The following is a 121,896-nucleotide window of genomic DNA, read 5'->3' on the forward strand; positions in this document are numbered from 1 at the left end:
AGAGGGGGAGGGGTGGAGCCTTTTAAGAGATGATTGGGCCAGCCCAGTGTCAGTATGGAAAATGAACCAATGTGCCGCTGTCCCTGCTTTATGGGCCGGTCGTTGGCCAATTTAAAAAATTTTTAAAAAAATCATATTATATCGACCGGCCCCCAAGTGCGTCGGCCCACCGGGCATTTGCCCGGTATGCCAGATTACCAGTCCAGCCCTGGATGAGTGTACTGATTTGATGCATTTTAAAAAGATGGATGATAGATATTCTTCAATCTTTCTGACAAAGAACAAAATATAATTTGAATTACAGTAAGTGCAATTTTTTAATATATATAAATTGTAGTGCACCGTGTTTATTATAAGGGGGTAGAATCCGCAGCTCAGGACTTACTACTCACTACTCATGAGTACTTTTAAATAGGCTACTTTTTTACTCTTACTCAAGTAGTTTTTTTTGGACAAGTACTTTTTACTCTACTCACACTACATTTTTTGGAATGTAATGGTACTTTTACTTGAGTATGTTTTTTCAGTACTCTTTCCACCACTGCTGATTTTGTTCAAGATGATGTGCATCTCCTTCAAATGTGCGCTTAAAGCCCAGACACACCGTGCCGATTTCAGCCATCAGGTGTCGTCGGCGGTAGCTCTGGCGCCAATTGCACATGTTAAGCATGTTTTGTTGACTTGTGGTTAGGCCTAATGATGTTCAGTGATTTTAAAAGTAGCCTCAATTAGGCCTGCATGAAGTTGGAAATGATTTGCTGTTGCAAAGAATCGTTTATGAATGCACTTTTAAGAAAGTTGTGGAAATAAAATAATATTTACATTTTATCAGTTGTTATTGAAACTCATCATTGCCTGGAACACACAAAAGATGGCATTTACTGCAGAGGCGTGTGTGGGTTAGGGCAGGCAGACAGGATTTTGGGGAAGGAGGGGCTCGGCTGTCCTTTCCTACTCTAAGGGGAGGCTCACATTCACCCAATTTGAAAACCCCTGGTATAGACATTTTAACATCCTTCATTCACATAGATTAACGGTTTGGGGTCATTTTGTGTCAAATCAAGCAGAAGTTCCCAGCTCAATGTTGATTTTGATCATTTAGTTCTCTGGTGATAAAAATGATTACTTAAAGGGAACCCGGAAGATTTGTATGGCTTGTTTAGATTACATCTGTGAATGTAAATTATACAAAAACACTCTAGATGTCAGGTTTATTTTTATTACAAAAATATTTTCACTCGTAGGTCGCCATTGCTGTTTACATCGCAATGCATTGTATGTAGTCGGGAATCATAGACACCTCACGATTCGATTCGATCACGATTCAGAGGCGCGATGATTATCCATGCATTTTTTTTCTCTAAAGATTTTCTTTTTTCTCACTGTGTGAGTACTTGGTACTTTTAAAGCAAAGTATGCTATTTGTAATGATCCATAATGAATTTACTTCCAATATGTTCTATTAATAAAAGAAATGGAAGTGATTTGACAATAAAAGTTGCGATAGAGTTTGTAATTCACTTTGCTTTTTCCGAGTTGGGTGGAAGCTTTTAAGGTTGTTCCACGTCAGCGCTGTTTGATCTGACAAGTGTGGTTAATAATAGAATTATGCGCGAATTTGAAAGCTTCCCACTAGATCACGCTGCGATGTTATTAATTCTGCTGTGACTTCAAGCGCTTTCTCACTGGATCTCCCAGCGCTGTGTAATAACAGTGTTGCGTGACTGAGATCGTTTCACTTTCCTTATATATATATATAAATGTATTTTTGGCTCATGTGGATGAAAGACAACAACTCCCAGAATGCACTTGCTTCGTTGCTGTACTAGGCCACTCCCAAGCCACGCCTACCGGTTAGAGAGCAGTAAACAATAAAGCTAAGCTAAGTTACTAGTCTCCGTGAGTCTGCCCGGGTTTTTGAGATCGCACAAAATGTCCGGGATTCGGCTTTTGCCTTCTACAGTCGCCATTCATTATGTTTACTGTGGCGAGCAGGACGAGAAACAATAAGTATGTCGTGAAAGTGTATTGCCGCATGGAAATGTTAAGGTGACGTAAACCTGAACTTGACAGCATTGATCATGCTTATAAAAAAATATATATAAAAAAAAAATGTAAAGTACAATTTCTCAGCATAGCGAAATTGGCATACCGTGCACATAAGCCCCGTAATTCCTTGCACTCAGGTAGTTTGGCGTGACTGGCCTGGAACGCTACAAAGTCGTGAGTCGTGGTTTGAAGTCGTGATTTACGTGCTCAAAAACCTGCCTGGAACACAGCATAAACATGATGAATGGCGACTGTAGAATGCAAAAGCGGTGGCGTGATTACTGATGAGCGCCTGTGAGACGCACCGGTCACTGATCTGTGATAGGTCTGTTAGCGCATTAGGTCCAACCCCCTATGGGCGGGTTTGAAAGGGTGGATCTAGTGCTTGTAGTCTCAACAGAAATCCCCGCCTCTTACACTTCCTCCGACAATGACACAAAATGACAATTTTTGCGTCATTGTGGGAGGAAGTGTAAGAGGTAAATACGGATTTCTACCGTCTCAGGGGAAAATGAGAGATTGTTGCACGACCATTCAATAGTATGACTGGGTTTCTAACAATGCAAAACTTAATGCAAATGGGTGGAGTGTTCCTTTGAAGTTTTAATAGTGCCTATTCATAACTAAGTTCACTGTAAATTGTTAATGAATAAATGAGAAATTGTAACAACTTTTTAATTGTCACAATGCAGTCAATACTTGTACATATATGTATAAAAGTGATGCAATAAAAAAAAAATATTCCAATTTTTAAGTTGCAACTTTCAAGCTCATTTACTAAAAAAAATTTGCAACATTAAATGCAAGTTTTCACAATTCAATAATTTTGTTCAAATTAAACTCTAAACTGATTAAAGTTATGAAATGAAAGACATTTGATTGGTGGCAACTTACATTTGATTGGTGGCAACTTAAATCATGTTTCTTTTCTGTATAAACGTTTTATACAACAACAACATCATCATTTACATCAAGTGGGCCATTAAACATTAAACAAGTTTGCCCATATTTGGTTCACTGTGGCTGTCAGTGTGAGAGGAATGGTAGAGTCCCAGATGTGGTTTAATTCGTCGAATGGCTCTTTCCACCACAATCCTTAGACGGGCTATTGATTGTGTACATTTCGTCTCCTCTTTTGTAAATTGGGCTGCTCTTTTGAATGGAGGGATAACAAGTCTGGCTCCCACATTCTCAAGCATTCGCTCTATGGTAAAGCCTTTATCTGCCATACAACAGTCTCCAGGCTCGAGCAGTTCCAAAAGTCCAGACTGGTTTGTTATCTCCCTGTCTGAGATGGATCCAGTGAACAGCTGTGAAACAAAGGTTATGACCCCACATGGAGCAACACCAACCAAGCCTTTGAAGGTAGGGTAGTTTTTGTAATGTGAAAACATCTCTGACTGTAGTGTAAGTGCTGTGGGGTTTTCACATCTGATCTCAGTACAGTCCAAAATAACACGGACATCTGGGAAGTACTTCTTAAATTTTGCTGGCATGGTTGCTCTGACTTTCTCTTTGGTCATCCAAATAGGCAAGGACCCCAAAACAAGGTACAGAAAATTTGCCCATGTTATGATAACTCGACTGACCGTTGTCGTTCTCACACTGAAGATATCTGCCAAGACCTTCTCTCGTAGACCTGCAGACACGCGACAGCAATAAAGGAAAAACTCATCAATAAGCCAAAGCTTTCTGTTAGGGCTTGGTCCTGGAACCTGTGGGTGGGACGGGTCCGTAATAGACTACAGGCTGTTCATCACTGATCTCTGATTCACTGCAATGTTGGCGCTTTAACGTTACCTTATCTAGTACATTGGGTCATTTTTGGCGAACACTCCCAGAGTTGTTCCATTCGAACCTGGACGGTATAACTCCACGTTTCAAGCGTTTACGATCGGCGGTTGACGAGTAGTCAGATTCTGTGAAGTGTTGCCCGCATACGTACATACTCCCTTTTAAAACTGCAAAACTTTTGTCTTCATCCCGCTGAATAGCATGAATCCACATTTTCTTCACTTTTTCATCAGTTGGAAAAGAATGGAAACTGAGATACGGTTGTTTAGTAGAACTATTAGAACATTTAGGAGCGCAACAATAATTCCTCGCTGTGCTCACCACCATTGCTACAGACTAGACCAGAAGTCGGTTTACGCCGCTACTATTCGCCATTGGAAGTGACAACACGCAGTGCGCAGTGTGCTGATAAAGGCCTATAAAGAGATTGGTAGCTCCGACGGCACTTTTAAGATGACCCGCTGTGCAGCATACAACTGTAAAACCACGTTCACAAAAGGATGTAGAAGGATGTAGGCAAGAGAAATGCTGCTTCTTAAAAAAAAAAAAAACTAAAAAAAAAAACTGATAAAACAGTCAACAGTAGCATATAAGAAACCTCAGAGCAGCAATAATCACAATTAAGTGTCCAATAGCGACACCATTTGACAGCTTCAAAAGAGTCCGTTTACCATTACTTACATTAACCCATACAATTTGTATTATGCATTTCCTGAACATGTACTTGCTAACTAATCAAACACTTTATTTGAACAAACTACTGATCTAAAAAAACACAATCAGAAAGAGCTATATTTTAAGTACACAAGGAATTTTTCACTTTGGTCTTCCGAACTTTTACTATCGTGTCGATTGATGTTGATATGCTCGAGTTAGAGAGAGCAATACAGCGCTCGTGTTGTCTGAAGACGGTGAGAGTGCGCTCGCTCTCTCTCTCTCTAAATAATTTGTTATTACGACGACTTATTTGTTCCCTCGTTTTAGTAAATCGTGGACAGGTTGAACCAATTCCCCCCCTCATTTTGATAAACGAATTACAACCTGGCCAAAATATAGTAAAACGAGGGAACAAATTAGTAAAACGTGCTGAGGTATTATTAATTCGTGGCCATGAAACAATATTCAACTGAATATTCACCAATTCACAAAAATATAGGTCTTTATTACATGGCTTGGTTGAATTCTAATGTAGAATGCAGTGTGTTATGAAGAGTGTTGCCATGGACACGAGTGGATTCTAACCGTAGAGACGGAACAGACTATTTTCTTTAGCGGAAGCAATACAATAGTTTTTAAATCAATAAACTCCTTTTTAAATCAATATTTTGTGTCAAATTATTGATTTATGTAATAAACGGGATAATGTAGAGCGAGGCGGTTGTTATAGAACATAACTCCGCTTCGCGTCGGGGTCCTGATCAGCCTGTCGGGTGTTTTCACTATAACAACCGCCTTGCTCTACATTATCCCTTACTTAGCATTCACTATTTATAGCATCAAACTGTTTTTCTTACCTGTGAAGATAGCTCTTCAGTGAAGGCCGACTAGTGTTCTCGTACATCTTTTTATTCCTTTTGCAAAGAATTTGCCATTTTAGTTAACGTTTTGGGGTTTTAATTAGCTATACCACTGATCTTAAGCTACACGGAAGTCCCATAAGTGAATAACGAACACTAGACACTTAAAAATTAAATATTATATTTTAAACGTGTATTTTAACGAGGAGGTCAGCTGCTGCTGCTTCTTCATTCAAAGGGCAAATCACACAATAAAACACTTCATTACTGCCACCTGCTGTTAGCCGAGACAGACTCTCTCCAAGTCTCTTCCCAGTATCAAAGCAATTTTTAATAAGCAGGAAAGATTTCCGACTTTAAACAAATACTCATTTAAATGCTTAGGATGTTTGCGTTGTAAGAATGTACAAGTCAAGTCAAGTCAAGTCATCTTCATTTATATAGCGCTTTTAACAATGTAGATTGTTTCAAAGCAGCTTTACAGAGATAAGCGTATAATTTAAGGTAACAGAGATTGTTTCGGCTTTACAGCAGAGTTAAGTTATTTCCATCTAAAGTTAGTTTTGATTGATTTGCTTCCGTCGCAATGATCATTTGTTATTAAATTAGGGGCCGCTAAGACGACACCATTCCCTCTACACAGACTTTAAACGCGAACCTGTGAGAAACACTGATGGCGTTCACATGCGCATTTAGAATGGGTTCTATAGTTATGTGCATTTGAATATATGCAGGTTTGGAATTCCCTACAAGCCAAGCCTAAACAAAGTACTTGTCTTTCCCTATAAATTTTGATAAAGAATTTTATTTTATTTTGTTGCTTTGGGGTAGGAACGCGAAACGGATTTTCCCAACAACGCCTTATCTGTAGAGTGGTAGTGGGATCCTCCATAGGGAGAGACTAGTTGGCACTTCAGCACTGCGTTGTCATCGGTCCAGGCGAAGGTCCTTCGTCAGATCTGGATACGGCCTGGATCCGGCAGGCTGCAGGAAAACCTCGGGATAAACACAGACACTAAAATTAGCGTAGATGCCATTCTTCTCATGATGTAACGAGTACATCAGGATTTTTGGGAAGTGTTCCCGGTTCCGGCTGACCTAATCTATGCAGCCTAACATTAAATTATAGAAGTACAGGGAGACTTTAGATTTAAAAACTGTCTTGTTAGGCAATGTTTTCTCAGTCAAATCATAAAATGTCGTATTGATTGTTTTTCTTATTTTAAATATATTATGTTTTAAAATGGTGGGCAAACAGTTTTTTGTTTTAGAATGTAATGTTTATATTTTAACCTTTTTTTTTTTTTTTTTTTTTTTTTTTGTGAATGTGTAGCATAGCCTACATAAATACATACATTATATTTCAGTTCTTTACTTCAGTTTTCACATTTTTTAGAGAACAAAATTGGGCAGAATGTAGGTCCACTGAAACTCCTAATCCTGTAGTGAGCAATCAGCCAATCCTGCTTAAATTAACATTAAGTCCCTTGTACTTGCATCAGTCTAGCTATTGTAATACTCCTTCCTTATCGCATAACATATTTTATTCAGTTTTGAGATAAATGGGAAAGCCAAAATCTGACAGCAACTTCTACAAATTGTTTCTGCTTTCTACTTTTGGGCACATACACACACACACACACACACACACACACACACACACACACACACACACACACACAGGGCCGCTTTGGGTTGGTCTGTGGTGATGAATGTATGGTAGTCTGAACGTTGTTCCGCTTTATTCATTACTGTCAGCTTTCACAGCAATACTGGTAAATGAGCAAAACAAAATATATATTTTAATTAAATACTATGAGAATCATGTTCAATCTGATCTCAATGCCTCAGCTGTGTAGTGTCTAGTAAGGAGGTTGTTGACAGTATTGTGTTCATGCTTCTACATTTCACATGGTGTTCACTGCCCAATATTGTTTGTGAGAAATAAGTATTTTAACCCACAGTAACTTTCCTTATAGAATGCTCTAACATCTTTTTCATTTTCTTTTCTCCAGCAAACAGCTCAGGAGATAGTTGATCCTCAGATGCACAGATCTACCTCTAGTCCACCTTCATTCCCACTCCTGGCCACCAGTGTTTCATCAAGTGCAGTCCATAACCAGTGTCTGCCACACACGCTCTGCTCCTGGGTCATTGCATATGCAAATGTGATTGTTCTTTTAAAGCTCATTATAATCTTTGAGACCGGTATTATGGTAGCTGCAACACTTCCTAGGGAAGGGAAGTTTCGTGTAGGTGTTCTGACAGAACTCGTCCAGCAGGAGCCAGTCGTGGGCCGTATCGCTCCAACATCCTCCAATCAGCACCAGATCATCAGCGAAAGCCAGAGTCGCTACTGGACCTTAATTGTGACCATATTCACCTTTATGCTCAGCAGTTACTACATTAAATTGTGTCCTTAATTTTTTTTTTTTATATATTTAAAGATTGTTTTAAAGGTGCCCTAGAATGGATTATTTTATTATTTTATAATGTTTCCTGGGGTGTCCTTATAATGTTAGTATGTTTTTTAGATCAAAATTTGTTATAATTTATAAATAAAAGGCATATTTCCTAGCCTGATTTCATCCCCTGATTGAACACTCTGTTTGAAGGGGCGTGTCTGCTGAGAGACTTCAGTGTAAACGCCCACTGCTGTGATTGGCTGACATGCTTGCATATGAAATATCTGGCATTACATGTAGAGCTATCTGGAGAACTTTTACTATTACAGCTTTTATACGTTTTTACTATTACAGCTATCGGGATTAACGAATCATGAGAAGTTTTTTAAGTATTTAGATCTATTCCCATCACATAAAAGGTTGCAGTGATGAGCATTGAGCAGATGACAGTCTGTTGATCGCGTGAATGAAGATCTTATCACTGCAACGCGATTTACTGATGCATAAACAGTGTTGAACGACTTTGAGAGAAAGATTATCTGTCTGAACTTGAACAATTACACATCAGAAATTCACATAACCCACTGGTTCTCCAGAGGCTCGGATGAAGGAGCTAAAAAAATACTTTTGTGTTCATTTGTACATCCAAACACTGAGCAACTGCCATGCTTCGTTCGCTCGTCTGCAAGCCACGATGTCTCTCGAGGAAATAACAATATCGCGCTGGATCTAGATAACACAGTGTAAATTATTGTTAATAAAATCACTACTTACCGCTTGCGGGAATATAACGTTAGTTAAAATTGCCCCCTTCGTCAGTATGAGATGCTGAGAGAAGCCTGGCTGCTTGATATATGTTCCAGGTTAGAAAAACAGTCCTTGGTGAAATGGGCAGAGCAACTAACAACTTCGAATTAAACTGTAGCGGTATCCGATTATAGATAGATAGATAGATAGATAGATCTGCCATTTTCCCTATGATCCTCCTCCTGCTTGTTTCTTCACCTGCAGAACTTCTGATGATTCGGCTGCGCAGTTCCGCCTGGCACTGAGCATGGGCTGGCATATGCAAATTTTTGGAGGCGTACATATTAATGATCCCGACTATTGCGTCACAGTCGGTGTTATGTGGAGATTCGCCTGTTTTTCAGGGGTGTTTTTCAAAAATGAGATTTAAATAAGAAAGAGAAAACTATGGTGTTTGAGACTCACTGTATGTCATGTCCATGTACTGAACTCTTGTAATTTAACTATGCCAAGATAAATTCAATTTCACATTCTAGGGCACCTTTAAAGTTTAATCAACTCTGGAAAGTTAATGGCATTAATTCTGTGGGGAATTAATGCCATTAAAATTAACATTTGTATATTGTTTCCTCCTAAGGCTTCTTCCTCATACATCTACAAGGGTATTCGGTAACACTTTATAATAACTGCACACTATTAATCATCAATTAAGCATTAGTAAACAGTTAATTCATAATTTATAAAGCATTAATAGACATTAATAAGCAGTTTATAAATACAGCTATAAATGCTTTATTCTTGATTTAAAAGCATATATATAATATATAATGTTTAATAATTGTATTGTCATACTTTATTAATGACAATTTATAATTTCTAAATGAAGTATAGCATTATTTACAAACCAGATATTTAGGAGTTGTCAGTGATTCATAAGATCACTTAGAAATTGTAAGTAAATGTAGTAAATGCAGGTAGTTATAAAGCATTTAGTAGTGGTCAGTTCACTATTTTGTGAGCTCATATGAAAGGGAGGACTAGTTATGCCTTGTAAAGAATTTATAAAGGAGATTTAGGGTGTATTCACACCTGCCTTGTTTGGTTCGATTGAATCGAACTCAAGTTCGTTTCCCCCCTTGGTGCGGACCTTTTGGGCAGGTGTGAATACAGCAATCGAACTCGGGTGCGGACCAAACAATCGAACCGAGACCCAGCTGAAGAGGTGGTCTCGGTACGGTTCCAAACTACGGTTCGTTTACGGTGTGAACATGAACCGACCCAACTGCAGAAAACTGCGCCTTTTTATTTGACTGCTCTTATGAGGATACTTAACAAAACGGACATTTTGGCATAATGCTGTGCATGTGTTATTGTTCGTTCAAGCGCGAAAGAAAAAGAGAATTCTGGCGCGCTGTCTGTGCACGCGATACTGTTGCGCGTCTTTCTGCGAGCCGTGTGTGCATTCACAGACAGAGCGTTCTTTTTTGTCTTACCGCGCTTAAATGGTTTAAAAGCACGTTGTCTCCGCCGGAACCGTACTTGCAGCACATCGTCGTCTTCTCAAAATCTAATTACAACATCGTATAGATGACATTTTGTCATATTGCTCAATAGTTTCTTAATATTGCGTTTGTAGAGAATAACACCAAATCAGTAAAAGAACAAATATTGCATTACGAAATATCTCCATGCTGAGCCTGTTTTTGCACTTCTGCTTTTCCCTGCTTGAGAATTCTTTTTTTATTATTTCTTTATTTAAAAGGGACAGCGCACATTAATCAACATGAGGACAAAGTCCAAAATGTAAATGTGCCAGATTTAGCCATACAGGCTCATTTTCATCTGCAGTCTCTAGGTTGATGGTTAAGAGAAAACAATAAATACACTACAACAATACAATAAATGCATATCAATAAGAAAGCCTTAGATATATATAAGTAAGAATAACACCACTATTCCCGATCAGGACAACTGGCAGGTTGATGAAAAAAAAAAAAAAAAAAAATCCTGTCCAATGAATGGACGACCTTAGCACACGTGTGGTTTTGTTTACAAATTTTGGTTCACTTGCAAAAAGAGCAGTGTGAAAGCGAACCGTACCAAACAAAAAAAATCAACATTGCATTTGGTCCGGACCAAAGCAAGTGAACTATCGGACTTTCCTGGTGTGAATATTAAAGACTCAGTTTTCTTCTAAACAGAAAAAAGAAACAAACACAACACAGTGATACAGAACATAGAAATATTAACAGTCTTTAAATCTCCTTTATAAATGCTTTACAAGGCATAACTAGTCCTCACAAAAATAGTTAACTAACAACTACTAAATGTTTTATAACTACCTGAATTAACCCTGAATTATAGATGAAATACATGTTAATATACCATTTATTAACACACTAAGTAACTATTACTATATGTCTGAATAATAAGATGGATGAATGTACATTTAAATAGTTTATTAATCATTTACTTATAATTTATAAGTAAGTGATCTTATGAACCACTGACAACTCCTAAATATCTGGTGTGTAAATAATGCAATACTTCATTTAGAAATGATAAACTGATCATTAATAAAGTATGAAAATACAATTATTAAATTATTACAATTATTATGTCTATTAATGCTTTATAAATGATGAATTAACTGTTTTCTAATGCTTAACTAATGATTAATAGCGTGCAGTTATTATAAAGTGTTACCCTTCATTTAGAAATGATAAATTGATCATTAATAAAGTACGAAAATACAATTATTAAACACATTATAGATATGTTTATAAATCAAGAACAAAGCATTTATAACTGTATTTATAAACTGCTTATTAATGCTTTATAAATTGTAGAGTTAAAAATCTTGCTTTCCCCTGTTGTTTGATTTCATGGAAACAGAGATCTCTTATTTATTTATTTTTATATAAGACATAGGAGGAAGAGACAATGGACCAAACAAAGGTCTTGATTCAGCTTCTCGGTCATCTTTTCTGCCGTAGACAAAGACTTTCAGTTCTTATATATGCTGAACAGAAAAAACTGCATTATCAGAGAAACATGTGGTTTTTCAATTAACATATGAATGTATCCCCTTATGCTATACTTGATGAAAACACTCCATATACATTTCAGTCTCTAACTCCAACACACCCAGTCACCCCCACATATGATTCACAAAATACAATGATTACAAATGATTATGAATGTATATAAAAAGTATAAAACAGATACATAATAATACTGATTATGAATATTAATAAAAAGTAATAATAATACTAAAAACAATATTAAATGATGAGATTTTAGTCTTCATTAATGATGAAATAGCTGTTTAGTAATGCTTAACTAATGATTAATAGCATGCAGTTATTATAAAGTGTTACCAAAACATGATATCCAGTATAAACTTTAAACTTAAAGTTTCCATTGTTTTCTAAAAGTGAGCTTGAACTGTTTTTTCTTCTTCTCATAATTATGAAAAAATGAATATTTCATCAGTCTTTGTCTCCCTCTGCTGGTACAACACAAACACAGAGATATTCAGGCTCTTTATTTACTCTGTGACAAAACTCAGAGCTTTTTGAGTTACTGTGCGTTTATACACATAAACTGATTAACCTATGAATGAGAAACTGTAATTTGCTGTGAAATAAATGGTGTTTCACTGCCGCCTCATCAGGTCTGTCAGAGGATCGCTGAAATCTAAATGAAGTCTGAATTTATAACAGTGAAGTCACTGTATCTTCAGTCTCTGTTGATTCTGTTGACTGTGAGTCTCTGTAGTGGATCCTTATTCACCATCAGATGATCATCAGAAGATCAGACTGTCATCTAATAAATAAAATACAACACACACACAGTCACATATGCAGTATGGGATATTACATCTGTCACATCTTTTCATAAGAAAACTAACTAGATAATCTATATTAATTCATTCTCAAACATGATCATATAGCTTCTATCTGATGCTCAGTCACAAAATCAAAAGCACATGAAAGGTCACTTTCAGACAATGGACAGCTGATACAGAACCAGCAGAAATGATCATTACACTCACTACACATTTAATATCAGTTAATAACATCCCAAATCTCAGATTATCACACACATAAGGCGTCTTTACACAGAAACGAAATCTGAAGCGCCATAAAATCACAAAATGTGCATTTACACAGAATGTTTATTGCTTCTCTAACGCAGAGAACATAAATGCATTTACACAGGAATTAAAATCACAGGAAATAATACTTTGAACATTACTATTTTAAAACTACAGTTTTAACAAAGTGTTATAAAATGAATTTAAAAGTAATTAAATAGTAAACAAAGAAATAAAGCTTGAGATAAATAAAAATACATAATTTTAGATTTCCTCTGTGTGATATAGCGATCTCACGCTCTGATGTTTGTCATAATTCTGTGGTACTGATAGCTATTTTCTATTTCTTAATAAAATTGTTCCAGAAGGAACAAATGCTACAAAGAAACTATGAATTATTACACCGTAGTAATTATTATTATTTGATCACCGTAGATTATTCGATCATTGCAAGATTTATTTTTTTTTTTCCCAAAGAGTCAGAAAGAACAATTCTGCTATCGTTAGCGTTTCAGGCAGGTCATCAAGAAGATGATTTCTGGAATATAATATAACACAGTGATGGCGAATAAGCATTTAGCGTATCTGAGAGAAATGTAGTGGCGCGTTGATCTGCCAGTCTCTTCAAAGGAAGATTACAAGCAGCGAAAGCCAATTGATTACACACGTCGACGACTCTGTTATTTTGGTGGTTTGCTTCACGATGTACAGGACAGGACACTTTTACTTTATTGTCTCTTGTTGGCTGACATTTTTTAATTTGGCTAAAACAATATGGAGCTAGGCCGATATGTTTAGTCTTCCGCTTCTTGATTCTCGCGCCGCGCGTTTGGTTGTCATGACAATGACGTAGTTTAGAGCGGCACAAGATCGCTTTCATTTACACTGAACCAAAACAATATCAGAGTCATCTTTGATACTAGAGGCTGAGGTGGGTCAGACCCGTCATATTTTAAGTCTGCTTTTATGCGGCATTGTGTCTTTACACAGAGCCGCTTTAGAGCAGCCTTAACTCGGCTGTGTAAAGATGCCTATAGAGACAGTTAAAGGGGAAAAGCTGAAAATAACATTAATATTATTTTCACAATCAGTCACAACAGTATGAGCAGAATTAAACTCATATTAAACAGTTTAAAGTTCAGAGACCTACAGAAACTGAAGCTGAATTTAAGACTCATTAACTGATGATCTCAGACAAAATATTCACTCACACACACACACACACACTCACACGCACACACACACACACACACACACACACACACACACACACACACACACACACACACGCACACACACGCGCGGTGTTACTGAACCTGATACAATTTACTTATATTTCTGGTGAGTAAATCAGCCATTTGAACTTCAAATGAAAATATGATGATGAAAGTCGTTAAAAACTTTTCTTACCGCAGTGTCTTCAGTTTATAATGTGGATCATCCCTCAGATCCTTCAACAGCTTCACTCCTGAGTCTCCTAGTTTATTCTCAGACAGATCCAGTTCTCTCAGGTGTGAGGGGTTTGATCTCAGAGCTGAAGCCAGAGCAGCACAACCTTCATCTGTCACACCACACTTACTCAACCTGTAGAGAACAATGACACACATTAAGCCAATATCCAGAAATAAACTTGACCATAGTTAACAATGCTATCAATATTAAATATATACAAATACTCAGTTCACATTGTGAAAATACATCAGTTAGGATTAGAGGATTGATTATAGAGTTTATTGTTCTTATAGAGATTATTATTTCTATGGAAAGTCTCCATAAAACATGGAAACCAAACGTGTGTGAGAGAATGTGCTTTAATGTGAAGTGCATTTGTAAACATTTTAAGGAACTTGTGTCTGTGTGTGTGTGTGTGTGTGTGTGTGTGTGTTAGCAGGGGAGGATTGGGACGATTCTAAGGATCCAGCAGAACTGGACTTTAGTTCTTTATTTTCTCTTGTTGATTAATAATTGCTATGCTTATAGATAATGGTTGTTGTTATATGTGTCAAAAAGATAAGATAAGGGTTTATGAAAATCCAGAGCTTCCCAATTGTATTTACGACATTAGCCGCTTTTCCACTGTCGGGCAGAACGGTTTTTGTTGCGTAACCGTTCCATTCCGTGCCGATCCGGGTCAGCTGGTGCAGTTACGGCTTCATTCTCCACTGTGGATTTGATAGCAGCCGCTCTTTGGGATGTAATACAAATGCGTCAGTCGTTGCCTTGGTAACGCGACAGTTTACTGATGATATGAGACGTAAATAGCGACCGCGTTATGGAGAATGATCAGCTATTGCTTTTAATTTTATTATAGCTTTGTTTACTTCACTCAAAGAGCGCTTAACCAGCTACAGAGAAACTGGCAGCCAGGCAACAGACAAGTGACCAATCCTGGAGACTTTACTTCACGGATTCTACCAGCACGGTTCGGCTGAGGATTCATTACCATTATAAGAACCGTTCGGCCCCACGGTGGAAAAGCGGCTATTGTGGAGGCATTCATGTGCGTTCAACTCATAAATACAATCTTTACAAGATGACATGAACGCACCATATGAGTGTTGAGTGTCGTAATATCCATTTCAAGTGGACGTGTGGAAGAGACGTGAGACTGAAAGCACTGAAAGCCCTCGCGCTGCTCATATGCTGAGAGAGAGATAAGACAGTAGAGCTGCACGATTCATCTTTAAAATACTGTGATCTCCATTCAAACACACACACGATCTTCTTCAAATTCATCTCTCTATTAAACACACAAAATCGCAACAATTTAAATCTGTGTTGGTGCTGCCGCTGACCCAGAGAGAGTTGTCATGAAACAGCTTGAATAGAAATACTGGTATAAAAGTTTAAAGTTCAGATATAAACATTGATGTCTACGATAGCGATCAAAATACAGTAAATCAGCCTTTGTTAGAAACGCATTTATCGATTACATTATTCCACCACTAGGTGGCGACAGGGGCATAGCACAAGATCCTGGGCCCTATGCATAGGCAGTCCTGATGGGCCCCCATGTTTCTCAATTTGTATAACTCCCAATGTAGGCTATAAAATTGCTAATTATTGCTCATTTTAGATATTATAGCCTATTAATTTAAATTAAACAGGTTTCAATTTAGGCTATATTATATATTATTATATATTCATGCAGTTTAGCATTATAGATTTCGTGTTAGTTTGTGCTCACCTTTCTTTGAAAAGAAGTCAGTTACCAATTGTTTCCCCTCATTTTGTTTTCTTTCCTTCTCCTGTCTTTCCTTTCTTTTGTGCTGATTTGGCTTGCTTTGAGAAAGACATTTCTACAGTAGAAGTTTGCGCTCCTCCAGATGCTCAACTAACTAACATAAACAAAATGCGTGCAGATTGACTAAACCATTTGGCGCATTAGCAAGGGGTGGGACCAGTCAGTCAATCAACCAAGTTATTCAGTGAATACACCAACTTTACATTTCATCTGACATTCATTGTGAAATTTAATTAGGAAATGAAAAAATCCAGGTAAAATAAAATATATTCCAGACTTTTCAAGGGCCCTCTCTCCCCTTGGGGCCCTGGTAATCAGTGCTGGTTTTAACCCCAGTCCGACGCCCCTGGGTGGTGACGAGTGACTGTTAAAAAATGTATTTGTAATTGAATTATTTATTCAAGAGAATGTAGAACTGTATGATGCTTCTGAAATAAAACTCAGAAAGATGTGATGAATTGAATTTGTAAATATGACTCATCTTATACATCATGTACAGTCTGTATAAGTGTATGATTTAACTTTTACCCAGAGTCTAGTGTAAAAAAATAAAATAATACACTGCAATATCGAACGCTATTCTTAAAAATTGCAGTACATATCGTATCGGCACACAAGAATCATGATAGATATACACACACACACACGATGCACCTTTCTCCTGATTCAATACTGTGTGTGTGTGTGTGTGTGTGTGTGTGTGTGTGTGTGTGTGTGTGTGTGTGTGTATGTGAGTGTGAGAGAGACAGAGAGCGTGTGTGTGTGTGTGTGTGTGTGTGTGTGTGTGTGTGAGAGAGAGAGAGAGAGAGAGAGAGAGAGAGAGAGAGAGAGAGAGAGAGAGAGAGTGTGAGTGTGTGTGTGTGTGTGTGTGTGTGTGTGTGTATGTATATATTAAAGCACTTAATGACATTTTCTGATTTTCAGTGACCTAATCTAAAGTGAGAACTATTTATGGTTAATACGTTGTTAACAAAGCATGATCTAACTCTTTACAGAAGAGCTAATTAAACAATAATACTTGGTTAATTACAGTGACAGTGAACATAGAATTCTCTATTTGTATATAGTCTCTTAATATATTAACTACAGCTTATATACTATTATATACTATTCATTAACTATAAACTAATAGTTTTAAATGATTTATAAGCGCTGTGTTACTGTACACTTGGGATAAAGTGTTGCCATTATTTCAAACCGGTTGCATTAAGTGTAATTGTTCCTTTTGTATGTGATGGAGTGATTCTTCTTTTTCAAAATTAACACAAAATAAACAAAGTAAAGATGAATTTGACTGATAACATAATTATTATTTTCAAGATTTCCATAGATATGGCCATATATTGTTATTATTTTGGCCATGATAATCATGTTGTGATAAAGCTGATATGGTGACAGCCCTGGTTCAGGTGAAACACACACCACTTCCCTCTTTTCAGCTGCACACACTCATTTTGAGGAAATGCTCACGCTTTTACAAGGGTCTGTTTGCACAAGCATTACAAGGCTTGATTTACAGTAAATATTTGTAATTTAGAAAACCCTCTTCAATGTATCCTGCAACTGTTGTCTGGTTTGTAGTTCGTCTGGTTTATTTAACTGTTAGTTTTACTTTCTTTTGGGAAATAATAATATATTAAGATGTAAATGTTCCTCTTCAGGGAGACTCCTCACCGCTGCCTTCTAACGCCGGCAGGATCTGACGGCTTAAGCTGGAATCTGTCGCTGAACCACCGGATGGGGCTTACACCAAAGATATATTGTATACACTATCTACTGTACATATTAATCCTTATTCACTCAGAGTCTTTATGGTAGAGATGATCTTACCTCAGTTCCTCCAGTTTACAGTGAGGATTCGCCAGTACAGCAGAGAGCAGCTTCACTCCTGAGTCTCCTAGTTTATTCTTAGACAGATTCAGTTCTCTCAGGTGTGAGGGGTTTGATCTCAGAGCTGAAGCCAGAGCAGCACAACCTTTATCTGTCACACCACAATCCTTCAACCTGTAGAGAACAATGACACACATTAAGCCTATATCCAGAGATAAACATGACACTTAAAAAAATAAATAACATAATGCTGTCAATATGAAATAAATACAAATACTCATTAGTTCACATTGTGAAAATTTATCAGTTTGGACTAGGGGATTCATTTTGTACAGTATAAAAATAATTTCTATGGAAAGTCCCCATAAAACATAGAAACCCAACGTGTGTGAGTGTGAATGTGCTTTAATGCTTAATGACATTTTAAGGAACGTGTGTGTGTGTGTGTGTGTGTGTGTGTGTGTGTGTGTGATTAATGTGTGTAAACATATAAGGAATGTGTATGTGTATGTGTGTGTGTGTGTGTGTGAGAGAGAGAGAGTGTGAGTGTGCTTAATGTATTTGTAAACATTTTCAGGAACATGTGTGTGTGTTTGTGTGTGTGTGTGTGTGTGTGCGCGTGTGTGTCTGTGTTAGCAGGGGAGGATTGGGACGATTCTTAGGGTCCACTAGAACTCCATAATTTCCAGGATGATTTTGGTATTTACTTTGTAAAATAATCTTTTAGGAAGAACGCTATAAAGAACGGGTATTTATTGAGAACGGGTATATTACTGTGTGCCAAGTATGTGTGTTCGTTCGCGGTTTATTCAGAAACGACGCAGTGCGGAAACGGAAAATCACCAAGCAACAATAAAACTAGTCCAGTGAGGAATATATTTAGGCTTTCTGAAGCCTTGGAGCGAATTTCTGTGAGGAATCGATCAACATTTACGATGTCGTTCCAGTCATAGATATACATTTGTAATGATGTCTGAGTTGTGAATTAATCATTTGAGTCTGTTCATTGCCGTGAATAGGAGAAACCCATTAATAAACCAGTCTAGATGATTCATTCATGAACAGAACTGATTTGGTTTACCGAGTTCAAATCACTGATTCAATGATCCTGTCAATGTTTTAGTTAACACTGTCTCAGGAAAGACTGAATGGTCTGGTCATGCTGTCATGCTGGTCATATTAAACACGATTGAGCATGACGGCTTGATTTCAAAGATCTGATCAAAGAATGGTGTTGTACTGTAAGCAGTATGTAATTGTTTGTATAGTTATAAATGTATAATTTTGGTTAATGTAATAAACTTTCAAAAAGTTCTCATTGCGACATTAGCCGCTTTTCCACTGTCGGGTCGAACGGTTATGGAGAATGATCAGCTATTGCTTTTAATTTTATTATAGCTTTGTTTACTTCACTCAAAGAGCGCTTAACCAGCTACAGAGAAACTGGCAGCCAAACAACAGACAAGTGACCAATCCTGGAGACTTTATTTCACGGATTCTACCAGCACGGTTCAGCTGAGGATTCATTTCCATTATAAAAACCGTTCGGCCCGATGGTGGAAAAGCAGCTATTGTGGAGGCGTTCATGTGCGTCATAAGTCTGTATAAGTGTATGATTTAACTTTTACCCATAGTCTAGTGTAAAAAAAGAAAGAAATACATTGCAATATCGAATCGCAATATTGTAAGAAACGCAATTCTTAAAAATTGCAGTACATATCATATCCAGCCCTAGTGTGTGTGTGTGTGTGTGTGTGTGTGTGCGTGAGTGATTGTGCTTAATGTTTTTGTAAACATTTTAAGAAACTCTTAATATTAATGTAATTAATGTCCAATAAAGGCTGTATTAAAGCACTTAATGACATTTTCTGATAATTAAGTGTAATTGTTACTTTTGTATGTGATGGAGTGATTCTTCTTTTTCAAAAATAACACAAAATAAAAGTAAAGATGAATTTGACTGATAGCATTATCAGTGTTTCCCACACATAGACTAATTCGTGGCGGTGCGCCACAGAATCAACACCGGCCGCCACAAATTGCGTTTTGTTATTATATTTACGCTATTTAAAACACACAGCGTGTTCATTCAGCTGCATTTCCTTTCCCTGCTCTCCCGCCGTCTCTCTGTCACTCACGCGTCTCTCTCACAAGCGATTTTTAATAAGCGCCAAAGCCTTATTTGATCGGTGAGTGATGTAGATGACTGCTGCGATTGCGATAGGGCGCATATTACCGAAAGAACGAGAGAGAGAGAGGCCCGGTCACGCACGCGCGCCCTCACCGTCTTCAAACTTTCTTGCTCTCTCTCGCTCCCTCGCGCATATTAATCAAAATCAATTGAGAATTGACACTATGTTAAAAGATCGGAAGACCGAAGTTTCACGTGGAGCATTCGGATATTTTTTTTCCTGGATTAGGCTACTGCTGGGTGTTGTGCTAAAAAAAAATACGTTGCCTTAACTTCTCTGAAAAGCGTTCCGCCCATTCAGCTGACATGAAAAACACTTTCAATAAACAAAACAAAACTATGAAGAAATGTTTTCTGTGTTGACAAATTTTGTGTGATGTCCTGACTGCCGGGATAATCACACAACGCGTACAAGTCCGCTAATGACACATCCGATTCGCGAACTAATGACTCCTTTGAACCGATTCAACCAAAACAATCTTTTAGTTTAGACTGTTTGCGGTAAATGCAGTTGGGTTGTTGAGATCAAAACTCTAAATAAGCTGTGAATAAAATAAACTTACTATAAATAATGTTGTCATTTTTTACTCTTACACTGAATGTTTGAATTTTGTGAAGTATTTAATATAATAAAGTTCTGTGTAACAGATTATTAACAGAGATTATTAACACCCCCCCCCACCCCCACCCCCACCCCCACAAATTGATTTATAATCTGTGGGAAACACTGATTATTATTATTATTATTATTTTCAAGATTTCCATAGATATGGTGATATACTGTTATCGTGTGTTATTTTGGCCATGATAATCATGTAGTGATAAAGTTGATGGTGACAGCCCTGGTTCAGGTGAAACACACACCACTTCCCTCTTTCAGCTGCATACACACATTTTGAGGAAATGCTCACGCTTTTACAAGGGTCTGTTTGCACAAGCATTACAAGGCAAGTTGATTTACAGCAAACATTTGTAATTTAAAAAACCTCTTCACTGTATCCTTATTCACTCCGAGTCTTTATGGTAGAGATGCTCTTACCCCAGTGTCTCCAGTTTACAGTGAGGATTCTCCAGAACCGTTCCAGAACAGAGCAGCTTCACTCCTGAGTCTCCTAGTTTATTCTCAGACAGAATCAGTTCTCTCAGGTGTGAGGGGTTTGATCTCAGAGCTGAAGCCAGAGCAGCACAACCTTCATCTGTCGCACCACAATCCTCCAACCTGTAGAGAACAATGACACACATTATGCCTATATCCAGAGATAAACATCACACTTAAAAAATAAATAACATAATGCTGTGTGTGTGTGTGTGTAATTAATGTATTTGCAAACATTTTAAGGAACTTGTGTGTGTTAGGACTGGGAGGAAAAAATCGACTAACCAAACTAGTACAATATTTTGGGTCACGATTTTAAAATAGATTTTTTTTTATTCCAGAATCAATATTGATTAAAATTAAATTGCTTTAGTTTTATCCTTGCTTATAGACGAGGTTGACAGAAGTTAGCCACTTTTGCTCCAACAGAGGATGAAATATCTCGTTATCTATGAGTGTCGTAATGTCCATTTCAAGTGGACATGTGGAAGAGAGACAATCCTTTGTGTGTTTATTTCTTATACTTGTCAAATGAGTATAACAGACTGTTGATGTCAACAAATTAACAACTTTTGCAAAAATATTTTTTCTGAAGGAAAATAAACATTTCTGCATTCTCTTGGAGAATTTGGGACCTCCCTTATAGCTTACAGTCTCTCCAGAAGTGGAGAATACCCTCTCAGAAAGGGTAGAATATGCTTGAACACACATGTACTATTTTTAAAATCGGTTTGAATGATTGATTCATAAAGACTTCTCTTGTTTCACTACTGGATGAATCAGCGCTCTATCAGTTAATGAACTTCTCTCTGTTTATGTCTATGACACGGTGAGTCACGCATGCGCTGGGCTAACGTTACTCCGCCGCGGTGCGACCCAACCGGTGTAAAGTAGTCCGAGTCTAAACACTTATTACAGGCTTAACGTAGTGATTCAGGATAGGACAAAAACACAGTTTGAAAAAAGGCATTCAAGATGTACTCGCTTATTGTATAATACAATACCATCATATTACAGACAACTGCTGGTGTAATTATGCAGTTGTGGAGACGAATGATGATTCCACAGCAATACATGCATATACACTACCAGACAAACCTTCGGGATCGGTAATATTTTTAAGGTTTTTAAAAAGAAGTCTCTGCTGCTTCATTTATTTGATTAAAAATAATCACTAATTTATTTTATTCAGTTTAAGTAGCAGAAACCTCCACCATATAATTCTGATATTTTAATAATATTGTTTTTTCATTGGTCACTGAAAAGTACAATCTATATTATATTTTTTCCAGGCATTAATAATAATAATAAAATCCCCCGGTTTACTCCGAGCAGAATCAGTCCTATTTTAACGTTTCTGTTCCTGTGTTTCTTCTGTATTATTAACGTTCAGAAACCGGTTTGATTAGAAAAAATACAGATTAATAACGTTATTTTGTAGCCTAGTTTATAATAATAATAATAATAATTAGGCTATAATACTACTACTAATAATAATATCTCTCTTTTCTTTTCTTTGTTTAATGCCATTCCAGCTTCAATGGATATATATTTATGACGAGAAACAGGTTTTTTGAAAAAGCCTACATTCCTCATTCGGCACGAATCCAAATGTTTCATTATTTGCGAATCAAGTTGAACTATTAGGCCTATTATGTAGGCTAAGCTTTGTACTTGGCATTATTGACGTAAAATATCATCTTTCCCATATAACAGCACAGTGAGGCGGTGGTCACACTAAACGTCACAGATTATATTACAGACTATTCAAATTGAGTTTATATGTTTGGTTGACTGTATTTTATTGTAATAATGAACAGGCTGTGATATCAAGTTAGCAATTCAAGGTGTGTGTGTGTGTGTGTGTGTGTGTGTGTGTGTGTGTGTGTGTGTGTGTGTGTGTGTGTGTGTGTGTGTGCACGTGAGGCGGCGGCGCAACCACTGGATTTTTTCCTTCCAAGAGAGTAAACTCTTACTGCGTAATTTATGGTCATACAGATAAAAACAAGACATAATTCATAAATTTACAAAAGATATTCAGATTTTGTAAAATAACGAAAACAAACGTAATGTCTCTGTTTCCTTTATAGATCTTTGGAGCGCACCACAATGAACAAACTCAGCACGCTTTCTTTCGTTTTTTAATCTGTAATATTTAAGTGAAATATATTTCAGCCTTTTTTAGAAGAATCTGTCTAATATTTATTTTCCCAACAAAACATCAAATAAATAGAAATAAAAAGGTTTTAGCTTAATTCAATTAACACAAAAATACGACAAAATGGTCATGTCAGAGCTTTTATTTTTTTAAAGTGGTCATACATTTACACTACAGGTTTTTGTGTGTGTCTTTTGTGGCATTACACTGCAGTTTTTAGCTTCTACATTCCAGTGTGTCCACCCTGATTCTGAACCACAACTGGAAGAACTTTAAACAGCCTATTTATGTGTTTGTATTTGTATTAGGGCTGCACGATATTGGGAAAAAAAATACATTGTGATTTTTTCTTTTTCTGCAATATATATTGCGATATAAAAACTATTTCACCAGATGACTTGAATAGCACTATTTGGAAAGAATGAATCATTCTAGAATGACTGGGTGATTTTGTAATGGTGTAAATCTGCATATAAAGTAAAACACAAATTACAAGCATAGATAAATACAGTAGACGTAGTAACTCTAAAAGTATGGGGAACTTCTTAATTAATGTCTTAGAATGTCATAGAAAACAAATTACAAGAATAGATAGAACAAAGTGTTTAATTTTTTTAGGTAAATCTAACTGTATTCAGGTACAGAGTCAGACATTGAATAATCAAATGTAAAATAACACTGCAAAGTCTTCACTGTATAAATTAAATATAATTAATTTAATTAATTTTTAAAGTTTTAATTTTTTTAAAACAGCAAAAGTCATTTTCTCCTTCTCTTTTGTTGTTTGCTTAACATTGGTGACATGATATTATAGGGTACATTAAGACGAATGCACAGATCCAATTTAATGAATGATATGCATCCGTTTTCTTTCACATTGTTTACAACACAGAACCGACTGTGTTTATGAGGATATTCACGAGACGGGCGTTCTAACTCAATTTTAAATTCTCGTGTCCGTTCAAGCTCAGAAATAAGAGAAAGAGCACTGAACTGTGTGTGTGTCCGGCTCTGTGTGCCAGTTCTTCTTGCGCTTGATTTTTAAACTGACAGGACTTAAAAACACATGCAAATGATAAACTTTCACTCAGATTCATTTTATTTAACCCCCTGGGGTCGGCGGTATCGCCGGCGATACCAGCTCACTTTTTTTTATCAGTGTAAAAGAGACTCAAAAATACTCTGTTGACTTTGATTTTCCATAGGAGTTTCATACATAAATCGATCCTGTTAAGTGTGTATTTTTTTGTGTATACTCACAATAAAAACAAAGTGTTGTGCTTTTTGCCAAATTAAGAAAAATAAACATGAAGCGAGTTCTGCCTTATCTCTGTCAGTTAAGTCCATTCTGAAACGCGTCCGAAAATGAACCATAACTCAGCGAATACTCAGTCAAACAGGCATACAGTCACACAGGCATGAAGCTTGAATTCTCTTCTTTTAAATGAAGTAATTTTTATAAAAAACAAATATTCTCAGTTTATGCAATCTGCATGAAAAGAGCGAGATGTCAGTCGTTCTCATCTCAGCTAATTATTTTTAATGTGACCCCGCCCACAGAGAGCGCGCGCTATTCAAACGCAAATGACTGAGGCAATCCATGCAAACTGTGAACGCCCACATCAGCTCGAGAAAACACATCAAGTTTATTCAGATCATTGTACTTGTTTACACCGTCTCGCGGCGCTGTGAGGAATAATACTATAATGGAAAGTGTACCTCAGAAGTGCAGGTATTTCGAGGAGCAACAGATCCTGAGCTATGGAATACTGTAGTAAGTTTTTTTTTTTCATTCTCAAGTGAATCGCGTTTCTGTGTGTGAATGAATGAACGGCAGAGATGCATGCTGTTTACCACAACTCGCAAAAGACGGTTTAAATTTGAATCGCGTTTCTGTGTGTGAATGAATGTTTCGCTTTTAGCAAACTGTATTGCTATAGGCCTACTGAGTAAAAATCGAGTGAAATATGTTGAAATAAAATGTATTTGTATAAGCAACGTATTAAACTGCAAATTAACATTTATATTTCTTATAATAAAAACGAAAGACCTATGTTACAGACATATGAAAGACAACATTTCGTTGATTAGTTTTGGATAGATTATACATTTTTACTGTAAAATATCTGCCACCTCAAATAAGCTTTTGTTTGCCAATTTTTGCTCATATGTTAACATTTATATGCCCTAATATTTCATAAAAACAACATTAAAGTCAGGCGAAATATGAAAGACAACATTTTGTTGACTAGATTTGGGTACAGTTTTTACTGTAGAATATACTGCCACATCAAATAAGCTTTTGTTGAGCAATTTCTGCTCATATGTTCTATATATATACAGTGCCCTCCACAATAAATGGCACCCCTGGTAAATATGATCAAAACTGGCTGTAAAAAATAAATCTACATCGTTTATCCTTTTGATCTTTCATTCAAAAAATTTGCAAAATTCTAACCTTTCATTGAAGTAAAAGAATTGAAAGTGGGGGGGAAATCACATTATGAAATAAATGTTTTTCTCCAAAACACGGCCACAATTATTGGCACCCCTAGAATTTTTTACGAGTAAAATATCTCTGAAGTATATTCCCATTAATATTTACCTTTTTTAGTACACCAGGGTGACTAGGAACATGAAACTGTCCAGCTATGACTTCGTGTTTCACAGGAGTTTAAATATGAGGAAACACAAAGGCCAAATCCCCTTAATCATCCATCACAATGAGTAAAACCACAGAATATAGTTCTGATGCGTAGCAAAAGATTGTTGACCATCACAAAATAGAGAGTGGCTGTAAGACAATAGGCAAGGCAAGGCAAGGCAAGGCAAGTTTATTTATATAGCACATTTCATACACAATGGCAATTCAAAGTGCTTTACATAGAAGAAATTAAAAATTAAAATAATAAAAGAAATAAGAATAATTAAAACAGTTTAGAAAAATAAAATAAAATACAGTACAAACAGTCGGACGAATATTGGCACAGTACTCATTCAGTAAATGCATAGCTAAACAGAAGTGTTTTGAGTCTGGATTTGAAAGTGACTACTGTAGGAGCACGTCTGATCTCCTCTGGAAGCTGGTTCCAGCTGTGGCTGGCATAATAGCTAAAAGCAGACTCGCCATGCTTAGAGTGAACCCTTGGTATTTCTAGCTGATATGATCCTAGTGATCTGAGTGATCTGTTGGGTTTATATTCAGTGAGCATATCTGCAATGTATTGAGGTCCTAGGCCATTAAATGATTTATATACCAGTAATAATACTTTAAAATCAATCCTAAATCTAACTGGGAGCCAGTGTAAAGACCTGAGGACTGGTGTGATGTGTTCATATTTTCTGGTTCTGCTCAGAATCCTGGCGGCAGCGTTCTGTATGAGCTGCAACTGTCTTATGGTCTTTTTGGGAAGGCCAGTGAGGAGTCCATTACAATAATCCACCCTGCTGGTGATGAAAGCATGCACAAGTTTCTCTAAGTCTTGTCTGGAGACAAAGCATCTAATTCTTGCAATATTTTTCAGATGATAGTATGCTGATTTAGTTATTGCTTTGACATGACTACTGAAACTAAGGTCTGACTCTAGTGTCACACCGAGATTCCTGACTTGATTTTTAGTTGTTTGACCCCTAGAGTGAAGGTATGCGTTCACCTTGAGAACTTCATCTTTGTTTCCAAACGCAATGACTTCAGTTTTCTCTTTGTTTAACTGAAGAAAGTTTTGACACATCCAACCGTTGACTTCGTCAATGCATTGGCACAGGGAGTCAATGGGGCTGTAATCGTTAGGCGATAGGGCCAAGTAGAGCTGTGTGTCGTCTGCATAGCTGTGGTAAGCAATTTGGTTCTTTCTCATTATTTGGCTCATTGGGAGCATATACAGGTTGAACAGGAGTGGTGCAAGAATTGAGCCTTGAGGTACTCCGCATGTCATGGATGTCCACTCAGACTTATGATCTCCTATACTCACATAATAACCTCTCCCATCTAAGTATGACCTGAACCATTTTAGGACTATCCCAGAAAGCCCCACCCAGTTTTCCAGCCTGTCAAGAAGTATGTTATGATCGACAGTGTCAAATGCAGCACTGAGGTCGAGTAGTACCAGCACTGATAATTTGCCTGAATCAGTATTTAAGCGAATATCGTTTATTATCTTTATGAGCACTGTCTCTGTGCTGTGGTGCGGTCGGAAACCAGACTGAAAATTGTCAAAGTATCCATTCGAGCTTAAGAATTTGTTCAGCTGATTGAAGACAACTTTTTCAATGATCTTGCCTATAAAAGGAAGATTTGAGATCGGTCTATAGTTGCTTAATATGGTCTTATCCAGATTGTTCTTTTTCAGGAGGGGCTTGATAACTGCAGTTTTTAGGGAGTTTGGAAAACTCCCAGAGCGAAGTGAGACATTTACCACTTCTAGAAGATCTGCTTCTAAACTGTTTAACACACTTTTGAAAAATGATGTGGGAAGTGTGTCAAGAGCGCATGTTGATGTTTTAAGGTGCTGTACAGTTTCTTCCAAAATTTTGCCATCAATTTCTTTGAAATCAGACATAGTAACTACTTTCTCAGGTGGTTTGATCTGTCTGACCTCAGAGCAACTCAAGGATGTGCTGATCATCTTTCTGATATTACTGATTTTCTCAGAGAAGAAAGAAGCAAACTCACTACACTTGTTCTCTGAGAGCATTTCACTGGGAATCTGGCTTGGAGGGTTTGTCAGTCTCTCTACAGTAGCAAAAAGAGTGCGTGTGTTGTTTAAATTACTGTTTATAATATTTGAGAAGAAAGTCTGTCTAGCTTTGCCTAGTTCCATATTGAAAGCATGAAGGCTGTCTTTGTAGATGTTATAATGGACTACAAGTTTAGTCTTCCGCCACATGCGCTCTGCTTTTCTGCATTGTCTTTTCATATTTCGCACTGCTGTTGAGTTTCTCCAAGGTGCTTTTTGTCTGCCACTCTTCTTCCTGACTTTAACAGGAGCAATATCATCAATTATACCTTTAACTTTTGAGTTAAAAGAATCAAGGAGAAAATCAACAGAGTCTGCAGATATGCTTGGTGTTAAGGATATAGCCTTCATAAATAGTACACTAGTGTTCTCATTTAAGCATCTCTTCTTGACAGACACAGATCTAGCTTCAGTGGCAGGAGAGATCAATATATCAAAGAAAATACAGAAATGATCAGACAGTGCTACATCCTTAATAACAATCAATGAAATGTTTGACCCTTACTGATAAGTAAATCTAGAGTGTGTCCACGATTTTGTGTGGGTCCATGTACATGCTGAGTCAGATCAAAAGTTTTTAAAACAGTTCTGATTTCTTTAGCCATGTTGTTTTCTGCATTATCTATGTGAATGTTAAAATCTCCTGCAATGGCAAAACAGTCAAACTCTGAGGTAATTGCTGATAACAGTTCTGTAAAATCCTCAGCAAAGGCTGGAGAGTATTTTGGAGGCCTGTAAATAATGATAAGTAAAATGCGTGGAGCACCTTTTAACACAATACCCAGATATTCGAAAGAAGGGTAATTCCCAAATGATATTTGCTTACATTGATAGATATCTTTAAAAAGAGCAGCTAGACCCCCACGTCTCTTAACAGCTCTGCAGACACTCATAAAAGTAAAGTTCGGAGGGGCTGCTTCATTGAGGACTGTTGCACTGCAGCTGTCTTCTAGCCAGGTTTCATTTAGAAGCATAAAATCCAGGTTGTTTGTGGTTATTAAATCGTTGACTAGAAGTGATTTATTTTTAAGTGAACGAATGTTTAAAAGTGCTAACTTAACAGTCTTACTTTTTGTCCCCACATCAATCTTACTTTGACGTGTAATAGGCACCAGATTAGTTAGGTTTGCAGCACGGCTATTGAAGGCCTTAGACTTTCTATCTTGTAATAGAACAGCAATAGAGAAAGATACAGGCACACTGGGTTCCCGCTTGTTCTGTAAACATTTGAGAAAGTTACTGTTATCAGAGCGGGGACCCGACACACATCACTGAGAGCTGGTATCAGTTGTTTTTGGTTCACCTCGAGCAGATGGAGGAGGGTGTGGGCCCTGGCGTTGTGGCAGAGGCCGAAGAGCTCTCACAGGAGGGGGAGGGCGAGCTGGGCCCGCAGGCTTTGGTGCGGGTGGTAATGGTGCCTGTCGTTTTTTGGTTGGTATCTGGGGGCTTGCAGCAAAAGAGTGGGATAGTCTGGTTCCAGCATACACCAGTTCTTCCATTTTCTGTGAGAAACACAGTAGTGGCGATGCTGGAGAGAGGGATAGCGTGTCTGGTGAAAGGGGCTGTTGCTCTGGTGTTAGCTAAAGAATTGAAAATTCTAACAATAGCTAAAGAATTGAAAATCCCCATTTTGACCATCAGGGCAATAATTAAGAAGTTCCAATCAACTAAAGATGTTACGATGTTATCTGCCAGGAAGAGGACGTGTGTCTATATTGTCTTAATGCACGGCGAGGATGAAAGTTTGAGTGGCCGAAGACTCTTCAAGGATCACAGATGGAGAATTGCAGAGATTAGTTGAGTCTTGGGGTCAGAAAGCCAAAAAAAAAAAAAAAAAAAAACCTACATCCCCACATGTTGTTTGGGAGGGTTTCAAGAAAAATCCTCCTCGCTCCTCCAGAAACAAACTCCAGCAAATTTAATTGTCAGACATGACTGGAACTTCAAACGGCACAGGGTTCTGTGGTCAGATGAGACTAAAAAAATAGCTTTTTGGCAGCAAACACACTAAATGGGTTTGGTGAACACAAGGATAAAAGGTACCCCATGTGTACAATTTAATATAGCGTTGGATCTTTAATGTTGTGGGCATATTTTTCTGCTGGAGGTCCTGGACTTCTTGTTCAGATACATGGCATCGTGGATTCTATCAAATATCAACAGATAAAAAAATCAAAACCTGACGCCTTCTGCTAGAAATCTTATAATGGGCCGTGGTTGGATCTTCCATCAGGACAACGATGAAGTCAGCATCTCCATAAAGCTTGTCTGCTGAAGGAAGCATGAAGTGCTCTGGAAATGTCCTGGTAGACGGCTGCGTTGAGTGGACAGCACAGTGGACCAACACCAGCCGATGACATGGCTCCCCAAACCAACACAGACTGTGGAAACTTCACACTGGACTTCAAGCATCTTGGATTGTGTGCCTCTCCATTCTTCCTCCAGACTCTGGGACCTTGGTTTCCAAATGAGATGCAAAATTTGCTCTCATCAGAAAAGAGGACTTTGGTCCACTGTGCTTTATTAAATCCAGAGTCAACGCAGCCGTCTACCAGGACATTTTCAGAGCACTTAATGCTGACTTCATTTTCCAGCAGGATTTGCACCTGCCCACACTGCCAAAAGAACCAAAACCTGGTTCAATGACCATGGGATTACTGTGTAATTACTGTGTGATTTCATGTAATATTCTAATTTTCTGAGATTTTGATTTTGTGGTTTTCACAAGCTGTAAGCCATAATCATCAAAATTATAACAAATAAAGGCTTGAGATATCTCACTTTGCATGTAATGAGTCTATATAATATACAAGTTTCACTTTTTTAACGGAATTACTGAAATAAATCAACTTTTTGATGATATTCTAATTTTATTACCAGCACCTGTATAGGAGAAGACTCAGAGCTGGTATCTTGTCAAAAGGAGATTGCAAAAAGTATTTAATAAAAGGGTGCCAATAATTGTGGCCAACGTGTTTTGGAGAAAAACATTTATTTCATAATGTGATTTCCCCCCCACATTCAATTATTTTACTTAAATGAAAGGTTAGAATTTTGCACATTTTTTGAATGAAAGATCAAAAGGATAAACGATGCAGATTTATTTTTTACAGCCAGTTTTGATCATATTTACCAGGGGTGCCATTAATTGTGGAGGGCACTGTATGTATATGTATAATACTATTTTTGGCAAAAATAAAGTCATCAACTAAGATGTTAGTGTTCAAATGTTGGCTTTATTCAAACTAATGAATACATATGATAAAATGTAGGCCTATAATCATTTTTTTACAAAGAAAAGAGTACACTTGAAATATTGTTGAAATTGTAATTATTGTTGTAATTGTAACCTTTTTAATCAAATAGCAAAACATATTTACAAGATAGATGTAAGCAAAATCTTAAATGGTCAATATAAGTCTTCTTCTAAATATATCTTTTGTCCTTGCATTCATTCTTGTGGCTCAGTCAGTGTCACATCTGAATGAATGGCTCATTATGCAAGTCATTACGCATAATGGGTGGGACATTGTATTCTCAGGTGTTAACCACTCCTCTTTCACGCCCCCCTCGCATATTGGCTTTCCAAGCAAAACCTGTTTTACACAATTTAAATCAATGTATTGTTTTTTGTAAACGATAAAGCAAGACTATTTTCACATAATTTGAAGCCAGAACTTTACACCTTTGCCATTAACATGTTTATAAATATCTGAAAAAAGCACAAATGTCAGGGCATGTCAAAACATTCCAAGGGCCCCAAAAACACCATAGACCCCAGAGGGTTAAACAGGGACAATGCACAAATTAACATTAACCTTGTATCAAAACAAGGAGAGATGTATTGTGCCAGGTTGTAGCACAAGTTCCCTTGGCAGGTCAGTAAGACAATAAAACAACCATTAATGTTTTGTATTCCAAGTGAAATACAAAACATTAAAATATACAATTTTACAACCACAGTCACATTTAATTTTCAATTAAAACTATCATGTGCTCAATTGTTCCCCCTTCCTAAAACCAACCCCCCCCCCCCCCCCCACCCCACACCACACACACACACACGCACACACACACACACTTCATAAATGTGTACAATTTTGTTGTCACAGTAACCATGCTTTTTCAAACTCGAAAAGGTTAGAGAATTTGTACATGTAATAAGGTGTGTGGGGAGAGTATTCCACTGAGTAATGGCCACAAAAGAAAATGTTGATTTGCCAAAAGAAGTTTTGCGATTGGGAATATTGCACTCTCCTCTAGTGGCTGACATACATCTCCTTCGATTAATAATAATGGCTAGTGCAGTGGCTGGGATATACCAGTCCTTCCAGAATTTTTTTTTTTTGTGATCGTTGCGGGCAAAAAATCCTTGATTATGCGACACGTTTACTTAAAAACTGCGATGAAATTGCGGGAACTTGCAAAAACTGTGGTTTGATGAAACACCCAAACAGAAACACCCTGTTCTCACTAGACTACTACCTTAATGTAAAGAGTAATTTCTTATTACTTCCTATGATAAGCAAGCATACTACATCACAAAAAGTGCAGGGAATATTTAAGTTGTCATCTTGTTTTATTTCAGACCTTAAACACATGGCTCAAACTTACAAAACATTGATGAGTCAAACAAGTTCTGTAGCTTTACAAAAGGAATATGCTACAACTTCTGTAAAAATTAATAAATAAAATATAAAAAATAAAATGTGTGCTTCCTGTTTTACAGAGGTAGCTATACAAAACAGACATCTTCTCTTAAAATAAGTGCTTCCAATGCACTAAGTGCAATCTCTTATTGTAACGTAAATTTACATACTACTAATATACTTACAACTGTAATAACGTCACTTCATAACGTTCCCATGGCAACATGGGAAAATGGCTGTTCTTGTGTGAAGTAAACGCACCATTTTTCAACTTTCTGCTAAGATATATGTGACTTTTTTATAACGAAAATGCGGCGATTTATGCGGCGAAAGTACAGCGTATTTGAAAAAATGCGTCCCTGAACGAGATGTTCCTGACTTTGGCTGATTATGCATTGAATTATGCGATCGCATAATCGCGTTTTTCTGGAGGGACTGATATACATAAACCTACCAACGTCCGTTGCCATGATTTTTGGAATGATTTTACTTATCGCAAGAGGAAAAAATTACGTTTTAGTCACATAACATCAGTTAATGGAAACGCCGTCATTTTGCTATAGCTTTTTGTCAACATTGAAAAAATAATTACATTTTAAAAAATAAATAAATAATAAAATCGCAAAAGTTTTGCACAAATCTGTAATGGAAACGCGCCTAGTAACAGTTTCATGTGAGAGTAACGTATGATCTTACCACAGTTTCTCCAGTTTACAGTGAGGATTCGCCAGTCCAGCAGAAAACAGCTTCACTCCTGAGTCTCCTAGTTTATTATATGACAGAATCAGATTTCTCAGGTGTGAGGGGTTTGATCTCAGAGCTGAAGCCAGAGCAGCACAACCTTCATCTGTCACACCACACCTTATCAACCTGTAGAGAACAATAACACACTCTTCACTCCCAGATCAAAACAGAAATCTTTTTCTTTTGTTGATTGTGTTTATAATTTGTGCAATATCTCTTTTTTTAAACAATGAATTCAATATATACGTAAATGTAACTGTTATTCTAAGAGATTGTCATTTTTTTGTTAAACCATTAATTTATAATGTTTAAGTAAGAACTGTTATAATGTTTTAACAGTGATGCTTGTTTTCAGTGTTACTTACACAGCGCATCTAGTTGCTGTAACCACAGGCATCAGCTTCTGAAGAACTTCATCTGCAGTGTTCTGTGTGACACTAATTGAAAATAAAAAATAAATAAGTTAATTATACATACTAACAATAATAATAATAATAATTCATATCATAAGTAAATAATACATTATACCTTCCTAAATACCCTCAACTATTGTTTTAATGAAACGCTGCTTTATAAATGTCAAGTTGTCTAGGTGTTATAATAAGTTCAGCTCTGCCCAAACTTGAAAACGGCTTGCTCAACACATGAAGGATGCAAAGGGACAACTCAATTACTTTTTATTGCTTTATTTTTCTTCCAGATGGTTTTGATGCCATTGGTTGAATATGTTGAAACAGTTGAATTGTTGAATAGAGTAGTTGAAATGAACTGAATGACAGAATTAGGGACTAAGGAATGTGGAATAGGCTGATAACTAGTTGCGTCTCTAGGGTTGAACAATGAGCTGTTTTTTTCTTGTTTGTAGGTTGTGGACTCAAGCAAAAGCTAACCCCAAACATTTTATACCCATTCTTATCTGCCAGGTGCGCAGGTAAAAGCAGTCCCTCCAGAAATGCTGGCTCAATTGATTGTTAGTTCCACTCGTGTGTTTGGATTATCTGCCCTCTTCAGGCCTGGAGTTCTTTAAAGTAAAAGCTGCCATTGTACTAATTTTGTGTGTTCTGTTCTTTGACGCAACAATAAAGGACATGTGAAAAAGTAGTATTAGTATCTATAACTGTAGAAGCCTCGTATTCAGCCATCACAGATTTGTTTTTTCTTCTTCTGGTTAGTGTTGCTTTGGCAGGTCTATTAGTCTGCATTTACACTACAACACTATTTTGACATATCAGATTTGTTTGTCCTGTCCGTTGGAGTAGTAGGCGTACCCACTCGCTCCTACGTCAACGCTACTGGTGGCCCTCCATGCCTCAGGATGTCTCCCAATACATCAAGGGTTGCTCAGTCTTACTGTTACCAACACCCCGAAAAGACTTTCGGAGGGTAAACTAGTTCCTCTACCGATTCCTCGTCGACCCTGGTCTCACACCGGTATCGATTTTTAAGTTGAAGAACTGCACCTGTATCTTCGTCGTTGTGGATCGTTTCTCCAAGGCCTGTAAGTTGATACCCATGCCCGGTCTTACCCACAGCATTTGAAGCCGCTGAATCTCTGTTCCAGCAAGTGTTCAGAAATCTCGGTATCCCCGAAGAAATCGTGTCGGACCGGGGGCCTCAGTTTTTCTCGAGAGTGGGGCAAGCTTTCTTCAAACTTCTAGGAGTCTCCGCAAGTCTTTCCTCCGGTTACCACCCACAAAACAACGGCCCGACTGAGTGCAAGATCCAAGAAATTGGGAGATACCTGAGGTCTTACTGCCACCAGAACCAGCACAGCTGGAGCCAATACCTCCCCTGGGCAGAATATGCACAAAACTCTCTTCGCCAGTCCACCACTGGACTTACCCCATTCTAGTGCATATTTGGTTACCAACCTCCGGTGTTTCCTTGGTCGGGTGAGCCTTCGGAGGTTCCAGCTGTCAACCACTGGTTCGAGCAGAGCGAGAGGGTATGGGACTAAGCTCATGTGCATCTCCAACGGGCAGTGCGGAGACACAAAACTCAAGCTGATCGTCGTCGCACCTCCACTCCACTGTATCAACCAGAACAGAAAGTATGGCTCTCTACACGGGACATCCATCTTCGCCTGCCCTGCCGTAAGCGGAGTCCTCGATACATTGGACCGTTCACCGTCCAGAGGCAGATCAATGAAGACTCAACTTACCACCTCACTTTAGAATCTCACCTTCCTTCCATGTGTCACTCCTGAAACCTCACAATGAACCTGTCTCTCCTCCTCCCACAGATTCCGGTGATGCCAACATACCTCCTCCTCCCAACATTGCCGAAGAAGAGCCTATCTACCGGGTTCGAGACATTCTGGACTCACAACGACGAGGTGCCAGATTAGAGTACCTAGTCGACTGGGAGGACTTCGGACCAGAAGAGCAATCCTGGGTTGCTTGTGACGATATCCTCGATCCAGCAATCCTTACCCAATTCCACACCGAGCACCCAAATTGTCCAGCTCCCAGGGGTCGTGGTAGACCTCGTCGCCGTCGTCATCTTTCCACCCAGTCGTCAGGAGCCGCCCATGGAGGAGGGTGTACTGTCACGGCTCCACCAGATCTACAGACTCCACCCACTCGTGTACTCTCCCCTGATTACTAATCACCACACCTGTACCTCATCACCTGTTCACTATATACATTCACTTGCACCACTCTTCATTGTCTGATTTCGTCTTTCCATGGACACACAGACTCTACCTCGATCCATACCTATTCCACTTACCTGCCATCCTCGTCTTCTGATCCCATTCCACGAACCTGCTATGCTACATCTGCTGGTTTCCGTGCTTCTATTCATAATAAACTTCAGTTACATTATACTTACCTGTCTGCTTCATCACTCTCCGTGACACATACATTACAAATGCATATATTTGAATATAAATTTCTCACACAAATATCATAAAAAACGATTAAGCAGATCACAAATCATGTTATAATGCACAGGTGTCAAACTCAGTTCCTGGAGGGCCACAGCCCTACAGAGTTTTGTTCCAACCCTGCTTCAACACACACACACCTGCAGTTTTCAAATAAGCCTGAAGGACTTGATTAGCTGATCAGGTGTGTTTAATTAGGGTTGAAGCTAAACTCTGCAGGGCTTTGGCCCTCCAGGAACTGAGTTTGACACCCCTGTTATAATGTTTTAACAGTGATGCTTGCTCAGTGTTACTTACCGATCTTCTCTAGTTGCTGTAACCACAGGCATCAGCTTCTGAAGAACTTCATCTCCAGTGTTCTGTGTGACACTAATTGAAAATAAAAATAAATAAGTTAAACATTCATGCTAACAATAAAAATAATAATAACAATAATAATAATTAATTTCATAAGTAAATAATACATAATACCTTCCTAAATACCGTTAACTATTGTTTTAATTAAACACTGTTTTATAAAGGACATGTGAAAAAGTTGTGGGGGGGGGGGTCTTTTTGTACCAGCAAATTATTCTTAGAAATTAAGCACACGAGTTTGTTTGCTTGTTACTTGTTTATTTACCTACTTGTTTATTTAATAATTTACTTAGTTTTATTGTCACAGGAAATGATGCGCACAAAATGTGAATCATTGTCCATAATTTTGCAAGCAACTGGTGATAAGATGATGACAATGATGATGAGACATTAATCCAATTTATTTTCTTAATACTTATCTTGTATAATAATACTATTATAACTTAATTTAGGAAAAATACTTCCTATTAAATATCTTTATATTAACTGGCTTTTTTATTAATGCAATACAGTGAATGGCAGCCGTCTGTGTCTCCCAGTGTCTTACATTATTGTCAGTTTAGTGTTCAGTGATTCATTAACACAGAAACAAAAGATAACATGTATGCCTTCATCTCCGAATACATTATCTGTGTCTTGAATTTCATAATGAACTCAGATAAACTCAGTGCCGACTCGTTTTCCATCAGTTCTTTTACATGAATTAGAATGTGTGCAAAGTATTGTGGGAGAATGAAGAACACGAAGGATCTACTTGATGCATCCTTCAAAATTAGCTGAATTAAAGACACAAAATGAAGTCTGTCTTCAAAACATCCTTCGAACTGAGAGGGCCTTCTGAGGCGCTTGATGACGTGGCAGTCGAGATATGCAGTCTTACTAGGACACAGCCACGGTTTGAGAAACACCCGCAAATTATGTACAATATCCCAGAAATCAGTCTGTGCCCCGTGATTTAAACACCTCTGAGGTCTGAGTTTCTCTTTGTTCATAATGTTTTAGACTGTAATGATTGCACTCAGTGTTACTTACCGATCATTTCTGAGTCCAATTAAGCTCTTCAGGTCAAACTGCTGTAGTGTCTCCTCTGAGGACAACAACAAAAACACTAAAGCTGACCACTGAGACGAGGAGAGTTTCATACGAAGTAATCCTCCAAAGATCGTATGAGGTTCAGCATCCTTCACTAGAGAAAGATCACCCAGTTCATTCAGACAGTGAAACAGATTGATGTATTTATCTGGAGAGGGATTCTCACTGATTTTTTCTTTAATATAGTCAACTGTTCTCTCATTGTTGTGAGAGCTGTTTGCTGTCTGTGTCTTTAGCTCTTGTAAGAGACTCTGATTAGACTTCACTGACAGACCCAGAAGGAAACGAAGGAAAAGGTCCAGATGCCCATTTTTACTGTGTAAAGCCTCATCCACAGCTCTCTGGTGGAGATCAGATAGGGAAACTTTGTCTCCATTAGTTGGTTTGGTAATCTGGTCAAACACATTGATGTTATTGTTGATAAAGGAAAGATGCACATATAGAGCTGCTAGATGTTCCTGAATGCTCAGATGAACAAAGCAGAAGACTTTCCCCTGATACAAGCCCAACTCCTCTCTGAAGATCTGAGTGCACAGTCCTGAGTAAACTGATGCTTCTGTCTCATCAATGCCACACTCTCTCAGGTCTTCCTCATAGAAGATCAGGTTGCCTTTCACAAGCTGCTGATAAGCCAGTTTCCCCAGTTTGACAATCATGTCTTCATCTTTCACTCTCTTCTCATAGTCCTTCTCATGTTTGATGTTGGTCTGAATGAGCAGGAAGTGTGTGTACATTTGAGGGAGAGTCTTGGGAATCTCTCCTCTCTCTGCTTCACTCAACATCTCCTCTAGAACTGTGGCTGAGATCCAGCAGAAAACTGGGATGTGGCACATAATAAAGAGGCTCCTTGAGGACTTCAGGTGTCTGATGATCCTGTCGGCCAGACTCTGATCACTGATTCTCTTCCTGAAGTATTCCTCCTTCTGTGTGTCACTGAAGCCTCGTACCTCTGACACTCGATGGACACACTCAGAGGGGACGAGATCCGCTGCTGCTGGTCTGGAGGTGATCCAGATGAGAGACGAGGGAAGCAGATTCCCCACAATGAGGTTCGTCAGCAGCTCGTCCACTGAGGCTGATTCAGTCACATCACACAACCTCACATCGCTCTGAAAATCCAGAGTCAGACGACACTCATCCAGACCATCGAAGATGAACAACACTTTATACTCTTCACTGGATATTTCCATTTCTTTTGTTTCAGGGAAAAAGACATGAAGAAGATCTGAAAGACTGAGTGTTTTGTCCTTCATCAAGTTGAGCTCTCTGAAAGCAAGTGGAAATATGAGCTGGACGTCCTGATTCTCTTTCCCTTCAGCCCAGTCCAGGATGAACTTCTGCACAGAGACTGTTTTCCCAATGCCAGCGACTCCCTTTGTCAGCACAGTTCTGATGGGTTTGTCTTGTCCAGGTAAAGGTCTAAAGATGTCACTGCATTTGATCGGTGTGTCCTCTGTTTCTACTCTCCTGGACTGTGTCTCAATCTGTCTCACCTCATGCTCATTATTGATCTCTCCACTTCCACTCTCTGTGATGTAGAGCTCTGTGTAGATCTCATTCAGGAGTGTTGGGTTTCCCTGCTTTGATATTCCCTCATACAAACACTCAAACTTCTGTCTCAGATTTGATCTCAATGTGTTGAGGACTTCAGCAGGTTTAGAGTCATTGCTGTAAGATTAAAATACCACATTATTACACAAGTCAGAGAAGTAAATAACCATAAATTACAAAATTATTTATGGGACACAGAACAGCATTAGGTTTCTGAAATGTGTTAATCATTAATCATGTGTTTGAGTGATGTGAGATGTGAATTGCAACACCTAAGATTAAACAAGAACAACAAAAAAGTCCTGCATTTTACCTGAAACCAGGATACATGCTTTCATTAAAGTCTTGTGGTTGAATCACAGGCTTGTACACAGTTTTGTTTTTAACTGGTCTGGATAGAAGGTTTGACCTTAAATCAGAATGAAGATGGTAAAGAATCAGACACACTGATATTGCTTATGCTACTCTGAACAATGCCTGAACTTCATATTTTGAGCACTTCTTGCGTTGTTTCTTGCCTCTTCACAATGACTCGCTTAATTTAGTCCTAATTTGTAATTCGCTTTGGACAAAAGCATCTGCTAAATGACTAAATGTAAATGTAAATGTGATGTAATTGTGCCATTAACTGAGTAACAAACCAACAGCTTTTACAGTGTGTTAATGTATTAACAATACAATACATAGAGCTTTACACAACAGCACAATGATAATCATTAATAGACTGAAACTAGCAAGATTGTACCTCATTAAACTGCTGTATATTAATAACAATTTCATTAAAATCAAATACAATAAGCATAACTTTTATAGAAATGATATACCTGAGATCAGGCCGTTTGTCTCCACTCTTAAACGTTATTGGCTGCTCCATAGACCAGTTACTCTTCATAGACACACAGCTGGACTCTGGGTTTGAGCTCTTCTGCTGGACTGAACTGTTTTTCAAACTAAGTAAAATATAAAGAATACAGACTCATAAAAAACCACAGAAATGTTGTGTACTTTTGCTTTAATGTCTGTAACTGTTTTGCACTGTGTTTCGAACTTAGATTACAATTATTTTGAGAAATTAACTCACTGGTTTGCAAATGTTAAGCATGATTCAACAATTGGACCAAAGTGACTGAGAAAACCGGTAATATTAGGAATTAGGAATTCAAAACAAACAAATTGAAAACAACTATAGAATTATAGAATAATTAAACTCAGGTGAACATCAACCATGATCACATGACTCTTCTCTAAGGCACAATGGAGGACGAAGGCTCAACCGACTAAAGAGACCAATGTTTAGCTGACCTTTAAAGATAAACCACCTTACTGTACTCCAGTAACGGTACTCTTGCTGTGAAACATCACTGTTCTGACCAGACACCGTGAACCCGTATTTATCAAGCCTCTGAGAATTACTCACAAGAACACTGCTAAGAATGGACTTAAGAGTAAAACAACTCTTGGCTCAAAGCTGCGCTTAGAAGTTAGTTATCAAGCATCTCAGTCGTAATTTAAGTGAAGTGTAGGATTAAATCTTAAGTGTCAGTCTTAGAGATGATTCACAACACTTCGCTGTGCCACAAACGGGATTTTGGATGATGATATAGGCATGGACCAACCACTGAATAGATTTCCTTATTTAAGAATATTCTCAGATAAATTCCTATTGAATGGTGAAATTCCTAAGAAGAGTTTACATTCAATACTAATAATCATTCAATAAATAATTTTCAAGAGAATACATTGTGATATACACATATGAAATGAAAGATAAACACGTTTCCACCATGTCTCAATTACAAATTTTAAACCTGTGTGCTGTTAACTGATCAGCCTATATATACTGTAAGCTAGATTTTATGATATATTCAGACGCCATGGATTCCAGAAAGAAAACTGAGCTGGCGGGAGAAAGAGGCGCTACCGCTTGCTGAATTAGTCGAACAGCGGAAACATGTTATAAAAGGCAAGTTCAGCCCAACATTAGCCAGCACTGACAAAGATGATGATGCTCTGTCCAAACGATATCTGTCAAACATTTCAAAAACATTCTTCCTCTCCTGAAAGATTTGTACACGTCTCTGTGACCACTGTAGTCACATGGATTATTTTAACAATGTTTTTACTACCTTTCTGGGCCTTGAAAGTTGCAATGATGTTGCAGTCAATGGAGGGATAGAAAGCTCTTAGATTTCATCAAAAATATCTTCATTTGTGTTCCGAAGATGAACGAAAGTCTTACGGGTTTGGAATGACATGGTGAGTAATTAATGACAGAATTTTCATTTTTGGGTGAACTAACCCTTCAAAATTGACCCTATTTACTTTGTTAGCGCATATTACTAGTCTCGTGGTGAACAATTAATCCGTGCAAGTAAATGTATTAAAAATTTTTTTTTACCATGGTAATCTTTAATCAAAATCTGAAAAGTTACTTCCGGTCTGGAATGGCGTCTTTTTCTGATGACGTAGGTTTGACGGCTTGGTTTGAAAACGCTTAACTACTCCCCTCAAACCGTTAGTCTGCTATGAGCGAGAGATTGAGAGGAGGAGCGCTAAGTAAAACCCTGCCCTCTGTTCAATATTCCGTTTCACTTGGAAATACGTCATAACACTGGAGAAAAGTCGTTTGCAACTTCCGGTTCACGGGGACTTTAAGACTAAAATGACACTTTGAGAAGCTTGATAAATACGGGCCCTGAACCAGCAGTTAAAAAATCCACTCAGTTTTACACCTACTCCATTATATAAAGGTGGAAAAAATATCAGCCTACATTTACTTGATGTCATTGCTAGTATTAGACTGACTGACTGAGAAAAATTATGATTCTAATTCAAAAGTGTCATACTATAAGCACATCTTTTATAGAAATGATATACCTGAGATCAGGCCGTTTGTCTCCACTCTTAAAGGTTATTGGCTGCTCCATAGACCAGTTACTCTTCATAGACACACAGCTGGACTCTGGGTTTGAGCTCTTCTGCTGGACTGAACTGGAACAGAGAACAGATTCAGTTTAATCCTTTAGATCAGTGGTTCTCAAAGTGGGGTCCGTGGCGCACTGCCTGGGGGTCCGCGGAAAGTTTGCTAGAAAATGTAAACATACCCGGAGAAATTGCAGGGCCCATCGTCATTCATTACTCCCGCGTGTGTAACGTTAGACCAATGAACATTCGGCTTTTACATTACATCAATCTACCAAAACATTTCCCTCAGGCTTTAACTTCACGTCTCACAGCTAAAGAATGAATAGCCTAAATGAAAGCCAATTAAACAGGCACATTGTGTTCAGCACTCCCCCCGCTTTAACTTTGGGCCAATATAAACTCTGTTGTTACATTACGTCAATCTGTCAAAGTCGTTATTTCGACATAATATCTCGTAATTTCGACATAATAAGGGGACATTCTAATCTGCATTAAGCCACATTAAGCGTTCTTATAATGGTTTTCTATGGGAGGAAAATGCTTAACGTGTAATTAAACGTTGCGTTCATATTCTGGGCTCATCTGATTTACATAGCATAGCCTACTTTGTTATGATTTTAGTATCATAATGATTAATAAATGCACGCACAATTATCCGTGAACTTGATTTGAACAAATGCCTTTCAAGTTGTTTGTGCAAAATTCAGAATTAAATGAATGTGCAGCAATTTGTAGAGAGTCTGTAGGCCTACTACTGTTGTAGCCATTAAATAAGCACTTTTAGTTTCATATTTGTTAAAATATTATGTTATTTTGTTTCCATCTAAGTTGATTATGAAAAGTGAACAGCACGAGTAAGATAGGATGCGCAATATATCGAGAGACATGAAACGGGTCAGACATGATTTTGACCACTTCATTAAGTTTTGTATTGTAGAAAGCCTTTCTTTAAAGTGAATTTCGTTTTGTATAAATTGTATCTTAATTTTAATACATTTTTCATCAACCAATTGCCCGTATTTAATGAATAAGAACTGAAGCAAATATAACAGACAATAATCATGCAGGCGCCCGCGCGGTCACTTGCACTTTAACATGGAGCGCATCTCATCCTAACTTAACGAAACTCAGTGTATGCCTCACACAGACATGAGAAATACATCAAATACACAAAGCTTGAAATGTCTTTAAACGAAATAATTCAAAACGAAAAGAAAAAGGCTACTCTCTGATTATGTAATCCATGATGTGCATTTCTCTCTATAGGCGCCGCTCACGTTCACTACGAATATGGCGATCGTCAACTTCATCTTTGCAGCAGACACTGTAATAAAAATTTTAAAATCAATGCACATGCGTTAACGATTTTGCCGGGGCTTCAGCCCCAAATGTTTTGAAAAGTTGACTGACAAAAATGAAACTGGACAATAGCCTATGTAAACCCCCGAAATCATAAGTTGCCTTATTTCATTGTGCTTTGGCTTTGCTGATGTCTCTGACTAGTGATTGTTGAAATCTGTCTCTGCAGACGCACCACGTGAGTGATTTCAGCCTATCCTAGAATATCTCCAGGATTTGCGCAACAGCAAACAATCTCACAGCAATAAAAAAAAAAAAAGAATAAATAACGCAGTCAGCACCGCCGCACAGTCCTCTGTCAGACCAGATGTTGTCAGGCTATATGTCAGTAAAACTTTCCTGTCGTATCAGCCGTGAGCTCGCAGCGCGCACTCTTCAATATCAAGCGCAAATGCAGCGCGCCCTGTATCACGCAAAATAAACTACGAGCATGTAGTTGTGTTCTGTCGTCAATTAAGTATTGAAATAACCAAAAGGGAGATTAAAACTGCGTCATTTTTCATTATTAATATTCTAACATTTTATCAATATTGCAAAGCCATCAAAACTGACTCGTGTCATAAAAAAAATATTTTGTGACCAAAAATGTGCAAAATACATCTAGCCTAAATGATCGTTCTTTACATTCTTTTAACTATAAGCAACCCAATTTGTCTAGATCTGTAATATTATTTCCTTTGTATAATGAGCTTGTTTTTGTTTTAAATTATATTGTAGCCTATTTTTATTGTGAGTGTGAACTGCTGCACAGTCGTGATTTAGTCAGCTTGATTAACATTATTACAATGTATTCCTATTTAACACAGATGTCCTTTGCTAATTACAGAAACTATAAGCAAAATATAAGTATAAATATATATTTATAAAATAAACAAACAAAATATTGCACTGGTGTTTGATTGAAATGTAACATCTGCAAAATAATCCTTAAAAGATTTCTCATTTAAGGCCATTCCTGTTTGAAATATGTGATTGTGTATTGTCAACAATAAGCAGAAACATTCTGCTTTTACATTTTGTACTGTGGATCATTCATTACAACATTTATCCTCATTCTCATGTTTAAGAATCTGTTATCTGCTTGACAAATAATTGATGCTACTGCCCACTGACATGCTTTTAAAGCTATTGTTATCCAATTTTTTTGGCCTTCAAACACCTTAAAATGCACATATGTAGGTCCGAGAAATCCAAATTTCCTCGGGGGAGCATGCCCCCCAACCCCCCTAAGTTAGGCCCTAACTACCTCACATTTGAATTCACGTACGGGTCTGTGGGGTAATGTGGGCTGGTGTGGCTGCCCACTGCATATAGACCTACAATATACATTATTCTCTCTATCGAATCATTTTATCTTGTAACCCACCCCCAGCCCCTGATGTTTCGGGCTTAGCCCCTGATGTTTTTAAAACCTAGAAACGCCCCTGGCGCCGCCCCTGCCCCTTTCCCATCTTTCTCTCTCTCTCTCTCTCTCACACACACACACACACACACACACACACATGATTTACCTATTACATTTGTGTTGCGGTTATGAGGGGGTCCTTGGAATTTTTTCTGCCCTATGAGGGGTCCCTATCTCCACATAGTTTGAGAACCCCTGCTTTAGATTACTGTGATTACATTCATCCTGCATCAAAAAGTACTTTGAGGAAACAATAATCTGTGTATCATCTGTTCAGTTGTTTTTTTTTTTTTTTTTTTTTTTTACGCGTTTATTGCAACTACATTTCATCTTTTTTCCATCAACCAGACTAACGAATGGCTCATTCGACAGGGCTTTCTTCTGTGTATACCAGGAATTCTCAAGTGCCAGGGGTTTGCTATTTTCCAAACTATAAAGTCACGTTTTTTTAATCATGAACCATGCTGTGTTTTATTCCTGAGTGAATATACTGTATAATGCATTTTACTTCAAATAATCTAAATGTTGACTTTGAAAAGTAGGCATGCCAAGAAGGCTATTCACTCTATTTTGGTTCATTTTTGGTGTGCGCCAGAAAGATGTTCAAGGAGACTGAGACGCGCTAAAGACGCGCATCTTTACTTCCTGCTCAGCTACTGTTCGGACGCTCTTGCTTACTGCTCCGCGCTTTGCTCTATCGCTTTTACATTTTATCTCCTATTTTTTTATATTTTATTTCCTTTTATCACCTAATTTTAACTTCAGCAAATCAGCACAGTGCTCATACGACAAAGTTTGGATTACTACAAAAACGCAGAATTCTTTTACCCGACCAGCTTACATTCCGGGGAAAGGAAAACACAACTGCCTACAAGGATAAGAGAAAATGCCTATTCTGGTTCAAGAATCTACTTGCTGCACTAACTGCTACAGACTTTTACAAAGGATTGCAGTTCTTGAAACAAAGTTACTTACGGGACCACCAAACCAGACGGAGCACACAACAGAGCTTCTTCATCGACACCCTCAGCATACCGGTGAGTCCCATGAAACTAGTGTTCCTTGACAGGCAGAGAAACAAGCCGATCGACTTACTAATCGATGGCACAAACAGGGAGCTAGACCCAAAGGCACTCGAGACATCAGATTGTCACGAGCATCACATATTGCCGCAGTAGCATCCTCTACCCCAGATACAGCTCTGACAAGGATTGCAAACACTGGTCTCCTACCACCGCCTATACATCTTGAGAACAGATTTGAAGTACTAATGAATGTAAATGAGGAATCCCCAAACGTGATGAATGTGATCGAACACAGACTGAATGGGCCAGTAGCTAACACTGATGCTAACTGGCGCTCAAGGTCGAGCAGACAGCGGCACTCAGCTCAGAGCGCAGCCGAGCCCAGGACTCTGATAGTGGGGGACTCGATAATCAGAAACATTAGCGGCAGGGATACAACTACATGCTGCCTTCCACAAGCAACAACTTCTGATGTAAACAGGGAACTTCAGAACATTCTGATGAAACATAAGACTGCAAATCGACTCATCATACATGTGGGGAAGAATGGTATTCATAAAGAGCAGTCAGAACTCCTTAAGAAGGATTTCAATTAACTTTTTGAAACACTTAAAAGACTGAAAGTTCAAACATTCATCAGTGGACCGCTCCCAGCAAGAGGAACAAACAGGTTTTCACGGTTGCTTGGGCTTAATACGTGGCTGCAAAAAAAACTGCAATATAAAAGGAGTGAACTTCATTGACAATTTCAATCTTTTCTGGAGTCAGAGACAACTGTTTCATCGGGATGGCCACCACCCAAACAAACTTGGTTCAAGAGTGCTAAAGGACAATATCTACTTCTCCCTCAATCATCCTTCTGCAGTGTGTGCCAATCCACTCATTCTGAATGGCACACACACACTTGGACACAGTATGAATGACCACGGGACTTCACTTCAACAGCAAAATGGACATGCGGTTGACATATCACACAAGGACAATGATAACAAACACCACTCCGCCACAACAACCTCTGCTCACGGACACAATCTCAGCTGAGCCCTGCCCACAGAGCTCACCACAGACAGACATATCAGAACTGCTCCAAGATTCAGCACCCAAGGATGACTTCCTGGAAAACAGCCAGGGAACCAAAAAACAGCAGGCACCTCAACCACCCGCACCAAAGCCTGCGGGCCCAGCTCGCCCTCCCCCTCCTGTGAGAGCTCTTCGGCCTCTGCCACAACGCCAGGGCCCACACCCTCCTCCATCTGCTCGAGGTGAACCAAAAACAACTGATACCAGCTCTCAGTGATATGTGTCGGGTCCCCGCTCTGATAATAGTAACTTTCTCAAATGTTTACAAAACAAGCGGGAACCCAGTGTGCCTGTATCTTTCTCTATTGCTGTTCTAATACATGATAGAAAGTCAAAGGCCTTCAATAGCCGTACAGCAAACCCAACTAATCTGGTGCCTATTACACGTCAAACTAATAGTGCTGTGAGGAAAAGTAAGACTGTTAAGTTAGCACTTTTTAACATTCGGTCACTTAAAAATAAATCACTTCTAGTCAACGACTTAATAACCACAAACAACCTGGATTTTATGCTTCTGAATGAAACCTGGCTAGAAGACAGCTGCAGTGCAACAATCCTCAATGAAACATCCCCTCCTAACTTTACTTTTATGAGTGTCTGCAGAGCTGTTAAGAGACGTGGGGGTCTTTTTTAAAGATATCTATCAATGTAAGCAAATATCATTTGGGAATTATCCATGCATCCATGCTTTCAATATGGAACTAGGCAAAGCTAGACAGACTTTCTTCTCAAATATTATAAACAGTAATTTAAACAACACACGCACTATTTTTGCTACTGTAGAGAGACTGACAAACCCCCCAAGCCAGATTCCCAGTGAAATGCTCTCAGACAGCAAGTGCAGTGAGTTTGCTTCTTTCTTCTCTGAGAAAATCAATAATATCAGAAAGGTGATCAGCACATCCTTGAGTTGCACTGAGGTCAGACAGATCAGACCACCTGTGAAAGTAGTTACTATGTCTGACTTCAAAGAAATTGATGCCAAAATTTTGGAAGAAACAGTACAGCACCGTACATCAACCTGCGCTCTTGACACACTTCCCACATCATTTTTTAAAACTGTGTTAAACAGTTTAGAAGCAGATCTTCTAGAACTGGTAAATGCCTCACTTCTCTCTGGGAGTTTTCCATACTCCCTGAAAACTGCAGTGGTCAAGCCCCTCTTGAAAAAGAGCAATCTGGATAAGACCATATTAAGCAACTATAGGCCGATTTCAAATCTTCCTTTCATAGGCAAGATCATTGAAAAAGTTGTCTTCAATCAGCTGAACAAATTCTTATGCTCGAATGAATACTTTGACAATTTTCAATCTGGTTTCCGACCACACCACAGCAGAGACAGCGTTCAAAGATAATAAACGATATTCGCTTAAATACTGATTCAGGCAAATTATCAGTGCTGGTACTACTCGACCTCAGTGCTGCATTTGACACTGTTGATCATAACATACTTCTTGACAGGCTGGAAAACTGGGTGGGGCTTTCTGGGATAGTCCTAAAATGGTTCAGGTCATACTTAGATGGAAGAGGTTATTATGTGAGTATAGGAGACCATAAGTCTGAGTGGACATCCATGACATGCGGAGTCCCTCAAGGCTCAATTCTTGCGCCACTCCTGTTTAACATGTATATGCTCCCAATGAGCCAAATAATGAGAAAAAAACAAATTGCTTACCACAGCTCTGCAGACGACACACAGCTCTACTTAGCCCTATCGCCTAACGATTACAGCCCCATTGACTCCCTGTGCCAATGCATTGATGAAGTCAACAGTTGGATGTGTCAAAACTTTCTTCAGTTAAACAAAGACAAAACTGAAGTCATTGCGTTTGGAAACAAAGATGAAGTTCTCAAGGTGAACGCATACCTTCACTCTAGGGGTCAAACAACTAAACATCAAGTCAGGAATCTCGGTGTGACACTAGAGTCAGACCTTAGTTTCAGTAGTCATGTCAAAGAAATAACTAAATCAGCATACTATCATCTGAAAAATATTGCAAGAATTAAATGCTTTGTTTCCAGACAAGAAACTTGTGCATGCTTTCATCACCAGCAGGGTGGATTATTGTAATGGACTCCTCACTGGCCTTCCCAAAAAGACCATAAGACAGCAGCTCATACAGAACGCTGCCGCCAGGATTCTGAGCAGAACCAGAAAATATGAACATATCACACCAGTCCTCAGGTCTTTACACTGGCTCCCAGTTAAATTTAGGATTGATTTTAAAATATTATTACTGGTATATAAATCATTCAATGGCCTAGGACCTCAATATATTGCAGATATGCTCACTGAATATAAACCCAACAGATCACTCAGATCATTAGGATCATATCAGCTAGAAATACCAAGGGTTCACTCTAAGCATGGCGAGTCTGCTTTTAGCTATTATGCCAGCCGCAGCTGGAACCAGCTTCCAGAGGAGATCAGACGTGCTCCTACTGTAGTCACATTCAAATCCAGACTCAAAACACTTCTGTTTAGCTATGCATTTACTGAATGAGTACTGTGCCAATGTTCGTCCGACTGTACTGTACTGTATTTTATTTTTTATTTTTCTAAACTGTTTTAATTATTCTTATTTCTTTTTATTATTTTTAATTTCTATTTGTAAAGCACTTTGAATTGCCATTGTGTATGAAATGTGCTATATAAATAAACTTGCCTTGCCTTGCCTAAAGCAGCGCATCATGTTTTTTTCTTTATTTTTCAAAGGCATGGCATTTTGTAGTCATTTGGAATTTACACAAATAAAAATATAAATGTTACTGTTTTGAATGACAGTGTATTAAACAACAGAATATTAAGTTATTTCCCCAGCTGAGCAACGAATCCAAGTGATGGCACCAGCGCATCGCTCGCTCACACAACATCTAGGCTATTATCAGTTCACTTCTGGCATTGCTAACTTGACATCGCAGCCTGTTACATATTTAGTATCATTTGAAATGTCTCAGGGTGAGAGTTTAGGGATACCTGGCACACAAAGGAAGGTGGTCTCCTGGCAAATGGTCTCATACCCTCAAAAAGGTGTAACCTCTGAATGCAAATTTCCATTGTTAGCACATGTTTCCATGTGAAAGAAGTTTCTGTCTATATAATGGAATGCAACGAGAAGATCTGGGCCTTTCTGTTATTTCAGATTAGCCCGTGAGGCTGAGAGTAAGACTCTCAGCTTCATGAATAATGTTGGTAGGGCTGTCGCGATAACCACAATATTGTAGTACCGCGCTACTGACAAGCCAACCGCAGAGGAATGCAAGTAACCGCAGGTTCGCGTTTTCTTTTTTCACAAGGCAATACCCTTCTTGTTTTGAACTTCGTGCATGTGTATTGAATGTTAAATAAGTTAATAATGATAACAAGGCTTCGTGGATTTGCACTTAAGCCTAAACAGACAGTGAATGAGAGTGATCGACTGAGCGCATGCGATGACCTGTTTCTGTATTTGAGGTATAGTCAAATAGATTTGTGAAGAGGTTTGTGTGTCCAAGGAAAGCAAAATATGCAGGGTTCCAGACTGCGACCAAAATGGTCGCATATGCGACCATTTTTTGAGAATGTGCGAGTTAAAATTTGATGTGGTCGCATTTGTGCGAGTACATGGTCATGTACTACTCAGTTAAATTCACGCATGAATTTTCCTGCATTGAACTTGTTTTAGCGCCCGCCAAAGTCTTATTTGATCGGTGAGTAATGTAGATGAACTGCTGTGACAGGGCGCATGTTTAACTGAAAGAACGAGGCAGAGAGAGAGAGAGAGACGGTCGCGCGCGCGAACTAAGCGCTGTCTTGTCTCCAAACTAAGCGCTGTCTTGCTCTCTCTCCCGCGCGCATATTAATCAAAATAAATCGACACGGTGGTAAAAGGTCGGAAGAGTTTCCGTGGAGCATTCGGAGATTTTTTTTTTTCCTGAATTACCGCTGGGTGTGAATTGTGCTAAATAAGTTGCCTTATCTTCTCTGAAAAGCGTTTCCGGACATTCAGCTGACATAAAACAACACTTTAATTAAACGAAAAAAACTACCCAGTGATGAAATGTTTTCTGTGTTGACACAAATCTTGGATGTCCATGTCCTAACTGCTGGGATAATCACACAACGCGCATGACACGTCCAATTCGCGAACTAATGACTCATTTGAACCGATTCATTTTAATGAATGGTTAAAACAACTGATCTTTCCAATAGTGAACTCGGGAGACGTCTGAATCGGTGTATAACTAATCAGTAATTCTTTACAATAAGGTTCTATTTATTACATAAATTACATAAAAAGTACAGTTTGCTTACTCAAGCTTAAGCTTTAAAATAAATAAAACAACTTGTTTTTTTGAAAAGCATTTGACTACATTTTTCCACACAGTGCTATCAAGAATCGATAAGAGAATCGTTAAAGAATCGGATCGATAATCAGAATCGTCAGTGGCATTATTATTGATAAAATCTTATCAATTCCCATCCCTATGTGAAGACAGTAAAATTATAATCAGACATTAAAGAACATATATGTTTTATTATTAGTTTTTTTTAGAGTTAAAAGATTTAAAAAATTTGCTAACATGAGGTCTTGTGTCACTGTCAGTCTTATTACATTAGTTACAAAACTAGGGTATGCAGATTAAGACCACTATTCATCAGCATGCATTGATTAATCCCATGGCATGTAGCAAAAAAAAAAAAAAGGTGCGACCAAATCATATGCTGGTGCGACCAACTGAGAAAGTTGGTAGCACCGGTGCAACCAGTGGAAAAGTTAGTCTGGAGCCCTGATATGTCGTGTCATCCTTTTAACGTTTAAGGGCATTTACCATGAATGGCATCAGCGACAGCGCTGGTCAGCATTCCACATTGAATCACATCAGCTTCAGCGTCATGCGACGCATTGCTGGTCAGCTGAGTCTTGAAAAGTGGAGCTCAAAGTTTAAAATAATTAACACCTTGTTTCATTACAATCTTTTAATGAATCAACGTTTTTGAATGTGTTCGTTGAATGAACGGCAATAATGACTCATTCAAAGACAGCCCCTCCCCTCCGTGCACACCGTGTCTCCATGAGAACGAGTGTTCGTTCGACGTTGAAAGCAAGCAAGTTCGCGAAAGGTTGGTATCTCTATCTCGTGAACACCTTTACACAATCACACATTAAAAAGTGGTATAAAAAGATTTTAAATTCTGAATATAATTTTGTCAGTGTGTTATTGTCGACCCGAGAAGCGATTGCGCCTTCTTTAGAAAGTTAACTAGTCGCAAGTTTGAGGTAAAATGCACTTTTTGGTTGTGGTTGTCGATGTCAAAACACTATATAAGCTGTGATTCAAATATTAAATAATGTTATGTCATTATGTCTTTTTGAATCTTGCCCCTGACAAATAACCCAAATTACAAAAAAAGACTAAAACTAACACTAAAACTAATAAAAACTAAACGAAAACTAAGCATTTTCAAAAAATAAAAAATAAACTAAACTAGCAAACCCACTTTAAAAACTAATTAAAACTAAACTGAATTTGAAAACAAAAAGTCAAAACGAAACAAAAATAAAAACTAATGAAAAATGCAAAACTATAATAGGCTAACCCTGTTTACAGCATATTTTAAAATCATATCAAAACACCAACATATGCATGTCCAAACAAAAATGAATAAGCGAAAAAACACTGATATATTTCATACATTTAAAGTTGAAATGTTTATTTACCGCTAAAATGTGGAAAAAATCTCAGCTTACATTTACTTGATGTCATTGCTAGTATTAGACTGACTGACTGAGAAAAATGATGATTCTAATTCAAAAGTGTCATACTATAAGCACATCTATTATAGAAATTATATACCTGAGATCAGGCCGTTTGTCTCCACTCTTAAACGTTATTGGCTGCTCCATAGACCAGTTACTCTTCATAGACACACAGCTGGACTCTGGGTTTGAGCTCTTCTGCTGGACTGAACTGGAACAGAGAACAGATTCAGTTTAATCCTTCAGATTACTGTGATTACATTCATCCTGCATCAAAAAGTACTTTGAGGAAACAATGATCTTTTTATTGAATATTTCAATTTAGTTAAAAAAAAAAGGCAAAAAGAAAAAAATTCTGTAAACTGTCTTTGATCTGTGTGTGTGGGGGGTGTGGGGGTAATGGTAATGTAATGTTTGTTGAAAGTACCTGCATCCTGGAGAACAATCTCCATCCCTGGATCCTTGTGAATCAGCCATGATGAAGCTGCAGAAGAATCTGATGAGTTTGATCTCCTCCACTGACTGTGAATGAAGAAACATTCAGACACTAAATTAAATTATTAAATTAAACAACCTTCATAATTTAGCTGAACATATCTGGAGTGTGGGAGAAAAGGATCATGTGACTGCGTTAACTCAAGCTCATTGGGCCTTTTCACACACACAAGTCGACCGTTAGATTTAGAATTTCTGAAAAATAACTGACACCGCTGATTGTACATGTTCGGGTGAAAAAGAAAACAAACCCCGACACACATCGATCCGATAAATAAATAAAAACGACAAACGTATTTGTTGACGTTTGTCTGCGAGGCGTGAATTATACATTACACATAAAATGTTAAACTTCTGGAGAATCACAAACAAACACAAAAGAAACATTGAAGTGAAAGAAACCCTTTATTAAATCTTTCATATCAAACAATCACGTAAAATGTCCTCTAGAGATGCATATTAAATATGATTCATATTAATATATAGCCTATCATATAAGAAAGTCACACGTGAACACTCACCTTGATCAAACTTTTACAAGATACAGGATCTCAAATCCTCCAGCTTTAACATCATAAAACTACACGTACATTTCTTCTTAAACGTTGATAAACACTTTGATGCACTGTTTTTTCCGTGTCATATTTCGCATTTCTCCTAAAATGGCGACAGGAAACCTTACTTTCAACTTTCTATGACGAGAGAGAGAGAGGGAGGGGGGGGATGATTAAGTTATGTTATAATATTTTATTATTTTGATGTCTTTATAATTATTCTATGCGTTTCAAGCTTTGGCAATATTGTAATATGTACAGTCATGCCAATAAAGCAATTTTGAATTTGAATTTAGAGAGAGAGAGAGAGAGAGAGAGAGAGAGAGAGAGAGAGAGACGTAAACAGAGACGCGCGTTCACGAGAGCACCACGACGCATGCGTGTGAGAGCAGACGTTGTTGAACGCGCGTTGGAGATTAATATTTTAAGTGGTAAATTATTTGTTTTTTATGTTTCTTTTATATATATTTATATATATTATTTGGTTATTTTTATTTTATTTTCATCTCTCTTCTTTTTAGTTTGTTAATTACTTTCTTTAACTAGTTTTTGTTTGTTCATCAGTTTTTCTTCATTATTTCTGTTTTGTTTATTCTTTTGTTGTCTTTCACTCATTCATTCTTTTTATTTGTTCATCCTTGCCTTCATTTGTTCAGTTTTGTCTTTCATTTAGCCTATCTTTCTGCAGAACGCAGAGTTCCTGATAATAAATCATAAAGAGGACTTTGTTTGATCACATCTGAAATAAGTTTGTCATCATCCAATCATGTTTATAATTACATTTAGTCATTTAGCAGATGATTTTTTCAAAGCGATCTACAAATGTGCAACAATGCAGTGTGAAATAAACCTGAAAGAATCAGATCAATTAAAACCATACTGTAAAAAAGACTGTATTGTAAACTTTTAACAGTTTAATGGTTGGTTTAATATATGTGACCCGTCACGGAAACCAGGGACTCAAGTCGGCAGCACAACTTTCGAGCAAAATGAGAAAGAAGCTTTTTTTTTTTTAAATTTGTGATTTTCGTTTTTTTGCAGAATCTGTTAGTTGAGATCACGAAGAAGCCTCTGCATGTTTGAGATAGCAGTATTGGTATATTTAAAAGCGTACATTTTAATTTTGAAATCGGCTTGTTTTTCGGAGATTCTAGCACGCAGTAGGGGCGTGTCATTGTCGGTGTGTATTTCCATACTGAATAAGCCGGCGTGGCTACTTATTATGCAGCGCTCTGGCCGGCTCTATCTGATTTCAAAATTCAATGAAGATGGACGCCAATAACATTACAATGTCCAGCAATCGATTTAAATAGTAGGTTACATGGGGTTTAATTTGTCGTTTAATGAGATGTAGCCTAACACATGTTGTCAGTGCCAACTTATCTAACATGTATCTTAATGGTCCAGTGGTAGAGCTTTCGCCAGCCGTGTCCGCGGGTCTGAGTTCGAACCCACTCTCGTATAGGTTTTTTTTTTTTTTCGTATAGTTTTTTTCTCTCATCAAAACGATTATGTTCAGCAGTGGTTGTATATCAAGCAGGGACACGCAAACGTTTGCATTATGTTTTGTGATATTAAACAGAACGAATAGAGAGTATACGCAACCCAGATAGCAGACCAACATTGAATCTACATTGAATCAATGTTAATGTATTAACCAAAAGATCATTGAATCAATGTTGAAATTTAACATTGATTTTTCATCAGGTTTGCACCCTGAAATAATGTTATTTCAATGATGAAAAATCAATCAATATGGTCATAAAATCAATATTATTTCAACCATAATTAAATCACTTATTTAACATTGAATCAACATAGAAACAATATAAAATCAATCTTGCTTTATGTACAGCAAGATTCTATGCTAGTTTATCATGCTTGTACTGTGCTTGAATTTTTAAATGACTCCTTTCAGACAGAGACCATGTAGGGTTGCAATTAAATATGTTTTTAATCAAAATGTCATTCAAAGTAAACTACATCCTTCAGTTTACAAGTAAATGTATTTATTTATGCCCCCAAAACTGAACAGGAAATATCACATTCAGAAAAAAATTGCATTTCGTGGTGACAAAGACAAAAACAGCGCAGTACTATGGTAAGAAAGAATGAAACATTACTCTGATAAATTTTTCAAATTCAATTTTATTTACCACATTTAGAACAGACCAAAATGCTTTACAGAAGTACAACATTAAACGATATAGCATGCATTAAAAAATAAAACAAGATATAACATGCATTATAAAATAAAAAAAATATATAACATGCATTATAAAATAAAACAAAAACAAGAGCAACATAGCTGAGTAACCATAAAACAAAAGAACCCGAACAGAAATCAGAACTCGGATATAAATTAATAAAAAAATAAATAGCTTGCTATTATTTGAATACAAAAAATATATTACCCATCGTACACGTCGTCTTCCATTTGCGTGCCCAAAGAACTCCCGCTTCTTTGCACCTTTTTTAACTTCAGGCCTAGAAGGAAAATGAAAAATTTACCCACGGCGTTTGGTAAAAGACAAATCGAAATTTAATATATTATTAGGGAAAATCTCGGCCGTTGGTTTGTGTTCATGTTACTAATAGGCCTACATTTAACATAGCAGTTAATTATAACTTGCTATTATTTGAATACAAAAAATATATTACCCATCGTACACGTCGTCTTCCATTTGCGTGCCCAAAGAACTCCCGCTTCTTTGCACCTTTTTTAACTTCAGGCCTAGAAGGAAAATGAAAAATTTACCCACGGCGTTTGGTAAAAGACAAATCGAAATTTAATATATTATTAGGGAAAATCTCGGCCGTTGGTTTGTGTTCATGTTACTAATAGGCCTACATTTAACATAGCAGTTAATTCCGACTCACCCAGGAAAAGAAAACAAGTTGTAAGCAATATAGATAAATAAAATTGAGAAATGAAAGATTAGAGATTTAAGATTAACTTACCTCTAAAAATCACTTTGTCGTTGCCCGAATGCTTCGTCTGTCTGTCTGTTTCGCGCTTGAAATCTGTTATGCCGCGCTTGAAATCTGTTGACCGTTATGCAGCGCTTTGATCTGATTGGTTGGCAACCAATGTTAGGATTGTCTCTAGGCAACCAGTGGAGAAATTTAAGCTGACCAAAAATCAACATTGATTCAACGTTTGTCTTTTCAACACTGAAAAACATTGAATTATCAACATTGATTCAATATTATTTTAACATTGAATTTTCAACATTGTTCCAATATTATTTTAGCATTGATTTTTCAACATTGATCCAATATTATTTAGCATTGAATTTTCAACCTCAACCAAAATGATGATTCTGATGGAATTTCAACATTTAATCAATGTCACCTTGCTATCTGGGAACGGATTGAAGCGCGCGTCGAGTGTAGACAATGGGGTGTGTGCGCGAGCCACACGAGAAAACACTGCATCGCCACTGATCGCCGCGGCAACGAGCACTTTGATCGCTTGATTTAAAAAAACACATTTCAGCTAGTATCTTATTTAAAAAACGAACGAAATGAATGCTATAGCCTACTAATAGCCTACTCATACTAATATATATATATCACATAGCACATCTTGTTTTTGATTTGAACATTGTCTAGAGTTTATCTTATTTTTTATTCAGTGTACACAAGAGTTGCCTATACAGTTTTATCGGTAGATGCTAAGAGACATTTATTTATATATTACCTGCAAACTTTATTTTTTATTTTTTCTTTGATGGCACATTTTCCGAGAAGCACCTGGCTGCAGCCTGCAGATTTGGGCGGGGGTGCACCTGGGGCGGGGCTGCACGTGCAGCCCCGCCCACAATGCTTCTCATTGGTTAGTGGCAAGTGATGACGTCGATCGAGGCGGGGCCGCATCTGGGGCGGGGCTGCACGTCTCTTCCCGCCAACATCTCTTCTCATTGGTTAGTGGCGTGAAGTCATGACGTGATAGGCGGTATGCACTGGCGAGCATGACGTATTTCCGGTTTAATGTCAGGATGGTTGTAAACATCCGGTTATTGTCGAGTGAAGTGCTACCTATGCTACCATTAAATGCTTGTCGTCAAAAAACCCCAAACTGTTAATTTTCGTCGTTGTTGTGTTGTTTATGTTAATGTTTTTACTTGTACTTCGTCTTTACTGATAACGCGATGACATGTAAATGTACGAAATTGTCCTTTCAAAGGCGGGAAGACAGCTCTTCTAGCCACCACTGCTGTGTTCCGCTATGCACAGTGTCTGCAACATGCAATTCTTCTGTTAGTTTTTTTACTTTTCCCAAAGACATCGAATTACATAAACGGTGGGTGATTAACATCCGACGAGACAGGTTTCTTACAACAAACACACGAGTCTGCAGCCGACACTTTCAAAGTGAAGACGTGATAGAGCCTCCGACTCCAGCTGGGCGCAGACGTCTAAAGAAGGGAGCTGTTCCAGTGCTTTTTCAGTGGAACAATTTCAGTCTGCCAGCCCCACGGCCCGGAGTTTGGGAAAGGACCGAGCGTCCCAATACAGAAACCACGCACGATCCATCTGTGGAATTGGACCATCCTCCTCCTGACCATGACTACTGCGACAGTAGTGAACCTGCTGCGCTGGATATGTCTCTTAACCACATTGAAGAACTTCATGAAGAGATAGCAAGACTCCGAAACCTAATAGAGGAGATATCTATCAGCAACAAGTTCTGCTTGGAGCGGTTTTCTGGATCAGATGATGACATAAGGTTCTTCACAAGGTAAATTAAAATGTCCTGTGTTTACACCTGTGTTTAATATAGACGTTTTAGAGCTTTCAACATTTATTAGTATTATTAAGCCTATCTGTTTAAATGTTGCAAGCGTGATGTGTGCTGTTATAAGCTACTGGAAACCTTGAATTTCCCTCGTGATGAGAAAAGTATCTATTTAAAACTATCTAGATTTATCTACTAGTGCATTGTATTTTAAAATACTGAGAAGAGCAGTAAGCAAAAGGACTGATGTGTGTGGTCCAGTTTTTGACCTTAGTGCCTAAATGTTCCAGGATGTTTACAGTAACTGTCAATACGGATGCTAACATGCTTGCAATTTAATGTAATGTAATGAAATGTAACACCTATGTCCCACAGGTTTGCAAGTCACGCCCACCTGATGACCTTTTGGAAGCAGATAGAACCAGCCACCTGCAAGATGGTACGGGTGACAAGAGCACGAAGTGTAGTGAAGAATGATGAGGTCCCTCACACTGGCAGTGCAACGGTGAATATATTTTACAGTTGTTCTTAGAAAGCAAGATATATTGCATAATCTTATCAAATCCTTACATCTAATTCTTTCTCTTTTCAGATTCTTCAACCCATTGATGAATTTTTTCTCTTTATGAATTACTTGTCATTGGGTCTGATGCAGAAGGATCTGGCCCACAGATTCAAAATCCACCAGTCGACTGTAAGCCGCATCATAAATACATGGGCTAACTTCCTGTATACTGTACTTGGGGCTGTGGGTATTTGGCTGGATGAGGAGACTGTAAAATCTCACATGCCAGAGGTGTTTCAGGGTTACTCTGATACACAAATTATTTTGGATTGTACCGAAATAAGTTGCCAAACACCAAGTTCTCTTCTCCTCCAGAGTGAGGTGTTCTCCAAATATAAATCACACTGTACATTTAAAGGATTAATTGGGATGGCCCCTCACGGCGCAGTAACCTTTGTGTCGTCTCTCTATGAGGGTGCCATCAGCGATAAAGAGATTCAGAAGCAGTCTGGCATTGTGCCTCTCTTAAACCCATCTATGGCCATAATGGTTGACAAAGGTTTCCTCGTAGAAGACTGTGTGCCCTGCAAAGTCCACATACCTACCTTTCTGTGTAAGAGAGCACAACTCTCTGAGCCAGAGGTCAGGAAGACACAATCTATTGCCAGACTGAGAGTCCATGTTGAGCGGCTCATTCGCAGGGTTAAGGAACATAAACTATTCGGCACAGAAATCCCTCTTTCATTGACGGGCAGCATTAATCAACTTTACACAGTCGCATGTCTTTTGGTCAACTATCAAAATGGGCCCTTGGTTAAAGCCTGGGCAACCAATGGCTAGTGTTGGCAGCACAACGTTAAAGGGATGGCGTGTTCATTCATGCTCTCTCTCTCGATCGCGAACTGAGCTCGTTTGTAGCGGAATGAGTTTTCGAATCTTATTAATCTTATCACTTATTTTACGATTTATTGTACAAAACTTATTTTTACTTATTTTACATTTATTTAATTTACAATTACAATTTATTTTACAATTTGATGTTACAATTTGTATATGTGATGATTAATATTACAATGTTGTAAATAAGACAGTTGACAAAATAAACTTTAAAATGATTGTACAATGCAACAATTCATGTGTCTGTTCAGTTACTTTTCATAGCGAGGTATTTGGGCATGTATGTATTAAAGAAAAACAAATCACATCTCTCTTTCAGGGAGCCTAACACAGTGCTGTCTCGGTAAATGCGCTGCACGAAAATGTCATCGTGGGCACAAACAACAAAATCACACCATTCTACGCCTGTGATGAGTAACTGTCCCTGGACTTGCCAATAATAACAATGGCTCTCCTTCAATTTGTGTAGGCCATGGTCAAATCTCAGGAACTTGCAGTCTATATAGCTGGCTACATTTGGGCATTTCATTTCAACCAGACCAAATGATGGTCACTCAAGTGGGTCATAAACCAGTCCATCAGGCGATGCACCCAGCCAAGGTGCGTCCGGGTGCACGACTAGCCCACACTTGGTCAGATTGAGATTTTTTAGAACCGCATAGTCCTTCAATGCACCTGCTTCCATTTCTAGCCCCCTTTTCATTAGCGGTGTTTGTCTTGTCCCTCTGATAATTCTTTCTGCCAGTTTTTCTGCTGTGCTTGTACCTCTTACATGGCTTACCTCCCGGAAATGTGAAGCAGTCACTCTCTCCTTCCTCAGGGAATGCCACTCGGGTGTTGCACTTTGGCATCTTGTTGCTTCCTCAATCTGGTGTGACTGTGTCAAAGTCACAGACAGAGAACTGAGGTGCAGCTTTTCTTGATCCGTCATGATGGCGAATGTTCATTCTGCAGATAAGGGGAAGAGAGTCTGGTTCCATGTCAGCATAGGCAGGTAGTGGGTTGAGGGTTGATGGGTCTGGTAGCTCACCACTGTATCCCTTGTAAAGTGTAGATCTGGAATAACAATATCAGGCCATTGTAGGATTCTTATGAATTCTATGTGTAACTGTATAGACTTTAGACTATCTAATAGTCGACTGCGTTGTGTATTTCGTCGTAGCGGTACAGCCTGATCATGACATTTGAGATAACCAAGATGTCACTACGCAGCAGGAAAAGTACACAGACTCACTAGGAAATACACCATTATCTAACATCTATCAGTAACATATATTTTGCAACACATTGTAATCTGCCTATTTAATTGGACTCTGCACACCTAATTCCGCTTGCCGAAGTAGCATCTGGTTTGGGCTTCACTACAACCATGGCATCCACAGGTCCTTGCTTCACTCCCTATTTATTTATGAAATGGTATTAGGAGAGATGCTAGTATGCATGTGATACAACTGTTTGGTATTGAAATGATACAAACCATTGTTCGTGGTTTATGCCACTTCTGCTCGGTTTCAGTGCATGAAAGTACAGGAGGGACGACAGACATGCCACATTCAGAGTAATGGGCAGTCTGGTAAAGTAAGGCAACCAAATGATTGCATATCCCACACCCAGCCACACAGGAACAGTAGCTTTTAACAAGCATAACTGGCTGTGAATCACGTAATGTCATCTGAAATACACAGAAGCATAATTTAATGCGTTTTGACAGAAGAGGGTCTACAGCAGCAGCAGTAGGAGCAAAACCAGTTCTTTCTTCTTTTTATTGGTGTACACTGCACTTTTTTACTTTTTTGTGTATACTGCACAGAAAACTCTCGTAATTTGCATGACCATCAAACTTAATTTTAAAATCACGGATCCATAATTTTTTTCTGTTAGTCTGACATTTCCCAGGTTGCCAGATTGTGTATGAAATACACCCTACACATTTACTTACTTTCAATTTAGCCTAAAACTTTCTGTCTTAAAACCTGGCAACCCAAAACCCAAATAAGGAAGTGGGTGGGTGCACACTGCTCAGCCACGGAGTCTTGCAAAGCAAGCGGGCTAGTTGAATAGCCTACTTCACAAGTAGCTGTTGTCAAATTGTTAGGGAATAAATTTTGTGATTAACACATAAACTGTTATTGAGTGTTGTTGATACACAATAGGAAACGTGTGTCCTTGGAACATCATAATCTGGCAGCAGCTTCGGAGTTTTGGAGGTGGTGGATACATAACTGGCATGCGTATGTGTTTAGGTAAGGTAAAAGCAACGATCGAAATGCAGTGTTGCAAAGAGTTGCTCAGGTTTTGCTCCTAATTCCTCTTGAAGAGTAGAAACATCAAGTACAAAAGCAAGGAAGTTGGGCCTTATGTTTATAAAGAATGAAATAAAGATGACAGGACAGGTTTGAGTAGAACAACAGCAGTTTGAAGAATAGCTGAGTGGAATATTTTACTGTCTTTGCAGTCATCAAGTCAGGCAAAAGTAGTAATTATTATAAACTCATTATTGTTTACATTTTAAACCGAACTCCAATTTGTTTAACAGACCCAACAACAAAGCATGGCAATTCCCACTCAGCTACCCTGTTCTGTATTAGGCTACCACTGTTCAGCTTTCGTGAAAACCATAAAGGTGGCTCTTAGAAATTGTAATAAAAGCTGAAATGTGTTAACGAGTAAAACTTTTGTTGAACGGAACCTTAAACAAGTTCAACAGAACTTTGAACGTGTCTCTTAATCTAGTCCTACTTTCAGCTGGTGTGGTGGCTTTAGCTTCTTCATTGAGCGGTAGCAGTGGGCTCTCACAGATATCTCATTTGTTGCCCTGTTTTTACCTGATACTTTAATAAAAGTACAAACACACGAAGTGAGAGGTATATAATTAAACTTTATTTAAAGCATGATTAACCTGAAGCAGGACGGAGTCATGACTTAAAACACCAAAGCTAGACTTCTAGCTCTGGCTAGCTAGCGTTAGCAAATTACCTTCAAAGTTGCAAAGAAATGAAGAAACGTAAAATTTAAAGCCTTTATCTAATTTGCTACGTGGTGTCGTACTGGATGCCCGGACGATCCTCCGGATATCGTTAACAGACACTTTCGGCAACTCCAGCAAACACCTTGTGAACTTCGTCTCTGCCATCGTAAATGTCGACTGCCAGTGTTTAATGTTTTCTTCCGTTAACCGGAAATGTCCAAACATCCTCACGCCAATGCGGAAGTGATGCGTGCATAGAGCCCATTCTAACATGTTTTCATTTCCGAAGTTCATCGCTGCATGGTGAGTACATTACAGGCAAGCTACTCTTTTTTTTGTTTTAATTTTATTTACATTTTATTTGACCATTTTTAATTCTGAAGTGGCGTTTAGTGTGATATTAACTGGTGTAAAAATGAGATCGTATAGTGCTAACTTTACTCATCATATAACACAAATAACTAGGACAGCGTAGGTGTGTGTGTGTGTGTGTGTGTGTGCGCGCGCGTGCGATTAGGATATAGTGTTAAAGCCATAAGTTAAAACAGAGGTCCTTAAAAAGAAATACAGTGGCAAAACTGAACCAGGAGAAGAAATATAGGATTTAAGAGTTAATAGTATTAGTAATATACAAAGATATATTGTAGGATTTTTTTTTTTTCTATGAATACATTGATAAAATATATTTTGATATTATTGTTATTAATATATAAAAATATAAGGTCATGAAAATCTTCAAGCTTTTAAAACTATTTCAGACTTTTAGGATAGGTTTCTCAAGCCAAATTAAAGTTTGTGTTGACAAACTTTTTTAACTAGTTTGTTGTTCATAAACAAAGTAAGTCTCTTAGGTACTATACAGACAAAGCCAATAACACTCAAGCATATCTTGTCTAACATTTTCCTATAATATGTTTAAAATATAACAAATAAATTCCTTGTATGACTCTGTACTATGGTAATGCCTTTAAAATGATTCCATATTGTTTGTTCTGTATTTTATAGGTGTTGTGAACTGGAGTGCATTTTCCAGACAATATAAGCAAGAGTTCCGGGTGCCCTACTCGCTGACTCTGTGCTTGCACTGCACTGAAGTATACAAGCACTGCCCACCTGGGTCTGTGGGTGATGGCCGAAGGGGAGTCCTGCGGGGACTTTATTCTGAGAAGGAGGCTGAGGGCTGTTGCTCGGTTGACTGTTTTTTTTTTTTTCAGGCTGAGTAGATTGTGTGTGAGTGTACGTACGTGTGTGAGTGTAAGTACGTACATACGTGTGTGAGTGTACGTACGTGTGTGAGTGTAAGTACGTGTGTGAGTGTTTGTGAGTGTACGTACGAGTGTGTGTGAGTGTACGTACGTGTGTGAGTGTACGTACGTGTGTGAGTGTTTGTGAGTGTACGTACGAGTGTGTGTGAGTGTACGTACGTGTGTGAGTGTATATGCACATATACAGATAATCACGTACATCAACCGTACACACACACGCATACGTACACACACACACATACACACACGTGTACGTATGGACACACACACACGCGTGTACACACAGGCATACGTATACACACAGACAGACGCGTACGTACACACACACACACACACACACACGCGTACGTACGCACACTCATGCACGTACATACGTGTGTGTGTGTGTGTGTGTGTGTGTGTGTGTGTGTGAGTGTACGTACATGAGTGTACTTGTGAGTGTAAGTACGTGTGTGTGAGTGTACGTACGTGTGAGTGAACGTACGTGTGTGTGAGTGTACGTGTGTGTGTGTGTGAGTGTGAGTGAGTGTGTATGTGTGTGAGTTTACGTACGTGTGTGTGTGAGTGTACATACGTGTGTGAGTGTATGTACGTGTGTGTGAGTGTACATGTGTGTGAGTGTACATGTGTGTGAGTGAGTGTACGTGTGTGAGTGTACGCGCACGTGTGTGTGTGCGTACGCGTCTGTACGTATGTGTGTGTGTGTGTGTACGGTTGATGTACGTGATTATCTGTATGTGTGCATATCTCTTTTACACAATTATTTTTGTTTTGAAATAAAAGTTATCACTGGTTTGAGTTTGGTTTTTTGAGTTGGCATGCATAATATGGGATACAGACAGAGATTGACAATGTACTGTATGTAGTTAGTTTAACTTGGCATATTGGCATAAATGTTTTATGATAACCTAATTCACAAAAATAAACAAGAACTATTACAGAGGAATGATTAAAATAAGAAATATATAAGGTGTCATTAATGTTTACAGTAATTTTGTAATTTACACAGTGAAGTGCAACAGAATGTAAAAAACTTGTAAAATATTACACAGATATTGCACAATATATAGCCTACTCTGTAATTCCTTATAAGTTTACCTTAGATCAGACATAGTTAAAACTATGGATACTCAACTACTTTTTGCTGCTTTCATTATTACTTTATAATTGTTTTAATACTTTATCATTTTATTGAAGTATTATTTCAAATTTGCGCAAGCGTTTATAAGACGCGTGAAGTCACCACTTAACGCAAATACGACACCTGCGCTGTCAGCGCAATATTTGTTTTTTTTTATTGCAATATTAACAAACAAAACAAGTCGATACAAACAAGAAATATAAACAATCTTTCAAGACAAAAGAGAAATTATGGTTCAGTATACATTAAAAGAGGCAATATAAAATACATTTAAATCTATTCAACAATAGTCTTAAAAGAAAAAGAGAAGAGAAGAAAAAAATAAAAGGAGAGGGCACAAAAAAACAAACATTAAGGGAGAATATTAAACATGGCACAAATTCTAGATGTTTTCATTGCTTTCTTGTTAACAGAAGTTGAAATTGTATTTAAATACATCTTCAATTCTTCTTTGAAAAAGCTAAAGTGGGGTTTACTTTTCACATATTTACATTTGTGGATATAAAACTTTCCAATATATAAAAGAAGGTTTATACAAAAACTTGCATTAATTAGATTCTTGTCTTTGACATAAAACCCCCAAAAAATGTGTCTGATAAAGAAAAATTACAAAAAAACTTTTTTACAATCAGAGCATCAATATTATTCCAGAAAGACCGAGCAAAAGGACATTCCCAAAACAAATGATCAACAGTTTCAGAAGAGGCTTCACAAAAAGAGCAGGAAGTATCAATATCACTTCTAAATTTCTTTAAAAAGTATTTAACTGGATAAAATCGTCAACGCGATATGGCGCATGAGTTTTCAACCACATTTCCTGTTTACCGTGGCGTCGACGTCATTACTGTGCCACTAACCAATGAGAACCAGGTGCGGCCCCGCCTCGATCGACGTCATCACTTTGCCCCTATCCAATGAGTAGCGTTATGGGCGGGGCTGCACGTGCAGCCCCGCCCCAGGTGCAGCCCCGCCCCGATCTGCAGGCTGCAGCCAGGTGTACTTGCATTTTCCTGGCCTTTCTGCTCCCCCCGTGCTTACAGCTTTACAGGGGGGTATGGCTTATCTAAATGAGATGTAAATGAGCCCTATTGTCACTCCCAGCAGGAGAAAGGTGAGAATCTTCAAACGCTGTTTTCTCCCCTTTGTGCGTTTTTGAGTGCCTACCTTTAAATGGCCATAACTTCTCCAAATATTATCAGATTTCCTTGTGTTACACATCGTTGGAAAGCTTGGAGACCAAGCACGGCGCTACACCGGGGCTAGGGGGTGCTAAAGCCCCGTCAAAAATCTGTGTAGCCCCAGTTAAGCCCACGCAACCAGGGGGCAAAAGACCCGCGCTCTTAGTTCGTACCGGAGTACATCTGACCTCAACACGCAAAAATCCGGTGCAGCATCTAGCCTACTATAATATTGCATTTTGTATTAATGAAAGCAGCTAAATTTCCAAGTGGCTTTTTTGGTGCATTTTATTCCATGTAGCTCTCTCAGTCTCGGCTAGGAGATGGGTCTGACCCAAGCGTGCCGCACAAGCCCTGAAAAGTGAAGCCAAAACGTCTCGATCGCCCCCCAGTGACTGGTCCTAGTATAGGTCATAAGCCCCGCCTCCCCATGTTATTCAACGGGACGCGAGACCAACTAAACAATTAAATTACACTTCAAATATCTTTTTCCAAAGGTGGTTTCTTTCATTTGCTGTCGTTTTTATCATGCTGATGTAAGTTCACGTGTCTGTTTCAAAAATAAGTTGGTTTTTAGTTAGTTACGTGATGCGGTGGTGTAACGTCATGATTGACAGCTGTGATTGACAGGTTCACTGAAAGTAGTAGATTGAAGTAGTCACTGAAATAAATGTCTTTTTTTACAGTCTATGGTCTGACCCAGAGCCATAGGGAGAAAGAGTTGCGACACTCTTTGATGTCGCCGCTATGTCTGTCACGTGGTTCATGTAAGCCCCAATAGTTCCAAAACATACGCTGGCTGTCATGCTCTTCTATGGGACAGACAGCAGCGATTGCATTATTGAACAGTAAATATAAAATAAAACACACACCCAAGTACTTTTTAAGCTGTTATTGCATTTTGTTAATGTCAGTTTTGCATTTGGAGACAAGTTTTAGGCTATATTTTTGGAGGGAAAAGCTTAGTGTTCATGTTCGCATGGGTAGTAGCACTGGCTTTAGCGACTCTAACTTAACTTTTCCATATCATTAATCTGATGATGGACGTCTCATGATATTTATTTTAGCACAACTGGGCTGTATTAGGCTATTGATTCCCGTGATTTTGCTTATAAATTTTGATTCAGCCATTAGCCTACCTTCGTGATCACGCAAAGAGGTCTGCCGTGGCGGTCCGTTCAGAATTCGCTTAGAAGCTAGCTCACTTCTTCTGATGAAAGTGGCCACCCCCAGGACCACAACGTGAAACATGATCACGTTAAGACTAAGAATATTATTTTAATATTAAGCCATACACATTATTAAAACTATAACAGATTAAAAACGAATTTAAGCATTGCTGATACAAATGAAGGTTTTCAAATAAAATATTTTTTATTAAACAATGACAGACAACAAAAATGTGTGCTTGTGTGTGTGTGTGTGAACAAGAAAAACAAAAACCAGGGGCAGGTGATCCATGAAACAGACAGGACTGGTGATGGCTATAACAATCCTAGAGGTCCAGCATTGTTCTCACAAGCCGCTTCACTCAAGACAATAAAACATAATGAAAAGTTATAACTTATATCCCAAAACATTTAATTAAATAAAAGTTGCTATAAAGGTGGCAGCGATTCATTACCGAACTCTTAGCTGACGAAGTCGCGCTAGCTAACTAGCTAGCAGGCAGTGCTTGAAAATTGGTTGAAACAACCAACATAAAATATAAATAATTACGCAGTGCATATACAAATGAAGACCAGTATAAGCATCACAAAGGGCCTCTGATACAAAATAGACAGTTGACAATTCAAAAGAGGTCGATATTTCAACAATTTAACTCTGGCACAACTCGACGCGCAGCAATGTAAGTCTATGGGAGTGTCGCAACTCTTTCTCTCTATGGCTCTGGTCTGACCCAACAAAAATAGTTTGACAGTGCGCGCGCGCGTACGCGCTCAGAAAAAAATGCATCATGTCAGAACAGAACGCCAATGAAATGTTTACCCGGCAAAGCTTTAAAGCACGAGCAAATAATGAACTTTTGTGATTGTGAATAAGTGCAGTGCCCTGTCCTGTGAGTGTAAAAATCTACCGCTGCGAAGTAACGTCACTGACATGAAGCTGGAATGACTAGCTCAAAGGTTTCACGTTGCCTCAAACCAACAGCAGAAACGGTAGGAAGTTCGGAACATAAGTCAAATGTAAGTAACATAACATTAATACCTGGTCGAATTTCTGGCAACTTTGTTATAAAATTAATTTTACATTCCTATGGCTAACTTTCTTTATTAAAAAATGGTAACACTTTATAATAAGGTTTCATAATAAAGAAAAATGCATGTGCCATGGATAAATAAAATGGAATCGCCTCTGCACAATAAGGAAATTACTTTAATTTTAATAACTTTAATAACGCATCAATGTTTTGGGGGAAAAAATAAACATTTTTAATATTACCGTAATAGTAAACATCTTTAATATTAGGCTGATGGCTTACTGTTTCAAAATGACATCATTGCTGTTTGAGCGGCGCGCGCTGAAGCTGAAGAACGAACATTAAACTGAATCGCTTCGCTTTGCTAGAAGGTTAATCAACTCAACGGTTGCTGAAGAATGCAACTACAGTAAACCCAAAGAATTTACAACTTTTTATTACAATAGTGTATAGGCTACAGTTATAATGATATGACAGTCCAGTTAAAGTGCTGTGTATCATAGCTGCTTTTATTGAAAAAACGAGAACCTCTATATTATAGAGTAACTTAACCCTTTACCTGTCACCCCCCTTTTTGAGAATGGACATTAAAATGCACTATTCAAGCTTAAATGGTTGTAATTCAAGAATGCTTTGGAGTATAGACCCAAGTTTGGTCTTGTTTTAAAGGGAAAAAATAGCAGATTATCACTGAAGTGAAATCACTTCAAAAAATTAAAGTATGAAAAAGTTATGGAAGTTTAAATTTACATTAAATCAAATATAATTTATTTAATATTTTTCTTTTATATAAAATATATATTTTACAAAATATGTTTTACAAAAAAATTACTATAAAATCAAAGCCATATATCTAACCAAGTTGTGTTCCAAATTTGAAATTGATATCACAAAAATTGAAGTTCCCATGAGATTTTGTTTAGGCGTATTACCAAAAATAGCCACCGGGTGCCATTGAATTCCATTGAATTTAACTGTATGCATTCTACCATAAAAAATTAATAAATTTCTGTCCAAATATCACTTCTGTCACAAAATATGGAACCTTGAGACTCAGACCTTTCTGACAATATGTGTTTTGTCAAGATTAGAAAATATTTTGATCATAAATTATGAAACATGACGACGCCCAAAAGGGGAGGAGCCTGATAAAATAATTTAGAGTACCGTTTCTATGGTAACACAATGTCCAATTTCAAAACAGTTTTCACAGGATGAATTCTGAGATCATAAGCTTTCAAATGATACCTAATTTATGATAACTACTAAAATATGTGATGTAATAAAAAAGGAAATAAAAAAGATAATATTATATTTTAGAGGATAATATGTATATTATACTTTTTAGAGGATAATATTATTTTATATTTTTTTTTAGTGACAAATACTAGATTAAATGTTTTATTATGAACTTTTAGCATGAAAACCAAAGTTTCAATTATTAAAAGTGTGTGCGTTGACTTTTTGTGACAAACGCCAGAAACGCCTGTTATGATGTAGATTTTTTGAGGTGCGCTCTTGTCATAAATTCATCTATTTCTGTTCCTGCATAAATTGTAACAAAAAACAGTGCTGAAATATCTATTAAGGAGTCTTAGACCTTTCCAACAATATATAGTTTGTCATGATTAAATTAGGATTTAATTGTAATATAGTGAAGTAAATTTAGGTTGCCCGTATACGGGCAGGTGACAGTTAAGGGGTTAAGTAATGAAAATCAATTGTTTTCTTAGCACCCCCACGTATCGGTCCAGCTCCCCATTAGCACCAGTAGAGAAAAAATCCTGGCGCCGTGCCTGTTGGAGACTACACTTTCATAATATGTGAATAACTCAAAATGCCCCAGAACCGACATGTGTCCTTACTTTCCGTGACTGGTCACATATTGTTCCTGCACTGATAACTTTATTGCACTTTGGACCACTTTTAATTTAATAACTGAAATGGTCAAAAGTCATTAAGAGGAAAGGACAGAAATTAAATAATGAATAAATCCTGATGTTGTAAAGTGATCTCTTCTGTTCCCTATATCGATACGGTTCACTCGTACTGCGTCACTAGAAGCTCCGGCTGATCAACAGTGTTTGTTTCGAGAACGCAAAGCTTGAAATAGATTCCAAGGTGCAGTTGTTGAATAATTTTGAAAAAATACAAATAAAAAAATTATAATTATTTCGGCACGAATATGTGAAAACGTACCTGAGGTAAACCACCTTTGCATTAATGCCAGCAAGACAGAGGAGATGGTGATAGACTTTCGTAGGAAGGCGCCCCAGATTACTCCGGTGAAAATCCAGGGTTTGGACATTGAGATGGTGACAACATACAGATTCCTGGGTGTTCACCTCAACAATAAACTGGACTGGTCTAACAATACAGAGGTTCTGTACAAGAAGGGCCAAAGTGCCTTCACTTGTTGAGGAGACGGAGGTGCTGTGGTGTGTGCAGGTCATTGCTGAAGTCTCTATGACACTGTGGTGGCGTCTGCGCTCTTGTATGCGGTAGTGTGTTGGGGAGCTGGAAGCACTGAGAGGGAGAGAAAGAGACTTAATAAACTGGTAAAGAGGGCCAGCTCTATCCTGGATTGTCCTCTGGACACCATCGAGGAGATGTTAGCTAAGCTGACTTCATCATAGACAACATCTCTCACCCCTTATTGTTTGTTTTTGCGCACAAAAAGTATTGTCGTCGCTTGATAAACTTAAGGTTGAGCCACTGTAGTCACTTGGACTATTTTAAAAACATTGTCTTTACTCACTTTCTGGGCTGGCAAGTTTCAGTTACAGAGAAGCCTATGGAGGAGTGAGACAGCTCTCAGATTTACTCACAAATATCTTCATTTGTGTTCTGAAGATGAACGAAAGTCTTACGGGCAAAGCCGCATTAATGCACGGGCTAACCTAGGCTGAAGTTCAGGGGCCTCCCAAGTTCAGGTTCATGATGAGCTGAAAAGGTCATATTGTTTTGTAACTTGTCAGGTTTTCTGTCAATCACTCTAATCGCACGTTACATGTCTGCTGATTGAGTGACCCACGTGGCCCCAAAAGCCCCGTTCACACAGGGAATGTCACTCTCTATATTGTGAAGTCGCTTTACGGGGGTTGAACATCATGAGGGAGAGTAATTACTGACAGAGTTTTCATTTTGGGGTGAACTAACCCTTTAAGTGATGTTAACAAGATTTTAATAAAGTATTAGTAAATGTTGAAATTAACAAAGAATAACCCATTTGTGCCCAAATTTTTCTGAATGGTTTCATGCATATAATCCTGTTAATAGTGTCCTATGTGAACATGTTCTGCATTTATTTTCCCCAGGTTTTTTTTTTCTTTCTTGAAAATTATATTTGAATATGCAGCAACTATAGTTGCCGGTGGGCAAATATGTTGTATGCACCCCTTCAATGTAAAATATGAATAGGAGGAGAACATTTGGCATTTATCTCAAAATAACAGCTTTCAACAGATCAATCTTTATTCATAAACAAATTTATTATGTATAAAAGTCGAAGAACATTTGATGCAGACCCAAAAAAACTGCATCTAGCTTATCTCTTGAATATGAAAACACAACAAACAACAAATCCATTTGCCTTAACAATTGTGCGCTGTTCAGGGTCTTTTTGACCCACATTTCTAACTTTCATTCATGGGGATAACATGGATAATTTTACATGGTTTAGTGTAAGATTTTTGCCCATCTTTTGGAAAATGCTGTTTTAAAAGTAACAAATTATCACTTTAACCAGTAGATGGCTGCAGAGCACCACTATTTGCTTTTTGACTAAGTTAAAGACATCTTTTCACAAGTTTTTCCAGTTGTACTCATATTATGAAGGTAAAATAGTAGCAAAACTCGAGAGCACGTAGATGTGAATTTGAGAACTTGTAAAATAAATATTTGTACTTGTACATGAACATTTACACTCACAGCTCCAATGTGAAAACCTGTAAAATAAAAATCTGAAGTTGAATGTTGAAATTTGCACTCGCAGACAATAGTCACAAACCTGTATTCTGAATCTGAAGCTGCAGACGAGTAGACACAAATGTGTAAAATGCCATTCACAGAAATACAACGACAGACACAAACTTGTAATATATATTTTGCGTTTAATCTTACATTCACATTCGCGGTACAACCTCAGTTAGGCACTTGCAACTTCTCAAATCTGTCACTGCAATTTCAAATTTCGCGCCTTGACTTTTGCTACTCTTTTCGCGATATATCAGGTGCAAAACTAACTTGTGCACTTGAAACTCAGAGGCGGTGAGAGGGAAAGGGGGGCGGGAGGAGGGGGGGGGGGGTCAAAGGAGCCGTTTTATTGGTTGGCACCTAGCCAATGAAATGGGACTTCGATGATGTCACGAAACCCGCGTGCACTGAAATACTGTCTATGGCAATGAAACGCTAACATGGCTTAATGCATTAGACTGATATTAAAAGAAATAAACGATATTATCAAACTCAGTAAACACCATGCTAATAATGCATACTACAGAAAAGCAGATGAGCACATAATATGACGAAAGAAAGCAAATGTGTGTTCAGTGCAAATAAACTTGCTGCCTGTGTTTTATTAATAATGTAACGAATTATGTGGGTTTTTTTTTTATTGTTTTTTTAATTTTATTTTAGAACTGTTGGTCCATTAAGCCTCATTAAGCGTTTTCTTGGTTTATATGGGAGGAAAACGTACAATTAAACGCGTTGAGTTCATATTATGTGCTCAATTGCTTTTCTGTATGCTTTGTTTGTATGGTGTTTCCTGAGTTTTGGTCTTTTAATACCACTGTCTCAATTAAACACGTTGCGTTCATATTCTGTGCTCATCTGCTTTTCTGTAGTATGCATTATTAAGTCAAGTCAAGTCAAGTGTATTTGTATAGGGCTTTTCACAATACAGATTGTATCAAAGCAGCTTCACAGTTTTAATTTAAAATAATACAACAAGGTTTGTTCTAATGGAATTTATTGATTGATAAAATCTAAATAAAATATCCCCAAAATATCCCCAATTGAGCAAGCCAAAGGCAACAGTGGCAAGGAACCGAAAAACTCCATCAGGTGACCCAATGGAGAAAATTATTAGCATGGTGTTTACTGAGTTTGATAATATCGTTTATTTCTTTTAATATCAGTCTAATGCATTAAGCCATGTTAGCGTTTCATTGCCATAGACAGTATTTCAGTGCACGCGGGTTTCGTGACATCATCGAAGTCCCATTTCATTGGCTAGGTGCCAACCAATAAAACGGCTCATTTGAACCCCCTCCTCCCGCCCCCCTTTCTCTCTCACCGCCTCTGAGTTTCAAGTGCACAAGTTAGTTTTGCACCTGATATATCGCGAAAAGAGTAGCAAAAGTCAAGGCGCGAAATTTGAAATTGCAGTGACAGATTTGAGAAGTTGCAAGTGCCTAACTGAGGTAGTACCGCGAATGTGAATGTAAGATTAAACGCAAAATATATATTACAAGTTTGTGTCTGTCGTTGTATTTCTGTGAATGGCATTTTACACATTTGTGTCTACTTGTCTGCAGCTTCAGATTCAGAATACAGGTTTGTGACTATTGTCTGCGAGTGCAAATTTCAACATTCAACTTCAGATTTTTATTTTACAGGTTTTCACATTGGAGCTGTGAGTGTAAATGTTCATGTACAAGTACGAATATTTATTGTACAAGTTCTCAAATTCACATCTACGTGCTCTCGAGTTTTGCTACTATTTTACCTTCATATCATATCTACATATAATGAAATCACAATTATAATAATAAAAGTTACTTTTTGTCAAAGTTTAGGCACTTTTTTTACTGAAAAAAAAATCTGATTTTCAGTAATGTTATATTATGATTAGAATCAAATGAATTTGATCAATGGACAAAATTCATCCTCAAAATCAGAAACAACACAGAACACACATAGACAGAAATGAAGTGGCACACTTTAAATTTGTAGAATTATATGAAAAACAGATGTTTGAAATAAATGATAAACTCTAAAAACTCCAACTTTTCTCTTTGTAACATCCTGATCAGGTTTGATTCTAATCATAATATAACATTATTGAAAAACTGATTTTTTTTTTCAGTACAAAACTGCCAAACTTTGACAAAAAGTAACTTTTTCCATTATATGTAGATATGAATCTAACTGGAAAAACTTGTGAAAAGATGTCTTTTAGTTTGAAACTTTTAGTACTTTTAGAGCTCTGCAGCCATCTACTGGTTAAAGTGTTTTTTGTTTTTTTTTACTTTTAAAACAGCATTTTCCAAGATGTGGCCAAAAATCTTACACTAAACCATGTCAAATTATCCATGTTATCCCCATGAATGAAAGTTAGAAATGTGGGTATTTTATAAGGCAAATTTTGTATTAATTTTTTTTTTTTTTTTTTTTGGAGAATTTTTCTTTTCTTTTTTTGAACATTTTGTGGAGTAAAACTGTCCAAATGTAGAGTAAAAACATTAATAAACTGAGTAAAATTACATTTGTTTAAAATATATATATTGTTACAAAATTACATTTTGTTGCCTGGGGTCTCTCAGACCCCAAACAGCCTGACTGTAAACTGCAAACGAACAGCGCACAAGGGTTAAAGTTGTGGAACATAGTGCAGAACAAAGTGCAGCCATAACAGGGCATTGTGTATGAAAAAGCTAAATGAAAATAAATAAATACAAATAAATAGAATGAAGAAAAAAAAATCTTTATAGAGATGTCATTTAAAGGGTTAAGTTATGTTTATGCACTAAACAAGACCAATAAACTTGATTTATTAACCTAATAACACAGTATACCCCATTTTCCCATGATATATGTACTTACAAGGCATTTGCCCACCGGCAACTATAGTTGCCGCTTGGACTTTTGACTAAGTATACAAAAAACTATAGATCTCTTGTAAGATTTGTTGTGTTTGGATGATTCTAGAGACCTTCATGATTATGTAGATATATATGTCAACAAAAAATACTTATTAGTAACATGAAAATGACCGTTCTTTGGTAGGGTTTGCCTTCGCCCTGCTTCCTGGAAGTAGGGGTAGGAAGTTGACAGCCTCATGTGACAGGGAGGAAGTGAATACCTTTTTTTTCCTTGAAATCCTTTATTTGGTTGTTTGCTTGCATGTCATTGAGAAATAAAACATGGACAACATTTAGAAAAATATTTACAAAAGGAAAATGACAACTATGCACTGCGGCACCTATAGTTGCCGGTGGGCTTATGCTGTATAAGTGGTTCATTATTAGTTAATGTTAACTAATGTCCTGTAATGAACATTATTGTAAAGTGTTCCCTCATTCTCTATATCAGTGTCACTGTTTCTCAACAGTCTTTAATAACCATCAGATCCCCAATCCTAGTGTTTTAATGCTCTTTGTCTGCTCACTGTGATGAAGTCAGGGCCAACATTATAAACTTACTAGATGAGCTTTTCATAACAGCCATTTACCAGCAGAGCTCGGGTTTTCTAGAGAATAATACAGATCTGTCATGAAATACATGTAAATCAAGCACACAGAAGCGTCCGGGAGTATTTCTGCTGTAATGAACCGAGATTTACTCTGTGTGTCCTCTGGAATTAAACACTGTGTCATCATAACATAGGGTTTACCAGGACCACACTGACACACACACACACTGACACACACACACTATGTGGATGTTTTGAGGATCTGCATTGTGGTGAATTGTGTCACTCTGGGAATGTAGTCGTTTCTCCCCTTCAATCCTTTAATTCCCTCGTTCTACACATGTGATCTGTTAAACACGGCTGTTCTCTCTTCCTCAGAAAACACTGTATTTAGAATGAACACGCTTGTTATAACCAACACAAAGAAGAAAACTGGCTCACATCTCCTCTGTTTCTGCACAATGAACACATCTATCTGTTAAAGGGAATTATTGTGTCCTTAATATGAGCCTTTTGCCTCCAGAATAGTCTAATTCATTTCATTTTAACTTGTGAAAATCGTTTTTGCCAGATGTGCTCATGAGTTTAATCCCAATTCCTTCCAAACACAACTTTAAAAATGGTTCATATTCATTTAGCAGCTGCATTTATTCAAAGTGAGCATTTATTACAGGCTCTATTGCCTTGAAATAATCCGAGTCTCAGTTAAGCACACAGTGGTGAGGATATAATATAACCACTAAACCACTAACAACACAACCCTCCAGTCCTGAATGAAATAGTCACCAATGTAACAAATCAAAGACTGTTGTGAAATGGCTGTGGAAACTGTAGTCTGTCATTTGGGTTTGTGTTGTAATTAGTCAGACTGGATTAGTGTCTGAATCTCAGTCATATTCACGCATGCGCATTAGAGGACTGAGAAATGATCGACTGTGAAGCGTCTGTATAGGCTATTCAATGATTTAAGACTTTAAATCATGAAGATTCTTTCAGAACACTAGCAGAGGATTCACACAACAAACACAATTTGTCACTCATAAACACTAAAAACAGGAGAATTATACAATGTTTTATATGAAAACACGCGCATGACCGTTTCGCGTCTTTCTAAAAACGCAGTTCAACTGTTAAAAAACGTATTTCTACATTTTGCGTGTTCCCATTGCACTGCCCGTTCAGTGTGAACCAGCCCTGTGTGTTCAGCACATTTAACTGCTTTGATTGTATACATTATTTCAGTTTTTAGATTCAGAATACATTTCATATTGCTGTAGAAATGTAGCAGATTTATTCAGTTTTGTATTATGTTCGGTTTTGAACTTTAGTTCAACAGTTTTGAAAAGCAAATCTAAACAGTTACAAATTTGCCTGTAATAGGCCTATAATCAAATTAACATTAAAATAGTCTATAGAACATAGTAGCCTAAGATAAAATATGTTGGGGACTTTTCCAAACAAGCATCACGACATGATGCGGTGTGTAGTTCTCAGTCCTGTCATCTGTTGCTGCTCCAGTTCTGTAATCACCGGAGGATGAAGAGGAGGAGGATGATGAAGATGATGAATCTGGTCAGAGTGAGTTAAACCCGGCATGGAGACAGAAGACGAGCCGCTGTCTGAACACATCATGCATTCATTATCCTGACTTCACCATGCGTCCTCCTCCTCTCTTCTGTGTAAGGTGGACTCAGTGAACACACACACACACACACACACACACACACACACCTGACGGGGACTCCGCACAGATGAAGATGATGAGGGTAGAGGAGGATGAAGCGCATCAGGTGGATGAAATGGACTCGGGTTTGGACGAGCTGAACGCGGATCTCTCCATATTCTCCGTAGATTCGGATGATGTTCCGCACAGGAGGAGGAAGAGGAGGATGATGATGATGATGATGATGCGGGACGCCGGAGGATTTCAACGCAAAACCAACGCGTCGTCCTCGCGACGCAACGCGTGGGGAAACGCGTCGTACGCGGAGCTGATCACCCGCGCCATCGAGAGCTCGCCCGAGAAGAGGCTCACCCTGTCCCAGATCTACGACTGGATGGTCCGGTGTGTGCCTTACTTCAGCGATAAAGGAGACAGCAACAGCTCTGCGGGCTGGAAGGTACCGCGACACACACATCAGCACAACACACACACACGACACATTCGCGTTTATTGGTCGAGTTACACAAGGGTGTAAAGAAATCACTGTTAACACGTTTTCAACATTGGAAATAAAATGCAATATACAGTAACTATTCAACACACACACTCATTCACATTTATTGGTCAAGTTACACAAGGGGTAAAACAATCACAGTCAACGCTGCATCAATCAGTTTTCAACATTACAAATAAAATGCATTATACAGTAGGCTATTCAACACACACACACACACACACACACACACACGACTCATTCACATACACGAGGGTGTAAAAAAAATCACTGTTAAAACGTTTTCAACATTGGAAATAAAATTCAATAGGCTATACAGTAACTATTCAACACACGCATAATATGTATTCATTCAATTCACATGTAATACAACGGATGTGCCGAGTGTGTGTAAAGGTGAAGAGGTCAAATGAAAGTGTTCTTGATCGTGAAGCCTTACAATCTTGGACCTTTATAGACAGATTCAGTCTCGTTCTGAAGCTCTGGTTATTTTATACAGAGAAAAAAAAGTGCAGGCAGTGGGAAAGAAAGGATGCATGCTTATGCCTGAGGAATAGATATATCAGGCATAGTGTGTTTTTACTGTAAGTGGATGACTGAATGAGGAAGGAAATTACTCATACTTAATGTAATCATGTATTATCAAACATTCCAAAGGTTCAGTGCGCTGCTGTCAGTCTGATTCATTCTCTTGATTCATTCTCTTGATTTATTCCCAGCTCTTGATTCATTCTCTTGATTCATTCTCAGCTCTTGATTCATTCTCTTGATTCATTCCCAGCTCTTGATTCATTGTCTTGATTTATTCTCAACTCTTGATTCATTCTCTTGATTCATTCTCTTGATTTATTCCCAGCTCTTGATTCATTCCCAGCTCTTGATTCATTCTCTTGATTTATTCCCAGCTCTTGATTCATTCTCTTGATTCATTCCCAGCTCTTGATTCATTCTCTTGATTCATTCTCTTGATTCATTCTCAGGTCTTGATTCATTCTCTTGATTCATTCCCAGCTCTTGATTCATTCTCTTGATTTATTCTCAGCTCTTGATTCATTCTCTTGATTCATTCTCTTGATTTATTCCCAGCTCTTGATTCATTCTCTTGATTCATTCTCAGCTCTTGATTCATTCTCTTGATTCATTCCCAGCTCTTGATTCATTCCCAGCTCTTGATTCATTCTCTTGATTTATTCCCAGCTCTTGATTCATTTTCTTGCTTCATTCCCAGCTCTTGATTCATTTTCTTGCTTCATTCCCAGCTCTTGATTCATTCTCTTGATTCATTCCCAACTCTTGATTAGGGATGTTAACCGATGACCGTTTGACCAATGGTTGACCGTATCAACTTTAACCGATCAAAGTTGTCGGTAGTCGGTAAAAAAAAAAAAGTGATCTCTAAATTAGGCTATTATAGACAGTGGACTAAACGCTGGGCTACTACAGTTCGCCATCTCATTCCAAGATCTTTTTGTGTGAAGTGAACAAATCCCTCACACTCAATTTTTCATAACTCGCCTGTTTGTACTTAATAAACCAATAAAAACATTTAGCGCGAGGTCACAGCGTTTGGGTTCGCGCGCTCACAAGGTTTGCGAAAAGTAAAGGCTACAGGCTAAAACACTCGAGGTTAGAGCCAGGGCAGACGACAGGATGAAGCGTGCAAAGAAAAGTAGTGTGTGGGACCGTTTCACCAAAAAGAATGACACAGATGTAAGTTGCAACTTGTGTGATACAGTGCTTAAATACAGTAGTAGCACATCATCTATGATGTATCACCTGAAAACACGACACCTGCAAGCCTCTTCGTCTTCGGAGCTGTCATTTTCTTAAATGAGCCGTGGCAATGTTTCAAATGAGCTTAACGCTAGATAAACTCCTTTATTTTCAACGCGATGACCTTGTACTCTCTTGATTCATTCCCAACTCTTGATTCATTCTCTTGATTCATTCCCATCTCCTTCTTTGTAATTTCCTTCGCTGCAGATTTGAACCTCACACTTGAACTTTATGAATGCACAGTTTTACTGTACATATGTCAGACTTCAGCAACAAAAACATTTATTCCCTTCACTGAGTTGTGAATCATCTTTCCTGTTATCTCCGATTGTTCTGTGATTTCAGCTCTTATTTGATCGATGCACATCATCCTCAAGATTCAAGAGTCCAGCAGTCAGTCACAGCTCGATATATCATTCAGTAATAAATAACCCCTGAATAGTTGACTAATAGGACAGATACAGGTGTTTTCTGCACACACAGTGCCTTTCAGGTCCGATCGACTTCATTTCTGTAGGAAATGTAGTTTAATGGTCTTTTGCCAGTATACTTCAAGCAGTTTGTTGAGTTACAGATGCCAATCTGAATGCTCAACTATGGTACTTAATAGTATTTGTAGCACTTTGCCAATGTTTCATTCAACACACTTGAGTGGCGTACTGTTGCCATGGTTACCACCTCAGACACACACAACTCTGTTCACAAGTTTCTATTTTTAGAAATCGAATCTATGCGGTAAGTTAAAAACCTTGAAACATCCGTCCAACCATCCATTATCCAAACCTGCTAGTAGTCAGGGAAACACTCTTATCCTTTTATAATTTATAATTAGATGTAAAAAGAATAATCATCTTTAAAACTTTAGTTTTCACTTATTTTAAAGGGTTAAGGAAGTTAGACCAGAGTCCCAAACCACACAGACCACAGAACCACAGATCTTACACAGATGTTACACAGATGTTACACAGATGTTACAGATGTTACACAGATCTTACACAGATGTTTCACAGATCTTACACAGATGTTACAGATGTTACACAGATCTTACACAGATGTTACAGATGTTACACAGATCTTACACAGATGTTACACAGATCTTACACAGATGTTACAGATGTTACACAGATCTTACAAAGATGTTACACAGATCTTACACAGATCTTACATAGATGTTACACAGATGTCACATTGATGTTACACAGATCTTACACAGATGTTACACAGATGTTACACAGATCTTACACAGATCTTACACAGATGTTACACAGATGTTACACAGATCTTATACAGATGTTACACAGATCTTACACAGATGTTACAGATGTTACACAGATCTTACACAGATGTTACACAGATCGTACACAGATGTTACACCGATGTCACACTGATGTTACACAGATCTTACACAGATGTTACACAGATCTTACACAGATCTTACATAGATGTTACACAGATCTTACACAGATGTTACACAGATGTTACACAGATCTTACACAGATGTTACACAGATGTTACACAGATCTTACACAGATGTTACAGATGTTACACAGATCTTATACAGATGTTACACAGATCTTACACAGATCTTACACAGATGTTACAGATGTTACACAGATCTTATACAGATGTTACACAGATCTTACACAGATGTTACAGATGTTACACAGATCTTACACAGATGTTACACAGATGTTATACAGATGTTACACAGATGTCACACTGATGTTACACAGATCTTACACAGATGTTACACAGATCTTACACAGATGTTACACAGATCTTACACAGATGGTACACAGATCTTACAGATGTTACACGTATCTTACACAGATGGTACACATATCTTACAGATGTTACACATATCTTACACAGATCTTACAGATCTTACAGATCTTACACAGATGTTACAGATCTTACACAGATGTTACACAGATCTTACACAGATGTTACACAGATGTTACACAGATCTTATACAGATGTTACACAGATCTTACACAGATGTTACAGATGTTACACAGATCTTACACAGATGTTACACAGATCGTACACAGATGTTACACAGATCTTACACAGATGGTACACAGATGTTACAGATGTTACACGTATCTTACACAGATGGTACACAGATCTTACAGATGTTACACATATATTACACAGATCTTACAGATCTTACACAGATGTTACAGATCTTACACAGATGGTACACAGATCTTACACAGATGTTAAAGATCTTACACAGATGTTAAAGATCTTACACAGATGGTACACAGATCTTACACAGATGTTACATATCTTACACAGATCTTACACAGATCTTACAGATGTTACACATATCTTACACAGACGTTACACAGATCTTACAGATGTTTCACAGATCTTACACAGATGGTACACATATATTACACAGATGTTACATATCTTACACAGATGTTACACAGATCTTACACAGATGTTACACAGATCTTAGAGATGTTACACATATCGTACACAGATGTTACACATATTACACAGATGTTACAGATCTTACACAGATCTTACACAGATGTTAAAGATCTTACACAGATCTTACACAGATGATACACAGATGTTACACACATATTACACAGATGTTACACAGATCTTACACAGATGTTACAGATGTTACACAGATCTTACACAGATGTTTCACAGATCTTACACAGATGTTACAGATGTTACACAGATCTTACACAGATGTTACAGATGTTACACAGATCTTACACAGATGTTACACAGATCTTACACAGATGTTACAGATGTTACACAGATCTTACAAAGATGTTACACAGATCTTACACAGATCTTACATAGATGTTACACAGATGTCACATTGATGTTACACAGATCTTACACAGATGTTACACAGATGTTACACAGATCTTACACAGATCTTACACAGATGTTACACAGATGTTACACAGATCTTATACAGATGTTACACAGATCTTACACAGATGTTACAGATGTTACACAGATCTTACACAGATGTTACACAGATCGTACACAGATGTTACACCGATGTCACACTGATGTTACACAGATCTTACACAGATGTTACACAGATCTTACACAGATCTTACATAGATGTTACACAGATCTTACACAGATGTTACACAGATGTTACACAGATCTTACACAGATGTTACACAGATGTTACACAGATCTTACACAGATGTTACAGATGTTACACAGATCTTATACAGATGTTACACAGATCTTACACAGATGTTACAGATGTTACACAGATCTTACACAGATGTTACACAGATGTTATACAGATGTTACACAGATGTCACACTGATGTTACACAGATCTTACACAGATGTTACACAGATCTTACACAGATGTTACACAGATCTTACACAGATGGTACACAGATCTTACAGATGTTACACGTATCTTACACAGATGGTACACATATCTTACAGATGTTACACATATCTTACACAGATCTTACAGATCTTACAGATCTTACACAGATGTTACAGATCTTACACAGATGTTACACAGATCTTACACAGATGTTACACAGATCTTATACAGATGTTACACAGATCTTACACAGATGTTACAGATGTTACACAGATCTTACACAGATGTTACACAGATCGTACACAGATGTTACACAGATCTTACACAGATGGTACACAGATGTTACAGATGTTACACGTATCTTACACAGATGGTACACAGATCTTACAGATGTTACACATATATTACACAGATCTTACAGATCTTACACAGATGTTACAGATCTTACACAGATGGTACACAGATCTTACACAGATGTTAAAGATCTTACACAGATGGTACACAGATCTTACACAGATCTTACACAGATGTTACATATCTTACACAGATCTTACACAGATCTTACAGATGTTACACATATCTTACACAGACGTTACACAGATCTTACAGATGTTTCACAGATCTTACACAGATGGTACACATATATTACACAGATGTTACATATCTTACACAGATGTTACACAGATCTTACACAGATGTTACACAGATCTTAGAGATGTTACACATATCGTACACAGATGTTACACATATTACACAGATGTTACAGATCTTACACAGATCTTACACAGATGTTAAAGATCTTACACAGATCTTACACAGATGATACACAGATGTTACACACATATTACACAGATGTTACAGATCTTACACAGATCTTACACAGATGTTAAAGATCTTACACAGATCTTACACAGATGATACACAGATGTTACACATATATTACACAGATGTTACAGATCTTACACAGATGTTACAGATCTTACACAGATGTTACAGATCTTACACAGATGTTACACAGATCTTACACAGATATTACACAGATTTTACACAGATGTTACACAGACGCATCATATAGTCATCAGGTTATGAACCGTAAAGAGTGTATCGTGCGACACCCATCCTTGTGCTCATTCACTCCGTCTCAAGTCAAGATTTCAGCTGTAGAACGTGTGTGTGTGTGTGTGTGTTGGGTCAGCAGGCCATCAGTCAGACTGTAATGTGAAGTGACTGGAGTGTTATTTATAACATGTCTTTAAGGTCTGTAATGATGCAAAGAGTCAGTGAGAGAGAGAGATGAAAGTAAGAGAGTAAACCGGTTCACACTTACAAACACAGTATTTACGGAAAGTTACTTTTAAAAGTAATGTTATTGCGTTACTCCCCCCAAAAAAGTCCCTAATTGAGTTACTTAGTTACTTTTTAATGGAAAGTAAAGCTTAACTTTTTCTCATTTCTAATATTCTGAGTTTGCATTTCAGTATTTTTATTCATTTTGAGGAATACTGAATCTGTTTTTGGGTCAGTGAGAGAAAATGCTCACATTCAGTCTAGATCTACCATCACACACACACACACACACACACACACACACACACACACACACACACACACACACAAAGTCACTTGAGTTACTTCTCTGAAAAAGAAACTCAGATATTTTGTAGTAAATTTAAAAGTATTGCATTACTTGAAGTAATCTGATTACATAACTTACGTTACTTGTATTAACACTGGTTGTAACATTTGTTGTCTAATATTTATTTGAGATATTTGTGCGTCATAAGAGACAAGTAATGAAGCATGTGTGTAGAAAACTGAAACAAAGAGTCTGATGAACATCACAACATTAGAGATAAACTTCTGCTGAGAAAGACGGAGTCAGTAACAGTGCAAAAGATGAAAAATTAAGGAAAACTGCTGTATGTGGAGGAGGTTTGCTGATTTTCTGTACAATAAGAGACTCAAACAGAAGATCATTCAGATCAACACAAGGTCACGGCTTCAGCTCCCCGCAGAAGTGTGAAGAGATCAAATGTGTGCCTTTGGATAAAAGCATCTGACAAAAGCACAATCTGAGATTCGTGCACTTCAAGAGTTTCAAGTTCTCTGCGTCGTCCTTTGATGATATTTATCAACGACGTCACATATGAGCTGTTATTGCTCTATACCGGTCGATGTTTCTGAAAGAAAGTCTCTTCTGCTCACCAAGAATGCATTTATTAGATCAAATACAATAAAAACAATAATATTGTGAAATATGATTAGAATTTAAAATAGGTTTTATTCTGAATATGTATTTTAGAATGCAATGATGCCAAAGATACATTTTAATCAGCCATAAGAGACATTTATTATTGTTATTGAAAAAAATTAATTATTCCAAACTTAATTCCAAAAGCTAAATCTATTACATATCTCTTTTACTCATTTAAATGCATATATTTTATTTATCCTCGTCTCACACCTTCTTAAACTGTGAAAATTCATTATAACAATATTAATTATTACTGTCGTACAAAGAGTAAAATAATCACAAACCCTGTCAATATTTGTTGTGGTCAAATGATTTATATGATTGTGGTTTTGCAGTTGTGGCATTATTTTCATGTCAACAAACAACTTTGCCCATAATAAAAAAATATATATTTTACTTGTTTTCCAAAAAGACAGCAAGTTTCATGATTGATATAAAACATGAGACGTGTGATGAAGGACAGTAAAGAAACAACAAGGTTAATGTCACTTCTACAGCAACAGAATATGTTTACTGTTAATATTGTTATATTAAACAGCCTTGCGCTGAGAGCTGAATAACGTACGTATAATTTCTATAGCACTCGGAAGATGAATTCAAGAATTCAAGAGCAATTCAACAATAAGCTACATTAGAGCATGTTTAGGGTCTCGTCTCGTGACATCACGTCTTGTTTAGGGTCTCGTCTCGTGACATCACGTCCTGTTTAGGGTCACGTCTCGTGACATCACGTCCTGTTTTGGGTCTCGTCTCGTGACATCACGTCCTGTTTAGGGTCTCGTCTCGTGACATCACGTCCTGTTTTGGGTTTCGTCTCGTGACATCACGTCCTGTTTAGAGTCTCGTCTCGAGACATCACGTCCTGTTTTGGGTCTCGTCTCGTGACATCACGTCCTGTTTTGGATCTCGTCTCGTGACATCACGTCCTGTTTAGGGTCTCCTCTCGTGACATCACGTCCTGTTTAGGGTCTCGTCTCGTGACATCACGTCCTGTTTTGGGTCTCGTCTCGGACATCACGTCCTGTTTCGGGTCTCGTTTCGTGACATCACGTCCTGTTTAGGGTCTCGTCTCGTGACATCACGTCCTGTTTTGGGTCTCATCTCGTGACATCACGTCCTGTTTAGGATCTCGTCTCGTGACATCACGTCCTGTTTAGGGTCACATCTCATGACATCACGTCCTGTTTTGGATCTCGTGACATCACGTCCTGTTTAGGGTCACATCTTGTGACATCACGTCCTGTTTTGGGTCTCGTCTCGTGACATCACGTCCTGTTTAGGGTCTCGTCTTGTGACATCACGTCCTGTTTAGGGTCTCGTGACATCACGTCCTGTTTAGGGTCTCGTCTCGTGACATCACGTCCTGTTTAGGGTCTCGTCTCGTGACATCACGTCCTGTTTAGGGTCTCGTGACATCACGTCCTGTTTAGGGTCTCGTGACATCACGTCCTGTTTAGGGTCTCGTCTCGTGACATCACGTCCTGTTTAGGGTCTCGTCTCGTGACATCACGTCCTGTTTTGGGTCTCGTCTCGTGACATCACGTCCTGTTTAGGGTCTCGTCTCGTGACATCACGTCCTGTTTTGGGTCTCATCTCGTGACATCACGTCCTGTTTAGGATCTCGTCTCGTGACATCACGTCCTGTTTAGGGTCACATCTCATGACATCACGTCCTGTTTTGGATCTCGTGACATCACGTCCTGTTTAGGGTCACATCTTGTGACATCACGTCCTGTTTTGGGTCTCGTCTCGTGACATCACGTCCTGTTTAGGGTCTCGTCTTGTGACATCACGTCCTGTTTAGGGTCTCGTGACATCACGTCCTGTTTCGGGTCTCGTCTCGTGACATCACGTCCTGTTTAGGGTCTCGTCTCGTGACATCACGTCCTGTTTAGGGTCTCGTGACATCACGTCCTGTTTAGGGTCTCGTGACATCACGTCCTGTTTAGGGTCTCGTCTCGTGACATCACGTCCTGTTTAGGGTCTCGTCTCGTGACATCACGTCCTGTTTTGGGTCTCGTCTCGTGACATCACGTCCTGTTTAGGGTCTCGTCTCATGACATCACGTCCTGTTTAGGGTCTCGTCTCGTGACATCACGTCCTGTTTTGGGTCTCGTCTCGTGACATCACGTCCTGTTTAGGGTCTCGTGACATCACGTCCTGTTTAGGCTTGGTTTAGATGTCTTTGGCCCGTGTTCTGTTGATATTCGAGTGGAACCGCACCAGAGTTCATCTGGAAGTGGATTGAGAGCATCTGTTCTGGGTCTCGATCCACTCGTTTGCTCCAGATGCAGTGTCACACTTATTCACATGAGCCGCACTGACAGAGCAATCGCACCAGAGTTCGCTTATATCCAACCAAACATGCACTTATTTTTAAAAACATCTTCTAATGTGTTCCCCAAAATACACTGGAAGAAATGCACACATTTGGATTGACATGAGGTGTGAGTCCCTTTAAGACTCGAGCTCTGGCACTGTCTGCACATGAGTGAGTGTTGGCCCTGTTATCCTCTATGGAAATCATGTAGGATTAGACATAGACGTGAGATTAAAATCTCTGTGGCTTTCAGGAGCACTTGCAAATCAACAAGGCAACATCTAAAGTCAATCAGCCAAGCAGTGAATAAACCAAGCACTCAATATGAAGCACAAACACCCAGAGCCACCGAAGGAGACCCGAGCAGTTCTTCAGGAGTATTTGAGGTTCACACGGCTGAGATGTGGCCATCCTGAGCCCGTCTGTGTTCGCTTGAGGAAAGTAGGTCAGTCTGAACGCTGGATGTTTGCTATTCCATCCATGTAAACTCTGAGCTCGCATGCTCTTCATCTCTGCAACTCTTCCCTCCATCTTTCATCTGTTCTCCTAAAGGATTACTTCACTTCAGAATTACAATTTCCTGATAATTCACTCTCTCCCACGTCATCCAAGATGTTCATGTGTTTCTTTCTTCACTAGAAAAGAATTGAAGGTTTTTGAGGAAAACACTCCAGGATGTTCCTCCATATAGTGTCTTCAATGGGGTCCAACGGGTTGAAGGTCCAGATGTGAGTTTCAGTGCAGCTTCAAAGTCTCGACACGATCCAGCCGAGGAATAAGAGTCTCATCTAGACAAACCAGCGGACATTTTATAACAAAATAAACATTATATACTTTTAATCACAAATAAAAACTTTTCGACTGAAGAAAGAAAGACTGAACATCTTGGATGACGTGCGGCAGAGTAAATCACAGGTAATTTGAATTCTGAAGTGAACTACTCCTTTAATCTGTCTTATTCCAGAACTTCTGCTGTTCTTGTTTGATCCGCACATTCAAGGTTCTGTTTTTTTGTTTGTTGGTGGATTCAGTCTAAAATGAACTGTGATCACGCTTCAAAAAGTCATAAAATCCACCTTTATCCTCGCTCGAGTCTCCTCCTTCGAGTCCGTCTAGGGTTCGTGTCTGAAGTGAGCGTCTTGTTGCTGCTTTACTGTGGCAGTCAACCTGCATTAAAGGTCAGAGTTCGTGGCCACAGGGTTTTTTTTCTTTCTTTGTGTGTGACAAGAGAAAGAGAGATGGAAAAAAGATATGGAAAGGACTCCAGGAAACATGTGATTCCCAAACCACCTTACACTAGATGCAATCTTCTGACCAGTGAACGTGACATTCAGAATAACACACTTGCTCAAGGTACGTAACGACACTCTTTTATCCTGCACCGCCAAATGTGCTCTTGTTTCATATTCAAACATTGTTTGAGAAGCCCTCCAAAGATGCTACTTTATAATTCGGTGATTAATCTGTCTGAGTATAGATAACAATTAAAAAAATGAAGAGATAAATAAATAAAATACAACCTTTTGGTGTATATCTGAGTGAAACGCTTCTGGAACAAGAACAAATGTGGGCGGGGCTTGATTGTGTCTGTGGGGAATTGATTGGCTGGTTGGATGGTTGTGATTTGCTATTGGCTGATCTCATGTGAGTGACAGGTTGCCCCGCCCACATCATCAGAGAATAGAAGAGATGTCAACAGAATTATAAGACAGAAGTTTGCAAGTTTTGCCTGGAAAACGTTTCTCAAAGACTTTCATCTTTTGTTGTAGGTCATGCTATTGATTTCAGATGTACTTTCCCTCATGCATCATGAAGAACACGGTAAAGTGTGTTTTGGTTGATTAGAAGGTTCTAGGCTGTGTGTAGCAGACTTTACTGTGTGTGATTGTCAAAAGTTTGGCTTATTGGACACAAACTACAGCCATTATTTCTCCGTCTGGCCAAACCGTTCTCGTTGCTTATTCAACCGTGATGAGAATCCCGGGCCGAGAACGGTTTGTAATTGTGGCGTACCAAAAGCTCAAGTGGAAATATAACTGGAACTATCCTTACCGTTAGAAGCGTTCAGCCTGACAGTGGAAAAGTGGCTTAAGAATAGTTAATTACACAATTTAAATTAAAGAGACCATATTATGACCCTCTTCAAAGTCTTGAAGTTTTCAGGCTCTACTAGAACAGGTTTTCCTGCTTGAATGTTGATTATTTCCCTCATATTCTCCATTGTTGCGGCTCCTCTCTTCCCAGTCTGTCAGTAACGCTCTGTTTACTTCCTGTCTCTATGAAGCCCCTCCTTCTGAAAAGCACACTGTGCTCTGATTGGTCGGCTGGAGCAGTGTGTTGTGATTGGTCAAGCGCTTCGAGTGTGTTTGGGAAGTGTCCCGCCCCTTAACCGGCAGTTTAACACACTACTAACTAACTCAACCAGGCCCCGCCCCTTTATTCTGCGTATTAATTATAATAATGAGGAATATTGTGACGTGTTCGTTCCCGGAAGAAACTCAAGACTACAATGGAGGCGTTTCAGGAGTTCAGAAACACTGACACTGATATACAGATGGTGGACAACCAGAATGAGACTTTTACCGCCGCCGTTCCCGCGGCGGCAAAATTGGGATGTGTATTTGCTGCCTTTTACCGCTGAGTGGCGCTGTAATCACAGACTTTGAAAAATGTCAGTTTATTCTCTTTATGACGTAATCTGCCGCGGCAGTAATCTGAGTTGAGGTCACAGATAAATTCAAGATAAATATTGTGGTTAAACGAATTCAAATTCATTAAATTTAAACAAAGTAGACACACGTTAACATTGTGTGCCCAGTTTTTCTATAATTTAGAAAGGCTATGTCAATAGGTTACTTGTCATTTACTTCGTGTTATTTTAATGTGTTTGTAGATTTATTAACTGAAACATAACAGTGAAATAAATTAAAATAATTTACCGTAAAATTAAAACATTTTCAGGACTTGCAGTTACTAACCGATGTTAGTCGGTTTAAGCATTCTTTGTTATATTCAGAATTAAATAGGCTTACATGTTGTTATGATTATAAATTGAATTCTTTAATAAATAATCAACCACAATGCCTATTACTGCCGCAGCAAAAATAAACCAGTCGAATTTCAAAGTCGTTCGCGAAATGACTAGCCTACTATACCGGGTGGCGCAAGTGACAGGGCAAAACAGCAGCAACTGCGGCATTTTAAAAGGTAAGTTTCCTATCTGTTTATTTAAAAATAAAAATAAAAAAAACATGGCGCAAGATCTTGTAAAAAAAAAAAAAAAAAACTTTTTTCATTATTTGAACAAAAATGAGAAAATAGTAGACCTAGACTACTCAGACGATAGCTCTGTGGTCAATGCATTAACAACAGCCTCGCAGAGCTTCAAACGATCTGAGATCGAATCTCAGTGTAGCCGACAGTGTTTATGTTTTTCCGTTCTTGATGCTTAAATATGCATCTGTTTATTAAAGTCAATCATCTTGTTTAATTATCAATTGTACATTACAACATAAATTTGCTACATTCCAGTTGAGCCGCTGCAAAGACGACACATCTGCATGAAGGAAGACTGTCAGCCGATTGCACCAGAAAATGAAGATGATGAAGCTCGTCTTTAATCTGCTAAATTATTTTTTTTGTGTGTGTGAATCATTCACGAGATTGAGATGAGTGACAGTGATACCCGGCCATAGCAACGGAAGACATTTTTCAAAATAGATCGAACAAATCAGAAAAATACTTTCAATACAGTATTGCTTTCAAGTAAAAAATAAACAATGAAAATGTAAAAGAAAAAGAAAATTAATTAAGTTTGAAAACCCATCGCACATTTCAAGGTATGAATAAAGTGTCGGGACAGTTTATTTATTTAAACAGGGTTGCATCGATAGAGTTTATTCCCTTTGTGATGCAAAATAAGAAACACAGAATCTTATTCTTGCAACATTTTAAATTTCTATTGTCAAAGAAATTGCAGCTAAATTAAAAAATTAAAACGGTACAAAACGAAAAAAGTTAAAAGCAACATAAATTAAGAACAGGCGTTTTTCTTTGCCTCTCGCGCTGGATATTTTTTTAGTAAGTTTGGTCTCCCTCACTGCGCGCGGCGGTTCTTTCTCGAAATTAAGCATTTCAGCGTAAAAAAAAACACCATACAGCTGATAATACTGTATATGTCGCTGTGTGTCATCCACACAAATCACGAAAGAAAAAACTGTAACAAATAGCTTTTGTTCCTTCAAAGATACTACATGCCTTGCTGAATTCACCTTGTAAAACGAGGTGGGTCGCGAATTAAAGAGCTCTGTATCTGCTAAATTGAAATTGTGTGTGGAAAACCTTTAAATACAATCAATAAAACTACAATATATAATTTAATAAGTTATAGGGCCTACTGTACATAGGCTATGGACTTTTGGAGATTTTGAGATTAATCCTTAAAATAATTTTGCCTATGCCTGCTCATCAGGCTGGCTCCGACACTCTCCATATGAAAGACTGAACATTAACACCTCTGTCCTGCACCCCCACGATAAAGCATTTAAAGCAGATAAAACTATTGCCTTCTCCAAACCCCCCACAGGCTAGCTGAGTTTGCAAAACAAAGAGTTTGCCACTCGTCGTGGTGTGCCAAAACACTTAAATATAAATTTCAATATTTCATTCAAAACAATCGCTTTGTGACATTTTGAAAAGCCGTGGATGGATTAGGGAACCATGAACGCAACAGAATACTGGTTCTGATTTTATTGTTTGTCGTTTAAATATATATATATATAGCGAACACACACTGGAACGTTAGGCCATGTCGCAACGTGTGAATCGTGGCCGAGTGGTTGAACTTACGTTATGACTTTACTTCTGTAGCCTATAATAATTCCAATCGTAATTTCAAAAGCAGTTCTGTTAAAAAAATTATATATATATATATATATATATATATATATATATATATATATATATATATAATTTTTTTAACAGAACTATATATATATAATTTTTTTAACAGAACTGCTTTTGAAATTACGATTGGAATTATTATAGGCTACAGAAGTAAAGTCATTGTATACTATTTGTTCCTTAGTGTAAAATGGAAATGCATGGTGATTTTATTTTGTAAATAGGCTATAAGCAAAAAAAAACTATGTTTTAGAACTAGACAAATCTCTCTGCATCAACAATAGACTATAAAATGCATTAATAGGCTAATATAAAAATATCAGTAGTCCAAGTTAGTTCGGGATTCGAACCCGTGTCATCTAAATGATCGTAACGTAAGTTCAACCACTCGGCCACGATTCACACGTTGCGACATGGCCTAACGTTCCAGTGTGTGTTCGCTCACACGAGCGAGAAGCGCTCTTCATTCAAATGAACGCGCCGCCGCGTTTGTCGAACACTATTCAACATGCCAGAATAAAACCTGGCTTTAGAACAATGCATAGCGCCACTCGTCGTGGTGTGCCAAAAAAATTACAATAATTTAGTTTCATTTATTTCAGTGTTTGAGTTAAAAAAATCCTCTACAAATTAAATTAACACAAAGTCGGCTATAAGAGTCCTTTATAGGCTACGTAAAAAAGCAAAGGGCTTACAGTCTTAACATTTAGGCTACTTTGCTTAAATTCGATACATTTATTTTCAGTAGGGCCTAATAAATTTGTAGGGATGTAATTTCAGTATGCTTTACCAACGCAATGTATTCAATTAAAGTTCCAAGAGGTCTGGTCTCTATATTTCCTTCCCAGCTGACACTAATATGCAAGTGCACAGCAAAAATAACAACTTGTGCTTGCTGCGAACGCAAGTTATTTAAGGTGTCTCAACTGTACACAGTCTACCCTACAGTGTGAATTCGTTACAAGGTTTCATTTAATTAAATTAATGTGCAGCAATTTGTACAAATAGAGTCTAGGCCTACTATACTGTTGTAGCCATTAAATAATCTCATTTAGTAGCATATTTGTTAAAATATTATAATGTTATTTTTTTCCATCTATGTTGAATATGAAAAGTGAACAGCAGGAGTAAGATAGGATGCATTATATCGAGAGATGGATATGGAGTGGGTCAGACATGATTTTGACCACTTCATTAAGTTTTGTTTAGTAGAAAACCTTTCTTTAAAGTGAATTTCGTTTTCTATAAATTGTATCTTAATTTTAATCAATTTTTCATCAAATAATTGCCTGGATTTAATAAGTAAGAGAAGCAAATATAACAGACACTAATCATGGAGGTGCCCGCGCGGTCACTTGCATTGCACGTCAGCTGGAGCGCATCTCATCCTCCTAACTTAACGAAACTCAGCGTATGCCTCACACAGACATGATAAATACATCAAATACACAAAGCTTGAAATGTCTTCAAACGAAAAAATTCAAAACGAAAAGAAAAAGGCTACTCTCTGATTATGTCTTTATGTGCATTTCTCTCTAGGTGCGTTCACTACAAATATGGCGATCGTCAACTTCATCTTTGCAGTCGACACTGTCAGAAAACACTGGTTTATTGATAAAAATCAATGCACGCATCACCGGATTTACAAATGCACATCTTGCTTGTTGCACGCACACATATGTCGAAAAAACGAAATATTATGTTGAAATAACATTATTATTAATAATACATCTTTTAGAATATTTGATTAAATGCTGATTGTTGCGCTTGTTCAATTTAATAAAATTAAAACTTTGTGATAATTAAAATAATTGAAAATTAAATATTTAGTGGCCAAGTTTTGCTAATTTATTATATAGGCTATTATATGCCTATTGCCTATATTAAGTAGGTCATATTAAGACAAGGCATATATTAAGTTATTTTAGCTGTTATGAGAAAAATAAATCTAACGAAATCTAAAATCTAAATCTAATAAATCTAAAAAAAAAAATCTAACGCCAATTCAACATGCCAGAATAAAACCTGATTTTTGAACAATGCGTAACGCCACTCGGCCTGTTGTGCCAAAACACTACATTTTAAACTTCAATGTTTAATTCAAAACAATCTCAAAACGCGTTGTGACATTTTTTAAAGCAGTAGCCTAGCCTATATGGGCATTGAAACCAGGATCTTAACTAAAACGCGTTCCGCGTAATCTCTCAAAAATTATGCCACACTACTCCATGTATTTTTTTTTTAAGGACTGCTTTTGAAATCACTATAAATTACTATGCAATTGTATCGCTCACGAGAGCTCTTCATTTATCTAATTCCTCAATAGAATAGTAAAAATATTCAGCGTCATTGCTCCTAATATCGTCTCTATTTTTTAACTTTTGATTCTATTTTTTCAGTTCTAAAATTGATTCTATCTTTGGTTCTATTCTGTTGTAGCCTAATAGGCCTATTTATATATATGAAAAATATGCCTATTAGGCTTAGGGTTTTATATTTAACCCACTTACATTTTAAAAAATACGGCAATTGCTGCTGTTTTGCACAATGTCCCTTTGCGCCACCTGGCGGTCATTTCGGGAACGACTTTGAAATGCGGCTGGTTTATTTTCGCCGCGGTAATTTCGCCGCGGCGGCTGGCGCGGCGGTAATAGGCATTCTGGTTGTCCACCATCTGTAGAGAAGAGCTGGAGCTTCTTCATGATCACACAGCAACATTACACACTGAACACAGATGGAAACAGCAGAATAACTGCTGTTTAAAGGATAATAATGTGGGTAATTATTGGTTTTGCTACAGACCGTTAATGATACGACCCCTCGTGTTTGTCTTGAATAGAGCTTTGAATCGTGGGTTCAAAATCTCACCGTTCCTCTCGACCACCATTTTTGGATTCTCTTTTGGAACATTAGGAGTACAATATACAATAGAGAATGTTTTTAATTGTAGCCAATGTTAGTACGATTTTTAATACCATTATTATTTATTTACTTTTGGCAGTGTGTAACTGGTGATTTCAGACAGCTCTTGTGCTGTAGATGTTAGTGTGTGTGTGTGTGTGTGTGTTTTACTCCATTAAAGGTCTCGACCTCCACCATCTTTCGAACACACACCGGCAGACGTGCGTCAGACATTCACGCTGATCTTCGAGAGCTTTTAGCGCAGACACTGGACTCAGCAGTCTGAGCTGAAGTGCACATTAATATTTCAGCGTCTCGAGTCCAGGGTCTCAGAGATGAATGCTTCTCGTTTGTTTCTCTTCTCCATGTCTGAAAGCGTCTGTCAGTACTCTCTCTACTCCACCTTCTGCACTCAGTTACTATCCGACTCCAACTCAAACAGACTTAATTGTGGGCTTTTTTGTGTTTCGGGAAGAAGGTGAGTCGGATGGACGTCAAAAAGAAAAATAATCTTGTTTTCAATTTAAATTAAGATTATTTTTCTTACCCCATTGGCAGATAATTATGCTTGTTTTAAGCAAAAACTCACAAAAAATAAAAAATAAAAAGTTTATTTTACTTATCTAGTAAATGCTTCTTGTTTCAAGAATTTTTAGATATTTTGGACTGGAAGCCAGACAAAAATACTAAGTAAAAAAAGCATTTTTTGCAGTGTATAAACTTCACAAGATTTCTCCACTACAGACATCACAGCAACACTTTTGGTTCCAGTTGTCACTCATAACCCATAGGTTTATTTGTGCAGTGTTGTGGAGTATCTAATGTGTATTCAAATATGTGTCTGGTTGTCACGGACTGTCTTTTTCTTTTTCGTTTTCATGGAATTTTTCTCAGTGACCTGTTTTTCTTTGGTCCAGTTTCCCGCTCTTCGTTTGTTACCATGGTTTTTGATTAATAGTTGTCACCTGTTCGTCATTGAGTTCATTCACTCGGTGCATTGAGGGTATGTTTACACGGCAACGATAAAACGGAGACGTTTTTCCGGATCCGCAAAAATGTATAAATACACAGCAATAATGCACGTAGGTGGTTTTCAATTAATATATCTTTGTAAGACTGCCGACTCTATAGAACAGTGGAAAGGAAAGCTAACTTTACCGCGCTCCGAGAGCCCAATAGTGGTCGGGAGCATTTCTGTTGTGTTGTGGCTTGATTTCGTTGTGTTGTGAACTTATGTTTGCTCTTTAAGTTTCGTTGTGTTGTGCACCACTGGGCCACCGTAGGGAACGTTCCTATGATGCCTTAAAATACTTTACGATCACTTTATTTTTAGGTAAATGGCTCAGTAATACTGTTTGTATAAATGTGCTTGTAACACATTTTGAGCGCAAGTTCTTAACCCAATTATGATTAATGAGCCAACAGTGCATGTGGTCATGGAAACCTGTTCTCCTTTACCAGAGTAAAGTCAGCTGGGTTTTACCCCATCTAAGTCCGGCATATAAAGACATTAACCTGTGCTCAAGGAAAGCATCTTTACTGCGGATCGAAGCCAGACCAGTGTTCTCATCTTGTGCAGCAGAAGTAGAAGCGGTTCAGTCAAAATGTGAGGAATCCACAAGTTTCCCGCTGCATGTTGAACACTCCGGTTTTTAATGCTTCATAATCAACAGAACAACTGGAATACTCCGAGTCGGATCCATCAATGGTTGTCCTGACGTTAATGAAGTCTTGTGTTCTTGCATTGCAGGGTCATTGGTTTGCACGTAAACCAGGGCAATGGGTTAGTTCAATAAACTGATTTCATTAGCATTATTAGTCAAGTCTTTGTTAAAGTCAAGTCAAGCAACCTGTATCCTTTGCTTTCTCCCATCATGCATGAGTAAATCCCACCGAAACTCACCCACTTCCATAGGGATGGGAGGGAAAAGGCTGCTATGGCAACAAGAACCCCCTTTCCCATGGGTCTCCTTAGCAACTGTGCCCGGTGTGCCAGTCTTGCACGTGTGTGTGTGTGTGTGCGTGTATGTGTGTGTGTGTGTGTGTGAGTGTGTGTGTGTGTGTTATTAAAGCATGACTGGGGCACGTCATACAGTCTGAACATTGGCTTGAGTGTCTGAGCTTTATTTATTTATGGGGATGCTGACCTTAAAATGCGAGCTGGCAATGTCCAAATGGACATTCATATGAGAAATGTACACATGCAGTTTTGAACAGACACAATAAACAGCATACTTACAAGATCTGAAATATAAAAACTTTAATGAAGGCTATATACGGCGTTAGAGATGCATGAACCCTCTGACGATTATTCAGAACTGAAGATTTGCAAGGTTACAATGTTCAGCACTCAGACACAAATCTTGTCAAATTTGACAAAGACATTTGTTAAAAGCTTCATTTTTTTAGATGCTGTCAGTATGTTTCAGTGTCTCTCCACACATAGAAAACAGCAACATAGTTTCGGCCCAGATCCGGTACACATGGATTCCACACGGCCGGATCTGGGCCGAAACTATGTTGCTGTCTGGGTGCTAAAAACACACTGTTTACAGTAGTGGTCAAACGTGATGTCCGGCCCAGGAAAACTGCAGTCGATTGTTTTATTTCTGATAATAAAGCAAAGAAACATGACAAATAGTGCAAATGATGTCCAGACTAGCATACAAAGAAATGATGAACACATGCAAAACAAGAGAGAAGCAAGCAAATATTAATAACTGATTGTGTTGTAGTCAACGTTTGCTTTTTCCTGTCAGCTTTTTGTTTTTATGTGCATTTTTTGCCTAGTAAAGTAAACCTGTAGCTGTAGTTTGACTTTATTTGCTTAAAAAAATTGTCAGATAAATACCTTAACCAAGTTTAGTGTTTTGTTCGTCCCTCATATTTAAAATATATAAAATATTGTCCTCATATTTTGATGGTTTAATGAACTTGTAGGGTCATTATCTTTGGGACGTCACCTACAAATGTTATTGAGATCATGTCGGCACTCATATATACAACACCCAAGGGCTTTTGGACTGACATGCAGTTTCACGACGAGGATTCTGTGTTTTCAGTGCTACACACACCTCACATGTTTGGTTTGATTGAATTAAATAGTGAATTGAGGTTAGAGATTGACTCTGACCTTGGCATTGAAGGAAATGAGAGTTGTGTTTCTGTGAATGAGAAACTGTTGCTGGTGTCCTTCTGTAAAGCGGAGGAGGTTTCCCGCTGACGTGATTATTGTGTTTTGATCCGGGTTTGTGTGGACTGGGGATCCCAGGAGTCAAACTGGCACAGGATTCGGGATTTTCCGATCTCCTGTCTGCTTCTCAGATGCTCAGCTAATCTGGAGACGCTATTTATATCTCCCTAACCCGCACACACACACACAGCTCCTGCGGGAAACACAGCCAGCCAATTAACACTGCCAAGAATCACCCACCATTCTCCCAGTTCTCTCCCACGTCTGCTCATGTTATTATGGCTCCATGCCATTCAGAAAAAGGTTTTATGTGGCTCCTTTGTGTGCATTTGGTACACAGTCTTGACCACAATTGTTTTTAAAGTCTGAAACTTTTTATAGCCCTATTATAATGCTATACAGTATCTCAATATTCTCAGACACTGGGGCTATAACCTTTTAAAGGTGCTAATATTCACCTTTTAGGGGTAAATTAGGTACAAAGGGGGAGGGGGAGGGGGAGGGGATACACCGCTCTACAGTAATTTGAAAGTGATTGCAGTACCAGTTTTGGCCACAATCTTACATACGGTTCCTTTAAAGTCCCGTGAACCGGAAGTTGCAAACGACTTTTCTCCAGCGCCGTGACGTATTTCCAAGTGAAACGGAATATTGAACAGAGGGCAGGGTTTTACTTAGTGCTCCTCCTCTCAATCTCTGCTCATAGCAGACTAACGGTTTGAGGGGAGTGGTTAAGCGTTTTCAACCCAAGCCGTCAAACCTATGTCATCAGAAAAAGACGCCATTCCAGACCGGAAGTAACTTTTCAGATTTTGATTAAAGATTTCCATGGTAAAAAAAAATATTTTTTTATATTTACTTGCACGGATTAATTGTTCACCACAAGACTAGTAATATGCGCTAACAAAGCAAATAGGGTCAATTTTTATTTCACGGGGACTTTAAGACTCAATTGGAAATGCAGCTCAAATTCTTGAAAAGTTTGAAAAGACAAATGATTTATTTATTATTTATTTATCATTCTATATTCTCATATAACTAATTAAAAGATCTACGTCATGCTAATCATGCTTTTTGGGCTTTTTTTTACCTTTTTTTTTTTTACCTTTTTTGGTCAGTATTATTTACGGCTGTGTTGACACTTGGCATGTTTGGTTGGATTAAAGCGAACTCTGGTACGATTGCTCTGTTAGTGCGGTTCATGTGAAAGCCGTCCTTTACATTTCCACACCCCTAAACATGACACTGTGACACAAAACAAACTGTGATTGGTTGCTTTACAGGCCAGTCAAATGGCCAATGAAAGCTGCGATGGAGTCCAGACTTTCTGCCATCAGCTAGAATTTTATTGCAAAACTTTTTGCCTCAAGTTTTTCCCCAAACCCTCAAAAGCCCAGACGTGAAAAGTAGACCGGTGTCCTTCAGGTGGATCACCTGCTCAAAGGACGGCTGGAGTTGAGTAGAATCTTTAGTGGAGTCTACACTCCAAAAAATCTTGAGTTATTTTTTCTACCCAAATCCTGAGTTGAACCTTTTGGGTAATTTTTTGGGTTATTTCTTCAGTATTTGGGTAGTTTTTGTGTTACCCAGCTCCTGGGTCAGATATAACAACCCAGGGGTTGAGTTATTTATGACTGACTTTTTGTGACCTCTTCAGGAGAGAGCAGTGCAGCTCCGTCAAAATGCTGCATGTCTTTGGTAAAATACAGGTTTGTGTACATTTTATTTGATCTATACATTCGTTATTGTGCTGTATATCGTTTAATAGTATGCAAAGCAACATACAGGGGTGCGTTGCAAGTCACCTAAACAAGTTTTGTGTATCAATCTAAACAGAAGCTAGTATTATAGTAAAAATGAATCAACTATGCTGGGTTAAATCAACCCATTGTGCTGGGTTAAATAAACAACCCAATTTGCTGGGTAAAATTAACCCAACGTGTTCTGTCCTATATTTACCCAGCCCTTGTGTTGAAAACAACCCAAATTTAACCCAGTGTTTTTTTAAGGTGTAATTTCTACAAGAAGTAAAGACAGCACTGTTTTGAGTCAGATGGGTTTCTGGACTGGTTTAGAGGACTGGGATCATCACTATGGGTGTGGTCGAAGCAGACAGATGGGTGGCAAATGGTGTCTCGTGATGGTGCTTGTAAGTATCTGGCCCTATGGGACACATTCCCTGGAGCAAAGAAAGAGAAATCAGCAATTAAGCACAAACAAGACTGGAGGCAAGAGCTCCAGCTGTCCTCACTATGGCAATCTACTTAACACAGTGAGAAAGGAGGAAATCCAGAGATGCCAGCTTTTTCAATGGCAACCCAATCTCATTCCCACATAAACCCTCCTATGTTTGATTGGGTTTGGATCTAAACACTCCTGCAGACTCATTCACTAGCACAGCTGTCAATCATGACGTCACACCCCGTTTTATAAACAGTAGCATCAAATAACTAACTGACACGAAACTTATTGGAAAAACGAACACTTGAACATCCATCAGCATAATGAAAACTACCTAAAAAGACGATATCATCTCTGAAATACATTTTTTTGAAGTGTAATTGTTTTTTTTTAGGTTTGTCTTGCGTCCCATTTGATTACATGGAGAGGGCGGGGTTTATGGCTTATACTGCAGCCAGCCACCAGGGGGCGGTCGAAATGTGTTGGCTTCACTTTTACTGCTTACATGTCTTGCTCAGGGGTTCAGCTCATGTTTTTTCCAGGCAACAAACCTTAATCAAAGAGGGAGTAAAGCAACTTACCATGACTCTGAGTTCATTAAAGATAATACTTACTTGCTGTTATTGACACTGTCTCAACAGAGCACTGAATCCAGGATTCACCAGGGAAAATCAGTCTACCTACACTTGCAAAGATTATATGGCCGTGTAAGATCTTTAAACAGCTTTTAATGTTGTTTATGTGTCTATGTGGTGTTTTTAATATGCTTTAAGACAGTGGTTCTCAATTCCAGTCCTCGTGACCCACTGCTCTGCACATTTTGTAGGCCTATGTCTCCCTTATTTAACACACCTGAACCAGATCATCAGCTCATTAGGAGAGACTCCATGAACTGAACTGAGTGTGTCAGATAAGAGAGACATACAAAATGTGCAGAGCAGTGGGTCACGAGGACTGGAGTTGAGAACCACTGCTTTAAGACACATCATGTGTAAATTCATAAGTCGACAGCATTGCTGAGTATTTTCTCCTTAAAACTGCAGTGAACCAAATACAGTCTCAAAAACACGCTTTGAAATCGCTGGTGTTTCTGACATCACAAACTACCTTGTAACCAATCAGGGGTGCGTTTCCCGTACAACTATATAGCTCGCTGCTTAACTACCATAGTACGATGCTTCGTTGGAGAAATCAACTAGCTAGTCACGACTGTTTCCCGAAACCGTATGTCGCAAAGTATTGTTCAACCACGTTGGTTTATGACGTCTCGCACGTGGTGGACTAATATCTTATTTTAATTAATCTGTTTTGAGATCAAATTAAAGCTAGATTTTGTCATATAAGTTACAGACATGGCATCTGAAGACCATTTCTAATTTTTCTCAGTTATTTTGCTTTATTACCAGACTCAATATTTGGCTCGTTCTTACATAGTAGAGCACGTTCGCACATGCACAGTCTTCAAAAATGGTGCTTTAAATCTCTTGACAAACTAAAAGACGTAAATTACATTTGTATGTATTCTAAATAAATAACACGGGTTGTACTGAATGTCAGCTTGCTTATTTTGCTAAAGATAAGGATTTATTCAGTCTACATCTCATGTAAACTAGAAACTATGCTTCTAACCACAGCTCGAGAGCTGTCGTTCCAACCACACAAGTTTGCGATGCTGTTTGCGAACGTTCGTTGGAACGATGGTTTCGGGAAACACCAAATCGTTGAACTATGCTGATAACGACAGAACTTGCGACCATAGTTGGCTAACGATGCTTTCGGGAAACGCACCCCAGATCAACGTGTGATCGTCAACCAGTGGATCTCTGAGCTGAGTGAGTGAGTGGAGGCGGGGCTCATTTGCATATTCATAGAACCGCACATAGCCTACTAAATGAGGCAAGGGTGTCGCGTTACAGTCAAGATATTTTAAGGCATGACCTTTTTTTTTTTCAAGGAAAAAACATTTAAATATGTAATTTTGGTGATCAAAGGTGAGTTTTAAGGGATAAAATAGACTACAGAGGGACTTAAGACATTTTGCTTGTACATTTGTGATAGTGTTGAGTGCGGAGTAAATATTTCTCATGTGGCTTGTTGTGCACTGGGAAAAAAAACTTTTTTTTGGTTTTAAACTGTTAAAGACTGTGCCATGGAAGACCAGTAGGGAAAAAAAGTAAATTTCAGTCATTAATGAGTTCCGAAATGTAACGTGTGCTTTGCAAAAGAGGAAATATTTTGTTAATTTGTGTCGCCAGAGTCTGTGGTTAATTAAAAGTCCCTGGAAGTGTTTTAGTAGCGCTGCAGAAAGTGAATGTTGAGTGTATAGAGTTTGACACGGCCTCTCGTCTCTCGTCTAACAGGAGTGGACACAGTGTCAATGGCAGTTATCGTAACCCGCAGCTCTTCCCTCCTGGACTGGGAAATGCCTCGGAGAGACGCTTAGATTTACCTCTGGGCTGCACACATGATGTCTAAATGAACATTCAGAATATCTCAGTATTGAACGATCTGTTAACCACTACTAATTATCCAACACATCATCAAAGTCACTCTCGTAGTGCACCTCTAATAAGTGCAATCTTTGTGAGTTATTCACCCATTTTCGTAATAAGGATTAGCCTTGAATTATATGTAATACTCAGGAGAATTAATTGGGATGTCAATGAGAGTTAGCAACTATTTCCAGTTTCCAGATTTGTTAGGAACAACATTTTAAAAACTGCCCCGATTTACGGTAGCTTCATAATAAGGATCCCTGTTTGTCTGTCCAAAACCTCTACCAATGAATTCCGTCTCTCTTTCTTCTTCATGTTTCCATGGATACTCTCCTTGTATTGTTACCTTAGGAAACCTTTTGTGTCAGATGAACCTCTGAGACCTAATTCATTACTTGAAACACCCATTCAGGGATTATGCTCTAGCTCAACAAAAATAAAGAACAAGACATTTACGTTTCATTTTTGTCTGCAAAAGCAGATTGTTATATTTAGATTGTGTGTTAGATTGTTTTATTTTATTCAATTGGCATTACTGTCACAATTTCCCGCAGGTCTATTATGGATGACCTTTCTAGTGCAGCCAACTCTTTTTCTCTTTTCTTTTAAAACAAACATCACAGTTTTGTCTTACTCTAGTAGACAAGCTTGTTGATGTTTATGCCATTCATAGATTAATTCCCCATAATAGTGTAAATACTTTGAAAACAATGCTCTGTGTGTTTGAGCGATTGGACTGATTATATCGGTTCAATGAATGGCATAAGTTGAAAATCTGTTCCGATGAAAGAACAGATTTAGTATGAGCGCTTAAGAATATAAGCTTTCCACTGAACATTATAATGCTGGATTGACAGTGAGAGGTATAGCCTTACCAATGAGATTTGTCCCTTGAGGTAAAAAGAAAGAAATGAATGAATATTTCAGATTAGGAGATGTGAGCGTGAAAGAGAGACATTTCATCTCTCAGGCTGGAAAGATCCCGAAGCCAGAGATTAGTCCACATCCACCCCATTAAAGCACACTTATACGGCCAACTCCTCAATTTTCTCTACTTTTTCTGTACTCTGTACTCAAAGATATACTCAAAAAAATTATACTGGGAAGTACACTGAAAAGTATAAGTACATTTGACCTATACTGGTACTCACACTCTTAAAAATAAAAGTTCCAAAAGGATTTTTCACAGCAATGCAATTTGTGTATCATCCGTTTTAATTTAATATTGAAAGTAGAAAAGTGAGAAAATATTAGTAAATAGTACATGAATGAATTGAAACCTAATTTCCACACAGAAACAGATAAACATTTGATTGATTCTGACAGTTCTTCCCAGGTGTTGAGAGTATTGTAACAGACTTGATTCATACTGACTTCGATTATAAGCCATTACGAGAATGAATCATTTTATATCTCATCACAAACATCAAGTCAAATAGCAAATGGTGCAAGTCTCTTTGTGCAATACATAAATCATTGGCATAAATCCACAACTCTACTTAAAATAGTTAATTCAGTAGCTAAATAGGAACCTAGTAGTATTGAGCCAGATTTACGAACAACATGCTCCAGCGCAAACCTTCTTTTAGCTTTAAAAAACTACTGTCAGACTACTACTGAAAACTACTGATTTACCCAAACCCAAAATTTATGGGATTGTGGTCTCACGCTAATTTTGCCCTGTAACAGTACAAACAATTTGAGTCCCCCCTCCCTTGCCTCACAGTGCTCTGGTCCACTGCCTGCTCTCTGCCTTTACCTCACCTACACACATATGGCGGCAAATCAATGCCAATAATCACCGAGCACACAACTAGTGCTGGCGCGCGCGGTAAATGACTTCCGCGAGAGCATAACAGATCTACACACGAGGAAACGGGAACTCGCGAGCTCATTCAAACCCACCGCGCGCGCATGACATCTCCTCTGCACGCAATACAAGCCCTCGCGCGCGCGCATGATCATTCCCCACGCCCTCGCGCTTGATCTTCTCTCACCTGCCGCTTTTGCTCGCTCGAACTATTTTATTTTTGTCAGTAGAGGGGCGGGACTTACTGTTTTAATAACATCAAATGTCATTGGTTACTTCCCCTTTTCCGGAAGTCGGTTGTGATTGGACGCCAGATATAAGATGACCCTTAATTCACTTGACCGACATGGCTTCCTCAACGGAGCAGATGCATGTGAGTTTTTTATTGTTTATTAATGTATAATTTAATTTAATGCATTGTTAAAATAGATTCTTACTAGATATACACTAGTCTTAGAGGTACTAGTGATTGCATTCTTGTGTTGTTAAGAGATATTTACAGACTGTGATGGCGCATTTCCATGGTTATTCACATTTTATATTTATAACACTATGATTTGTTATTTGCATTAAAATATTTAAAAGAAATTGGAGCAAAATGGGAATGCAAAGTCATATTTGCTATAGTTCACCACTACATTACCACTACTCCCATTCACCATTATAGCCTATACGTTTACCCAACTAAAATTTTATTGGTTCTGAGAACCTCAGAAATGTGAAAAGTGTCCATTAAATAGTTGTAAATATACTAAGGGCTTTGGATGAAAGATAAATTACGTGTTTATATCAGCAAGAGTTGTTGTGTAAGCTTTTTGTTATCATCCTGTGTATTACTATTATGCCAATTTTAAATATAAAAGGAGTTCTGACTTCTAAAGGTAAGATACAGTACACAGCATGAATGAATACACCCCTCTGAAACCCAAGAAATTCAGAAATGTCTCTTTACATCTAGTGCATCTTTAGTTTTTTTTAAAGATATGTTATGTTTAGATGGGGTGTAATCATTTATGCTGTGTACTGTATTGCCTACTTAATTTTTCTCTTATTAGGTTATTATAGCTTACAAAAAGTTAGATGATTACGATCACTATATCATATTGTAATATCTAATGTTGCTGGGTTTAAGCACATTTTGTTCCTCTGTATTCTGCAGCAAATTCTGAAAAGGCATCTTTTGGAGGAACTTCTCTCTAAATTTGAGAGAGCACTTTTGAGATCTCCACTTGACCTGGATTACATGGAGTTTATGTGCCGTCAGCAGCTGTACCTCCTGCAAGCACTCTCAAGACATGCAGAAATACCCTACGAAATCATTCAGGCTCTGCAGGCAGTGTTTGAACTAGTTAGACAACCATCATATTTCACAGCTCCACATGCAGTGGTGGATTCAACTGTTGGTCTGAGAGGACGTCCAAGGTTTGCAATTGAAAGAGAAGAGTTAGCAGAGATGCTGCAGACAAACCTTCCTGTGCATTACATTGCAAAAATGATGGGCGTTTCCACTAGAACCATCTTTAGAAGGATGAACGATTTTGGCCTTTCGATCTCAGGGTTGTATAGCAGCATCACTGATGAGGAGTTGGATAACCTTGTGAGAGCCATTAAGGATGATATGCCTGTTGCTGGTTACAGAATGGTCAGAGGGAGGTTGCTGTCTTTAGGAATGCGTGTGCAATGGCAGAGAATAGCTGCCTCAATGCACCGCGTTGATTCAGTTGGAATCCTTTCTAGATTGGCCAGCTTGGGATGTGTGGTGCGAAGAACGTACTCAGTTCGAGGTCCCCTTTCTCTTGTGCACATAGACACAAACCACAAATTGATACGGTAAGTTATATATTGTGTGTATATAATTTTTAATTAATTTTTGTTGAACAAAAGAAAATGATATGAACTTTCTTTTTTTAAATCTTGTAAATAGATACAATATCGTAATATTTGGTGGTGTGGATGGGTATTCCAGGAAGGTATGTTTACAGTCTGTGTTGATATATAAAAAAAACACTGTTTCACCATGTTTGTATTTGATAGTTTTACTAGTCATCTGGTATCAAGATCATTCCATTCACTATGATTTCTATGAAAAAATATTCCTGTTTATTGAAAATTGGCATGTGTAATACATTAATTTCCAATGCATGCTATATTTTCTTCTACCTATATTTACTTAGTTGCAATTTGTATTTGCAGGTCATGTTCTTGAATGCAGCAAATAACAACAGGGCATCGACAGCATACCACTTCTTCTCAGAAGCAGTCCAAAAATTTGGCTTACCATCTAGGTGAGTATAGTAAAGAAAAAGCATTTGAATTTTATGTCTGGAAATGTATTGTAATATTGAAAAATAAATAAATCAGGGTCAGGGGAGACCAAGGAGTGGAGAATGTTCAGATAGCCCGGTTCATGTTCTCTTCAAGAGGCACTGACCGAGGAAGTTTTATATCTGGGAAAAGTGTCCATAATCAAAGGTAAATTACAATTTCAATTTCTAAAAAGGGTTAGTTTAATTTATATTTTGTAACTTCAATAATCTGTAGGTAGCTTTTCAATGTCACTTATGTAACAAAATATTTTATATTTATTAGTAAGTGATCTCAAATGCCTTTCGCTGCATTGTTTTTAAACCTAATTATTGTTTCTAATAGGATTGAGCGCCTTTGGCGTGATGTCAGAATCATGGTTACTAACAAGTATTCAGACACACTGCATTCCCTAGAGGCAGAAGGATTGCTTGATTTTATCAGTGGCCGAGGACCTTTTCAGTGTGCACTACACTTTTCTCAAAAGACTTCAGGCAGACTTGGACACATTTTCAGAAGCCTGGAATCATCATCCACTCTCCTCAGAGGGCAATCGATGTCCAGAGCAACTGTGGCAGATTGGAATGATGCACACAAACATTGACCAATCAGAGAGATACGAGGTATGGTGAACCTGCTTTAGTTACTCTGTCACCACTCTGCTGTTTATGTATTACTCTTAAGTAGATTTTTGATTATGTATTTAACTGCTATACCTTCAGGACATGGAAGAGCCAGATCTAGACTGGGACATGGCAGCTTCTTATGATGCCTGTGAAGATTTCGGAGTTGTTGTTCCTGAATTTGAATCCCCTTTGTGTTCAGATGGGCTGAGGGCTCTCGAACTCCTGCTGAATGCAACTGGTCCTAATACCCCTGTCAAAGAACTGTATTTGCTTTGTCGGGAATTTGTTTCAGCAAATAGGGTGTAACAGAAGAAAAAAAAACACATCAAGCATAAAGACAGTACTGCATAGTGCCTTTTATTTTGCATTGAAGCTGTATATTGATATACATTTTTATTTCTGAATTGAGTTTTGGAACAATTTAGCAGCAATCTTTGCTGCATTTTTTGCAATATGTGTCTGATTTACAAAACTAAATAAAAAAAAAGAAGAATAAACTACATTTAAATATCTAAAAGCTACTGCATCCCTATCCTTTTTAAATACTAACACTAGAACAATAACGGAGAGAACACAGTACTATATTAGTAATCCATCTCATGAACGACCAAATTCTCTGCTATAGCTTACAGCCTGCCTCATAATGCCAAGGAACTCGGTATAAGTCCCTAGGTGCCGTGTAGGCAAGGTCACAGTACAGGAACATGCGTTTACAAGAGGGTAGCATAAATTGTGCTCACCATATCGTAGCTGACAGTCATGATCAAATTCTATGTGTATTTTAAATTTTTCTCTTTCTGCAGAAGTAATGGGAACATGTCCCTGACCAGTAAGCCACTGCATGAAGCTGCTGACGGTGATCTTCTCTTGTTCTGCATCTCCTTTAGTGCAGTCCTCTGTTTTATCCACCTGTTCGTTGTCATCCTCACCTCTGCTCTCGCTACCACTGCTCCCTTCTTCTGCAAGAAAACAACCAGAACCATTTTTGTGTCTGCACCTTTACTTGTATTTACAATACCTGACATTGTATTTTTTAAATAATAGTAACTGAGAGCAACATACTAAAACTGATATAATTTAAATGTAAATCTGAGATGTTACCTTCGTCTTCAAGGCTTTGAATGAAGTCCTGCAAGTAGTTCACAATTCTCGATTCCCTCTGCCGCTTTACTGAACCCACCTCACTTAAAATTGGTGACAGGGCCATCGTGAGAAAATCTGCATCAGGCTGCAAAGAACAACCTTTTATTATACACATCTCAAAAGCCATTATAAAGAAAATGCAAATAACAACACTTACTTTTGTAAAATGGCCAGGAACAAATAAAGGCTGAAATAAAGTCTGATTTTGTTTCACCATTTCATGGAGGCCATAGAGCTCCAATCCTTTGCACATCTGCTGTAGCATTGGTAGGATTCGCACAGAAGAATGCAGGACAACAGCACTGCATATAAGAGTAAATCCATAAAAAAAGTAAGTGTACAAAAAAATAACCTTGTGTTCATAAAGGTTAATAAAAGTGGTTGGTTCAAACAAAAGGGACTGAGTATAGAACATTAACCCTTGTGTATCAATTAATAAAAAGTTACACATATGTCCATAATGAACAAAAATGTCAGTGTCAAAGAATTGTCATAAAAATTAAGCTTGGGAGCACAGACTTAAGGTTGGTCTTATTTTAAAGAAGACCCGTGGCAGATAATTGTTTAAGTTAAAAAAAAAAAAAAAAGTTATAGAGGTTTAAGTTTATGAAAATTATTTGTGAACAATATTTTATATAAAATATGTATTTTATGAAACATGTTTAACTCTAAAACTGCTAGAAAATCAAAGCCAAAAATTTAAACATGTCATGTTTCAAATTTGAGATTGATATCTCAAAAAATGAGCTTTCAGTAAGATTTTGTTTGGGCGCAGTACCAAATTTTCCCCATTAGATGCCAGTAAAGCTCCACTGGAACACACAGTGGTTGGATTTGGGTTATTATAACCAAATATACCATCTGGCAAAAACAAACAAACAAACATAAATTTAATTAAAATTGTTAAGCCTGGCCAACAAAATGAAATCCTATTAAGAAAGATTGCATCATTTTATAGTTAAATGGCCCTGGGATTACAAATTGCTTTCAATTTTTAATGGCTTTCAATGGGGACATTTTTGTCCAATAGGTTCTGAGTGTAACTATTTTGTGCAAAACAATATTTGTTTTTGTTAGGAAATGGGGGTGAAATACTCAAATTACAATAAAAACACACACCTGTGCCAAATGTATGCAGTTGGCATTAACACATGCAAAATAAATAATAATAAATAAAAAAATCTACAAAAAAAAAACACTGAAAAAGACACAAATGTCCATAAGGATGCACAAGGGTTAAATGAAAGTAAAAACTGGGTTTAAACTCTTACTGAATCTCCATCAGATTAGAAAAGCATTTTTAAAAATTATTTTACAGACATCACCCACAGGCATTTCTAGTTGAAGAAATACTATAAAACAAAGCTTGAAAATGTTACATTTATTATATAAATTGTTACTTTTTCATGTCAGGAAATTACACTTTTGAAATTCACCAAATGAAATACCATTTTCCAGTACCATGGAAACCCCGTAAAAAGCAGGGGGATTGGGTCTATGCTTATTATAAGGTTACAAAAATCTAACCCCAATGGGTGGATCGAGAGAAAAAAGTAGTAGAGATCCAGATTGAAAGAGAAGTACAAAACATCACAGAATCACATAAAGTATACTACACCTGACAATGTCCTCCTTTCTATCACACGTTAGAGGTCCAGTGTACCCACATGCTACAATTCCTTCAAAAAGGTCAAGCAAGGCTGTAGTGTCTGCGGTCTCGATCTAAAGAAATAAAACCAATACTTTAATGTGTACTTTGATTTGACTATTGCCAAAGTATACACACATTTATTAATTCATAATTTAGGTTGTAGAGTTGAAATAAAAAACCTTAGCAATAAGATCTAGCAGGTCTGCATCTGTTACATCAGCCTTTGACAGCTGATCTTTACTGATCTCCCCAGTAGAGATGAAATTGTACATCCACTCCATGAAAAAGTTAGGTGGAGGGCCATCCTGTGTAATGCTCACAGCCATTATTTCACCAACTGTCCTAAAGTACAACAGAGCAGGTCATAAATTGGCAAAAAGGCATTTAATGAAAAACTCCATATAGAATACTAATAAACATACCTGAAATTGTCATTCTGAAATTCTGTAATGGAATACTTCATATTTTTCCCAGAATTCCCTCCCTCGAAGAATTTTGCCTCAATCCCGGCCATCATTTCTGTGGAAAATATTATCAGTATTAATAAACAAAGGAACTGAAGTAAGTTAAGAAAATGGTGACTATATTTTATAAAACTGCATAAATTTATGCAATGGCACTGCTGCACATAAGGACAAAACATACCCGTCAGGAATTCTTTCATAAGAGCACCACTGTCTATCCCAGGCTCTCCAATGAAAGTAACTCTGAGGGGATTCTTTGGAGAGGACTTCTTCTGCCGCTTCCATTGTGTCAAGCCTCGGTTGAACATGTCCTCCCTTGTGACGCAGACACTGAAAATGGTTGTAGGGTCTATTGCCTCTTTAAGTTTGCTGACTAATTCTGTAAGGCTTGAGAAAAACATATTATAGATGCATTATTTAGTTTTTGGCCGAGGTAAAAAAGGCACTATAACTTAAACGCACCTGTTTTGCTTGTCTTGCTTTTGTTCTGTAATGTCCAAATCTATGTTTGGTCTATCTTGAATTCTAAAAGAAAGAATACAATTTAGCTCAATACAAATTACTACCACACACACCAACGGTAAAGTTTGTAGGTTAAAGCAATAATTTCATGAAAACACAAAAATAATAACCTTTCCCCACAGGTACTTGCATGTACTTCAATGAAGTCTTCTGAATACATGGCAGAACACACAGGACAAGGTACCTTACAAACAAATGCAGTGAAACACTTTAAAAATGCAGAAAACCTAAATAAAAACAAATATCATAATCAAGTAAAAACGAATTACCTTTAACATTAATTAACCTGAAAATTAATCTGAAAATAAAATGTACTCATTTTTAAAATTACAACATTTCCTTCTGTAAAACTGCACTAAATAGTCCTGCATGCATTGGTCTTACCTTGACATTAATCACTGCTGAAGAAGAATCCAACTCATCCCCTAACTGTGGATGTAAACAAATGTAAAATATATGATTCAATGTGAGAAATCACTTCAGAATTTTTAATTTAGATGACTACTTACATTCCCACAAAAACTATACATTTTTGTGGAAGTAGATGGCACTTCGGTATCTGTAGGTTCCTTTTATGTAAATCAGAGTTGTCAGACATGGTTGCATTCATTAGGGTAACACAAAATAATAATCTTGTACCAATTAAAAAAGTAGTAGACTTACAGTCAATCTGACTCGTGTCTGACGTGTTAATCATGTTAAATCCATTATTAAAGGGGAATTATACATTATTCAGAAGTTAAACTGATATACTCATGACACTGAACAACCTACATTGGCATGATCATCCTCCACTTTTGTGGAAAAGGAAGGCACTTCTGTATCAGACAGCGAGTAATCTCTGGGCTCCTGTAACAAATAAAATGCTAATTAAAAATTTTGACAATTGTAAATTTTACTTCAAATTGTATTTACTATGAGTGAAATGAAAACATTATTTAAAAAATGAAATTGACTTTACTGATTCACAATCACTGATGTCGATACACATGTCTGTCTCGCACTTCTGGACGTGCACAGCCAGCAGCTGAACAGGCATATCTGTTAGACATTTAGCGCATCGTGCCTGCGGCATTTTTTCAAACTCTTTTGCGGAGTACGGTAAAGGGGAGATGTCTAGAGTATTCTGTAGAGGCATGATATAAAGACAGCCCTTTGCTCCTGCAATTTTGATGAGATAGGACCCTGTGTATCCTTCAGCTTCCGGTGCAACAATGTTCAGCTTTCGCTGACCTGATCCACCTGAGTGAAAAAGATCAGAAGCCATTATCAGCTTATATCAAATAAATGTTTCAGAAATGAATGAATATTCTATTTCACGCTATTGATAGCCAAGGTAAACAAACTAAGACAAAGTAATTTTGTGAGAACTTTTAAAGCGGTCTTACTTTTAGCAGAGATGCCACTCAAAGTAACAATCCAGTCTAGTGATGTGTTAAATTGAAGTCACAATAAAACTTAATAAAATATCAACCAAGTTATCTTACCAACAGCTTTATAGAGCATCCAGGCTCCCTCCAATGAGTCCATTTTTGTGTACATCTCCAACAGTAGTTTAGATATCTGGAGGTATTAAACATCTCAAGCTTTATTAAGACAAGGCTGGCTACATAAAAACAATCAGACAATTAAATATACAACGAGACAAATTATATATAGTGAGCCTAATTAAGCTGAATGTATAAATTGTTTACATGTCTTAACTATGCCTGCTTTTAGGTAAATAAACAGTAATTTTGAAAAGGGTCCCTTTATATGTAAAACTTGAAGTGCAAGACCTCAGAGTGGTCAGCATCCTCTGGGATGGCAATTGTCCTCCGTCCTAATCCAGCCTGTAGAAGTATCAACTCATCAGAGGCTTTTGGGGTCCTTTCAACACTTTTATTAAGCAGAAAAAACTGGATTGGCGTTGACCTGGCAGGCCTTTTTTTAGCAGTAGGGATAAAGCCTTTTCGTCCCTTGAACAGACCAGGGAATGCTCTGAGAGGAAAAACAATCTGATATGTCAATGATGTAATATTCTATCAGTCTTTAAGCATAATACCAAAGGGCTCATCTAAACTTCCAATAACAGGACTGTTATAACTTATAAATGTTTAGGAAGATATGCTTGAGACTTATGCCTAAGGTTTGCTTCATGCTACTTGAGGATTGCTACTGTAGGTATTTTAATTATTAGTATGTTGTTATTATTATTATTTGTCTACCAGTACTTTGTTGGCACATACTTAAAATGTCAAACAGAACGAGAATTTTAAGGGTTTAAATTCTTATAATGTGAACTATAAAACTGGGTTATTTGATAGATCCAAACCTGGCCATACTCTGGTCCACTGAATTTCCTGACGCAACACTAAGGGTCCGCTGTGGTCTCATTGCAGACTGCACCCTGTTGCCAGGGTTTGCCTGACCCTGTAGCATCCTGCCTGCTGTGACCTGCTCTCTCTGAACCTGCCTTTCATCTGTTGAAACCATTCAAAACTGTATACAAAACTGAATCCTTTGTGCCTATATACTACTCAAAGCAATATTACTATGGCCAATGGAAATTATTACATTCAAAATGTAAGACAGGTGTGCAATGATTATTTTTTTAATGAAATGCCGCACAACACAATTAACTTACCCATCCGTGATGATGAGCTTGACTCACTAGTAGTTAGGGCACTGCGTAAAAGGGACACAACATGCCTGGCAGCATTCTGCAACTCAGCCTAATGTAAATGAATAGAGAAAGCATTATTAGCCCCAACTCTGAGAACAAAGTAGCAAGAAGACCACATGTATATAAGTTAGTCCAATAATAGTAATTATTCCACTGTTAATCTATTAAAAAAGTACTTACGAGTATTCGTCTATTTATTTGCTTTAACTACTAACGTTACATACATAAAGCATAGTCAAGCCATGTTTATGGTTGTTGTGGTTACTAGCTGCAAGCTAACGTTAACATTAGTTAGTTGCTAACTGGCTTCATAGAATACTGAACAGAAATCATGTCTTGGACAGCTAATCTGCACCTTTACAATGTTTTCAAACAAATAAGCATAAACCAAACATGAAAAAATAATTTGCCAATCACTAACATTACCTACCTCTCTTTGATCCATCTTGCCGATGCTGAACATTGATCGGTAACGGCTCTGGGTCGTACCTTTGCCGCTCTTGATTGAAAATAACTGGCGTCCAATCACAACCGACTTCCGGAAAAGGGGAAGTAACCAATGACATTTGATGTTATTAAAACAGTAAGTCCCGCCCCTCTACTGACAAAAATAAAATAGTTCGAGCGAGCAAAAGCGGCAGGTGAGAGAAGATCAAGCGCGAGGGCGTGGGGAATGATCATGCGCGCGCGCGAGGGCGTGGGGAATGATCATGCGCGCGCGCGAGGGCTTGTATTGCGTGCAGAGGAGATGTCATGCGCGCGCGGTGGGTTTGAATGAGCTCGCGAGTTCCCGTTTCCTCGTGTGTAGATCTGTTATGCTCTCGCGGAAGTCATTTACCGCGCGCGCCAGCACTAGTTGTGTGCTCGGTGATTATTGGCATTGATTTGCCGCCATACACACACAAGTCCGATGGGAGAGAACAAGTTATACAATAGTTGTGTAACTCCAGTAAGTCGGCTGTCAAGGCTATCTTATTCACTTTAATCATCGGATGAAGTGATTCTTTTTTCTTTAATACAAATGATGCTGTGTCATTAATAAATCAGTCATGACAGTCCACTATGTCAGCGATTATAATGTTACCTAGCTTGTTTGGTAGCGTTTAATGCAGTAGCTTGTTGGATAGTAAGTCACCCAATACAACTAACACAGCGATAAGCCTATGTGTGAACTGATATTAGGCTAAAATTGTAGATCTACTGTTATGTTGGGATTTGCTCAATATGATGTTAAGTGGCAGATCAATGGGCTTGTCTGTCTCAGACGAAACCTAACATACTGTGTGGAGGACACAAGATAATTTAATAATTAGAATATGACCACGTGGTGAACCTATGAACCTAACTTATATTTAAACAACTATCCCTTTTTGTGTACACTACAAGTACAATTTTGGCTGTATTAGTGTCCCCTTAATCAATTCTCCCACTCGTTTAAATCTTAAGTGCCATGAGAAATCCACCTTAATTGATCTAATTTTGACTAATGTTCCACACAAATTTTCTGCTGTTGGTGTTTTTTGCAATGACCTAAGTGACCACTGTGTTGTTGCTGCTGTAAGGAATACTAAGATGCCTAAATGTAAACCTCGCGTAATATGTAAGAGGAATCTCAAAAAATTTAATGAACAGGGCTTTTGCCATGATTTGTTTAATTGTGACTGGAGTAGAATAGAGCTGATTCCCGATGTGGAGTCAGCCTGGATCTTTTTCCGGGATAGTTTTTTGCAAGTAAAAAATAGACACGCCCCACTAAAGAGATTCAGAGTTAAGGGGCGGGATAATCCCTGGTTTTCCTCTGAGCTTGGAGATATTATTCATGACCGCAATTTAGCTTGGGCCAAAGCAAGAAAAACGGGCTCTTCGTCTGATTGGCTTGTTTTTAGACAGTTAAGAAATAAATGCTCTTCTTTTATTAAGAAAGCAAAATCTGACTTTTATCTGTCTGCCACTACTAACACCTTAAATGATCCCAGAAAATTTTGGAAGGCTATAAAATTACTTTCTCTAAACAAAGATAGTATTAATGTTCCTTCTTTTATTATGAAAGAGTCTGTAGTAGTTCATGACAAGCTGGAGATATTGAACCATTTTAATGAGCATTTTATTCAGTCTAGTTCTTTGTTTGACACTGCTTGTCCTTATACTGTGGCACCTTGTAGAGATGTACCAGTCTCTACAAGTGTTTTTAATCTCACTCCATTCTTAGTGGCTGATGTTCAAAAAGCCCTAAAAGGGCTGGCTCCTGAAAAACCTCCAGGACCTGATCTTATAGAGCCCTACTTCTTAAAAATAGCTGCTGATTGTGTAGCACAGCCTCTAACGTACCTTTTTAATCTTACTTTAGAGAGCAACACTATTCCCAAAATATGGAAATCTGCATTTGTTTGTCCATTATTGAAAGGGGGTGACCCGTCAAATTTAAATAATTACAGGCCAATTTCTAATTTGTCTGTTTTGGCCAAAACGCTTGAATCCCTGGTGAGTGATCAGATGAAAGACTTCTTGCATGTACAGGACATTTTATCCCCAGTTCAGTCAGGTTTTAGAAAAAAACATAGTACCATCACAGCTGCAATTAAGGTGATAAATGATATCTCTGTTGCTCGTGACAAGAAGCAGCACTGTGCAATGCTTTTTATTGATTTGTCAAAAGCTTTTGACACGGTTGATCATGATGTTTTAAAGATTAGGCTTCTTAGTTCGGGGTTTTCAAAGAATACTGTCTCTTGGTTCTCAAACTATCTTAGTGACAGAACCCAGTGCATTAAGCATGATGGTGTTCAATCTGGTATTTTACCAATCCTTAAAGGGGTTCCACAAGGCTCTGTGTTAGGCCCTCTTTTATTTACTATTTATATAAATAATCTTAATCGGCATGTGTCTGATGCAAACTTTCATTTTTATGCAGATGACACAGTTATTTACTGCTGTGCACCCTCTCTTAAACAAGCCATTGCACATTTACAGAATGCCTTCACTGTGGTCCAAAACACTTTGTTACAGCTGAAACTTGTGCTCAATGCAGACAAAACCAAATGTATGCTCTTCACGGGCCCTCGGAATAGACCACTGAATGTTCCCTCAGTGATTACTCTTGACGGACGTGAAATACAGACTGTTACAACTTATAAGTATCTTGGTATTGTTATTGATGATTGCCTTTCATTTAAGCCTCATGTTCACTGTCTATTGAGAAAGTTGAGGCTAAAATTGGGTTTTTACTTTCGAAATAAGCTGTGCTTTTCTTTTAATGTTAAAAAACGGTTAGTGGCATCCACTTTTTTATCTGTGCTGGACTATGGTGATATATTATATATGCATTCATCTGCTCAATGCCTTCATATGATTGACGCAGCCTATCATGCATCGCTGAGATTTATTACTAATTGTAAAGCTCGCACCCACCACTGTGAGCTGTACTCTCGTGTAGGGTGGTCTGCTCTGGCCACACGGAGGCTTTGTCATTGGTATACATTTATATATAGGGCTATTCTTGGTGTGCTTCCATCCTATTTATGTTCACTTCTTATGAAAAAAAGTGCTGGTCATTATTCTCTACGTTCTCAGGCTGTTGTCTTGCTTTCTGTCCCACATGTCAGTACTGAGCTGGGTAAAAAGGCCTTTGTTTATTCTGCTCCCTTTACATGGAATTTGTTGCAGAACAACTTAAAACTTAGTAAATTGATTCCTTTGAGTGTTTTTAAGTTAAGAATGAGATGTTTTGAGTTGGACTCCCTCACATGTCAATGTTTTAATTGAGATTTCATTGTAAGTGCATAATTGGCTTTCAAACTGTTTCTATTAATTTATTTGTTTTTTATTTTCATGTTTTTTGTGTGTCTTGTACGTATGTAATGTTGTGATGTAATTCTGCTGCCTATCTTGGCCAGGTCTCCCTTGCAAAAGAGATTTTTAATCTCAATGGGCTTCTCCTGGTTAAATAAAGTATAAATAAAAAATAAAAAAATAAAAATAAAAATAACAATTAATACGATTTATTTGCTGACCATTGTAGAATTGAGGACTCTCTGCTGAACATGGAGAAAAAAACACCGGATTGGGAGAAGATGGCAAGAATCTGATTCAGACTTCCAGTCTACCCGTAAAGATGTTGAGCGTGAGCTCAGAGGACAACTAATCTGCAAGGCTAGAACTGAATCAAGGGAGAGAGCAGTCCTCCTCCGTCTGAGAAGAAGATATCCAGGTAAAGTGATGTGGATAAGTAGATACATTAAGATATTAAGAGCAACTTTGAAAACGACCATAATACAAACTAATAAATTCATTTCTCTGCATGCGTGTTTCCTAACTTTGCTACAGATGGGCAGGGCATTGCCATTAGACTGTCCAAGCATTAGCCAGCTCCAACAAGAGACTGAGACAGGCAATACAAGAATATAACAGCATTCAGTGGCCACCGCAAATGAGCATCTTCCCTGCAACAACTGATCTTCAGGAAGCATGCGATCCCTCTCGGCATGTCTACTTCTGCTTTGATGACACTGTAAGTATAGTTCCCTAACCCTAGTAACCGCACAGCAGTCGCTCTAGAAATCTGACAACCGTTTACCAACCACAACTACCTGCCCATCATTTTAGAAACCACCTTGTCACATGACATTGCACATTGCACTGTTTCGAGGAGTCTAAAAAGGCGAGGGATTGATTGCATATGAAGACTCGGGCAGCTGAGGAAGAGCTCATGCTTCACCAGGAAATGAGAACTGTACCTGAACACCTCCATCAGCAGCGAGCCTTTCTGTGCTCTGCCATCAAACACACAGATCAGCCTGGGGCAAAAGCTGCTCTCATCCAACGTCTCCAACAGCTGGACAGAAAACCACATCAAGCCACTGTGATGTTTCACCCACATGTGCCAGACATTGTTCCTGTAGACAACCCCTACTTGTGTCAGGCCCTCCCCATGTCAAGCATACAGACACTAGTATACAGTGATGATGATGACACTGAGGATGACACTGATAACTAGGACTGTGAGCACTGGTATGACAGGACAGGGCCTGTATTTACAAAGCTTCTCAAAGAAGAAATAAAGTCTAATATAATTACTTTACTGCCGTACTTGTGCAGACGTGTTGTTTTACTAGGTCTGATCTATTTCAAAGCTTATGTACTGTATTTAAGCACATATCGCCACTAGTCTGTGTGAGTACACAATTGTGTGCTTACCATATTGTGATATTACTTATTTATTGTAATGTACAAATGTGGTCAATGTGTGAGAGGTGTTTTTATTTTTTGTGCGCTCACCAAACCAAATCCCCTTCGACTGAGTTGAAACGACAATAAAGTATTGAATCTTGAATCCTCTGAAGCAACTATAAGTTTGCAAAACTAAAAGGGAACATACAGGTGTATCGACTCTACAATTCAGCTTTCCCATAATGAGTTATAGGCATGTTTCCAGCCATTGTCACAGCACTTCTTCACAGCACACGTAAAGTCAATAAAAAGTAATTTATTTAGTAAATGACATACAGTGATTTTACAGTCATAATCCGCCAGACAGTGTGCCACATACAGTAGTTTATTCTTACATAACCGTTATTGGCTTGAAATGCTCCAGATCCAGGCCTATGTAGATGAACACCTTTTTTCTCTTCTTCCTCCAGTTGGCTGCATTTATCTGCATTAACTACATGCATGCTATCATACGTTTAGTTGCTATGGTGGTTGCTATTGACAGACGCTGCTATCGCTGAAACCACGCAGCTTGCATGACGTACTTCCACCCCAAAGTATTTTATTCACAGATACTTTTTTTAATGATAAATTCAACGTTTGTCGACAAAAAATCACATCTTGATAACTCAACTATACGATATGTTCATGTTAAGGTTAACACTTTTAACACTTTCTCCTTCGATTCTGAGAAATACGGAAGTGCATTGTGTTGTGGGCGGGGTTTACGGGTTCTCCTGTTTCTGCTAACATATCTTAAAGAAACCAACATATTTACATTTTCTTAACGTAGATAATCTAGAAACAGTGTAATTAATAGTTCGGCTGTACTAGATATTTGATATATTCAGTAGATATATCTTTTTACAACCCTACTTTGCAAACCAGAAAAACTACAACTGCAGTGATGATTTGTATAAAGCTGCATTGCGTAGCTATAGGGAATTTAAGTTTTTAAAATATTCGTGTTTTTCTTAGAATTGGAGGTTGTAAATAGTGAGTTGAGAGTACAGTGAGGAGTTTAGGGGGATTGTAAACACATCTATGTAATCAGATTTTAAATGAAAATAAATTTTACATTTTTAAATGGGTTAAAATTATTTTTAACCATACTTGACACTGTCCCAAATTGTTGACTATATTCACATGATAACTAAGGACAAGAGCTCTCTATAACAGTTGGTCCCATGTCTGTCGCCCCTTTATTGCTTAATTATAAGCCTTCAAACATGCGCCAAGGTGATGTTTCAAAGGTCAGTATTTCAAAACAGGAGCCATGTAGAATCTTAATACTTACAAATGTTACTCTCCAGGTCAAGACCTTTCTAACGATGTATTTTTAGCTCTACAACAAAGTTTTAATTTTCTCATTTCACGTACACAATCCTGGGTGTAGTTTCAGCACTTTGAAGACTCAATAGACGTAGCCTATAATGAAGCTATGTGTTTGTTTGTTTGTTTCCTGACTCTGTAAACAGATTTACAACCTGGTACACACACACACACACACACACACACACTGCATTTCTGTTTGGAACACACATTGCTTATATACATAGGCTATCTATTTATGTTAATGCTGTTATGATGGTTAAAATATCATTAATGAATAAGACCATCGTCTACATGAGGGGTAGTCGTCTCCTCTTAGGCTCCTTGTAGACTATCTTTAGGCCTATTGGAGGTGAAAACCAAGAGTACATTATACATGGGCTCTTCCACCCAATGGGTGACATTTGCTTGTTATTTCTCTTCAAAATTAAGCATCTTTTTTAACACTGAATCTAATACTGCACATATTTAACTATTCAAAATGTGTATTGGTCAATCTCAGGCAACTTTAAGTTATTACAAAGTTTCTAAGCAGAAGATGGATGCATGTTTCCTCAGTCCATGTTACCAAAACTCATGTGCCAATTAAAAAGCATTTTTAAA

The 121,896-nt window shown here is 37.9% G+C and overlaps 2 protein-coding genes across 4 annotated transcripts; one reads left to right on the plus strand and one right to left on the minus strand.

Moving 5' to 3' along the window:
• Positions 1 to 10,051: 10,051 nt before the first annotated feature.
• On the minus strand, positions 10,052 to 53,851 carry LOC307172570 (NACHT, LRR and PYD domains-containing protein 3-like). 3 transcript variants are annotated; one of them, XM_079895069.1, is made up of 14 exons: positions 53,698 to 53,851; positions 53,109 to 53,203; positions 52,779 to 52,892; positions 42,024 to 42,137; positions 39,971 to 40,096; positions 39,460 to 39,555; positions 37,536 to 39,263; positions 36,444 to 36,515; positions 33,625 to 33,696; positions 33,212 to 33,385; positions 20,916 to 21,095; positions 17,686 to 17,859; positions 14,022 to 14,195; positions 10,052 to 12,340 (listed from the first exon to the last, which is right to left on the minus strand). In XM_079895069.1, the coding sequence occupies exons 2-14, from the start codon at positions 53,156 to 53,158 to the stop codon at positions 12,337 to 12,339; spliced, it is 3,078 nt and encodes a 1,025-aa protein (XP_079751195.1). In that variant the 5' UTR covers positions 53,159 to 53,203; positions 53,698 to 53,851; the 3' UTR covers positions 10,052 to 12,336. The 3 variants fall into 3 exon arrangements, with proteins under 3 accessions (XP_079751195.1, XP_079751196.1, XP_079751197.1); XM_079895070.1 differs by lacking the exon at positions 39,460 to 39,555 and having other exon boundaries at positions 53,698 to 53,846; XM_079895071.1 differs by lacking the exons at positions 52,779 to 52,892; positions 53,109 to 53,203; positions 53,698 to 53,851 and having other exon boundaries at positions 39,971 to 40,084; positions 42,024 to 42,132.
• Positions 53,852 to 77,579: 23,728 nt separating this feature from the next.
• Positions 77,580 to 120,083, plus strand: LOC307172595 (forkhead box protein O1-like). Its single transcript, XM_079895110.1, has 3 exons — positions 77,580 to 78,162; positions 118,775 to 118,963; positions 119,080 to 120,083. Exons 1-2 carry the CDS (start codon positions 77,794 to 77,796, stop codon positions 118,778 to 118,780), a joined length of 375 nt encoding a protein of 124 aa, XP_079751236.1. The 5' UTR covers positions 77,580 to 77,793; the 3' UTR covers positions 118,781 to 118,963; positions 119,080 to 120,083.
• The last annotated feature ends 1,813 nt before the right edge of the window (positions 120,084 to 121,896 follow it).

Source organism: Squalius cephalus, assembly GCF_949319135.1.
Source record: "Squalius cephalus genome assembly, chromosome: 15".
NCBI lineage: Eukaryota > Metazoa > Chordata > Actinopteri > Cypriniformes > Leuciscidae > Squalius > Squalius cephalus.

Coding starts and splice junctions, on each gene's coding strand:
- LOC307172570 (XM_079895069.1), bottom strand. CDS start 53,158: ATGGCTGATTCACAAGGATCCAGGGATGGAGATTGTTCTCCAGGATGC. Junction 39,556..39,970: donor GACAAACGGCCTGATCTCAG/GTATATCATTTC, acceptor TTCTGATTTAAG/GTCAAACCTTCTATCCAGAC. Junction 33,386..33,624: donor ACAGCAACTAGATGCGCTGT/GTAAGTAACACT, acceptor TGTTCTCTACAG/GTTGATAAGGTGTGGTGTGA.
- LOC307172595 (XM_079895110.1), top strand. CDS start 77,794: ATGAAGATGATGAGGGTAGAGGAGGATGAAGCGCATCAGGTGGATGAA.